This window comes from Callospermophilus lateralis, unplaced genomic scaffold (assembly GCF_048772815.1).
Source record: "Callospermophilus lateralis isolate mCalLat2 unplaced genomic scaffold, mCalLat2.hap1 Scaffold_91, whole genome shotgun sequence".
In the NCBI taxonomy this organism is placed as follows: Eukaryota; Metazoa; Chordata; class Mammalia; order Rodentia; family Sciuridae; genus Callospermophilus; species Callospermophilus lateralis.
Genome location: NW_027517238.1, coordinates 5,102,751 through 5,246,929, shown reverse-complemented (window position 1 = coordinate 5,246,929; position 144,179 = coordinate 5,102,751). Strand labels below are relative to the sequence as shown.

The window sequence follows — 144,179 nt, the reverse complement described above, 5'->3', positions numbered from 1 at the left end:
TTGTAGCATTGATACTTTCATAGAGGCCAGATATTCTATGCATAAAAAATGTTAAGGAATACTTAATATTCCTCAATCTAAATTTGTCTGTTTACTTACAATTATATTCAGACTATGAATCTTAGGCAGACTTACCACAGAAATGATATTGTGTTCTTCACCTTGAATCTTGTTAAATGCCAATGTTTAAGTTTGTCACACTACTGGCAATGTTAACTATTATTACTTGATTGAAGTGCATCTGTAAAACTTTCTTTTATATGAACTTTTGATTTATGCATTTATTTTTGTATGTCAATGTATATCATGGTTTCTTATTTTTCTCAATGGAGTATAATGCTACTAATATTATTTTTTAAGGTGAAATCTCATATTTGCCTGGTAGAAGCCCTCTAAACTGTCTTCTATGTATGCTGTTTTGTCACAGCCCCTCTTCATTTGAGCCATTATTGCTTCTGGTACAATGAGGTCTTCTATGCTTTTGTCATTTCCTAGAATCAGATTTTTCTCCCAGAAATCTTGTTTATCTTATGGAAGAAAGGAATTTAGAAATCAAGTCTGGGTTCAAGATGTTCTTTTTACTAATGAGACATCCCTGTTTCCAGAATTCCTCAATGGAAGAATCTGGAAAACATATTCAGACACACATTTACATCTCCATATTTTTCTATATTAAAAATCTTGGTTCATACCAATACCTATAATTTCGACACAATGACACAGAATTCACATTTTATTTCTCCCTTTCTGTATCTGTAATTCCTAATGGTGAAGAACCCAGCTCATTGTACTTAGCATATTTGTTTATGTGGTTAAAAACCAGCACCTCAGTTCTGTTGCCATCCTCCTTATGCCCAGATGACTTTCCACCCATTTGGGTCCAACCCCCGCACACATGAATGCCCTTTTTCCTGTTGTTGCTCCGACTCCTTGACTGGGATGGCCTCAGAAGGAGGATGCTCCTTTCTTTATCCTCATCCAACCCTCTCATCTGGGGTCTAATACTTCCTGCTGATGATGTGCTGTCTCAGTAAATGTACTCTCTTTTTTCTGCTATGACACCGTAGAGGGACATTTATCCCATATAGCTGTCTCCTCAACCCTGTCAGTCTCACCAATGAAGAGAGATGGATATTGTAGAGAGATCTTCCTCATGCTTTCCATGACCAGATTCTCTTTGTCAAGTTCCCTCTCCCACCCTGGAATGTCCCCATCAAGTAGTTCAAACACTAACATCCTATATTGTGTTAACCCCTCTGCACTCCACATAGACTCCAAAACCCCATGTTAGAACACTGTGTACATTTGGCATACCCTCTTCACCTTGCTTCAGCCATGGCATCCCTCATAGTTAGATACAGTTGACATTTGTATTGATAATTAACACTCCCCACACTCTATCCCCACATGGACACCTTTCTTGTGCTGCATGACAAGCTGTACTCCTGTGCAGGCACTGTCCTTAGAAGGTTTCAGTTTTGATACCCAATGTGGAGCCACCCTAACCATGGGAATTTCCTCAAAAGTCTTGGGTTCTGATCCCCTTCACTTTGACTTCACTTGAAACATACTCCATTAAGGGTACTGATTTCCAGTATTTCACTTGGAATACTGTACTCCCACCAGTGTTCTGGGCATCTATTGACTTCAGCATCACCTCATTTGTAGACTGATTTTCTCATAAAGAGAAAGGGAAATGGATGGGGAAGGGGAAGGAAAAAAGCTTTGTCTTTAACTATAGATGATTTTCCCTTATTCTTGCCTCCTTGTTCTGCTATGGGCACTTTTCATTATAAAAGTGGTGTGCATATTCTTTCATCCTGATCAGATGTAGCAATCTCAACTTGCTTATCAGGCCACATGAAGGAAGTGATAAATAAACTAAGTAGAGAAATGATATTCAATATATATAGCAACAATTTATGCAAATGTGGAGCCTATTTTGAAGAATGAACTGGGTATAATACTTTTTATGACATCAGATCATTAAAAAGTATTTCCATGATGTTAATTCATTTGATAGAATAATTTTCCATTGACAGTAATTAATTAGAATGTTTTATTGTTAATTGGATACAATTTTCTTTATAAATGAACAAAAACAATTGCTTTCTATGCTGTAGCAGAAAAAAAAAATCTAAGAAAACAATGGGAATAAAGATCTGATGCTATATCATTAGTAGTGAATTATTTTGACAGCATACTTTATAAGGAAAATATGTGTGTGTGTATCCTGACCAAGCAGTGTTATTTAACATCTATTTAATTTTTTATACCTCTTTCCTTACTGAGTATGCTCTTGGCTTTTTAAATATGTGCGTGGGTATATGTGTACCTTACTCTAAGGAAATAATGTGTGAGAGACATGGATCTTAGAGTGCAGATCTCAAGTTTTGTGAATTGCTGAGAAAATGTATGCATTAGGTTTGTGGGGATGAATCTTTCATGATTGCTTTTAGGAAGGTCCATGTCAACTAAGTAGATCCTCAGTCAACAAGTCATAATGACTATGACACCTTAACTTTGAAAGTCAAGTCATTCCTATCCTCCAGGCAGTATTAAAAAAAAAGTCAAGTTTCCATGGAATGATGACAAATGTCAGTGTCCCCTCACCATGAATGCTATCCTTTTCCCATATCAGCATCTTTGGCTCAGCACAAAGAAATCTGGAGGGACAAAATATATTTTTTTTTTCAAAAAGTTATGTATGTAGTTTTTCTGACTGAAACAAAGTATTGGTGTTCTTTTGACCAATCAAAGAAAATTATATTCACATTGATGATTATAAGAGAAATTGGGAATATTCACATCCACAAACACAGAAAATGTTTCCAGAAATTGGGGCAAAGCTGCAATGAATTCATGCCACTGACTGTCATGTGAGATGTTTTCAGTGTTAGGGGCTATAATAAAACATGAGATCTAAATATAATTGGCAGCAGTATAAACCTGGTCTTGCTGTCAAAATTTCATCCAAGAATCCCCATATATCTGTGAAATTTCAACTGTGACTTAGCCAACTCTGTCGTGGAGAGTCCAGTTAGTTGAAGGTATGTTATAAAGTTGCAATTTTACATATGATCATAGATTCATCATATACCTGAAACTCATACCCCAATTATATCAGACTTAATTTTTGTCTCTAGAAATACATTTTATGTATGAAAAATAACTTTTTTCAAAATGAAAATTTGTGATATTTTAAAATTACTTCATGTATAGCTTTCTCCTGTGTAATGAATTGATATCTCCTGGGAATCAGCTTACTGTGATTCAAACTTTTACAGTAGCTATCTCTCAGTACCTCTTTGACTGCCACCTGGCTGAGCTTCTCTAGATCTCAACAAACCCTGCTTGACTTTTTTGACTTGAAAAATTTGTCACATCCAGCATGAATCAACACTACTGGTCCATATTTTAGTGGGTCTTTTTCACCATAATTCATTTTGGGGGACAGAGAATAAGATATTCATAGTGCTTTCTAATTGCATTAATGTCAAGTGAGGCTGGGTAGGATTTTTTTCCTGTTTTCTTTTAAGTGTGACCCCAGCAGAGGGGATAGTATAAGAAAGTGCTATGACGTAAGATGAGTTCTTGATGAAAGAATGTCTTGTATCATGTTGAAGATTTTTTTCTCCATTTCCAAAGACAACAGGTTCACTTCTTAAGAATGGGTGCCCAAAAAGAAAGGAAAAGAAAATTTTGTTCCATTCTTCAAATGCTGTCTGATTAGTCAGAGCACTTGCCTACATGATCCTCTAGTATATAGAGAGGGAGGGAAGGAAGGAGAAGAAGAATCAGAAATGGAAGAACCAAGAAACAAGGCACTTATTGGAATTGCTTGCCATTTACTATTGGTATTGTGTTCTGAACTGACAGAAGTGTCATCAGTGACAGGCTGTGGGATACATGGAAAACTCATGGGAAACTAATGACAGTGAAATTGATATGGCCACTGCCTTATTTCTGACATTAGGAGGTTGTGTTTTAGAACACTGCCTTAGAGAATATTCTTAATAATCTATTGCTCTACTCCCCAAAAAAGCCAGGCATTCAGTAACCACTACAAGGAAGGCCATGGAGTAGTCAGTTTCAGTTCTACAGAAAAACAGCAATCATCAACTTGCACAGAATTGTCCCCTCCCTGGTAATGTCAAAGAACACTCATTTTTTCTTTCCAACCCTCCTTCCAACCAGAATAACTAGTGTTATGAATGAAAAAATTGGAGAGTGCAAATAATAATCCTTTCTGCTTTTCTCCCTTCCCCTTTTAAGGCCCTAAAACCATAAGAGACTTAACTTGTGCAACGGGAAAGGAGAAAAATGCGTTGAAACTAGTTTAATGTGAAAGTTTGAAAATAATTGGGGCAGCCTATTACCTATTGAAATAAAGCTATTCAAGTTACTAAAGAGTGAACTAGAAATTCATTGAAATTCTTAAGATATTAAGGGAACCACTTCACAGTGGCATTAGCATAAATAAAATCACTTCATGCTTTTTTATCATCAGAAATTGAAACTTTTTCATAAATTGCCTATACTAGTTAAATGAACCTGGATATTTATGAATACTTTTTGAGTTTCAGAGTCTGAAAATGTGGCTTTGCATTTAAACAGCTAACCTTATAAGAAATGGAAACTCTTGAAGGATAGCAAAGAGATGACAGGGTAGAAATTCTTTTTCTTCTGCCTTCCGTCAGTAGAGAAAAAGGACTCCATTGAATGGATGTGAAGGTCAATGTTGTATAGTACAAAAGCCTCAGCTGAACTTAGGACTGAAGGTTAGCAGTGAAGGAGACCTATTTGAGGCATTGGGAGATAGGAAATGATATGAAATGTCCAGTGCTGAGCAAGATAAGTCACACACAAGAAAGTGAGGGACAGGGAAAACTGGTGAACCCAAAGGTAAAAGTCAAAGACAGAATAAGATTCACACTTAAGAAAACCAGAAGCATAAGATTAATAATGAAATGAAATGCTCCAAAGAATGTGCTAGATGCACAACCAACAACCAATGATATTGTTTAATTTATAAGGCAAAACAAAGCAAAAGGAAATAAAAACTCAAGACAAGTGATCAGGAAGTTGAGAGAAATTATTCCCCCAAAAGTCATGCATGATTTCTTACCCTGTTTCCATACTCTGGCAGATTTACAAATCAAGGACCCATTGGCTAAATAAAAAACTTGGTCACTGGCACACTGTAGAGGAAATACGTAAAATAATGATTCCTCCAGTTCTTTTTCGCAGGCATCTGTGAATATTTTCTTGATAACCTATGCTGGAGATATGTGTAGTGAGAAGATTGGAGAAGTATAGCCCAATATTGCTTCCTCTGATTCTACTTTTCCTACAGATACACCTGAAGTCATTTCCCAAATTCCCAAGCACACAATTTAAAAGTACTTCATACTTGTTAGTTGGTATAATTCACCGTTCCAGTTACTAATGCCATGTAACAGATTATCCCCAGGTTGTTGCCTTAAAATTAACTTCTCATTTTTCTCTTGTTTTGTTGGCCAGGAATTCAGAAAAGACACTGTCAGTGGGTTTCATGTGAGATATCTTATATTGATATAGTCAGATGAGGTTCCAATTCCCTGAAGACTTCTGAATTGATTATACACAAGGATTCACTCACCTGGATATCAGTTGATACTGGCTGTTGACAAAAAGCTTAGGCAAGGCTGTCATGTACAGTAATGTATGTTGATTCTCAGGGCTTTGGATTTCTTACATAACATCTTGCTAGAGCAAAATTCTGCAGAGAATAAGCTGACATCGTATGAACTTTTCTGACCTACCTTTGTAAAGCACATAGTATCACTTCCTCTGCATCCTACAGATCTAATATTTTCACAAGCTGCCAAAGTAAGAAGAGAAAGAAAGAGTGAGAGGATTTTGAGGCCATATACTAAAACTCCCTTATTCTCCCATTGATTCCGGAGAGGTAAGAGTTATTGTAGTGGGAAAAGCTAAGGAATTTTTTGGAAATATCCTTTCACCAAACTGGTTAAAACAGCAAATCAATAGTCATATCCTGGGATAATGGCAGAGATTAGTGTCACCCTTTTAGTCTTAAGAATGCAAAAGTGATATTCAATATCATTTTCCCTTTTAATTTACAAGCATAATCTCTATAAAAGCCAGTGGATCCTAGAGTTTGACAGCAGACTATTAAAAACTTAAATCAGGAATCATTGCTGCTTTTGTAGTAGATAGATATGGGTAGATAATTCTAGCATAAATTTATGTTTATTATATATAATCACTGATCTGAAAAAAACATGATTTCTCATCCTAGCAGGAATGGAAATCAGAGACAATTGATGTTCACATGGAATTGGAAAGAGTTACACTTATGGTCTTGCCCTGGGAGATAGTACCTCTCTTCTCAGTCAGACTATAGTACAAACAGATGAGGATCCCTAGGCGATTCTAGAGAATACCATTAAATGTTTGACATTGTGCATGTTAGACATGACATCTGAGGAACAACATCTTGGAAACTTTGGTAAAATTCATGTTGTCCCAAAGCTGGGAGTTTTAAATCTATGACAATTTATTAGTTACCTATATTCTGGAAAAAATTATGAGTCTAGTGGACTGAGATATTCTAAAACATATCAGCCAAAAGTACATATATTCTAAATTATTGCAAGAAGGACACATTTCCCATCACCTAAAGAGAAAGCCCAGACCTTACTGGGCACATCATTCACAGTTTGTAAAAGTATTCCTCCTCATTTTGATGTTAAAAGAGAAGCCAGCTTTGGATAGGGAATATTCATAAAAGGACTTTGTAGCAGGTTCAAGCTATAGTCTAAACTACAGTGCAAATAGCCTTGCTGTTTAGGCCATATAATTCAAAATACTCTTCAGTAGGAGTGAATAAATTGTGGTTTGCATTCAAAATCTGACCAACTTCCTGCTTTTTTAATTAAAGTTTTGTCAGCACTGAGTAGTTCCTATGTACTTACATATTGTCTATTATTGCTTTCACAATGCAATGGCATAGTTGAGTACAGGCAGCCCTTCCTTTGCACAGCACAAATTTCAGTCAGCACACTTAAATAACACTAGACTCAAAAGAACATGATTCAAATTTCAGTTCTATAGTAGACTACCATTAACTGTTGCCAGCTCTTCAGTCTACAAATCACTATGCAAATAACATTCACAGCATAATCAGTGATTAATCAGTAAATGGTCACTATGCCTCAGTTATTCAGTTCATATCCAGACAATGAAGTATGTAGTTGTGTTCCTTCTTATTTTTTAATGACAAATTAATATTTTGAGCTTGGCATAGTGACACACACCTGTAATCCCAGTGGCTCAGGAGGCTGAGGCATGAGGATTGCCAGTGTGAAGCCAGCCTCAGCAAAAAGCAAGTTGCTAAGCATATCAATGAGACCCTGTCTCTAAATAAAAATAGAAAATAGGGCTGGGGATGTGACTCAGGGTTGAGTGCTCCTGAGTTCAATCCCTGGTGCCATAATAATAATAATAATAATAATAATAATAATAATAATAATAATTTGAAAATGTGAATAACTGAGAGAACAAAAAAAGATGAAGGTTCATAAAAATGAGAAAGAGATTGTGCCAATATTTGAAATGCAATTTGAGTATAGCATAATGTCAGAGAAACAAGAGCTGAATGGTAATGTTGATGCATCTGCTATGAGAGACTCTAGATATATGGAAGAAGGCATTTGATGAAGGATAAATCACAAACATAATATGTAAAGTGGTTATGATTTTAAAAAGACACTCATAGGAAATGATGCCAGCAAAATTTTCACAATAAGGGAACTATTGGATATATTTCATGAGATTGGAAGTGCAAAGTGGCAGAAGCTGATCCAAATTTTTAAAAAAAAGTATAATTCACAAGGACAGAAAAGATGTTCATTTCATATATTTAATTTCAGCAGCAAGCAGAAAGCAAGCATTATTTAAATTATTCTTGATGCATGTTTAAGATCAGTTTTTTTTGTTCTAATTGTGTGATAATTTTAAATTCACATGCAATTGTAAAAAAAATAAATAATGGAGAGAGATTCCATGTACCCTTTTCCAAGTTTGTCCCACTGATGATAAGTTTGGAAAAATGTGTAATAAAATCTCACAACCTTGATAAGTTTAAATAGAGGAATATATTTTTTTAATTATTAATGTTTCCAATATTTAAAGTGATGTATACTGGTATTTGTTTTTACTATTTTTCCAATTGTCCTATACACTTACAAGAGGATGAGACTAATGATTTGAAAATAATTTTGAAGTCTAGGGAGCCATCCTAGTTTTATCCATTAACTCAGATTGCATTGCATGTTTTACCCAGTCCTGTTATGGTTCCCATCTCCCTATCAAGCAAGGACATCCTACAATTTTGATTAAAACTATAGTTCACAAAGCCTAAGCAATTTATGAACTGGCTCTTTACAAAAGTTCCCCAACTTCTTTTCTATAATATTAGTAGGCCCTTGAAGAACTCTGCAATATTCATATTTAGCAGATTATTATGTCTGACAGAATCCTAAACTTTTTATTGAAATTCTTTAGGAACTGCCAAGAATGTTACAACTTGAATAAAATGAAGAACTACTTGAAATTAAAGATATTTGAAGCTATAAAACTTTGAACATTAGAGAACATTATAGTGTTCATTAAAAGAGGTGGCTTCTACTGAATGGCTGAATGAATTGCATTCCTTCCCATAAACAAATCTTAGCCAGAATGTGTCTGGAGTTATTTTGCTTTTGTTCGTTTTGTCATGTCTTTCTTGAAAAAAATGTGGTAACATAAGAAATGCATGGTTCTAAGAATTCAAGACAGTTCTTTGAAACTTACTTTTTTGTTGATCTGTACAGTTTAATAAAAGCAATTACACTTTACATGTAAAAATATTCTGAGTTGGAAAGGTGTATGTTTTCTGTACTTTGACTATACAATACCGAAAACAAAGAAGTTGATTTTATGCACTTACATTAAGGCACTGTAATTTTTAAAAGTAGAAGAAAATTTTACAGAACATATTTTTTATTAGCTCTTGTTTTACAGCATGTAGGGAGAGTTGGTTATTTGAGAATTTATATTGTTATGTAGGATTTTTCAAGAACATCACAGGTGATAATATGTAACAGTTTCACAAATTTTAAAAATATAAACTGGAGTTGTAGAAGCACAGGAGAAATTTGAATTCTGTCTGTATTCACAGCTATCTTCATTTCAGTTTATGAACACTCAATGTCACTCTCAGAATCTCTGTATCACAGGCAGCACAGGATTAAAATCATCACTAGGAGAAAGCAAGCATTGCTCAGACAACGTTTCCTTAACAACATCAATACTGAGTTGAGTGTACAAGAAAATGATGAGGACAAATGGGAGAAATTTGATCAATATGATTTTTATGCGATTAAAAGACCTATTGTGACTTTTACTTCCATTTATTCTCACCTTCATGTTGACTTTGTGCAATCTGCTTAACACCGTTAATCAACAGTTTACTCATCTGTAAAATGGAGGTAATAGTAGTATTTCTCACAAATGTTATCTTGAGAATTAAAAGAAATATTGGCTGTGAAATGCTTCACACAAAGCTTAAGAAAAAGTGCTCTGATAATTACAATGTGCTGTGAATGAGCTTTAAGTTCAGCCAGTAGGTATTTTTTTTAAAAAAAGCTAAATATAACACAATGTGCTAAATATTAGAGAAGCCGTTTGATGTAGTAAGCAGTCAGAAACCACTTTACCTACTGACCGTTATCTGCTTTCTGAGAAATTCAGACAAACCAACCCTCATCTTATGCTTTAAATCAAATTGGTTCCCTTATGTCTTAATAATGCCAAAATATCAGGGGCCGAATAACAGAGGAAAGTATAGATAGGGAAGCAAAGTCAATAAGTGTAGTTAATAAGAAAAATTGGAAGCACGGATGAAAACACTCCTGTGTCACAGCTTTTGAGCACAGTATTTAAACAAAGACCCAAAAGAACAAGTTCTCCTTTTGATGGTTATTTTATCAGTCCTGGGAAACAAGATTCATTATTGCAGAAGAATCATTATCAGTCAAGAGATATTTCATTTCAGTTGCTTCCATCAATATGTCTTTCAGTTTGGTTCTGAAATGTTGGAGAACGAAAGGAACCAAAGAAAGTTAGTCATCCATGCTTTGAGAAGAATCAGTTGACCCAAAGTAAGAAACAAGACACCGGACATTAAAAAGATTTTGCCAAATTAAGATATTAGCTAAAGATGAAGAATTTTTTTAAAAAAATGTTGTTATTAAAAATAAGACAAAAATTAGGAATTGCCTGATTGTCTTAGTTTATTGAATTGATTATCAATTTTTTTATCAAATAAGAGATGTCAGAACCATTAAAAAATAACTTTATTAAAAATGGACAAAATATGTTAATAGATATTTCTCCAAAGACCTAAAAGGACCTAGAGGCATATATGGTACTCAAGATGCCTGATCATTAGGGAAAAACAAACCCAAACCACTGTGTAAGATAATATCTCATATCTGTTAGGATGAATATTATCAAAAATTCAAAACTTAATAAGTATTGATGAGGTTGTAGAGGAAAAGGAAATGTCATTGAGAATATAGAAATGTACAGTCTTACAGAAAACAGTACCAAATTCTCTAAAAAAATTTCAACTAGAATATTTTATAACCCAATATTTTCTTTTCTGGACATATAGTTGAAGGAAATTAAAACACCACCTCATACAGATATCTGTATTTCCATGTTCATTGCAGCATAATCACAATAGCCTAGACATAGAAAAATACAAGTGAGTGATGAAGAAAGTGAATAAAGAAATTATGCTACATGTGGTGATTTAATCAACTTTTTCACCATTGTGATTAAAAGACCTCATCTGAACAACTGTAGAGGAGGAAAGGCTTATTTAGGGGCTCACAGTTTCAGAGGTCTCAGGCCATTATGGCTGGCTCCATTCCCTGGGGCTCAAGGTGAGGTAGGACAACATGGCAGATGAGTATAGCAGGGGGAAGCAGCTCACAGGATGAACAAGGAGCAAAGAGAGACTCCACTCACTAGATACAAATATATACCACATAGCCTTGATCCCAGTGAACCACTTCCTCTAGATACACAACACCTGCCTCTAGTTCTTACTCAATTAATCCCATCAGGGATTAATTCAGAGATTGGGTTAAGACTCTCACAACCTAATCTCTCTCTCCTATGAACCTGTGTGCATTGTCTCACACATGAGCTTTTGGGGGACACCTCATATCCAAACCATAACACCTGGATAATGGAATATTTTTCAGCCTTAATAAAGACTAAGAATTTTTTGTTTGCCACAACACGGACACACCTGGAGGACATTATGCTAAATGAAAAAGACAGGCACAAAAATATTGCATAATTTCACATATATTTCAATCTGAAAAATGAAAAGAAATCAAATACATAGAGATCCAAACAGTGGTTAACAAGGGTGATTGGAAGGATGGGATTCGTAGGTCAGAGGACACAAAGTAGCAGATATTGAAGATGAAAAAGTCTGTAGATCTAACATAGGACATGAGGACTATATATAATAATATTGAACTGCATAGGGCTTCAGGCAAATGAGTATATTTTAGTGGCTCTACCCACAGAAATGAAAAAAAAAATATTTTAAAAATGAGTAGCTGAGATGATGAATATGTTAATTTGCTTCACTATAGTAACCATTTTACTATCTATATGTATCTCATAACATCATGCTGCACATTTTAAATATACACAACGTTTATCTTAAAAATACATGAGAAAATAAGAAAATAATTTACTGTAGGATGAAATATGACAGAAGAAATGCCAGCTGGATAAACCAGGGTGATTTTTAAGACAAAAAAAAAAAAAAAACAGAATGAATATATATACTAGTTTGAGGAAAGGGGAAACCAAACCAATAAATAATCAGACAAGTAACAGAGAGGACAACTTAGAGATGATCTCTCACACAGGCAAGCCATCAGATAAATACATTTCAATGATCAGAGAGAGAACAAAAACTTTTACAAATCGGACATTCCAGAATTAAAAAAGGCCACAAAATGCATGAGCATTCACCAAAGAACAAACAAAAGAGAAACAATGGTTAGTAAGCATATGAGAAGACGCTTAATGCCATAATTCATCAAACAAATGTAAATTAAAACCTAAACATTATAGGATTAAATTCATTTTGGAATGATTAAAAAGAAAATGTAAAGTATTGACATATAGCATGTTAAGCATTGGCAAGGATGTGACACAAATGTAATTCATTACATCGTTGGTGAGAGTATGAAATGGTGCTACCACTTTCTAAAACTATTTGACATTTTCTAGTAATTGTAACAGGCACCTCCCCTATGACACAATAATTCTACCACTAGTTATTAAAATAAATATTTTTCCGTATCCACAAAGAAATGTGTATAAAAATGTTTATAGTGACTTTACTCATAATAGCTAAAACCTGCAATCATCCCAAATGTCCATCAATAGAGAAAAGGTTACCTATGTTGTAGTTATGGAATGAAATACTGCTCAGTAGTAAAAAAGAATTAATTATTAATTAAAAAAGAATCCTCCAAATATCATGTCAGATGAAAGAAGACTGGGAAAAAAGAATAATTATATATGTGTAAAGGACAAGACCAACAAAACTGAAGCACAGATAGAAGGAACAATCACACTTTCTTCTTTGTGTATAATTGGGAAACGCTGTGAAGAAGCATAAGGGAACTTTCAAGTATGATAGAAAAGTTCTGTATCATGATTTGGATGGAATTTATGAGCTGCATCCAATTCAAAAATTAAAATTAAAAAGCTATTTTGTAATGCAGGTCTACAATATATAAAGTTTGATGAATTTTGACAAATAATCATGCATAGTCATGTTGTCGAATGCTCTTTTCCACAGGACAGCCAACAGCCACATGTGGCTATTGAGGTCTTTAATAGTAAGATGCATTGTGAGTATAGGATACTGTTTGGAATTTAAAATTTAGCATACACACACAATGAAAAATACTCAAGTAATCTTTCTTGGTTATGTGTTTAAATTACAACATTTTGTATATTAGTTTATATAAAATACATTATTAAAATTAATTTCAATTCTTTTCTTTTTAAATGTAGTTACTAGAAAATGTAAAAAAATAATATCAGTGGCTTACATGACAGTTCTAATGAATAGTATTGTTAGAAACATTCAACGTAATTATGGATTCAGTTTGTTTTAAATCTGCCATTTTGATATTTATTTTCTATTTGTTCCATCTTTTCTTGGTTCTCTTCTCTAGCATTCTTTTCAATTATTTGAGACTTTAGTTTTCTATTTTTATCTTCAGTGTTGGCTTATGGGTTATACATTTATCTTTACTTTTTCAGTGCTTGATCTAGAGGTTACAATATGTGTGCTCGATTAACACAGTTTATGGTAAAATAAAATTTCATCCTTCACATATACTCTAAGCTCTTCACTACAGTACATCATTTCCTTCCATCTCCTTCCATCTCTTTCATTGCTCTTGTTATATAATTTAATTCTACATATATTAAAAATAACACAAAATGTTAATATTTTTACTATAAACACACAGTTATATTTTAAAGAATATTAAAAGAAATACTAAATGCTATTTATGATTAACCACAGTTTTACTATTATTGATGCTCCAAATTTTTGTTCTGCCAGAATAACCTCTTAAAACTACATTGTGCCAGGCATGGTGGAGCTTGTCTGTAATTCCAGTGGCTCTGGGGCCTGAGGCAGGAGGACTGTAAGTTCAAGGCTAGCCTCAGCAATTTAGCGAGGCTCTAAGAATCTTGGCAAAACTCTGTCTCAAAATAAAACATTAAAAGAGCTGGGGATGTAACTCAGCTCTCTGGATTTAATCACTGTTACCAAAAATAAAAATTAAAATTAAAATGCTATTTTGTAATGCAGGTCTACTGGCGATAAATTCTCTCAACTTTTGTGTTCACAGATTTTCCCCTTCTTTTCAAAAATATATTTTTGCTTGGTTTAGAATCCTAGATTCACAGTTGTTTCAGTAAATTGAAACAACTAGCTTTTTTCACCATTTTTTACTAGCTTCCATATATTATTATGGCCATATGTCAGCTGTCATTTTAATCTGTTTTGAAATGTTTGTCTTTGTCAGGCTCCTTTTTGATTTTCTTATTCACTGTTTTTTTTCTCTCTTTCTTTTCTTTCCTTTTTTTTTCACTTGTCAGTGGACCTTTATTTTATTTATTCATATAAGATAATTATATTGAACCCAGTGCCTCACACATGCCAGGCAAGAACTCTGCCACTGAGCAACAACAGCAGCCCCTTATTCACTGTTTTTTTTTTTTTAATTTTTGGTGTACAAACCCAGTAATTTCTTTCTTTCTCTTATTTATTTATTTGTTTTGATTAGGTATATGTGACAGCAGAATGCCTTTTGATTCATTGTACACAATTGCAGCACAACTTTACATTCCTATGGTTGTACACAATGTAGCATTGCACTATATGTGAAGTCATGCATGTCCCTAGGGTAATAGTGTCCATCTTATTCCACCATCTTTCCTACCCCCATTTCCCCTCATTCCCTCCCTCCCCTTTGCCCCATCAAGGTTTCTCCGTTTTTCCTATGTCCCCCACATTATGGATCATTATCCTCTTATCAGAGAGAACAATTGGCCTTTGGATTTTGGGGATTGGATTTCTTCATTTAGCATGATATTCTTCAACTCTATCCATTTACCTGTAAATACCATAATTTTATTCTCTTGTAATGCTGAGTAATATTCTATTGTGTATATATACCACAATTTCTTTATCCATTCAACTATTGAAACACATCTAGTTTGTTTCCACAGTTTAGCTATTATGAATTGAGCTGCTATAAACATTGATGTGGCTGTATTACTATAGTATGTTGGTTTAAATTCTACCAAATATTTATTGGGATAGAGGAAGGCACAGAAATTAAAACCAAAGGAATATACAATCTCTTAATCACTGTTTTTAATTATTTCATTTTAACATACCTTGGTAATATTTTTAATGTTTATTCTGCTTGTGGTTCTTAGGTTTCTAAGATCTCTAAATTTTGTATTTCATAAAATTTTAAAAAGACTCAGCCATTTTTTAATACTATAAATTTGTTTGATTGTTTTCCCATTCTTTCTTTTTTCTTCTCTCCTGTGAAACCAATTATGAATATTAGAGATCATTGATATTTTTTGTTAGGTCACTGATTTCCTAGTTTTTTCTTTCTTCCATTCTTATTGTTTTTTGTTTTTCCAAGTTTTCTTCTTTACACAGTTTATTTTGGATAATTACTAATGCTTCATCTTTAATTCTACTTATGTTTTCTTTAACATTTTATTGCCTTTTCTTTCATTCATATTTTTTCACTCCTAGTATTGTTTTTTTTTTCTCTAGAATTTTCATTTGTTTTTGCATCACTCATTCCTTTATCAGGTTGGTATTTTTCTTTACCTTTCTGAACAACAAAATGCATTTTCTTACTGACCTCTACTTGAAAACAAATTTTGTTTGAAATTTATCCTTCAAATATAATGCTATTTAAGTAATTTTTGTCAGTTTTAATTTGAATTTTTGCTTATGCATTATATTTTCCTGCTTCTTAACATATTTCATAATCTAGGTGCCAAATAGTTTGAATGTTACATTTTCAAGTAATGTTTAATAGTATTGCATTCCTTTAAATAGTATTAAACTTTTTCTGGAATCTAGCTAAATTGGAACTTTTTTGATACCTTTGAGGCTTGCTTTTAAGCTTTGTTAGTTCATCAGGACAGCCTTTAATTGAGTGCTAATTTAGTTATACAATTAATACAGTGATATTTTCTGAGAATGCTATCTTATACCTTACTTTTGGTGTTTTTTGTTGCTGTTATTGCTCTTGTTTGACCAAGTGTTACTATAATCTACTTCTAATCATATGTAAAATTTGGAAATTATTCAGGCTTCTGTAGTCTTGATGCTATTTGTCTAAGCTTATAACCTTATTTTCTAAATACATTGATTAGTACTCCTCCAGAGGGTTTAAGGGCTCCTCTGTGGGTCACTGTACCCTTTCATCTCTGCAATAACCTTCTTTTTATTATTGTGACACAAATTAGAACATCAAGGGCCTCCTCAAATTCTGATCTCTGTCTCCCCATGGTAGTGACAGCCAGGTACTTTGTAGATTTCTTCTCCTTGCACCACAGCCTAGAAACAGAGACTGCCTCTAGGCAGAAGGCTGAAGTAGTCATAGGTTCGTTCCATTTTATTAGTTTTCTTCACTTGGACTCACTCTTCTGAGCAACCTGTTGCCTGATAATCTGAGAAATACAATTTCTGAAGTTTTATCTACTTCTTCAGTTGTTTGAGTCAGAGATATGAGTAAATTCCTTTTCATTTATCCAGATCAATTTAAACAAATAATAATATTTTGATTCATTTAATTTCATATTCTGCTGACTCTAGATTCAGACACTGCTTCTAAGAGATTCAACAATTCTAATTAACTGAAGCAAATATGGAACAAAAATTGTGTACTAAAAATTTTTGTAAACCTTGAGTAGTGAACATGGATAAATAAGGAGTTGAATATATGCTAGTAAATATACATTTATGTGAATAATTTATTTGTCACTTAGCAACATTTTGGAAATACAAAGAAGTACATTTTGATATTAAAGATAGTTTAGAAATAAAGTAAATGACCAAGGTAAATTGTTCCAATGTTACTTTTTCACTTAAAATAATTATTTTTTTAAAAAAATCTTCTATAAATATTTTAAATGAAGCTCTCTGGAAGAATAAGTCTAAATGAAGTAACTACTTTTTCCCAAGCTCTATATTTTTGTAATATTCTATATTTTATAATGTACTTTTTAAAAATCACCTAAGAATCTAACTCATTTAATTTCCATTTTTATTAGTTCTCCCCATGCCTAGCACATTGAATAATCCAGTCACCACCTGCACTTTGATAATTATGAATCTTGACACATATTCTACCTACTTTCTTCTGCTCAAGAGTCTTCTACTCATCAAATCTATTAATGAAAACATTACTTGCCAATGTATATCCCAATATAAAATTTCAGTGAAAATAAATATTCTGTGACTAAAACCTTTTATCTGTTTGCCTATATTCTAAATCTTTTTATTTTTATTTTTTTTTATTCAAAACATTACAAAGATTTCAGAATCACATCGGTTACACCACATGTGCTTTATAGTTTTTTTAACCTTCTTAAATTGGATAATATTAATATTTCTATGTCAGAGTTATCCATTTGTGAGCCTCAAACTTAGCATAATATTCTCCGAGGCAATGGTGATATTTGGACTCCATTCCAAATAGCTAAGACTGCAGTTACTTATTTCTGGATGAATGTTAATTTTTTTTTCTAGGTGAGTATCTAGAAAACAACACACAATGGTTTCACAAGGAGAATTGAAGATGGATTTAAAAGTCACATGCATTAATTCATGTGTTTGATAAATATTAGTATTTACTATCTTCACAGACTGTACATCTAAGTAGATATGGTAAATATAAATTCCAGTTATAAATACTGAGGGATGGTTTACATTCCTTCCCTTGATATCATAGTTGGATATTATTTTCTATAATGGGTCAACTATATTATGTTTAATATGTGATTGTAAAATTGAATGTTTAGTCAAGAACACTTTACCACTCTCTAATCCCAAGTAGAATTTATCAAAGTTCTTAAAATGAAGATTTGGATAGTGCTGAAAAATAAATAAAAGTATTGGTTGAAATGTAAACTTTCCCCAATTTTATAGAATACAAAAAAGAGATAATAAGCAAGATTAACCCAACTACAGCAGCAGAGGTGCAGTCTCACTTTCATTTTGACAGGTTACTCCAACTTTATGTCTAAGAAGTTTCTTTGGACAACATATTTGAGTCCTAATAAGACTGCTAGGAAAAAGTGATCTGATGTAGGACAGTTTTACATCTATGTTTAGGGACAGAAGTGGGGAGAAACTTGCTTCTGCAACCCCACCCACCGATGTGATCAGTTTTATGGAAGTCACTTGGCATTGCACATTTTTCACCGTCAAACTCCGAAAAGCCATCTTCATAGAGAATTTCTGTAAGTGGTTTCAGAAGATTATTTATGGCTCTGCAAAGATGCCAGATTGCCTCATTTTGAGACAATTATAACAGAAATTTAGGCAGCCATTATTTACATCTTTAGGAGAAAAACCCATTAACACAAGGCCAGGGGATCATTGGGGCCCAGAGAAGCTACCTTGAATAATAATCCTGGACCTCTGTAAAACCTAGCAAGCAGAGCCAGTGATGCCTGTTAGAGCCATCCGCATGTAGATCGGCACAGAAACAAGCTGAGAGTCTTTTAGGGTGATAACTAATATATTTTTTATGAGGCAGACTGAAATGAGACTCCAGAGAGAGCGTCAGAAGAGACTGATCAGAGAGAGTAAAATTGGTGGCAGGAAGATTGGAAAGTAGAACTCATCGCAGGACAAATAAATCATGGTCAAGTCTGTGCATGGAAGTACGAGAAAGCAGACTAAACTCCAGAAATTCACATTTTGCTAGAGGTCAGCTTAATGAATTATCAATGTGAATATTTAAATTCTTTAATATTTTACCACATATGGGAGAAAGCTAGTTGTTGACAAGAAAGAAAATGTCAGCACTGTGTTAGGAGGTACAACATCACATTAGAAAGCAACTGTGCATAGATTTGGAATAAAACAGACAGGAAGAATTATTCCAAATAGGCATTTCATCTTTTTTTGAGTTAACATCGCTTGGTCTCTGTGTTAGCAATTAACATACAAATTGACCCACTCCCATGGTGATATTGACACTGACATTCTCACTTACTGAAATGAAGATTTAACAATTGTCTGATGAAATGAAGCCAGTGTATTTTAAGTGTTGGGGGCTATGTGTTTTAGTAGGTATAGATGAGTTTGGGAAAAAAAGGTGGCAAAGTAGTGTTTTTTTCTTTTAAAACTATCTCACCCATTCCTGGCTCAACCACTTCTCTTCATACAACATTCCACATATAAACTAACCCAAAATTCACAATGTTCAAATAATCTTTAAGGTACTAGATACACAAAATTTTTTTAAAAAAATTGTTTTCTTCCTTCAAAAATTATGTATGTGAGGTCACAAGCAAACTGGGGCTGTGTTTGATACGTCTTAGTCCTTTGCAAGCAACAAAGTGGTAGAAATAGGAGGTGATGATATTTGTTTTCTTTCTCCATGCCTAGAAATGCTTGACTGAAATATCAGAATGCAAGAAATTTCTATCAATCTAACCACCCTAGAAATGCAGCAGAATTAAGCCAAAAATGAGAGTGGTTTATTTATAATACGACAAAATTGACAACTTTTCTAATCTACACATTCAATTTATCTATTTATTTAAAGGACTATAAATCTTTTAATCAAGAAAACTTATCTAAATCTAACTCCCATGCCATAACAAGTATATTTCATTTTGTTTAATCTTTGTTGTAAAACATAAAAAAAAAGGAAAGAAAGAAAAAAATTAAAAATCCCCCAAAATCAAACAACAAAAATACCCCACCAGGAAAATCATCCAGCAAATGATAACAGAAAGCATGATGTGAGATACAACTTTGACCCGAATGGGATTTATAAATAAATTATGGTGTGTTCATGAAACTTTAAAGTTTTAATAACAACTATAGTTAGTAGAGGCAGAAATAATATCATCTCCTCACTGTCTTTTCCCATTCCTCAAACTCTCATCTTTTATTTAATTAATAAATTTTGGTATTAAGTTATGAATTTTACACACACACACACAGACACACACGCACACACACACACATAAACAGACTACAGTTATTCATATTTAATGTAAATTTTATTAATTTATTCATTCTGGCTTTATTTCTCTTTTTAGTTGTTATTATATTTTTTTTTTCCTCCTTGTGTTGTGAGGCACGCTAGGCAAGTAATCTGCCATTGAGTTACACCTTTAGCCCTAGTATGTTATTTATAACTCTTGCAGATTGTGCATGTCTTTTCCAATTAAAAAAAAGAGTTGCTTGTCTTCTTCCTTAAGAAAATTTGATTTTATGGATTTTGTTTTTGTTTTGTTTTGTTTGTTTTGTTTTGGTACTGGGGATTGAACTCAGAGGCATTCAATCACTGAGCCACATCCTCAGTCCTATTTTTGTATTTTATTTAGTTGCATAGTGCCTGGCTTTCTGCTGAAGCTTTCTTTGAAGGCTAGATCCTCCTGCCTCAGCTTCCCAAGCTGCTGAGATTACAGGCATGTGGCATCGCACCCGGCAGATTTCATATTTAATGTCACTTGTACCATTCTGAAGATGAATTTCTATAATCATCTTCTACCAAATACTGTAAATAAGAAGTTTGTTTTAAATGTTATTTAATTTTTAAAATATATTGTACTTTATAAAGTACTTCTTTTTAATATTTTAGAGTTCAGAAATGTTAAGAGTTCCAGGATATGTCTAGGGATGATTGTGTATATATATGTTTAAATTTTTTGCCATTCAACACTTAATGAGGCTTTTTAATTTAGTGATCCCACTCTTCTGTAGCTCTAGCTAATTTAAAAATATTTTTAGAATTTCATTTGGTTCATCATTTTACCTTTTGGGACTTCTGAAGGATATTTAAATGTTATATTTATTTTTTATTTCTCTGTTTTCTTCTGTATTTTTTCTCTACTTAATAATTTATCTCATTATTGTAGTCAATTATGGCATTAAGCATAGATCCTGAGTTTTTTCTTTTCATGATAAAATTTCAAGTCACTATTGCTGATATCTAAAAATAATTATAATCTAAAGCATTAGATTCCTCAGATGTTAATTCCATTTCTTGAATTATGCCTCTACTTTTTATTTTATATTATTTGCTACATTTTATATCATTGACTTTCCTCAAAATGTTTATGATTTTTGACTCTGTAGTCAGAGTTCTGTTTACACTCCCTTGAATCGCTTGTTTTGGACTTCCATTAGAAGTGCCAACAGTGGGACATTCTTTTCATGTCATAGTAGGCATTTTAAAATACTTGGTACAATTAAGACAAACAAGGAATAGTTACATAAGAAAATTACTTATCCCTGCACTATTTGAAAAGTGAATATTGGCCTGCTGAGTCTCTTGGGGAAAAGATGTAGACACACTATCATCTTTTACTTATAATAGTATTGTTAACTCTCTTCCTTCTTTGACAAGGAGGAAAGCATCTTGTACTCTCCATTTTGATATCATATGCTAATAACTGCACATTACATTACTTCCCTGTGTTTTGACTTTCATTTCCCATATAGCCTCTACTATGATGTAAAACTTAGTAATATTAATATAATATGTACTCCTGAGTCTTTTCTCCACCTACAGTCATATAAAATCTAGGGTGGCATAAAAAAGGAGCCCAGCTACTTTATTCTTTTTTATTTTCTGTTTTATCTATGAGTCCATTCCCTTTAGAAATGGATTTTCATGTTTCATTTTGCTCTAATAAACATCACACATTTCTTACAATTGTATTTGAATAAATATAAAGCTTGAAACATGAGGGCAAAAAAAACACCATTATTACCTTAAAGTCAATGTTCAGGGACTATTTTATTGAAAGAATAAACACACATTTATACAAAAGATTCCTGTATTGTTGTCTTGATCAATAGTGACAAGAACTTTTCTTTCACTAAATCTTGAATTATTTACAGGCACCATGACAATAAAATCTATTAATATCATATATCTCTGCAAATTAATAGGTAAAACTTTTTTTGACATATATACAACCAAAATGGAAACTATATATCTAGATTACATATTGATATGATAAGTATATTTTTAGTTCTGGGAGCACAATTACTAAGCAAACAAAGAAACAAAATAGGTGTTTGGCACTAAGAATATAAAATTGAAAAGGCAGAGTCCCTTTCTTTAGCATGCTCTCTATATGATAAATGGTGTGATTTATGCAAAGACACTATGAAAACACCTAAGATTCCATCATCCATACTGGACAAAAGAGAACTTTTCCTGGGAGATGGGTAAAAAAGAATTGATTCTTAATATATGAGTATAAGCTTTATATAAAAAGAAAGGGGATAGAAAATGATGTTCTATCTTGTCTGGGTCACTTAATTCCTTGATTATCCATATCCTTCTAAACACAGACTACTATTTCGAGCAAATTCTATGATGGAAAATTAGGGCTAGATTTGCTTTTCTTCACAACAATAGAAATGCTATTTTTGTTTTTTTTTGCTTTTTTTTGTTTTGCTTTTGATTAGTGGTTAAGAAATTCATGGTAACTTCAAATCTATTGATCTATGCAGGAAATGGAGAGAAGAAAAACTTATGGAAAAAGAGCAGGGGCTTTCATCAACTCAGACTGTGGCAAGAGTTAGAGTTGGTTCTCTGCAAGTTTCACATCTGCATATTTAATCAAAAACATTTAACAAATTGTGCATGTACTTAACATGTACAGACTATATTCTTGTCATTATTCCCTAGTCAATATGGCTTACCACTATTTAGGTAACATTTCGATGGTATTAGGTATTATGAGTAATCTAGAAATGACTTAAAGTATACAGGAGGATATATGTAGGATATAGGCAAACACTACAGGATTTTACATGCTCATCCATGGAGTGTGTGTACACAGAAGTCCTGAAACTGAGCTCTCATAGATATAAAGGGGTGGCTGTATTTATGTGGTGCTTGACTTAAATTTCACCCTCTATGAAAGAATAACTATACTCCTTTGAAATCTGGTGCCATTTCATTCTTTAAAATGGAGTAATTTGCAAATATGTAGTGTTTGAGAAATACTTAGAGTAATTGGTGCTTGAATTTTTATTTGATTACTTATTTATTTATATTTTCTGAGAGGGGAGACCTGAAGACTTATGGAAATTTTATTTAGTCAGTGCCAAGTGAGAAGTTATACCCAGAATGATGGAGTGGCCTCCAATTCTTATCACTAAAGCAATACTTTAGATTGAGATTTTTGTATCTTGGAATCCTTAGAAAATATAAATATGTTACCTGAGAGGGATAATAATGTTACCCTGAAGGTAGTCATTTATGTTGTATTTCTACTGTAATATCCATACTAAAAGATAATCCTTTGTAAATTTACCCTGAGGTAGCATTTGAGTTTCAAATTGTCCCTGTAACTGAAGTCAGGTAAGTTGTGATGGAAACCAGGTGATAGGGCATGAAAGCTGAACAGCATGGTGACAAATAGAAAGAGAAAAAACTGAAGGTGTTAGCACAATATGTACATATACACAAACCTTAGTAAACTACACAAATATATGTAAATTAGTCTATATATCTGATTACAATGATTTACAAAAGGAGAAGAGAAAAATGGGGATGGGAGCAAAATAGCAGAATAGAATAAGAATAACAGAATATGGACCTGGGGCTGCAGCTCAGTGGTAGAGTGCTTGCCTTGCATGCATGAGGCACTGGGTTCGATCCTCAGCACCACATAAAAATAAATTAATAAAATAAAGATATTGTTTTCATCTACAACTAAAATACACACACACACACACACACACACACACACACACACACACACCACATATAAAGAATAACAGAACAGGATTAATATTGTGCAGGCAAATCAAGTTTCTTGTGTTGGCTAAAGGAGACAGTTTTTCATGAATTGAGGAGAAAAGTTGACTCTCTTTCTCCAACAGAGGTTTCACATATTTATCACTGAACCAATCAGCTAGAAACAAAGAAATGATTAAAATGATAGTGACCTTAACAGACCAGAAAAATATGAGCCATATAGTATGTAATTCCCTATAAACCAAGCTTGGTTCTCCAATTTCTCCCCTTGGACCTGGTTGTATTACCTGGGTTTATTGTACTGATTTTATCATGAGTTGTCATCTAAATCTTTTGCGGAATGGGATGATTTCACTTTTGTTTCTTAGAATGGAATTTCTTGATCATGAATATCTTGTGAGAAGATCTGATAAGGAATGGAGTCAAGTGCACACACCATTTTGGTGGAGAGGTGAAGAGAATGGCTATCACTTTCTATCTGAGATTAAGCAAATATGAAACTGGATGAAGGAGACATAGTTTATCACATGGAGACATATGGATTTCAATTGCTAATAAACATAACAACCAAGGGAAATATTTATTAACATTATTCTGTAGTTTATGGTTTACTTATATTGTCTTCTTTATTTTTTAATTTTTCAGTACTGGGGTTTGAACCCAGAGGTGCTCTACCACTGAGCTACATCCCCAACCTTTTTTAAAATTTATTTTTTAGATGGTCTTACTAGTTACCCAGGCATTTCTTCAACTTGTGATCCTCCTTCCTCAGCCTCCTGAGTAGCCAGAATTAGAGGCATGTACCAGTGTACATGGCTCGCTTACTTTTGTGTATATTATCTCAACCTATCATTGGAATACAGAGCCATAGTAATGTAATGTGATTTCCAAAACTTTTTTGTGGTAATGGGGCTGTCATGGAGAATGATAATATCTATGAAAAAGGAAACTTCAGTCTCTCACTTCATATCTTATGTGCAAATATTTTTATTTTAATAGGAAGAGATAAAAATACAGATGTTGATAAAAAGAATCTAAAAAATAGTTTACTTTAAATCATTTCAAAGAGAAATTGAAGGAAATGGGATACTGAACGTGAAGAAAAGCAAATACTCCTGCACATCAGAAGGGTCTTAATATGGCTGAACATCCATCCCATCAAATTTTGTGGTTAGTTTGGTTCCATCTTTGAAAACTGGTACTAATAGTAAGATGCCATACAATATCATATGAATGCCTACCATAAATATGGTGGGCTGACCAAATAATAAATAAGATGTCTTGGGAGATAGCCTTTTTCCTGACATTGAAAATGAATAAATTCAGAAAGGAATACCTTAGCATGGATGTTACAGTAGAAATTTAAGAAAGGGTAAGTTATGGCATTCAATAGTTTCTACTGATTTTTTCAATCCTGAGATGCTGTCATAATTTTTAAGTAATTATTATACATAAATGAATAATTTATCAATAGATAACAGTAGAAAACTTTGTTAAGTGGAGAACTTACTGAATATAAGATCTTCCAACTCAATAATCGTATAATAATTTTTAAAATCTATAAAAAGCTAATTTGCTCAGAAGGCTGTTATGAGGACTTAAATGAGGCAATTGCTCAAAGCATGTGGTTCCAGGTCATCCCAAGTGCTCATTAATACTGCTTGTCTTTGCCATAATTCCCTACCTGCATGAAGATAACTAGGTTTCATAGTGTCCACAATGTACTCTGTGTTGATTATAGTTACATTTCACTTTTCCAGAGGTCATTCACAATAAGTGACCTCATCTATCTGGACATACTCAAGAACCAAGATATGTGTTAAAAAACCCTATGTTGAAAAATAAGGATTGGAAATTTAACTATTGCTTCTGGTTCTTGTTTGTCATTTATTGGTATTCTAGATACAACTAAAATAAGCTTGATTATCAAATATTTCAACTTTCAGTGCAAAGAGCAAACAAAGGAAAAGGGAAAACTTTCATGTATCTTTCAGCTACAAGAAATGATAGCTGAGAGGTAAACAGTGAATATGAGTGGAGGATGCTAGCACTTACTGAGACCCAAATCTGAACCAGGCAGTGCAATAAGAGTTTTATTTAAGTGGCCACTGAGTAATTTCAATAAATGATGAAGAGTGCACTACCAGTGTCATTTCTTAAGTAATGAAACTGAGCAAGGTTGTGGCTGGTACCCAGACTGCCTGACTCTTAAGATGAGACTTTTTTTTCTCTACAATGTGGTGTCTCCAAGTAAAATAATATGATGAGCTGGCCTAAAATAATATAAAATATATAGTCATTGCTGGGAGAAGAGGTGCTTGCCTACAACTGCAGCTACCTGGGAGGCTGAGGGAGGAGGATCCCAATTTGGGCTACTTGGAGACCAATCTCAGCAACAGCCAGACTCTATCTCAAAATAAAAACTTAAAAGAGAGACAGACAGACACAAGGGACTGAAGATGTAGGTCAGTGGTAGAAGACCCCAGGGTTTAATCACCAGTAAAGTAAAAAAAAAAAAAAAAAAATATATATATAATCATTTAGAGATATTCAGAAAAAGAGAAAAATCAATATTGAGACATTATAAAATAATAATCAAAATTATGACTCATCAATAATTTTTAGCCAGTAATGTTTTATATATATATATGAATAAAATAGGGGAAAACAAATTTTTTCATAAAATTATAAAAATGTGTTCTGTCAAATGTCTTTTATATGCACTACCCCCAAACTTAACGATACCATAAAAACTGGTGATTTGTTTTGTATAAAAAGATTATGTTTTTGTATAAAATAAAGAATGGGTTGTTTCTTCAGTGCCCACTTTTTCACTCTATTATAATACTACTTTGAAAATATGATAGAAACACACTCTCTAGATTTGGTATTTGTTCATAAGCAAATTCTAGCTCAGATAAAATAAACACTGAAACTAGAGAAAAATTTTACCCAGTATATTATGTGAAAAATATTCTGACATCCTCATATGAAAGACAAAATAGCAAAATGCTTTGCATTCAGTTCTATATTTCCCTTGATTTTAAACTTCAAAAGTCATCCTGAAGCTCAGTAGGTATAGGTAAGTGATTTTTAGTTATTTTATGGACTAACACATAGAAAGCACAGCATTGCACATGCTGACTCTTGTTGACTTTGCTTTGAAAAGTAATTTCAGAGAAACTCAACTGAGTTCAACCAGAACCATCTTAATTGGCTTTGATCAGTAAATCATCAGAAACGGCTCTGCTCTTGCTTAGTCCTTTTTTCCTTCTTCTTGTCAAAAGTGAATGATTAAACACTCAAGTTATGGTGAATTACAAAAACTTGCTTTGTATTGGGTTGGACGTGTTGCTATTCCAAGTAATGTTTGCTTTCTCTCTGCCTTAGTAAGAATCGGCTTTACATTCTTTAGTGGTGCTGTTTGTCATTTCTCACAAATTTATTAATATTTTTGTCTGCACAGCTACAAAAATAATGTCAAAGGCCAAGTAAATTACTGGTCTGGTAAAGGCCTGCCTGACATTCAAGGCCCTCCACAATCTGGCTTTTATTTATCCCTCAGTATTACTTTCCACTGCCCACTACATAAGCAGCCTATTTTAAAACATATTTTACTAGAATAAAAATTGAAACATATTCAAAGCTTTCCCTCTCGCTTTTCACTTATTGAAAATTCCAACTTGGTTCAAGGTCAGCTCATGTCATACTTACCTTCACTAAAATGCCTCCCCTTGGTAACTAGTTCTCACTCCTGTTTGTCCTGAATGTCTGGGTCCCATAATGAACCTAGCAAAGATGACATTGCTACTTTGTGTACAACCAGGATATGAAAAATTGTGATCTTTATGTGTAATATGAATTGTAAAGCATTCTGCTGTCATACATAACAAATTAGAATAAAAAAGTACAAATTTCAAAAAAATTAATTTTTTTAAAAAAGAAGCAACAATGAGATACACTGAGTATGAAAATATAAACAACCTGTTAAGCATGGAAAATAGCAGAAAATGGTTTAAGACAAAGAATTAATTTGTACAACAAAATATAAGATTTTATCATTTCTAACTCATAACATCAAGGCCCCATATTGCACAGTTCAGGAGGTACCTATCACACTGTATGATAGTTAAAAAGTACAAAAAAAAGAAACTAAAGGGTAAAATGTAATGGGTTTGATTATTTAAAAATTTGAGAATTTCTTTGAAAGTCATTTTCCACAAAACACATACATACTACTTTAGAAGAAGGAACTTGCAATGTCTAAAACTGATAAGAAGTTACAACTTGTAGTTTATAAAGACTTCTTACAAATCAGCTCCAAAGAGCCATAAAACAAAGAGAAATGCTAATCAGAAACAATTTAGGAAATCCCAGAAATCTGAACATTTAAAAAAGTATATGAAGAGATGTACAAACTTACTAAAAATCAGAGACAAAAATGAACATAAATGAGATGGCACTTTATGAACAACAGTGTGGCAAAGAGCACAAAAGTAGAGAACAGGAAATGCTGCTGCGGGTGAAAGGAAGCAACAGCTCATGCCCATCACCTTTTGAAGATTACATATACTGAAACAGCCATTTCACAAAGTAATTTGTCATTCTGTTTCCCCAGGATAATTGACCTAATAATCCCACCTGTGAGTGAATACAGGCTGAAGAAATCTCACAGAGCTAAAGATGACTATATGACAGTATCAATGTCAGAATTATTTGAGGTTAGGAAGGAAGTAGCATGTCCATCATCTGAAGACTAGATAAATAACATCATGTTTTACTGTTCTTTACTCCAAGACCAACACAAAGGGATTTGAGCATCCATGGGTTTGGATATCTGCTGGACAGCCCTGGAACCAATCTCTTGCTAATTTTGAGGGACAATCCTATGACTGTTGAGTACTTGAAATGTGGATATTTCTAGTTAAAAGGTGCTATCAGTGTAAATACAGACAGGATTTTAAAGGGGGTAAGAAGAATGCAACATATTTTAAGGTATTGGACCAAATACAGCATATTATTAAAATGAACTTCAATGCTTCTTTTTTACTTTTAGTAATATGAGAATTTTAGGAATTTTACAATTACATATGATTTTCATTATGCATCTATTAGAGTTGCTCAGAACTCCTAGTATATTAATTATGGTGAAAAAAGAAAACAAATGCTTGGATAGTCCAAAAAAATCACCTTAAAATTTTAGGTAATAAAAATAAGTGCTGGATTTAAAAATGTGTTATTGCTTGATTGCGAATTCCATGGTCTCAGCTTGAGTTTTTCTTCATTTCAGAGAAACGCTGTGATTTTCCCACGGTAGAAAATGGAAGGCTTGCCCAATATTACTATTCTGGCTCGGTTGCAGAACCGTATGTGAGCAGGCGCCTGCACCCCCTCTCTCCCCGCTGGCCGCCTGGGGCACCGGGATCCGGCTAAGGCGTCCTCTGCAGGCTCCCGCCCTGGGGCCCTATGGCCCAGTGAAGCTGCCGGGCGCGTCCCCCTGCGCCCCTTTCCCCCCCTCCTGGCGACTTCCTGGTTTGTAGAAGGTGCAGGAGTCGCTGTGGGCGGCCTTGGGTGCAGGAAGTAAGAGGCCCCTGCTTTGGTGGCGGCGGGGGCGGCCGCCTGCGGAGACGGGGGCGGTGGACACGCCGCTGCTGCTGTCACAGAAAGGCTCTAGGGGTGGGGTGGGAGGCGGGGTAGCTCCGGGGGCGCAGCGACATGGGCCCTCAGCCACCGCCGCTGTGAGTAGCCTCCTTGGCGGTGGGGCGGCCAGCGGAGGCGGGAGCGGCACGACCCTCGAGGGGAGGGCAGCTGGCTTCCAGGCCGGCTGCGGGTCGGGATGGACAGCCCCGTAGAGACATGTAACCGTGGAGTGCAGGACCAAGTGAGTGGGGACCCGGGGCGCGCGGGGTGGACCTCCCTCGGAGGCCCCTCCTGGCTCCAATCCTGGCCGCGTGGCTGCCTCAGCCCCGCCTGGCCGGCTCCAGCGGGGTCGGAGGGGCGGCGCAGGCGGGGGCGCTGCCGGCCGGAGACCCCGCTGCGGGCGGGACCTGGCTAGGCAGCAAAGCCTGCCAGCCCGAGTCGGGTCGGGCGGGGTCCGCGGCTGCCCCTGGCCGCCGGGGCCGCGCCTACGCCTGCACCCCGGGGTGGCCAGACAGCACGGGCGCGCCGACACCCCCGCCGTGGGCTTCTCCTCCCGCGGGTGTCAGACTCAACACGTCTGGGTGGTGCGAAGTGGCCGGGAGGGAGCAGCGTTGAGGTTAAGCGGTTATTATTTAAAGTGCTCTCCTAGCATTAAGATAACCGTTTTTGTAAGCTGTTTTTATTTTTTCGGTTCTGACTTGGATGTTTCCTTTTGCTGTTTCTTAGAAAATTAAACGGGTCCCTGAGGCTTGTTTATTGGAGGCATTGTGTGGTGTGTGGTGCTGGCAAAGGGTATGCCTGTGTCAAAGTATTCATCAGTGCCTGTCTTACTTCAGCAGGTTAAGTAAAAAAGCAATTTGAATAACGATGGTGATTTTTCTTGTAGGTATCTTAGAGGCATGAGTTCTTTATTTTTCTCCTGAAACTAACTTTGGAAAGCATTCCGCCTTTTACTTCCCTCCCTTCAAACTCTTCCCTCAAATTACAATAATAAATATCACATATATTTGTATAATTGCAGAAGGACTTTTAAATGTCACAGAGTGTAACTGAATCAATATTTAACTTTTACACCTACGAGAGATTCTAAATAATACTAGAAAAATAGGGAAACTATGTAACTTAAAATTATTTTCTTCAGTGTTTGACACCATAGTGAGTAGGGTGAGTAAAAAAAAGGAGGATACTTTTTGACCTATTATAAGAAGGAAATTACCTGAGTGTGCATTATTTTCATTGAAACAAGCTAATAGTGGGGAAGCCAAGAAAATTCATATTTGCAAATTGATTTATAGAGTTTGTCACTTCCTATGATTCTAGATACATGTAAAGATTTTTTAAATGAACATTTATTTAAAAGTGAGAGCTGGCATTAATTTCTTGAAGGAAATACATATTAAAAATTGCAAATATACAAAGACACTAAGGTCTTGGCAGGGGTACCTGAATTATGTGTATTAGCATTTTGGCATTGTGGTGTCACAATCTTGTGATTGTGATGGAAAGAGAGATTAAAACCAGTCTTTTGGGAGAAAAAAGTGGCTTAATAAATTTCACTCCACTGTTTTTGAAATTTAACCAATAGGTTAAATGTGTGAGAAGTTAGTAAAAATGTCAGTAAATTCTGAATGCATCAAAGCAACCTTACTGTTCCTGTAGGGAAAAATCTAATTTGGAGGTAGATATCCATTTTCCCCAAAGAAAATACATACAAAGCAGATCTTTTTTCTTAGCCTTGGAGTGTGTGAATAGTTTGCTACCATAAACATGTTTAAGTACAGTAAGTACATCTCAAGAAGAGCATATGCAAAGTACCACATTTATAGAACATTATAAATATTACATGACAATGGCAAGTGGAACCAGGTAGTCGTTGCAAGTCCTTTGAAAAAGGCCTGAGAACCTATGTTAAGGTGTGGCAGGGTTTAAAGGCACTGAGGAATGCAGTGGCTTTCCAATTTTGATTCAGTAGGATAAAAGCAATGCTTTGCATTTATACAGCAGTATACCTTTATAAGGTACTTGCACATATATTATCTGATTTATAGTTCTCACAATTCTGTGATGTGGACAAGACTCTTTATAGGTAAGAAAACAGTCTTTGAGGTTAAACTCTTTGCCTCAAGTCTCTCTTAAGTTGCTAACTGATAGTGTTATTTTTGCTGTGCTAGTTATAGTTATGTACTTAGAAAAAGTATATTGAGACAAGAACAAGATTAGTTTTAGAATTAAGAAAATATAGGGGATGTGGGTATATCTCAGTGGTAAGTGCATGCATTGCATGCATAAGGCCCTGGATTTGAACCACAGCACTTCATGCCTAACCCCTAAAAAGATAAAAAGCAACACACACACACACACACACACACACACACACACACACACACACACCTTTATACAGATGTTTGTTTTAGGAAATAAATATAACAAAGTTCTTTTTCTTTTAGGGAAAATCCAGAAAGAACCTTTGACTTGGTATTGAAGGTGAAATGCTGCCTCAGAAAATGAAGGTATGTGTGTTCTAATTCTTAAAATATTTGATTACATTTGTCAAAACAAGGGTTAACATCATAGACTGCTGGAGCATGATAGTATCAGGAAAGTAAATAATACTACATGTGGGTTCTGCATCAAATGTCTCAAGTTGCTAGTAATAAAATAGATACTAGGTCTTTATGGTGGGTTCGAAGAAATCAGGAGTTTTATCCATGCAGCTTGAATTTCAAGCATGTGTTAAGCCTGTATAACTTACAATGTATTTTTATCCTTTGTTGATAAAAATAATTTTTCATAATGGTAAAAGAGGATGTCTTTTCATTTTCTTTTGTTTGAAAATGTAGCTCCATTTAAAAAATGTTTAGTGCATATTCTCTTGCTAGTACTGATGGGACCTTTACCAGTTTCCTGGTAATGTTTCTAGAATGTGAAATACAGACTGAGTAGCCCCTACTATTGATTTACTCCAGTAACATGGCATTTTCAGAGGGAGGTAACAATCATGTAACATTATTTGGAAGGGTTTCAGCTAACAGTCTGTACAGTTTCCTGAAAATACAGGATATTTTAGTACTATGACTTTTGTCAATTTTTCCACCACTTTTGTTATAATGTATGTGTTTGTGGGGGAAAGAGAAGCAGAAAAGGATAAGAAGTATCTTTTCTCATTTAATTCTTTCTAGTCTGTCCATACATGGTACATCTTCATGGATATATTCAGCATTTAACTTTATTTGCTTTGTTCTTAGACCCTAGATAGCATGCTCTGGGGTTTTGTGGAGACTAGTTGGCCATCTAAAGCCTTGGTGTAAAGTCTGCTGACATTCTTAGTTTTAGAGACTAGCCAGAAATTACATACTTTTAAGTAATTTGGAACTGCACACCTTAAAATAGAGGAGCCCAACCCAATTGTGGTGAAATGGACATGGCTAATTTTAGGTAGTAAGTCACACACATTCCTGACTCTACCAGCTCTGCCTGCTGTTCTTCTGGCCTGTTTGAATTACAGCTGTGATCAGGTGTGTCTACTGGTAAGGAGTGATTCTAAGGTTTCAAAGAGCCTTTTTTTGATTAAAAAGGTTATCTTTTTTTTATCCTGCATATTGTAGTTTGTCGGTTTGCATCTTTCAGGCCCAACCAAATCCTCTTTACAGAATAGACATGTTATGTGGAATAGATAAATATTTTTTTCAGCTGTGATTTAAATTTATACTGTATTTATGGTATTAGTTAATCTTGCAAATACCTACCATAATATTACCTCAGTGTATGAAGTAATGCTTACCTGAAGTGTTTGTAAAATAGCCTAAATTCATTTGGAAAACATGGAATGTCTGTGATTTTGAATGCATTATTTAAAAATTCTAAAGTGGTCTTGATGAAAGGATGAATCTGCCTTATATTACAACTGATCTATTCATGTGTCACAGAGATTGTGACCTGCTGTAAAGATTTTGAGTGGTTTGCTCCCTCCTTCTTCACTTTGCTCTTTGTCACTTAGCACGAGCTAGTTATTCCAATATGTATCTTGTACTTCCAACCTTTTTAAATTGCCGACGCTGCCGTTGTCGTCATCGTTGTCTTCTTCTTTTTTTCTTTTTTTGCTGTTGTTATTATCTAAATCACTACTTCCTAAAAATACCTTCATATGTATTTGAATAGTCTATCCAGTTTGGTGAAATTGAAATGTTATGATGGATAAAGTAAACAATTTGTTTTTTTCTGTAGGTTAATGCATTTTATATGGCTGTTTGGAGCAAAAAATTCTGAAGATTTTTTTTAAAAAGCTAAACTAATTGTAAAAAGCATTAGTCTTTCTTTTATGATTTTGATCTAAATAGTATGAACAAAATGAATATCGTAGGGTCTAAAAAGTTATAAATTTTGTGCCCTATAATGTAATGATATCTCTAACTAAGAGGGCTATAAAAGTTAAATTTTATGTCAAGTTGAAAGTTTGATGTTCTATAATAGTTTATCAATTTTTTCCTTTATTGATAAATAAGAAGGGAAAATGTATTGAAATTATTTTTTAAATTATTGGACTATTTAACTGTCCATAAACTCTTTTAAATATGACTCTGAGGGCTGGGGATGTGGCTTAAGTGGTAGTGCGCTCGCCTGGCATGCGTGCAGCCCTGGTTCGATTCTCAGCACCACGTACAAACAAAGATGTTGTGTCCACCGAAAACTAGAAAATAAATATTGAAAAATTCTCTCTCTCTCTCTCTCTCTCTCTCTCTCTCTCTCTCCCTCTCCCTTTCTCTCTCTTCTCTCACTCTCTCTAAAAAAATATGACTCTGAAATGTATACTAACTTATTTGAAGTGGAATACTTTTTTTTTTTTTGCTAACATGTAGACAAGCATGGGTGAAATTTTTACATGGCGGTTGAAGTGGAAAACAAAATGTGTGAATTTGGATGCTTTGGGCTACCAACATAAAACTGGTTTGAATACTAAAGAAACTTGAAAGTTCATATAAGAGGAAACCCAATAGGTCGGGAGTGATCCAGGTTCTTTCTAATTCCTAGCTCTTCCACCCACAGAAGGCTTAGATTCTTGTGACTATAAGATGACCATCAGTAGATGTTGGAAGTCTCCTCTCCTGTTTATGTCTGTAGGGCTTTTTATGGCTTTTATATATGGCTTTTTATGGCTCTCTCTTTAGATTCACAAGTTTCTTTTCTAAAATACCCCAGAAAACCTCTTGTTGTATCTCAGTGTCCTGAGTTATTTTGGCCATCACCATTTCCAGTGTACCATTGGCAGAGTAGGTGGAAGGCTGTGGCATGACAACCATGATTCATTTACTGAATAGTTGGCAAGGAGAAGGTGTTGGGAAACCAATTAAAATATTCTTGGTAAAAGGTTTCTCAGAACATTACTTTTTTCTTTTGATGATGCTTGATCAAATAGAAAATAGGTTCAGGGTAGGCTTGATTTATCCAAAGATTGAAATGCTCTTTACTCTTTGTGTTAAGGTATTTGGTATGCTTCTCTTATTCATTATTTAAATAGGGAAGTTTTAATTTAATTTAATTTAATTTCCCTTTTCATAGAATTTGTCTATCACCCATTGACATGCACATCTTATTAAACTTACTAACACAATACTACTTCACCAGGTCTAATTAACATAATGCAATGATGTTAAATGCTATCATGATGTATTTTCCAGGATACAAAACATCTCTGCAGATTGCATTTTGATAGAAATGAGGAGAATATAAATAACCCTGAGATCAGACAAAGCGAGTACTACTGTTCCTGCCAGATGAAGGTCATCAGTCATCTTCTTGTGATTGTATTTATTAATTGGGATTTAGAAAAAAGCATCCACAGCTCAATAGATGGATAAGTGCAAAAGGGACTCAAGGGGCTCTAATAGATTATACCAGTCAAGATACCATATTTGCAACGGGGGCTATGATTGACATCACTCTTGAAGAAAATTTATAATAATCTACTGTCACTCTGCAAGATTCACTAAGGCCCTGTATCAGTCAAAATTGAGTTATACAGTGATATGATAGGAATTATCCTGTTTTTAATTTTTATTATTAATATTTGGGATTCCTTCACAAATGTATTTTTTCTTTTTATTCTGGGAGAAGAAGTTGCACTTGGCTATTTCTACCATACATAGTACAGAGATTTTCACAGTAGCATGCTGTGCTTTTCTAAATAATAGAAGCTCAAAATGGTCCTTCAGGTACACTGGGCACACTGTCAGGTGGACTACTTGCAAGACTCCAGATATATCTGCCTCCCAAATTCCCCACTTGGATGAACCAATGTGGTCTTTTGATTCTGTGAATGTTGACTCAGCTCTAACAGCTGCTAATTCCTCCTGAGGCACCACCTACTGCGCTGGGGTCTGCTGCTGTGGACCCACTTACCAGGAATTGCTATTGAGTTTCCAGTTTCGAATGAGGTCTAGAGGACCAGAAGACTCTGCAGCACAAGGTCCAGGCTGACCTTCCTCCAATTTTTAAACTCACATTGTTTCTGCATTGTCAGAACAGATCATTTTGCTCTTCTGTGTAGATTCCAGAGGATCTGTGCAGTAGTTGGGTTTAGGTGGCTGGTATTTTCCTTGAGATTCTATTTCTATGTATTTTTGAGCGGTACGCTTTCTAAAACACATTTCCTTATTTTTTTAAAAAAATATTTTATTCCCGAAAGCATAAAACAATGTCTGAAATTCTTGTAATGGTATTCTGTGTCCTTCATGTTTAAGAAATTTCTATTTTATCTAAAGAGAAAGTAAAATAAATAAATAAACTGCAAACCATGGATCCTGAAGCTTTGCTCTGGAATATCTCACCACTGTTATTACTCAGTACAGCTCCTATTGTTTGTCATTCCACTTCTTTATTAGTTCCTAGCCTTCCTATAGAAGTTTAGTTTTTAATTTTCCAATGAAATCCTCCTTTAGTACTTTGAAGCCTCATAATGCAATTTATCTATGCATAGTCTTCTCAATATTTTCCATTTATACACTCACAATATTTCACAATTTGTGAATCCAATATTTCTCACTCTATGTATGTCTGTGTATAAAAATGAATATGTCTAATTATGAATACATACCACGTTTTTGATTTTTCTTATGCCAGACTGTCTGACTCCAGAGCCTGTCTGTCACCTATCCACGAGGATAGAAAAATACAAATGAAATAAAGATAAGTTTGTTGTAAAACTACTCTCTTTATTCCTGTCAACATTCTTTTTTCCTTAAATATATTTGTTGTATTGATATACAACAAATACATAGCCACTCAAGCTTATTTTGTTATTGTAAGCATTATACATTCTTTTCTATAATATTACTTTGTTTTTATAATTTGTGTGTAATTCTTTTAAGCAGCATATGATTTATTTTTGCTTTTTTGCCCCATTTTCCCAGATATGTTTGTGTTTTTTTTTCTGTGTATTTAGGTGACTGACCTCTCATGTAAATATTAATATTGTAGTTTCAAATCTAACGTATTTGTTCTCTATTTGTCCTACGTGTTTTTAACTTTGTTCTTCTTTTCTGCCTCCTTTGGAATAAATCAACTTTAAAAAGTTTGTCTCCTTTGGCATCTTATTAGACAAACTCTTTGTTACGTCAGTGAGTGCTTGAAAGTGTGTAGAACACACCTTAAAGCTATCAGAGTCTACTTTCAAGTGTGCCACTCTGCATGCAGTCATCTCCATGGTCCTATTGTCTTGCACTTAGATCCTACATGTTCAACTGAAAAGATCTCTATTTTGAAAATATCTTTAAAAAATCTTTATTAAGAGATTTTTTTTTAAATCTCCAGTGACCATTTCCCGTGCCCTTCATTAATGTGTGGATAAATATTTACATCTGGTGTTATTTTCCCACTGTCTAAGGATTTGCTTTACTCTTTCTTATAATACAAATCTGCTGCTCCTAAGTCCTTTTGGAACTTCTATATTTAAATACATTTTTATTTTGACTTCATCCTTGAAAACTATTTTTTTTTTCTGGTAATGAAATTGCTATTTTTTTTCTCCTTTTTTTTTTCTTTCTGTCCTCTTGGTCCCCTACTGTCTTCTGCCTTATGTGTGGACTATTTTTATCCTTTTTTTTTCTTTGAATGTAGATAGGATTTTCTCCTTCTCACTGGTTTTAAGCAATTGGTTATGTGGTGTCTTGGTGTACTTTTCATCTTCTACTTGTTTTTCTTGAAGTTCATTGCACTTTTAGAGTCTCTAAATATATTCATTGCATTCTTTGTATGTTTATTATTCCCTCAAATATTGTTCTGTCCCTCCGCCTTTCCTCTCCTTTGAAGACTCAGTATCTAAGTTTTATCTCTCTGCTTCATTTTGAGTAATTCTTTGGCTCTTTATTCAGGTTCACTGGTGGACTCTTCCACAATGACTCACCTGTGGACTCTCCCACCCATGTATTTTCCAGTTACTGTTTTAATAACAAAATGCTTGATTTTGATGGTTTTTAGATCTTTGTTTCTACTTATATTGCTTAGTATTTCTTTCAGTTCCTTCAACACATAGAGTATGTTTTATTAATTTGTCTACTAATTCTATGATCTTTTCCAGAATTAGATTTTTTCTTCTGTTTTGGTCCTGGGGATTGAATTTAGGGGCTCTCGATCACTGAGTCACATCCCCAGCCCTATTCTGTATTTTATTTAGAGACAGAGTATTCCTGAGTTGCTTAGCATCTTGCTTTTCCTGAGGATGGTTTTGAACTTGCGATCCTCCATCCTCAGCCTCCCAGCCACTGGGATTACAGACACGCACTACCATACCTGGCTCCAGAATTGGCTTTGATCAATATATTTTTATCTTTATGTCATTTGTATTTTTCTACATTTTAACATTCCTGGCAAATTTTTATTGGATGGCAGAAATTGTGGATTTGACAATTTTTTTCTTTTTGTTTCTTTAAATATTCTAGTCTTGATTGTAGTTAAGGTAGTTCAAAACAGGCTGCTGCTTTTAGGCTTGCTCATAAGAGTTGCTAGATAATGTCAGGGCAATGCTTGTTTGTTGAAGGTAAGTTTTTATTCTTCTGAGGCTGAGCTATTCTGAGTCCTCTCATTGTCCCCTGAATTAGGAGATTTTTTTTCCCATTTAGTCTGTTTTGAGCAGAACTATTCTTGGTCTGTGTAAACCCTGGGGACTTTTTCCCTTCCCCTGTCTGAAGAACTTCAGCTCCTTGGCCTCCCCAACCACCAGCTCTGTCTGCACAGCCCCCACTGTGTTCTGTCTTGCACCTCTGGCCAAGGGCTTGTGCTGTCTTTGAGTTCATTTATTCTTCTCCTCAGCTCTCACTGATCACTCTCCTTCATTGTCCTGTGTTCAGGGTCTTGAATGCTGCCCTTTAATATGTTCTTTCTTTTTTCTTATTTCTTTTTAGAGGGGAAGATAGATCTAGTTCCTACTAATATGATTTGCCCTAAAGCTGATTCAATGTCTTTGTCTACCCCCCACCCACCCCTGCTAGTTATTAAACTGTTTTGAGAACAGTTTTAGATTTAAAGAAAAATGAAGCAACGAATACAAGAAATTCCCATATACCCTTCTCATCACCCCCACATATTCATCTTGGTTTTGTTTCAAGTGTTACTGATTTCTTTTTTTATTTTATTTATTTATTTTTATGTCGTGCTGAGGATCAAACACAGTGCCTCACACAGGTGAGGCAAGCGCTCTGCCACTGAGCCACAACGTTAGCCCTGATTTCTTTTTATCCTTTGTTTAGCTTATTTTGGGTTTGGTTTGCTTTTCTATTTTTCTGGTTTTTGAAAGTAGAAGCCAAGGTCACTAACTGGAGGCCTTTCTTCTCTGCTAACATAGGTTTTCAGTGTTATATATTTTAAGGACTATTTTAGGTGTATCCCATACATTTTGACTTTTCAATTTTGATCTTTTACTTGTAGTTCACATGGAGGTGTGTAGTATTTGCAGATTGTTCAGGTGTCTTTCTGTAATTCTAATGCAATTCCATTGTGATGGGAGGACATATTTTGTAAAGCTTTATTCATTTTAAAGTCTACTGAGGCTTGTTTTATAGTCCAAAAAATAATTTTGGGGATAAATATCCTGTGTGTATTGAGAAGAATTTTTGTTTTGCTTATTTAGGTACTTTTTCTGTAAAAATCAGATAGATGAAGATACTTAATAGTGTTTCTCAAGTACTTTATATCTTTTTTGATCTTTTGCCTACTTATTCTTTCAAATAGTAAGAAAGGAGTATTGTAATCTCCCAAAATCATAATTTAGGCCTTGCCAATTTCTGCCTTGCTTCTGTCATCTTTGTTTTAGGTATTTTGAAGTTCTTTGGTAACTGTAAACACACTTAGGGTTTTATTGATCCCTTGATGGGTTGACATACTTACTATTATAAAACATCTTGTTTGTCCTAGAAACATTCCTCATTCTGTATCCACTTTGTATGTTATTAATATAGGCATTTTAACTTTATTTTAATTTGTATTATCATAACATATTTTTCTGTCTTTTAATTATAACTTGTTCATATCTTTACAATGAAGTGGATTTTGTTTGACAATGGGAATAATTGTACATTCCTAGCAAATTTTTATTTGATGGCAGACATTGTGGCTTTGCCTTTGTTTTGTGTTTGCTTAGAGTAGTTTCCCCTACCTACCTTTATTGACAGTTTGGGTGAGATAACTCTTGGTTTTGGGGTACAGTCCTCTGCATTTTTGGATGTTTAGCTGCATTTGTGGCTTATGCTAGCTGGTTGCCAAAACTTGCCCATCTCTTGTCACAACAGTGAAAAGCACCTCTAGCCATTGCCACATGCTCACTGGGATGACCCAAATCACCTCTGTGTTGAGAACCGCTGTTTACATGTTTTACTGGCATATTTGAATTTAAATCTACCATCTTATTGTTTTTGTTTCATTCATTCTTTCATCTCTATCTTTGACTTTTTTAGATTGAGTAATTTTTATAATTCTGTATTTGTTATTCTAGTGGCTCATTAGATGTATTCATTTAGTATTCATAGTGTTATTCCAGAGGTTTAGTGTGTGTGTGTGTGTGTGTGTGTGTGTGTGTGAGAGAGAGAGAGAGAGAGAGAGAGAGAGAGAGAGAGAGAGAGAGAGAGATATCTTCAAGTGGTATTGTGATCACTGTACATTTAGTATAAAAACTTCTTAGCAGTGACTTCCCTTCCCCACTCCCTGGCCTTTTGGACCCCCAAGCATTCTTCCTGGCTTCATGCTTCCTCATAAGACTCCTCATCTGTTTGTGTTGATCAGGGCTCTGCTGAAGGTTGGAGGGGGGTGTATACATGTCTCTGGGGCTTTCTCTCCCTCTCCTTTCCACCATTGTACCCTGTAAAGTCTGGTCATTTTGGTCTCTCTAATCATCACACTCTGTCCCCTCCACTCAGGGTGACCTTCAGATTGTGCTGACTGCTCTCCCTGCACTGTGGTCTGGAAGCAGTCGAGGCAGTGCACAGTACATTGGGGCTTTCATAGACCCATGAAATGTGTTTTTCTTCTCTCTGGTGTCACTGACAAGAGATGCTATTCTTCCAGTGTCTGAAAACCATTGTGTTATAGATATTGTTCAGTTTTTCAGTTACTTTAGCAGAATGGATAAATCTCATCCCTGCTACTGAATCATAGCTAGAAAACGCATCACCTCAATTTTATTCAAGCAATGTCTCTGACATTTCTTCCAGGTTACAAAGTTTTTTTTCCTCCCCCTTTTTTTTATTACAGTTGCTTGCTATTTTTAAACATTATCAGATATTAAGTTGTATCTTCCAGTCTCTCAGTGATCTAGAAGAAAATAAGCTGAGATCCTATACTGGGGACAAAGAATTTCAAAGAACCCTGTTTTTGTTAGCTTTTGGTTGTTGGGATCACCTGCCAAGAACAATTTAGAGGAGGAAAAGTTTATTTCGGCTCACACTTTTGGAAGTTCAGTCCATGATTGGCCAACTCCATAGCTCTGAGCCTGAGGTAAGGCAGAACTTCAAGGTGGAAGGGTGTGGCAGAGGGATGCTGAGAGAACTCCACTCACCAGGGACAAAATATAAAGCCCAAGGACATGTCAGTGACTTACTTCCTGTAGCATATCCCTCATGTCTGCAGTTACTACCCAGTTCAATCCATATCAGTGAATTAATCTACTGATTAGTTTATACCTCTCACATCTAACGATTTCACCTCTGAATATTTTTGCATTGTCTCACACATGAACTTTTGGGGAACACCTTATATTTAACCATAACAAGCCCTCAATCACTATGTCCGAGGATTGTGGGAGTTAGATGCATTTTCAAATCATCTCTGGCTCTAGTCTCTTACTTCTCCATACTCCTCACTTTCTCTGTTTTATTTGAATATAACTGTGACAAGCAATTCTAATTGTCCTATAGGTTATGTGTGTGTTCTCTCTCTCTCTCTCTCTCTCTCTCTCTCTCTCTCTCTCTCTCTCTCTCTCTCTCTTTCTTAAACCTATACAGCATTTGTTAGTTTTATACACTAATATTTGTGGAACATTGAAAAAATCACACATTTTTATTTCTGATGAATTTTGGGGAAACTCTGATAATTGGAAGAAATTTCACTGGCCTCTTACTCCAGAAATATTCTAATCTTCCCCATCTTACTAGATGATTTGGTTTCCTTTATTTATTTATTTTTGTACCTTTCCAATATTGTCATCCCTTTGGTGTTGCCCATGAAATTTGAAATCCATTTCCTTCTGATGTGCTGGACAATTTAATCATGCACTGAGCCTATTCCTGAACTCGAGAACTCTGAGGTCCTCCTGTATATATACCAGGCTAAACAACCATATCAGTTCTAGGTGATTGAACCTCAATCTAATGATATGACTTAGGAAGGGACATTTTTCTCTTGTGAAGGGAGGGGTTATATCGCAGGGAGAAGCATAAATAGACTCAAACCCTTCAGATTTTCCCCAATTCTCCTGTTTCTTGGGCATCATGGTTTAATGACTTCACACTAATTCCCTCTTGGACACTGGTTCCGCAAGTGTAGGTCGTCCAGGTCACCCTAGTGATGAACCCATTCTTCTCCTAGGACCAATGTGTGAGAGTCTGTGGGAGAGCTCCATTTGACTCAATATTTGTCTACCCTGTGCTGGAGGAAAAAGTCTAAAAAACTTCTCAATATGTCCTCTTATAATGCTAGAATAACACCAAAAATTTCTCCAAAGAAGCGGACATGCATTTCCTAGGAAAAGGAGAAATTTCATACTCTTAGGTGTGCATTCCAGTCCCACAGATTATTTTTAAAACCCAGTTTGCTATAGTTATTAATAGCAACTTTGTTAACCATTGACTATGTACTTTATATACACGTTTTCATTGAATACAACATAGGTCATGAGGTATCCTTACCATTTTGAAGATGAGAAATCTGAAGTTTACTGAGACTAAGTAACTCATCCAAGGACAAATTTCTGCCTATTAAGTAGCTGAAATTTGAGACCCAAGTACCTTATCTGCAAGTTTCTCTGCACCCATGATCTTAATTATCATACCACACTGCTTCTACAAGATTTCAGAATTGACCTTCTGTGTACTCTCATAATCATTCCTCTGCCTTCAATATTTTTATCATAAATGGGGAACATAGTGTTATTATGTAAAATCTATATCTTTTCAAAGTGTGAAGTAAGCATTGCATTTTTACTCATGCTTCAGTTGGTGAATGATATTAACTTTCTGATCTTTATTACTTTATTGCTCTGTAACTAGGACCACTCACATGAAGACAATTCCTTTTAAAAAAAAAAGAGATGCAGATGGAGAGGAAAAGAGAATAAACTTTTACCAAGGTCTGATTATTCCTGATATTTTATACGAAATATTTCTTAATATTCATATCACCCTTGTGATAGGCAATTATGTTTTAGAGTGGGAGAACAGCCTGAGAGAGCTTGATGTCAAAGGTTCAATCTTTCATGCATTCAATAAGTCACTAAACTTCATGCATTGATGGAGTGAGAATCATATTAAGTACTATTGTTGCAAAGACAAATAGCACAGCATCCCTGTTGTGAAAGATCTCAGAGAAGAGAAGTGAATAGACCCTTCCATGCAGTAAGAGGGATTGTTCTAGACACCTAGACAGGGTGTGCAGGATGCACATGGAGAGCCTTGCATTCAGGAGGTGCCAGGCTTCGTAGGAGAGACTATATCTAAGCATAAGCTTGAAAATCCCTGAAAACCATGCGCATGGTGAGTGCAGCATTCTGCCCTGGGTGATTTGAGCACACTGAGGGAACAGGAAAAATGTGGAAGAGTGAAAGAAAGAAGGGAAATTTAATATTTGAAAGAATTTAAGTCCCTGTTTCAACCAGGTAAATCTAGATGGCAACTGAAGGACTTTCACTTCTTCTTCTTCCTCCTCTTCCTCCTTCTCCTACTTCTTCTCCTTCTCTTTCTCCTTCTCCTTTTTCTTCTTCTTCTTCTTTTGAATCCTTGTGTCATGACTAAAAAATGTGAAGGATTAAAAACTTCCCCCAAAGACTAAGTAGCCGTAGAATTTCAGCTTGTTTTTCTGGTAAGGATCTTTCATGATGGAATGAAACTCTGCACATCTGCATTTTTTTTCTTTCTGATGTTGAGGAAGTTTATTTGCAAATCATTTTGATGATTTATGGGAGACAATTCTCTTTTCCTATGTACTGTATATAATTTATGCAACTCTGAATCTGTGTTGCAAGAAGCCAGAATATGAAGTGAGGACATGCAGGGACTTAAAGTAAGTGTATGGATGCCTGCATGGAGGGGTGGCATGGGCCACCAGGGAATGTGCAACCTGATTGATGGGCTGTGGATCCTAAGGTGTAAAGGGCACCCCGTGATGATCCTGGGATTGTGAGCTGCCCTTTAAAGGAAATCCAAGCTTTTCATGTGCCATTCTTGATAATAATGCATTTATTATGGAATGTGGCTAGGGTTAGGGGAGTTCTATAGACAAGTAGGAAATAATATTTCATGTGCTCAACTAAAAAACCTTTGCCAACATCTACTTCTCAGAATTGGACTTGCTAATGTGTGATAAATAGAATCCTCTAAGTTATTGTGGGCCAAATTAATCTTCGTCTTTCTTACATTGTTTAGGGGCTTGTGAAGTTCAAGGACTAAGAGGTTGGTGAAGTGTGGTGGATATTAAGTAGGAAGGAGGGAATTGAGAGGTGAGGCTGAAGTGAGTACAGATTGTCTAATTTAAAGATTCTTACGGTAAAAAAAAAGATGGTTAGATATGTGTTGACATGATTGTACTGTTTTATGAAAACCAGGCATGTGACATTTTAAGGACACAAACATGCAGGGATTGGAAAGCAATCAGTCTATCACAGTGGTTCCCATTCTTTGCTACATATTAGAAACACCTGGAAGCTTTGAAAACTACAGATGCCATGTCACACCCCAAACCAATTACATCAGAATATCTGGTGATATGAGCAAGGTACTTAGTGTTTCATTTAAGGAAAAAACGCTCTATGCACAAATGTATTAACACTGTCAATACATTTGTGCATAGAGTTCTAACCCAGGTCCAAATACAATTTGGAGGAACTTTTATTTACTGCCTGGACTGAAATTAGAAGTCCCAGGGGCAAGTCTACAAGAGATCTATTGTGCAAACTCATTGTCCATCAGGGGCATTCATATTTCACACAAAGAATTTGGAGCACCGAGACCTTAAAAATATTTCTGTACCTTTAATCAGACATCAATAGCTCCTGCACATTTGTTCCCACTTAAAGTCTGGGAAAGGACTTGTAGGTTTCTTTCTTTTCTTTTTTAACCTAGATTTCTAAAACATTTCAGTCTGGCTTGAGGGTGCTATAGAAATGGGCAGAAAAGTGGATGTTTCTGGCTCACATACAGAATTTTGTGCTTTCGGTGTAATGTGGCTCCATGGATAGCTTCTAGTGGTTTCACATGAGGGGTTTGTGGTTTTCCCTAACTGTTTTGTGGTCATCTATTTTGGGGACATTTTGATGCTTTTCCCATAATGGGGATTTATCTGATAGTCCTCCTCCACCTCTGAGATGAAGTTGACAAAGCACACATTCATGCAGGGAACCACTGACTTCCTTAAGCATATTTTCCTTCTCAAGCCTTGTGAAGGAATCTTCCAGAAGATATGCACAGTGGTGTGTAAGTGGTAAAACATTATCCTTTTGATTTGCTGCTGTTCTGTGGTCTTCAATAGGTTATCTATTTTAGTATTTACTATGGACCTATTAAGTTAGTTCCATTCAACTTTAAGTGATTTTCTACTGTTTTTATTTCAGCTTAACCATATATATCTGATTCGCTTTGCAAAACAACAGAAATTTCTAATGGTAGCATTGTTGCTGCCTTGACCCAATGAGATAAGACCCAGATTTGTTCTGTTTATTGTACTTTGCTTCTTGTTGTTTTATTCAATTAACCCCCATGGAGAAGAATCATATATTGGATGAAGAGTTTTGGTAATGAAATCTGCTTTTATGAAGTGCAAGTGCTTTTTTGAAATCCTCTGATGAGCCCATGCAAAACCAGTGAACACTGAAATAATTTCATCCATTTATTCGCCTATCAAATATTTTTAACTCTAATAAACTTGATCAAATATTTTTTAACTCTAATAAACTTGCTGACCTTCTTGGCTACTTTAGTGGTCAGTACAGGGAGTCTATAGGGACTTTAGCTCCTCAGACAGGTCTATGAGCTACCAACAAGTGTTGATGTAGCTTATGGTACATCAATAAATTCTCTGGGAGAATTTATTTAGGATTTTTCTCTATCTACTGGTTCTTCCATATCTTCATTCTCAGTCAAATATCAGCATTGCTTCTACTCCAGTCACCATTGTACTATCTTTGGGCTCTGGCTGACCTATTAGAAATAGTCACTATAAGACCATGACCCAGTACTTATTCTGATCTAGTTCATGGGGCTCAGATATTAGATTCTTTCTTAAAACTCCCCAGGAGATTGTAAAGTGAGCATGGGGTTGAAAACCAGGAATCCCAAAAGATGGTTGCTATGCTCCAGCGGATCCTGAGAAGATTCCTAGGAAGCAATGACTCACTTTTCGATATTCACTTGGTCTGTGTTTTGTGAAATGTGATGGACTCAGACCTGAATTCTCATCTTTGCATGTTCATTTTTTGTCACCCACTGTTTGGAGCATCTTTAGGACCTTCAATCACAGTTCAAATTCTATATCTATCATCTTCTGTGAATGTCATCTATGATCTGAATATTTGTGTCCCTCTTTATTTCATATACTGAAACCTAATTCTGAAGGCAGAGTACTAAGAGTTGTGGCCTTTAGGAAGTAATGAGGTCAAGAGGGATGCATGGGAATTGTGCCATTATAAAATAAGCCCCAGGGAACCTGTTTGCTGCCCCTTGCATATGAGGACACCAAAGCAAAAAGGCACCACCTGTGAGGAAAAGCCCTCATCAGACGCCAAACCTGCTAGCACCTTTATCTTGGATTTCTCAGCCTCCAGTACAGCGAGAAACAAATTTCTATTGTTTATAAGCTACAAGTTTATGGTGTTTTGAATATGGCAGCCTAAATGTACTGACAACATTTTCTAGAGGTAACTTTGGGTAAATTAACTAACCTAGCTGAATCTATTTGCTAGTTGGCAAAATGAAACCAATGAAACCTATATCTCGGGATTCTTTTTGCTGTTCAAATAAATGAGGTTTGTGTTTGAAATCCTTAGTAACATGCTTAGTCAGAAAATGCCTGGGTGGGAGTTGCCACTATGTATTAGAAACAGCAATGGCAGCAGTGATATTTACCAGCCACACTCGACTTTGTGTTCCTCTGAGACAGCATTTGAGACGAAGAGTTAGTCTTTGCAAGTTAGACAAAATGTCCAACCATTATTATTACCCAGAAAACACACTAGGATGTAAAACGTTCTGTAGGTCACCAATTTCAAGCTTCATTAAACTCTGAAAAAGCGGAATTTTAAAGTTGGGTCTCTTCACAAACAAACAAAAAATTCAAAATGCCATAGTGCTTTTCTCCTGGGTATGAATGGCAGAAGTCTGGAGTCATCGGCCAAGATGATTAACTGGGTGAAATGCAATCTCTGAAGTCATCTGAAATAATGAACAAGGCCAGGTTTCAGCTAGTGGAGAGCATAGGTCCTCATTATGTCCAGGTGTTCCAGATTGAGAAGAATGCTCTGGGGTGCCAGGAAGTGTGTTGTCTAGAAAGATCATGCAGATTGTAGTGCACAGTTACAGTACCTGGCTAGTGAGTAAGCTCAGAAGCTGTACCAGCTGCTGTCAGATGTGGCTTTGAAATGGAAACGTGAGTCAAAGAGCCAGTTAAGTTTCTCATGTGTCTTTCATAACTCAAATCCAGGGCCAGGATTTTGACTAGTCACACATGTATCAAATCTGTGCTATAATCCACATTTAAAAAGAGATCAATTAAAAAATTTGCCTCATGATACAGCAAGCACCACAGATTATTTTAAAATAATAACATAATGCAGCCTGGGGGAAAGGGAATGAATGCTGCAATAAGATGGATTCAACATGAATCCCAGATATATCACTTATTAACTCTGCTCTGTAGCAAATTACTAACTTCTTTGAATAGGAGCTTTTCCAGAAATGAAAGGGAATTTTAACAACCACCTTGGAAGTATGGTGACAGAATTAGTTACCAAATCACCATTGGCTAAGGCTTAACATAATGCCAAAGACAGCCAATTCTCAAGGTAGGTTTGTCTCCATCTCCTTTTCCTTCTGTCCTTATTTTGTACCCATCTACTACAACACTGAACCCTGTACCCTTACTTTTTATTCCAAGCCTCAGTTGGAAATAATTTTGCTGTTTAATATTTGAGGTAGAGTTTTAATTCATGCAAGTAATGATAAATATTGCTAAAGTCACACGTGTCTGTGGATGGAGAGAAGGGCATGAGGGAAAACTGAGAAAAGCCTGTTTCTTGTGCAGGTTTGCATGGGATCTAATCTTTGTATACCCTATTTCAGCCAACCTCATTTTCCCGCCTACATCTGGGTGCTGGGCTGGCAGATTAGTGTCTGGGAGGGAGGGCTTTACTAGGGGGGCACAGGAGGTTCATTGGTCTAAGTGGGCTGGAAGTGGGCAGGTCAGAGTGCGAGAAGTGGCCACTTCTAGAGGTGACAGGAAAAGGTGGAATAGTACAACAACTCTTCGCAGTGGTCAGAGGGTGCTTCCCACCATCTGTAAATGACCTGTTAATCAGGTACATACTTAGTGGACTACCCCTAGCCTTTTAAAAGAATGAGCTATTTCAGATAGCAGAAACTTTTCCATAAAGAAAAATCTTAGTAACTGCACATGTTGCTTGTGATCAAACTCAGAAGTTGAGTCTACTTTCCCTAAGTGTGAAATAATTGGGAACTAGGATCTTATCAACCTTGGAAGACAGATGTAGCTTACCCACATCTTTTCACAGAATGAAGGAACCAAAGGAATATTAGATAATGTTTGACTTCCAGGCTTATAGATAGATTTCAGATGTTCTCATGCATCTGACGTCTGAGGTAGAAAAATATGTATAAAATTTCTAAAAATACATAATTAAAAAATCATCTCAAACAAATAATATACCATCGGTACCATAATGCCTAAAAAGTACAGAGCCTTGATGCCTTTGGTAGATGTGTTGGCTTTTAAGCTTTGAATCTGATTTTGGATTGGAAAGGGAGGGAAACTTTGTGTATCTTTTACTAGTTGCAAGAATGATAATGAAAATATTAGTGAAACTTTTTTTTTGAGAACTTACAATATACCAATCTTTGTGCTGAGTGGTTTGTATACATTCTCTCACATCATCCTAACAAAACCATGTAAAATCAGTATTATGGATAATTATATGTAGGACTAGTATTATTATAGTTTCAGTTTGGCAAACAAGAAGAATGCTTAGACACATTAAATCTAATTTCTGTCAGGATTTAAACTATCATGCCTCCATGATATCCATCTGCTAGACCAGGGGTTGGCAAAATGGTTTCTGTAAAGGATTCCATATGGCAGGGCAGAGACTTAGCCAAGGACAACACATAAGATAGGGTCGTGCCTATGTTCCAGGCAAGGTTTACATACAAAAGCACATGGCAGTTTGGTGCTGGTTGCTGGCCATGGCCCATGATCCTTGCTCCATAGCAGCATTGTCTGGTAGAATCTTCAGAATTGATGGAAATGTTCTATATTTGCAATGCTGCCATTGTACCTATTAGCCACAGGTGACTATGGGACCCCCGAATGTGGCCTTTGTGAACTAGGAACTGAATTTTCAATTTGGCCTTCCATTAATTAATTTATGTATCAATTTAAATAGCCACATCTACCTAGGGGCTAAAAACAGGACAGATTCGTTATAGATCTTGGCATATTAAGTAGTTCTAGTCATCACAGAATAGATTAGCAATGATTCAGCTGAAACCCTGTTTAAAGAATGACTTCAAAGAAAAAAAATAATTATAAAGCATAGAGTATTAAAGACAAATCAGAATAAAATAATTTAAATTTGGAAGAATTATTATCTTAGCCTCTTTCTTCTCAAACATCATCATTGGGTTACTATAATTTTCCTTTCTTAATTTGTTCTGTCATACATAGCACATGCATTAAAAAATGAGGTTCCGTCTCTCTTCCTGTCTGAGCCTATCTAGAGCCAGGAGAAGCAACTGGCCTCCTTCTCTTTGAAGCTCTTCAGATGGACAGGGTTGAAATCTGCAAAAGTACCAGCTGTGTTACCTTTGGGCAAGTTATTTTCATCTAAAACCAGGTGACTATTACTTTTATCTTTATTTGAAAATTTTGGGGGAATTAATTGAAATAATATATTTAAAAAACCCAGCATTAATTATATGACATGGTAGGTAACTTCCAAATGCTCATCCAATTGCTTTCTTCCCTTCACCCGGAATTCATGGCATGCTAATTTTGTTTCATGCTGTTGTAGACCACCTTCCCCAACCAAATGAACAACCTGGATATTCCTTGCCCTTTTGGTTGCTGATCTTCCTTTAAGGAAAAGTCATTGATATTATCTTTTTTAATTTTTAATTAGCACTCCTAACCACCAATTGCAGACTGTGTTAAAAAAAACATTAAAAATATGCAATGATACAACAATTAACCTAATTTGTTCCCTTCTAGTTTCTGTTATTTAGATGATTTACAAAACTAATGAAGCTGCTAGAATGGATAAAGATATTGGGTCCTTAAATGTGTGCTGTGCTCTGGAGTGCATGCTCCACACAGAATGCATGCCCACCTTCACCCTCAGAAAAGAATAGGTTATATTTCTGTCTTAGAATATTTGCAAAAAAAATTAATTTAAGAGCCAGTACAATATTATTTTGGTATGTACCACAGCAGCAGTTACATGACAGGGAAAAATTGTGTCCACTTAAAGCCAAAACATTGACCAAACTGACTTTTAGGTATTAAATCAGTTATTAAAAATGTAGCACCACAATATTTATGCATATGAAGGAGCATAGGGGAAATAAATTTTCTACTTTCAAAATAATATTTCAATACCCATCAGTTTTTTGCTACTCAGCATTTGCTCACTGATTGATTTATTACAGATCCTCAATATATCTATGCTTAGGGATTCATGAGTTGACAAATACAGGAATGTAAAGGTATCCTTACCATGCATGATGCACCTATGTACAATTGCATACTCCTGGCCAGCTTTTTTAATTTGCTGTGTGAAAAATGATACAAGTCATTCAATTGCTAATATTGAATTTATGTAATGTAAAAACTACCTTGAAGGTTTAAGGCTGAGAAGAAGGAGCAGCATCATTTCATATAAACATTATCTCAGCCTCCTCCTGCTGCTTTGTGAACATATCTTTGTGCATATTTAAAGTTTATAGCAGAGCACAGGTTCAGAGTTTCTTTTCATATTCAAACTTTATAGCAAAGCCACAACTACATATTAATATAGCAGCTGTAATGTATTTCTAGTTAAGCTGTCATAAAGTCTAGGGCTTTTCACATCATCACTTTTGAAGGTTGGCACCACCGAGAAAAAAGCCATTTGTACTGGATCAACATGGTGGTTTATAATCCACATGGTAATAAATATCACAGTATATTTCATTTTTATACGTTTTTGATGAAGAGGTAAAAGTGCATCTTCTACAGTTGCTTTTCAGAAATTGCTAATCTGTTTGGGACGAGGGTAAAAGAGACTGAAGCTTGGCATTATTTCTCGAGGTATTACCAGTCTTCGCTCACATGGCAGCTGAGATGAGAAAAAGGATGCCAATGGGATTTCATTTACAGTATTGATTTCCCCAGCTTGCCCTGTGGAAGGACTGCATGTGTATTCAGGACTCAAGTGAGCAAATAGAGAGATTCTGATAAGCATAGTTTCCTTTGTGTTTTATTTTTATGATTCTCACAATGTATATCCTTTTCAAATGGAATTGGAAATGTCTTCAGATATCACTTCACTACCTTCCTGTGGCATCTGATATTCATAAGCACATTAGAAATCTTGGAAAGATGTATGTGTGTGTAGGTATGCACGAACTCAGTTTACGTAGGTGGAGTTTCTTATAGTAATGAGAACTTCCCTGAGCAAGGCTCCCGGGTGCACTTAGGAAGCATGCCTTAGGAGAGAGAGAAATGACATCTGCATCCTTTCTTTCCCTCCGACTTGCTCCCATTTGGCCTTCCTCTTTTGATCAGTTAATTGCACTCATTTTCTGGTTGAAATCACATATCCTAGTTAAGTGAATTATCTGCCATTTTCCCTTTTAAAGCTCTGCTTCATGATGACTTCTGAGACACAGTCTCCCCAGCATTCTGCTGTATACCTTATCGACACAAATGTATACCAGAATAAGGAGAGAGGCGCTCAGGACAGGCCAGTGATGGACAGGTGACAGAAGGAGGAGAACAGGAGTAGCGGGAGGGGGATGTTCAGGTGGAATCCCGTCTCACTCCCACTCTGTCTTCCCTGAGCCAGATGGAATGACTCCCAAAGCTCCCCAAACTCCTCTGCTTTCCACCTCTACCCCATGTCAGAAGCACCACATGAGCAGGACCTTAGCGAAGTCTGGGGATGGAGGCAGGCAAGACCTTCTTTTCCCTTTTGCTCTCTTCCCAGGCTCCTTCTTGACTCCCTTGCCAATTACCCCACCTGTTTGGGTTTCTTACTTCAAAGGATTTGAGAATTTCTTTTATTGAGAATGACAGAACTGTGGGCAACAAGGGTCTCCCCTACACAGAATTATCATGAAATCCAAAGATGCCTAGTTATAATTTCAATGGTTACCAAAACAGGGACTCCTAACAACAGGAATTGACGCTGCCTGCAGATTCAGGTATGTCGCCACCAATCTGGGCAATTTCTATGTGAACTTAAAGTCTTCATTTAATTTTTAATTAGCATAATCCCTTAATGCATCATCTTGGACATATACTTATGTAGAGCAAGGTGACAATAAAGATAGAAACATACTTCCCATGTGTAATTTTAGAAATAACAAGAAATTTTCATCCAAATGTGAGAAACTCATTACATAAGAATATATAGCTTTAATAACTAGGATTTTAGATACAAGGAATTGAATTATGTATTTGAGAAATGAGAAATCTTCAGTGACATATGATCATGTCTATGCTTATGTACTGTGTGTACTGAGAAGGAATGAATAGGAATACACCCTCATCAGGTCATATGTATGCTTTAGGGTACCACTTCCATATCGGGATTTCTCGGTGCTATTTCTGAGTGTGACTTCAAGAAGACACATGATGAACACAACTGAACACAGGTTTTGAAAAGCAAGGCAGATCCTACAACAGGAGTGAAAAATGTCATGGAATGGAAAATTAGATCACTTATTAACTCATTTGTTAAAGGTCGTTCTGAATGTCTCAAACGCTGCCTACCATGGGTAATTTTGTGTCAATTTGACTGGGCTCAGGAATGCTCACCCACGTCACTGTTAGAGCATTATGTCAGGGTGTGTCTGTGAGGATATTCCTGGAAGAGATTAGTAGTTTATTCAGTAGACTCAGTAGAGAAGATTACCCCCTCACCAATATGGGTGACATCATACTGTTCACTGGCACTTTGGTTAGATATTACAGGGCAGTTTATTCTCTCTCTTGAGCTAGGTTACCTTCTTCATATGTGCTGGGATATCAGAACTCCTGGTCCTCGGGCCTTCAGACTCCAGGACATAACCAGTGCCCTCCTCACACTCCCTGTTTTCAGGTCTGCAGCTGTGAACTGAGTTGTGTCAGGGTGTTGAGCTGGGGAACTTAGGTGGAGCTTCACAACCAACTTTTGTACTAAGGGTTGCTGAAGGCAAATCCTGGGACTTCTCAGCCTCCATCACTGTGTGAGGGCCAATTCTCATGATAAATCTCATAAGTCTATACATGCATTTTCTATTGGTTCTGCTTCTTTGGAAAACTCTGAGTAATTCAGTAGCAAATCAGATTAGGGAAAGAGGAACCAGTAAGAGATACTAGTTGAGGTTTGAAAGCATAGATGTTAGAACCCTCTTGGCACTTAAAGAATTATTCTCACTCAGTAAAACCTTCTTCATTATTTGGTGGCCCAAGTAAAACTTTAATCTCTCATAAGGCAAAGAAATGATAAAAGAAACAGCTAATGTGTATTTGTTTTTTTCATGATGGGAAAGAGTAGAGAATGAAGTGCAATTAATCAAAACTTTCCCAGAATTAAGACTATATTACCAACAAGTTCACCATATCCAAAGAGTTAGGTCAGGTGCTGTCCAGACCTGGAAAACTTCAAACATTACTGATAAAGTTTTACTTCATTTCTCATTGGCAATTGCTACTTTTAACCAGATGTTTTGAGTAGGGGGAATAAGTGATGCAGTTATTAAAAATTACTTGTATCCTACAAATGAGAACAGTGATAGCAAAATGAGGAATAAATATGAAGAAAGATTCCAAATTAGGTCAGTCTTCACTCAAAGCATCAAGTGTGCAATTAAAAGATTGGCATACAAGGTAAGCCACACTTAAATCCAAGAGTACCTAACAGGAATCCACAAGCTTAAAGGGGATGCCAAGGTAAGCATACTGGTAGCTAAGTCACAGTATTGATTGGTATGGTTTAAAGATCCAGGACCCTGGATGTCTGTCTTCACTCCCAGGGTTCTCGGAATGTATGGCTTACATCCCTATTACTACTCTATCATGCTTCTCTACTTATTTTCTTGTTTATGTCAGAATTTACTATTCATCTTGCAGTAATGACATCTTAGTTTCAATGAATGGATGTCTCTTCTTCACATCTTCTCCACCACTTACTTTATTGAGCTTTGAATTTGCAATTCCTAATGACAAATGAAGTAGATCATCTTTTTATTCTCTAATAGGTATTTCATATATTTTCTTGGTAAAAATGATAATTGAAACTCTTTAAAAGTTAAAAAAATTGAAATTGCCTTTTGATTATTGAGTTGTAAGAGTTTCTATATTTTGGATATAAGTCTTTTATCAGATGTGATTTACAAACTTATTCTTCTGATGTGTGGTTTGCAGGTCATTTTCTTAAAAGTATTTTGAGGAGTGAGAATTTTTCATTTCAATGTCAATTATCACTTTTTATGATTTATGCTTAGTGATCCATTTAATAAAGTTTTGTATAATCAAAGATTCCATAGTTGTTTGTCCCATTTTCATCTGTAAATTTTCTGGTCATAGGTTTTATATTTAGGTCTAGAATAGATTTGTGTATGTGGCAAGTGAGAATCTAGCTTCACTTACTTTTCTATGGAGATCTAATTTTTGAATGGCATCAGTTTTGCAAATTATTGTAGTTTTCAGTGTCTCGACTTGAGGTGTTTTATTAAACAAAATGTTTTCGATTTATTGATGTTATTATAATGATACTTTAAAGAAAAAGCATTTCCTATTTGCTCATGATTAATATGTAGATCTATATAACCTTTTAATTTATTGATTAGTTTGTCCTTTTTGGACTAGAATCTTAAGGATTTTCTACATAATAATTCATCTGTGAATGAAGACAATTAACTTGATTTAGTTTTTCTTACTTTATGACAATAACTGGACTCTCCCATACTATGTTGCCCAAGAGTAGTGGGAGCTGGTACCTGTGGTTTGCTCCTGTTTCTAAGCAAAAATCATGTGTTCTTTCATTATTGCATATAATAATAGCTGTGGGCTTTCTGTTGATCTCATTTTTCAGTTTCAGGAAGTTATTTCTAATTCTGGTTTACTACAATATTTTTACTGTGATAATTTTAGAATTTTTTTCCAATGGTTTCTATTTTCTATTATTTTTAGAAAGCAATTTAAAAACTTAAAAATCTTTATTTGGTGAATTATATTGTTTAATTTTCAAACATTAAACTAACTGCATTCTTATGTACTTAAATCAGTAATGATGTGTTACTTTATTAAAAATTTAATTTCAAGTATCTTACACCTGGTAGACAAGCACCCTCCCACTGAGGGTCCTTTAAAAAATTATTTTGAGATAGGGTGTAGCTAAGTTGTTCAGGCTGACCTCAAACACGTGTTCCCCCTGCCTCAGCCTCCTGAGTCACTGGGGTTATAGATGTGGGCCACCATTCCCAGCTAAAGCTCTTTTTCTAAATGTACTTAAACATGCGATTTGCATGTTCTTTTGGTAATTCATTGCTTTATGTCTATGAAATGCCCTCTGTCCCTGGTCATGGTTCCTCTTTAAAATTACTACCCTTATATTAATTTTGCCACATCTTTATACTCACATCCTAGTTCTGTCCTTATATTTAATTGCTGTTTCTATTAGGTAACATATAGATGTTGTTAGCTTTTTAATTCAAATTGATATTTTCATATTTTTATTCAGGGCTTAGACCATTTATATTTAATGTAATCATTAATATGATTTGATTTAATCCTATAGTTTTTACTGGTTTTGTATATGTCCCATATTTTTTGTTCCAACTTTTCTTGTCTTCTTCTGTATTTATTTTCTTATGATTTATTTCTGCTTCCTGTCGTAAATAGCTATACCCTGTTATTTTTCATTTGTTACAATGGTTTTGTAAACACGTTAGTATACATCTTAACTTATAAGTCTGTTTCCAAACAGTGTTGCACAACTCCACAGTAGGGTAAGAAATTTGCACAAAATATAGCTTCCATTTCTCATCTCATCTATTTTACTATTGTTTTCAGATATTTGACTTAAATATTTTGAAATACCCACAAGGCATTATTATTTTTTAAACAGTGAAATCATTTTCAAATTTACTTGCTCAAATATTATTTATGTGGATGTTTGTTTCAAGATATGCATCTTGTTCTTCTGAAGTTTACCCTAGATTTACTTTTTTATGCAGTTTAATAAATGTTTCCTTATTTTATCAGAAAATTACTTAAGTTTGATTATAAACTAATGTTTAATCAAATTCTGTCTATACTTATTTATTAATCTATCATAATGTTCAGTATGAACTATATCTACTTATTGAAATACTTCTAACAATTAATATTTTTGAACAGTTTGTTTTTGTTATAACAAGAGTGTTCAAATGATTGAGCTAGATAAAAATATTAATTTACCATATTAGATAAGTATCACAGAATAGATATTTCTAGGTATTTAATGCTTGAGTATAAATTTATATGATTGTAGCTCTATGAAAAGTGAATTAGTTCCTCCAAAAATGCTGAGCACATTGATTTGAAAATTTGTACCTGATCCACCAGCAGCAGCAGTAAAACACTTCATTGTATAAAAGTCAAGAAAAACATTACCTGGAACTATGTTTAAATGAGGTAATTTTTCATTCAAATAATAGGCTGACCATAAAAAGCTAGGGGTCACATATTCAATGGGATTCTATATTTGGATTTAGTTCAAATAAAGACTTTAGTTATATCTGGACATCTTGCTCCACCTGCCATAGTTAATGTAATACTCTCTTATTTCCAATATTTTATATATATATAAAATTTGTGGTGCTGGGGATTGAAACCAGGGCCTTGTGCATGCGAGGCAAGCACTCTACCACTGAGCTATATCCCCAGCCCAATATTTGATATTATAAAATGAATTATTTCCAGGCATTTCGAGTCAGTATGACAGCAGAATATCAACATTTCATGTAAAAATAATACAGAGATCATTATTATTATGTCTGGATCTGATTTTCCTACATATATGAAAATCACAAGGGGATGGATCCATACTTTCAGAAATTATTATCGGGGGCTGTAAACTGACTGTATGAAGTTTACTTTGTCCCCAGGAGGAGCCACAAAGAACAACATGATTTAAACTATGGAAGGAATGGGTAGAGAAAATTAATGCAGCAGAGAAAATAGTTCACTTTAAGCTCAAATTTAGTTTCACAGCAGCCAAAAGCCCAATTTGAGAATACAAAGTAGACGTCCAAAGATAAAACTAAAAGCCTAAGAACCAGTTAAAAATATAAAGGAAGACTAGTCTTTGAGCTAAAATTTAAATATAGCATTTGGGACTCTTTTGGGACCTAGATGGAGGAGGAGCAAACCCTGCCCATCACTCTTCTTGCTTCCTGCTTATAGTTGACTAATCCCTCCTTACACTTAGAAGAACTTTTTTTGTCTCTGAGTAGGAAGGTCCAGAATTTTTGGCTCTTTTGTATTCTGTCAAATTAGAAGGATGGACAATGTAGTGATTGTCTCTAGAGTGATGTTTAGATTTTTTGTTATTTTTGAGATTAGAAAATTGTAGGTGTGGTCCCATTTATCTATCATAGGAAGTTTCTTTGACAGCTAATAGAGGCCAGAATACCTTATTTTCTTCCACTAAACTTAAAAATATTGTCAATTCTCAGTCTTAAAAAAGCAAAAACCAAACAAAAGAACTTGATGGCATAATTCCTTAACCACATTGGAGGGGCTCATTCTGGCACAAATTGTGAGCATCCTCTGTATGCATATTTCAAGGTCTTTGTATTGGGTGACTTCCATCTCTCTAGTCTGATCTGCTCCTTCTCCTGTGTCTGAAGTCCCAGGAAAGGCACATCATTTTGTTTGCATTGCTCCCTCCTTGAACCTCTGAGTCACTCTCTTCAATGTCTTCTTTCAACACCTTACTGCCCTTCTGCATAGACACTGGCTCCTTCTGTCTTTCCTAATATCTCCATCCACAGGGGAAAAAATTTTCTCCCAGTATTCTCCACAAGATATTTTTGAGAAGTCTTACTAAAGCCCTGATTTCATTCTCACAGGACACTCTTTGTATCCACTGTGGTGTTCATCACACAGAATGAACACAATGAACACGTTTAGGGTGAATGTTAAATAAATTAGGAATTAACAAAGAGAAGAAGAATGACCTTAGTAACTATAGACGTAAGAGTACTTCTTACAGTCAGTCTCTTACCTACTTTCAGAATTAACATTAATTTTTTTTACATACAAACAATGATGGCATAAAACCTAGGAAAACAAACAAAAAAAGTGATACGGTCCTTTCTAAAAGGCAATGGCCTCTTAAGCATAAAAGAAATGTCAAAATTCTAAAGAGAACATTTATATGTATGGAAAGTTCTTTGTTAAAATACAAAAAACATATAAAAAAACTTGATTGGGAAATATTAGGAATAAACATGATAATAAGCTACACCCTTTATGTGGAAAGTATTTGTTCAGTGGATCTGGAAGGTGCAGTTTTACTCCAAACAATCACTCTAGCCATGGGCATGGGATATGCACTGAATGGCCACCACTTTAGGAACTGAAGGATTATCTGATATCCCAGAAACATGTGGATTCAAAACTACAGCTAAAGGTTAGAGGGAGTGGGAATGGATTATGACAATGTAATCAGTCATTTCTTGGAGAAATGAGATTGTAATTGATTTTTATTATCTTTCCTGTTTTTCTTTCTAGGTTTTCTATAATAATCATGAATTATTGCTTTTATGATCAGAAATATATTCTATAGGTATGTATTATTTTTTAAAAATAAACTCTACAGCTTATGAGATGGCTGAAAGAACCTCTGCAGAAATAGGAGCACTTTTCTCTCAGGTGTAATGAAGACCAAAACACTGCAGCCACAAAGGTGTCCAGCAGAAGGCTATTAAGAGAGCAGCCTGAGAGTCTCCAATACCATTGTGAAGTGTCCCCCTTAGTCCTGCTGCTCTTCCTCAGTGGTTTGCAGAAAAACTGTATTTCTTGGATACATTTTAGGAAAGAAATGCAGATGAAAAGCAGAAGACCTGGATTAAAAAAAACATAGGGAACAATGTTACTTTCTTTTAAAAGAAAGGATTTGACATAAATTTAGATTTGGGGAACCTTTGAATCATTTGGAAAAAATATTATCTTTCAAGGCAGGTATTGGAATTTTCCTCAGGAGTGTGAGTGCGTGGGTATGTAAGGCACTTCAACTTTGGGGCTTTAATTTGTTTGTTTCTATAAACAATGGATGTGTTATATAATCTTTGCTATAGGTCCTCTTCAGCCTCAAATTTCTAAAATTTTAAATGATGTATATCTTGTCTAATTCTGATTCCCTCATCTTTTGTGATAAATAGCCACCAGACACAGGAAAATAAATAGTTTGGGCTGAACTATTGATAACATTTTCTAAGTTACTATCACCCGTGTTAATCATCTGTCCTTGAACTTGCCACTGAGTCAGTACCAAAAATAATTAAGAGAATTTGTAATTCTCAGCCTTCAACTCTTTGAGAATACAATCCTCTGTGTAAAAATAAGCAATTTTTGGGGGGAAGGCAAAAGCTATATTTTCAAAATAAAATTCAAAGTCCTTTGAATTTTCACTCTGACTTTGTTTCAGGCTAACCGTTGGGACAATATTAGAATGTCTATAACTGCAATCCACAACCTCAGCTGACTGATCTCTCTGGAGAAAGCTTTTATGAGCATTTTGCCCAAGCCTTAGTATTGGACAGCAGTAATATGAAGTTTTTTTTTTTGTAAATAGGTATGTCTACTGCTGAAGTGTTATGTGGCAGCGTGATGAATAATTTTAAGTCACCCTGATATATTAAGAATTAATCATAATAAAACAACATTATCTTTTTACTTAGCTTTATAATTTTTTTCCGGGTATTTAAATAGTAGTAACACATTTATAAAAATTTATCTTAACTCCAGAATAAGTTTTAAAAATGAATTTGGTCCTTTTTAATCACTGATGCATGAAAAGAAACATGTTTTTGATAAAAGATGGTCAACTTTTCATTTTCCTTAATTATGTTGACATTTTTCAAACTTTAGGGTTTTAAAAAATTTCTTAGAACTACTTTCACAGTACTTACATAGTTTAATTATTATTAATTTTCTTCAACTATTTTTCAGTTTAATAATTTATATTTCCAAAATAAGAAAACACAAAAGAATAGAAGTATTTAGGTAAATACACACATACACACAATATACAACTATAGCCTAAAAATACATATAATATAAGCAAATGTTATAGACTTTTTATTATTTATTTATTTTTAATTTATATATATATATTTTATTAGATCATTATAATTATAATGCAGTAGTTGGGTTCATCTCAACAAATTAATAATGCCTGGAGTTCAATTTCAGTTTATGTTCATCCCAGCCCTCTCTTCCTCCCCCCTACCCTCATTAACCTTCCTCTACTCTACTGATCATCCTTTCTATTTTTTAAAATTTTTGGTTCATTCTTTCTACATATAAATAAAGATGAAATTCCTTGTGGTGCATTTGTTATGCACATAGCAAAATACTAAAATTTCATTCCACATTTTCTCTCCTTTTCCATCCCTCCCCTTGAGCTTCAAGGCTCTTGAGGAAGTCAATGCCTACACCTACATGATGGAGTGTTGACCCTAAATTTTCTTCTAAAAGTAGCAACATTTCTGAATTTATTTATCAGCTCTAGAAGTCTGCTGGTGAAGTTTTTTAGGTCTTCTAGACACAGGATCATTCATCAGTCAACAAAGATAGTTTGACTTCTTTTCCTATTTGAAGTATCCTTCTAATTCCCTTCTCTTTTTTGATTTCTCTAGTTAGTGTTTTGAGAATCATATTGAATAGAAGTGGTGAGAGTGGAGTGGAACATGACTTGTTCCCAATTTTAGAGGAAATGCTCTCAACTATTCTCCATTGACACTGATGTTGGATTTGGGTTTGTCATTTATAGTTTTTATAATGTTGAGGTAAGTTTCTTTTATCTCTAGCTTCTCCAGAATTTTTAACATGAATGGATGCTAGATTCTATTAAAAAGCTTTTTTTGCATCTATGAAGATGATCATGTAATTCTTGTCCTTAATTCTAATAATGTAATGAATTATATTTATAGATTTGCATGTGTTGAATCAACCCTGCATCCCTGGGATGAAACTCACTTGATGATAGTGTATTATCTTCTTGATATGTTTTTGAATATAGTTTTCTAATATTTTATTGAGAAATTTTGCATCTATGTTTGTCAAGGGCATCTAGTTTTCTTTGATTGATGTATCTTTGTATGGTTTTGGTATCAGGGTTATACTGGCATCATAGAATATATTTCACAGTGTTCCTTCCATTTTAATTTCATGGAATAATTTGAAAAGACTAATATTAGTTCTTCTTTAAAGTTCTCATAGAACTCAGCTGACAACCCATCTGGTCCTGGGCTTTTCTTTTTTGAAAGGTTTTCAATTGCTGTCCCAATTTCATTATTTGATATTTGTTTGTTTAAATTTTCTATATCTTCCTGATTCTATTTGGGCAGGTCATATGTGTCAGGAAATTTGTCAATGTCTTCTAGATTTTCTAGTTAGTTGAAGTACAATTTTCAAAAGAGTTTCTAATGATCCTCTGGATATCAGAAGTATCTGTGGTATGTGTCCTTTTTCATCTCTAACTTTGTTTATTTGGGTCTTCTCTTTCTTTGGGGTAGTTGGGATAAGGGTTGGTAAATTTATTTATCTTTAAAAATAACCAATTCTTCATTGAATTCATCCTGAATATTGTTTTTATTCTAATTTTATTCATTGTAGCTCTGATCTTAATTATTTCCTGTCTTCTCCTGATTTGGGGATTAGTTTGTTCTTCCTTGTATCGTGCCTTGAGGTGGAACATAAGCTTATTTATTTGGGATCTCTTTTTTTTAAATGCAGGTCCTTATGCCTCAACTTTTCATCTTTGAACTGCTTTCATGTTGACCCAGATATTTTGATGTTGTATCTCTGTTATAATTTATTTCTAAGAATTTCTTCTCTCATTTCTTCTTTGATTCATTCTTCATTTAAAAGAGTATTGTCCAATCTCCATGTGTTTATGTAGTTTCTACTATTTCTGTTTCTGTTGATTTCTGGTTTCATTCCATTTGATCTGATAGGAAGTATGGGATCATATGGATTTTTTTTGAATTTACTAAGACTTAACATTGTGACCCAGGACATGGTCTATTTTGGTCTATTTTAAAAATTAAAACAATAATGCATGTAATTAATTCATTGAATTTCAGAGCAGAAAGTGAATTTTTGAAGGAAAACTTTACAGAAATAAAAGGCTTGTAATTAATAATTATGCAATTCATTTAATTTAGTTTGTGTTGAAAATAGGGTTTAAATTAATTATACAAAGCTACTTTTAAATTTAGGGTGATCTCACATATCTGTGTGCTTAGAAAATGTAATATAAAACTTCCTTCAATAGAGTTGGATGTGTAAAAAGTAAATATTAATTGTAACGATATGTCTTTTATTAAAAAATTGTTTATGTCAAGAATGTACACATTAGGCATTGGGTTCAAACCTCAGCACCACATAAGAATGAAATAAAGATATTGTGTCTACCTACAACTAAAAATAAATGTTTTTTTTTTAAGGAAGTCATCTAAAAGGCTACTCAGCTTCTGTTGTGCAAAACGTGTGATTATTTAATAATTTCTAGTATATAAGGACCAAATTTGTAATGTTCAGTGTATTTAAAAGAATACTTTTTTTGGTTAAGTTAATAGGAAATGTTAACAGTTAGATTTATTGATCAGAGGAGTGATTGAATGATGAGAATTTGTTGCAGAAGTCTTTATTCTTTGGGGGGAGGTGAAGGTGGAGTGGAATACTGTACTCAGAATCTCAGAAACCAGTTCTCTATGTTACTGAATTTCAAAGAGGTGACATGAGGCATTTGGGCTCATACACCTTGTCAGCATCAAAACCAAGGCCAGCCCCCAATTCTAACAGGCTCTCAAGTTCACCCCAACCACCGCTGAGAAACCTGAAGTGTGAAAGAATGCTAGCCTGGCCTTCTTTGTCCTCAAACACTTGGTCCGGGTTTGCGGCATGGTCTGGTAGGAGCTTCCCTTGCTTAGACTGGGGCTGCTCTGCCTCCCTCTGGCCATCTGATCTCACCTGGCCCAGTCCTGCTTTGAAAATTGTGTAGCGGGACTTTTGGCAGAAACGTTCATGCCCTGCCCGAATGAGCTACCCCTCGACTTCCTTCCTATACCACGTGTCCCCTTCTTATCCATTGTTCCCCACCTGTGTGAGTCACCTTTCCATCATTGTGACAAAGTACTCAAGAAAACAACTTAAAGCAGGAAAGATTTATTTTGGCTCATGATTTTCAGAGGTTTCAGTCCATTATCTCTTAGCTTCAACACTGTGGGCTTATGGGGATACAGGGCATCACAGTAGGGAGTGTGTTGGGAGGCAAAACTGCTCCCCTCAAGGTGATTGGGAAGCAGAGAGACAGAGCTTGGCGTGTGTGGGTGGGTGGAGAGACAGCATTCAGGTGTGTGCAGGAAGGAGCCAGGGACAAGATACAGGCTCATAGGGGACAACTCCAAATGCCTACTTCCTCTGATTAATCCCACTTACAAGTTTCTGTCACTTCCCATTATTGCCACCAGCTGGGGACTGCGTCTTCTGTACACGATCCTTTGGGAGATATTCCAGATCAAATCTTTTCACTAGCTTGGTCCTACCTTTCTGGTTGAGGCTCCCTTCCTCTCCAATCCCTTAGTAATGTCTGTTGTAAAATTTCTATGAGTGGTTATTAGTCCATTCTTCAGTAAACAGCCCTTATTTTCAATTTTTTTTGTGTGTAATATGTTTTTCAATATTTTTGAAAACTGTTTTGCAAGTCTGTGGATTAACACTATTTATTGTTTCTCCATTCTTTTCATTATATAATTTTGGACATTTTCTCTTTGAAGACACTGGTTTCATTTCATAAGGGAACTGTAAGAAGGATGACATTACACATATTTCATAACTTGTTAGCAGCTATGAATGTAAAATAAATTAGTAGGCAAAGGAAAAGAGAAGATTGAGTGTCATGATTGGCCTGGGGATTGGTGCTGTGCCAAGTTTTATCTCTCATGCTGACCCAGTTCTTTGCTAATATGGACAATAAGGAATGTGCTCTATTTATCACCCTGAAGGGCTGGGGTCAAATCAGTTCAGCAGTATTTTAAAACATCATTTTCCCACTTACATATTTTTCTCTCATAGACCATGGGTCTTTCTTATTCAACCATGTCATTCCCATCTGCATGCAGACATATTCTAGAAACATCCATCTTAAAATGAATGAAATGTAACCTACCCCCCAAAAAAACACAAAACCTCAAAAGTCCTTTAACTCCACATAATGCTCCAGCTAATCCCACATATTTTCCCCCTTTTATAAAAAAATTTAAAATTGTGACTTGTCCAATTTGTCACCTCTTTACTTTTTAAGTCTATTCCAAACTGACTTCCAAATCAAGTATTCAAAACTCCTTTTTTATACGTGTAATTTTTGGTACTGGGGAATAGAAGTCAGGGGTGATGAATCTTTGAGCCACACACTCAATCCTTTATTTTTCTTTACTTTTTATTTTGAGACAGCGTCTTGCTAAGTTGCTTAGGGCCTCACTAAGTTGTTGAGGCTGGCTTTGAAGTTATAATCCTCCTGCCTGGGCCTCCTGAGTCACTGAGATTACAGGTACCACCTCATCCATCTCAAATACTTTAAAAAAGTTATTTGTCTCTATGTTGCCCAAATCTGTGGGAATGCCTCCTTGTTTGGTCTAACTTATCAGTAGTTTTTGACCTGTCTGCCCTTCCTTCTTACTTCAAACACTCGTCCATTGCTGTCTGTGTGCCACACTCTTGGTTTCCCTAATGCAGCTTTGGCTGCGCCTGGTTGGTATCTTTTCTTGACGGCTCTCCTATCAGGGTGTAAAAATTTGAAATGCTTCAGGGGCTGGTTTTAGCCCCTCTTCTCATTTGGATACATCACCTTATGATTATAAATAGCCTCTATTATGGATAATTCAAATTCTTTTACTCTAGTTTATATTCAGTTGCAAATTTGGAATATATATGTATGTGTATATATATATTTTTTTTTCTAGTCTTGTAATAAATAAACCATAACCATCACAAACTTTCCTCTCCAAGTCTCCTGTCATTTCAGTAAAATAGCTCCTGCATCCACCTGTACTCATTTCATCAGCAAGTCCAGATATTGCACTTCCATAACATCTGTCAAATGTATCTCCTTGTCTCCATCTTCATTGCCTCCACTCCAATCCAGCTATCATTCTCTCTCACCCAGAAAAACTGAATTTCACGTGAAATCTTGCCTTCCTGCCTCTACTTTTGCTCTTGAATAGTTACTTCTTCACACATCAGCCATAGTGGTTTCACACACCATGTTACTGCCTTGTTATTTATTCATCCATTGTCCTTCCATTTCTTTTATGGAAAAATCCAAGCACTTTCATTGTCTTTCAAGCCCTTTAATGATCTGCATGCTTCTACAACTTCATCTCATTCACTATATGTGTCCATAGCAATATGGAAATGAACTTCCTAGAATATCATTTTCTGCTCTACTTTCTGGTCCTTCAGTACATGAACCCATTTCATCTCTCAGAACCTTCTCACTTGGAATGCTCTGCTCTAAGCTCATGTCATGGGTGAGTCTTATCATTTGTTATTGGTACAAATACCTTCTAAGAAATTTTCTTTCTAATAACCACAGAGTTACTTCTCCTTTGTATCATATTACATTGTTTATTTACCTTAAAGTATTTTTCAGGATTTAAAACCATCATATTTAAATAGTTATTATTTGACTTGTTAGTATTTACGATCAGGATAGGCAGATCCTTTGTCTCTATGATGCCTGGAACATTGTACGCATGGAATATTGTTCATCCTGAGTCATAGGAACTTACAATTGATTTTTGGAACCATGATGCATAGAAATGTCAGTATTAGCACAAGAGAAACATCAAGTGGAATAATGCCAATGGATCCACAGGAAGCTCTATAAGCATTTTTGAAAAGTATAAAATATTTTTAAGGGAAAAGAAAATACAAATATGCAGTTAAGGAGACAGCCCAGTTTTATAGGAGGGAAATGAAAGAGTTTGACGAAATGAAATAAGTACCAGTTGGAGTGATGCAACTCAGAGGTGAAAGAGCTGCGAATTTAGGATTAGGTTTTTTTTTTTTTTTTTGAGCTTTAGATACGGGTTGAGGAATTAGATTTTCCACTAAGTAAAAATCTGTGAAATACTGGGGCAGAGAAGAAGCAGTTGATGTGACATCAAAAAAGAACTTAATGAGAGAATCAATTATGAATGTAGGAGAAAGATATGATATAGGAGGAATGATTAAAGAACTTTCAAACTAGTCCGCACAGGAGTGGATGGAGAACATGGCAACATTGACCATGGAAAGGGAAAGGAAAAAACACAAAAGACACAGTAACAGGGGGGTATTGCTGTCTAATTAGGAATTGAAAAAGGATGAGAATGAAAGATTTCAAGGCAGCTATTACTACCATTGGGAGAAGGAAAAAAAGACAAAATTGAATCTCTGTTTTATGTTATATATATATATATATCTCAAAGGAAAAAATATCATTATTCACAGATGACATAGCTATGTACCCAAAATTTCAAAAGAATCTATAAGCAAACAACCAGAATTAAAGAGTGAATTTAGCCAGTGTGCTGGATATAAAAGTCAATATGTAAGAAATAGTTTAAGAACATATGCCAGCTAGCAGCTACAGGAAGTAAAATTTAAGAAGGATTAAATTAATAAAAGTGAAAACAAATACCACATGCTGAGAAAATAACCAAATGAAAGTTGTACAAAGCCTCTACACAGAAAAATAAAAACCAAATTTACTGAAAAGGAATTAGATAAGGAAGTGATATTTAATGGTCATAGATGGTCATTGTAAATTCATTGGTTCCCCCCAACCCAAATCAATAGGATCAATACAACATCAATCAAACCACTTTCTGGGGAGGATAAACTAATTCTGAAATGTGTCTGGAAAGGTAAACAGCAAAGTACAATCAAGGTAACTGCAGAAGATGAAGTTGGCAACCTTGAACCACAAGGTACTGAGCTCTGTTGTAAAGCTGTGGTGATCAAAATATGTGGGAATTACATAAAGACAGACAAACTGACTATTGGAGTGAAATCAGCCCACATTCACACATGTGCATGCACACATTCACAAACACCAGCATTAAAGACAACTGCTGATGAACATGGTTTATTTAAATTTATGTTTGCATATGGGTTGTAGGAATCTAAATTTCACAAAGGAAATTTTGTAGCACCAAACATAGACTTGTTATGAATGTAGTTGATAATTTATGCTTTTATGTGAAGGTTGAGTTTCATTCTTTTATTCAACAAACATTTACTGAGTGTGTACGGAAGGGCCAGCATTGTTTTCCATGGTTGTAGGCTGAGGGCTTCAACTGCCTCTTTATTTAAAACTGTTGTATAAATACATCTTCAGCAAAGTTGATGTTGATCACAGCTTAAGTAGAAAAATTGAAAAGATATCACAAAAAATTCTCATGTATTCCACACCCAGTTTCTTCTATTATTAATATTTTATGTTAGTATGGTACATTTGTTAAAATTAAGAAGTTGTGCCAGGTCCAGTGGTACACACCTGTAATCCCAGCAGTTCAGGAGGCTGAGTCAGGAAGATTGTGAGTTCAAAGCCAGCCTCAGCAAAAAAGTGAGGCACTAAGCAACTCAGTGAGACCCTGTCTCTAAATAAAATATGAAATTGGCTGGGGAAGTGGCTCAGTGGTCGTGTGCCCCTTAGTTCAATCCCCAGTACCCTCCACACAAAAGAAAAATAAATTGTTATTAATCAAACATTGTTTGGTCCACACTTCACTCAGATTCCTTAGTTTCTAGAATCTCATCCCAGATATCTCATTAGACTTAGTTCTCCTATTTCCCTGGCATCTTCTTTGTTCTAACGGTTCCTCAGCTTTCCTGGATGTTAATGGCTCTCCTGGCTTTGAAGAGAGCTGCTCTACTATTTTGCACTCAATTTTCATGATGTCTGACATCTTTCTCTTAAAGGCACTGGGGTTATGTATTCCTGGGGGAAAAAAACAGCTCAAGTAGCATTAAGTACATCAGTTCAACAGTGCAGACTACCAACATGTCTTTTCACAGTTGATGTTGACCTCCATCACCCAGTTGAGGTAGTGTTTGTCAGGTTTTTCTACTGTAAAGTACTCTTTTTATCTCCTGTTTGTATCATATTTTTGTAATGGAGTTACTAAGAGCTGTCCAGAATTAAGGAGTGAGAAGTGATGTTCCATCTCATGGAGGGCAGAGTATCTTCATAAATTATCTGGAATTTTTCTATGAGTGATTTATTATGTTTTCCCAATGAATTCATTCAATCTTTATATTAATATGATCTCATGAATATTTATTTTATGTTTTAGGTCATAATTCAATACTATTTTTTTTTAATTTTCTTGCTCAAATTGTTCTACTTTGGCTATTGGGAGCTCTTTCATTTATATTCTGTAATTCTTGTCATTTATCTGGCTTATTACTCTGTGTGTGATACTTTCTTCCTTTGTGGCACTGGAAGATATTCTGAGATAAGCTGGTATAGTTCCTGCCCTGATTCTAGTTCTGCAGATGTTTCTCTAAGGAGAAAACTCCTGTTTCCTTTTACAGGGGAAAGATATTGCAAACAAGTTTTAGTTACTTGTTGTGCTTATTGTTAATAGGGTGCTGTTTGCTTGTAGAATCTATTAGTTGAAGACTAAGGGAATATGTGTGTGAACATAATAGCCTTTTTCAGAATTAAAATATCTACTATTGATTGCTTTAAAGTATGCTTATATGAAAAGTGTTTATTTATTCTTTTCCTACAAGGATATAACTCCTGTCAGTTTGTTATCCTGATTCCTAGTAATGGGAATAAAATTTTATACCTTTAAGAAATGATCCTTAGAATTGAATATTTAGGAAAAAAGAACTCTTCCCCATATCTTTAAAAGTGCTTGGCTGCTGATTGTATTTCTTAGTAATGGTTTTTAAGAGGCTCTTGGGACAACTAATACTGGAACAACTTGTGCAAATTCCATGATTTAAGAAACCACATGCCTTTTAGATTAACTCCTAAAAATGTCTGCTAAGGAAGATAGTTGCACTTACCACAGGTAAGTCAGCCTGGAACATTCCATTGTCTATAGAGTTACTTTATTCAGAGTAGTCAATGAAGGATCTCTGGAAAAGTTGAGGTGAACACACACACACACACACACACACACACATACACACACACACATTTTGTAAATAATGTTGACTACATTAAAAAACTGCAATGTAATAGAAACTTTATTACCTAAGTCAGATGTGATATTCCACACATGTAATTATCTACAACAGAAGATACTGTAAGCATCAATGCATTTTGGCTCAAAGTATTAATTTTTCTCTTCTGGGAATGTATTTAAAGTATTTTTGGATTTTTCAGTAAGTATTTAGTTAACTTAATTTTTCCATTTTTCACTTAAAGTTTATGATTATTGTTATGTGCATGAGTTTTTTGATGCATGCAAAATATTGATAAAATCAGATACTAAGTTGCATAATTTATTTTTATTCTTATTAAAATGACTGAGCATATCATGTGACATGAGTAAAAATGCCCATCTTTAATGAATGCACATATTTGAGGTACAAAAATGCATAGAAAGTAAAAATGAATATCTCTCTAGCCAATAAAGAGTGTAAGAAAAATCATTACAGATGTTCTTGATCCCTCCATCCCATAAGCTATCCCTCCAGATTTAAAATCAATTTTTAATAGTATGTTTATTAGTTTCAAGCATGTTCTGATATTTTTAGAATGTGTTGTGGATCTGTAAACTATATATACTGAAGCATTGTAACTTTTTGTAATTTAATAAATATGTGATGTCAATCTATATATTTCATTCAGGAACATTTTTTATTTCAAATTCTGTATTGAGACTTCTGTATATTTTTCACCTAAATCTACATCAGAGGTCAGAATACTAAAGCTTGTGGGCCCAATGTAGACTGCCACCTGATTTTTTAAAAGTTTTTCTTTTTTTGTACTTATGTTTTTATTAGTCCTTGTTAGTTATACATGACGAAAGAATGCATTTTGACACATCAATCATAAGTGGAGTATAACTTCTCACTCTTCTGGTTGTACATGATGTAGAATCACACTGGTCATGTAATCATAGGGTACACAGGGTAATAATGCCAGACTCCTTCTACTGTCCTTCCTCATACCCTTATCCTTCCTTCACTCTCCTCTGCCTAAAGTACCTCTATAGTTCCCTAGCGCTCTTGCCCCCTTATTGTGAATTAGCATCTTCTTATCAGAGAAAACATTTGGATTTTGGTTTTTAGGGATTGGCTTATTTCATTTAGCATGATATTCTCCCACTCCATTCATGCACAGGCAAATGCCATAATTTCATTCTTCTTTAAGGCTGAACAAAATTTTATTGTGTATATATACCACATTTTCTTTATCTACTTCATCTAATGAAGGGCATCTAGGTTGGTTCAATAGTTTGGCTATTGTGAGTTCAGCTGCTGTGATGTGGCTGCATCAAAGTAGTATGCTGATTTTAAGTCCTTATGGTATTAACCAAAGAGTGGAATAGCTGGGTCAAATGGTAATTCCATTCCAAGTTTTCTGTGGAATTTCCAGACTGATTTCCATAATGGTTGCAGCAATTTTCAGTCCTACCAGCAGTGTATGAGTGTACCTTTTCCCCCAAATCTTTGTCAACATTTATTGTTGCTTGTATTCTTGATAATTGTCATTCTGACTTGACTGAGAGGAAATCTTAGAGTAGTTTTGATTTGAATTTCTCTAATTCTAGAGATATTGGACATTTTTTCATATGTTTGCTGATCGATTTTATTTCTTCTGTGAAGTGTCTGTTCAGTTCCTTAGCCCATTTATTGATTGGGCTATTTGTTGTTTGATGTTGAGTTTTTTATATATCCTGGAGATTAATGCTCTAAGGTGCATGTGGTAAAGATTTTTCTCCCATCCTGTAGGCTCTCACGTCATGCTATTGATTTTTTCCTTTCCTGAAAAGAAGGTTTTTAGCTTGAATCCATCCCAATTATTAATTCTTGATTTTATTTCTTGTGCTTTAGAGGTCCTGTTAAGAAAGTCAGATCCTAGGCCAACATGGTAAAAATTTGGGGCTATTTTTCTTCTATTAGGGGCAGAGTCTCTGTGATAATGCCTAAGTCTTTGATCCACTTTGAATTGAGTTTTATGCAGGGTGAGAGATAGGGGTTTGATTTTTATTTTGTTGCATATGGATTTCCAGTTTCCCAGCATCATTTGCTGAAGGGGCAATCTTTTCTCCAATGAATGTTTTTGATGCCTTTGTCTAATATTAGATAACTGTATTTATGTGGGTTTGTCTCTGTGTCCTCATTCTGTCTCTGTGTCCTCTATTCTGTACCATTGGTCTTCATGTCTGTTTTTTGCAATAGTATGCTATTTTTATTACTATGTGCTGCCTGATTTTGTGCATAATTTTTATTGGAATCTTTATCATGAAGCATGGCCTGGTCTGCTGTGGCTGCCTGTGTGACATCTGAGCTGACTTGAGGAGTGGGGGTAGTAACCATACAGCTCACAATGCTGAACATTTACTATCTGGTCTTTTACTGGTATTAAAGTTCCCTGGGTCCTGCTCTGGATCATTCAGTTCATTTGCTGTGATAGCCTGATATTATATGAATATAATATAATCTGTGAACTTCAGTTAGTTTTCCTCCTACTGCTAGGTAATTTGTCTACTTTAATAGAGTCCAGACTTTCTTCCACTGCAGTTCCTGGTTTTCTTCTGCTGTTTGAGGCTTCTAATCTGATATATAATGGTGTGTCTGTTCCCTTTTTGTTGCTAAGACAAACACCCAAAGGAAACAACTTGAAGGAGGAAAGGGGTATCTTGGCTCACAGAGTGAGAGGTTTCATCCCGTGTTTGGCTGGATCCATTGCTTCAAATATGAGACAAGACAGAACATCATGGAAGATGGATGTAGCAGAAGAAAGCTCTTAACTCATGGCAACTGAGAAGGAGAAAGAGAAAAAGAGAGAGAGGAAAGAGAGAAAGAAAACATAAGAAAGAAAAAGGGGCCTTGGTCCAGAAATCCTCTTCCATGGCACACCCCCAGTGGCTTCTTTCTTTGGCTAGCTTCACTGCCTGTAGTTTCCATTACCTCCTGGGGGGAGTCCTCTCAGCTATCGATGGATTATTAATCCGCTGGGGAGGAGCCCTCATGATTCTGTCACTTCTCCAAAACCCCACCTTTGAACATTGGTGCATTGGGGATCGAATCTCCAACAGATGAGGCTTTGAGGGACATTTCAGATCCAAAACAGAGCAAGTGGGAAAAGTCTCAACCAAGCTTGTCAACACTGATTTTAAACTAGGAGGAAGATAACACTGAATCAGGATTTTGGAAATGCCCCGAAGCATTACCGGTGTTAGTTTGGGGTCTGTATGCAGCATGGATGCCTTGTTTTCTTCATTCTTGATCTCCAGCTATACTCCTAACTGTTAAGGTTTTCTTTTCTTTTTTTTTTTTTTTTTGTATGTGGGGTGGGTATGAGCAGGCATGTATCAGATGCCATGGAACATATGAAACTGAGATATGTAGATAGATCCCTCAGCATATAACCCATTGCTCTTGGTAAAATATTATTCTGTTGTAAGAAAAATAGGAAGATGTGACCTTCAAAAGATACCAGTGAAATACTCAGACAGATGTCCAGGTAAAACACTTCCTGAAGTGAATTACAGATTGATGATGGAATTGCAAAGAAATAAGCTAATGGTTACAAAAAATCCTTCTGTTCTTCTTTAGGGATCAAGGGTATAAAATATACCTGCCTGCTGGTAAACATGCATAGCAAAGCATTTCCATCTATCATCTCATGTTCTGAAAGGCAGCAACGCTATTCTGATTCCAGAATCTTGAATTTCCTTAATGAGTTCTCTGCTAGAATATCACAAGCTGTTCCATTAAATCGGTTTCAGGAGAGTTAAGCAGAATTTGTATTAAAATGATTGTGTATCTATTACTTGCTAGAGGAGGAAAAATGAGACTGGCTAAAGGAGAATTCAATGTGGCTTCTTCAAACCTGAATTTATTCTATTTTTCAACCTTCTCCTCACGCAAGTGCTTCCTAATGTTGGCTGAAGTCATCCATTTAAGCATGACTTATTCATGCTCAAAAAATGATTGATTTAGACAGCCAATGAAATGCTGAACTCCCTGTTCCCGTTGCTTGACACACTTGCTCTGAAGATACTGATGGTTTAAAGCGGCAAGATTGACTATATGGAGGATCAGCCAGAATGCCAAGATGGATCAGTGGCAGCCACATTGACTTTTAAATGCAGTTACTATAAAAAGGAGTTGGTAAAAATGGAATTATGGAAGTCCATTTGTCCCTCTTGGTGACTTCTAAAGATGATTTGTTAAGTTTCTAGCCATAGAGCATGTGATTCTCTTATAAGGAGCTTTAAAAATGACACTGCTCTAAGTAAAGCTATCTACCTTAAACATTATTATCAGATATGAGGAATTAGTAGACAATCAAGTACAAATGAAGGCTTAAAAGTGGCTAATGATGATTTTTCAAAACCTATTCTCCTAAGCCTTCATTTCTAGGAGTGAACATTTTCTTTTTTAATTTTAATGTAGGAACAACCTAGCCACACACCTTAGGTATGGATGAAATGGTGTTTATAAGAAAACTAAACTTTAAAAAATAATTTTATTATATAATTTTAAAAAATTTATTTGTAGCTGGTGCTTTATGGATATACATAGATGAAATTCACTGTGACATATTTATATGTGCACATAGTATAATGTTGTAAAATCCATTCAGCATTTTAACCCCTTCCCATTCCCATTCCTTCCTTCTCCCCACCAATCATTTTCTATTTCACTAATCTTTTCTTTATCTTTGTTATATCAAAATATTTCCCCCCCCCCATATTTGGCTATAGCTTCACCACATGATAGAAAATATCCAACTCCTGATTTTATGAGTCTGGCTTATTTCACTTAGCATGATGTTCTCCATTTCCATGCTTTCAGTAGAAAATACTATAATTTCTATTTTATTTATGACTGAGTAAAGCTCCATTTTGTATATATACCACGTTTTCTTCATTCAGTCATCCATTAACAGGCCTGTGGGCTGGTACGCATGTTGTGGATGACTATTTTGAATTGTGTTGTTATAAACCTTGTTAGGGTTCTATTTCTATAGCCTGATGATTTTAATTCTTTTGGGTAAATACTGAGGAGTGGGATAGCTTCATCATATGGTGGTTCTAATCCTTTTTTTTTCTTTTTAGAGAAATTGTACTAATTTAAAAAGATAGAGTTAGTTTTATCAATTTCCATATTGGTTTTTAATATGAAATGATTCATGCAAAGTGTTCATCATTGTACCTGTTCTGTTGTAAGTACTAAGTGAAAGTTCCCTGTTTGCCAGTTTGCTACCACCATCACTACCACTGCTACTACCTGCAAATGTAATTGGAGAGTAGATCCAAATAGAAGAGTATTTGTACAAAGGTGAGGGAGCTAAGAATAACTCAGAGGTCCACTTTTCACTCATATGTGCTGGCTGTTTTCCATCCTAAATCAGTCAGATAGTTCCAGTTTCTACCATAATTTGAGTACTGCTAGGTATCTAATGAATTTTGTAATTTCAAATGATGATTTATTGAGGTTAAAAGAAAGAACCGGGTCCAATAACATAATATTTTACTAAAAAACCCCCAAAATACATAAGTGTTTTTATTTTATGAATTTCATCTTTTAATCATTCTTTCTCTGTTGACTTCACACAGTGTTAACAGGGTGGGGTTTCCTCTTGTTTCTTATGCAGAACCATTGTCTAGACTGAAACATGAATACCACACTAAGGGTTCTGTTCCACAAGTTATCCTAAAATCAGTTCTTCTTGAATTTGAACAACTTCTTTTGTTGTTGACTGTGGTTATCACAGTACCACCTTTAAATAGAAAGGATGATATTCCATCTATGATTATTCTCTAAGCAACAAGGACATATGATTTTCTTAATATCATTTTTGTTTTTTTGTCCCAGTAGAAGTTTGAGAAGGAGTTAACGATTGTCCAATGGTGGCCAATGCCATAGATGAGGTTTGAGCTGAGCAAACGCCCTTGAGTTTGGTGATTAGATAGTCAATCTTTGATAGGATAAGATCAGCATAGGCCTGAATGATAAAATCAGGTTGTGATGTTCCTTGGGAATAACTGGGTACAACAAGTGATCCAAAGTCAGCTGTGCCAGCAGGGTGAAGCCAGTCTACCTGCAAGAGAAACACATTCTTGTTGTATTTCTTTTCTGTGCCTTATCCTGCTCCCTCACTATTTTTTCCTAAGGGTATTAAATTTAATAAATCACTAGAATAATCTCATCACAGGCTCAGCTTTGGGAGCAAAGATGTATAAAGGAATCAGGGGACTGCAAAGATGAAATGATTAAAGTCAGTCAGAGCTAATTCTTGGTGGAATTTGTCAGAGTCTTGTGATGGTTGTTGGATTTTTGTTGGTTTGATTTTATTTTTACAGCTGTCCTTGGCAGTCCCAAGAAAACAGCTTTAGGTTGACAGTATAAAATACAAGACTGATTGTTCCAGAGAGGATGTGGCTGAAATTACTGACCATGAGCTCTAGGCTGGGAAGGAAAGTGTGAAATCCAAGGGCAGTACTATTAGGTAAGAGGACTAAAACTTACCTAACTAAAACTAAAATCAGAAACTCTCTCACATCAGTGATATTTGCTCTATAGATTACTTCCAGTTCCTTAAGACTCTGCACCTCCATCACTTCTGTCTACCCCAGGAGTACAAGGGCATACTTTGGGACATGACAATCTCAGCTGTCTCCAGTAGATTTATAGGCTGTTTCATACTCCAGGAAAAATGAAGATGTATATTTGTAGCTTGATATTGTAAGTATATTTAAAAACATTCAAGAGTTAAGTAGACCAGTTACCAAAACACAAGAAAAATCAGCATCAATTCTTGACTTTCTTCCTTTTTTGGTCTAATATATTGCATAATTTGATGACTGAATTAACATAGTTCCTCCATTGGATTGAGTTTCTTAAATATTCAAATAGATTCCATTCAAAGCAAGTAACATTTCTTTAAGGATATATCCTGATGCTCCCTATTCCCTTTTCCCTCACCCTACCATTTTGGAAGGGAAAAAAGGGTTCTGTCTTGATTGGTATTAATGGCACTCCCCTTCCATTTTTTTTAATTTTGTCTAGGTAAGGTCAGTATTCTCATATCTCTATGTATAGATAGTTAAGAACACTTTTGCATAAGATTATATATTGCAGCATGGAATTTTCCAAAGCATATTAGAACAGGAATCCTGAAATCATATTTTTTTATCCCTAGTTTTGTCATCAACTAGCTGTGAGCTTGAGAAAATTATCTAGTGTTCAATGTCTTTACTTTTTTTTAATTTGATCAAGAAGATATGCTAGTTCCTTCTGGATTTTAATCATTAGTTTGTTGAATATAAAAGGCTTGTTCTGCATGAGCATTTGGGGAGTAGTGCTAGATCTTTGCTCTCTAGAAGTTCACCTCTTGAAAGACACTATGACTCAAAAGCAAAGACTTGAATTTTCAGAAGAGACCAGTTAAAGTGTGGTGAAGGGTGTTATAAATCTATTTTAGGCACCTTAGGTGATAAAGAAATAGAGAAAATATCAAGAGACTACTCTTTACCTAAAGTCCTGAAAAAATGCAAATACATCTTTAAGTACAACACAAACTGTACTCAGAATAATAATGGAGAGATGCCATTAAAGGCTGGATGAGGTTGCATAGTCCTACAGTATCATCACCAGTTTTTATTTATTACCATCAAACATTAGTAGATTGACCTTTTGCTTTCAGCTACAAAGGCCTCATCACAACAATGAGTACTACTTACTGTGAACATAACATATAATCTACTGTCAATCTACTCTACTTATTGTGAACATAACATAGAAGTGTTCACTTGCTATTGTGTTAAAGTTGTCATTTTGAATTTTTTGATGATTTACATAAAATTCACCAATATTTATCATAAAACACAGTTTTAGACTTTTGTGTGTTTGTCTTTTTGGAAGAATATATTCTATTTATTGCACACAGAAAAACCTTCATTTTTATTCAAGGGCTGGGTCAAATTATTTTGGTAGAATTTTTTTTAAATAAATAGGAGTTCTGTTGAAAACAAGATAACTTAAATAGAAATGGAATAAAAAATTGAGCATTTGGAGACAATAAAGGAAGTGATACAGAAAGTTTTCTTTAACTTATGCTCACACCCAGGAATTCAAGAGAAAACTGCTTAGGGAACAATGAAGTACACATCTGTGTCCTTTAATTTATGTGATAGTAATATGACATTTTTCATCATGGGTGTGTGTGTGAGTTTGTTTTGGAGGTACTGGAGCTTGAATCCAGGGCCTCACACATACTATACAAGTTCTCTACCACTGAGCTACATACCCAACACTTTTTATTTTATTTTGAGACAGGGTCTCACTAAGTTTCTAGGCTGGCCTTGAACCTGTGATCTTTCTGCCTCAGCCTCCCAAATTTCTGGGTTTATGTTGGGTGAATTTTGAAATTGTGTGAAATATGAAAATTCCAAAGAGAACTTTCTCAGAGCATCACAAAAAAACCTACTTTCTTTTCACATCTTGATTGCAATGTGATATTTACTAAGAGTAAAACATAAAGTTCATTGAAATTCTACCAGGCAGAGTGAGACAGAGTGGTGGTGACCATGTTGTTCTTGAGCTCTTCTGAGCTAACTGGAGAAGACAAAAGAGAAACACAATAAATGCAGCATCCTTGATACAAACCACAAATGCTAATGAAAGTCAGGAAGAAGACGTGAGGGGACTGGGACCTTCTGGGGGTGTCAGTAAAGTTTAATATCTTAAGGATTTCAGATTTGATTAGATACAACATAAAATATTAATATGCTACTTGGGTTACTAAATAATGGCATGAGCAAAGAAAGCCTCCATCGTCTCAAGGTTAGGATCTAATAGAGTTGATAAGAGCTTCAGCCTCTTATTAATTCCTTTTCATGTGCTATGACTAATGGTGTTTTATGATTTCTTTCAATCCTCATAACAGGCTGATTATCATTCCTGCTTTTCAGATGGAAACACAGGCCCAGAAAGTGTTTGCCCTCAGTTTTTCTGGATCTCACAGACAAGAAGTGATGAAGTTGGCATTTGATTCTCAATTTGTCTAGCTCCGATCCTCTTCATTTTTCATCATATGGCTACTCTTTCAAGAGTATTAAGCAGAGAAGAGCTATGACACATTGATCGTTAAGAAAGATTGCTTTTTTCAGTGGTGTGGATGGTGAATAAGAGGGGGAGAAAGAATCGACCACAGGATATCAAATGGCACATTTTGGCTGTAATTCTGTCATTTCTGTCTGATTCTTTTTATAATTTCCAAATATCTGCTGGAATTACCTATCTAATCTTGCATGTAGTCTACCTTTTCTATTACAGTCTTTGACATATTTGTCATAGTCAATTTCCCTGTTTCAAATTACAACATCTACATCATATCTGAGTCTTTTTCTGATGATTCTCTGTCTCAGATCGCATTTTCTGGCCTGTTTTTATATATATATATGCCTTGCAATTTTGTTGGATCTATATGTGGAGAGAGACACTGAGGTCAATAAGCATTTAGCATATAATTCACATTTATCTTCTCGTCAAGTCGTGCTTTGTTTGAATTGGATTATTGCTGTGGGCAAACTCCTCCAGTGAACATGGTCTTCTTTGGCTTCTGATTCTCTCTTTGTGCAGCTCCAACAGCTGCATATTAACACCTTGCCTGTGTCTGTTGATGAAATCACCATCTTCAGAGTGCTCACTGGGCCCGAGCCTTGGGGGTTTGTCTGTACAAGCATGTCAATTCTTTGGCCAGAAGTGGAGGATTTTCCTCTTTGCCCCCTATTCCTTGCTCTGGTGGAATGGGTCCCCTGCAGTATTCCCAGTCTTCGCACTAGAGATTCTCTCCTCTGGAGGTTAAGGATTTTCATTCTCTTTGGTGAGGCAGGGAGATTGGGGCTGGTAAACACCCCTTGCACTCACTGAGATGGAATTTTACCCATGTCCTTGGTAGCTATCCTTTGCCCTAAAGACCAAGCCTTTTACATCATGAGGGAGAAAGATGTGGGTCAATTTTACAGTGAATGAATTTCACATCTTCCAGGTGGCACTATTAGGGTCATTATCTAATTTCTTTCCTATTTTTCTCATAAGAGTCTGGAGAAAAGAATGGATACAGGATGGAGGATCCTGCCTGTCTAGGATTTCTTAGGCTTTTTAACTGCTGGACAAGCTGACCACTGACCTCTAAAGATATATTACACACTTGTCTACCTCTTCCATCTGCCACTGCTTCTTCCACTTTTTACAGTGACTATATTCTCCTCTGCCAGTTTCCCAAAAGATAAAATGCTTGTATGTCCCAGTTTTACTGGAGGATCCATCCCTTTCCTGAGTTTAGTTCAAAAGCTGGGCCTAATTTTTCACCACGAACCAAATTATGAAAGCCAATTAAGCCAAATTAGAGTTTCAGCTTTTACAACAAAGAGGAGGCCTTGGAACTTGATAATAGCTGTATCTGAACCCTCTTGTTTTCCCTCCATGGCCCTTATTCTACTTCTGAATTGGTTCTCTGGTGACTTAACACAGAATGAGGAGAAAACACATCAGAGCACTCCAAGCTGAAAACAAAAGAGCATATGGAAACCCAGGAGTTAATGCTTTCAAGTGACCAGTTAGTGTAGTAGGAGGATTGAACACAGGACGGGATGTGGCAAGATGAAAAGGACAAACTGGATTAGAGATCACCGACAAAGGGAGTTTTTAATCATTATGGTAAAAAACACATAAAACGACACTGTATTTCAGTAGTATTAAGTACATGCATATAGTGGTGAAACACATCACCAGAACTTTTTCATCTTGCAAATTTGAAACTAAAACTCTCCACCCATTACATAGCTCCCATTTCACCAGTGTTAGAGATATGATGTCAGCGTCCTCCCCAAATCCACATGTTGAAAGATTTACCTCCAATGCATTGATGTTGGGAGCTGGCCCTTGGGAACTAATTTGGTGGAGAGAGTGGAACCTCATGAATGGGATTAGTGCTGTCTTGAAGAAGACCCCAGAGAGCTCCCTCCCCTCTCTGTCACAGGAAATCACAGCTGTGTATGAACCAGGAAATAGTCCTCACAAGATGTAGAATCAGAGCCTTCACCCTGGACTTGCTTTAGGAAGGATGTGAAATAAGGGATTATATATGTGACACCAAGCTTATTGTATTTTTATTACAGCAACCTAAATGAACCAAGGCACCATGGCTGAACCAGTAAAGATTTGATCGCACCCACACACCCACACACACACTGACACTGTTAAAACGAGCAGCAGCAACGACTGTATGGTACAGGGAATGCGGAGGGTGAAATGTTGACTTAAACAGCAGGACACAGCTCAATGACAATGTAATAATCAAATGGGTGGAGTTGAAGCTTATCCACATAGTTTGTGAAGATACTAACACTTTTGTTGCATCTTCAGGCTAGGTAGATATTGATGTGAGTTTGAATTAGGATTTCGGAAGTGAGGAATCAGGAGCTGGGATGGATATTACAGTCATTTTGAATGTTATCAATTTCCATTGTGATATTAATCAATTGCCTTTTTAATATTTTATCTCAATTTAATGTTTGATGGAATATGTATAATCCTAATAGCATTATTCAATTTTTAAATATAACACTCGAGTGCTTTTATGTGTTGAAATCTGTTAGAAGTTTTCAAAAGTAAAGCATGATCATGAATGGCAATATTTCAAAAATATATAGTATAAGTAATAGTGGTGTGATAGCTATTCTAAATATTTCAACAAATACACCTATTTTTAATGAATAATAGTCAACAGTATTTCTAGTTGCATTACAAATATTTAGTTCAATCTGTGATCAATTAGCTGATTGTCATTGAATTTTTTTATAATGTTATGACTTCTTTAAAAAATTCTCCCTACTTTGCTATATACTTAATAGTCGTTCAATGAAGGTCTAGTTTGATACTATTAGGGAAATGTAGTAAACAAACCTTTCCCAATCCAGAAACCTCTCCACATGGGTAGAAAAATGAAATACTTTTTATTATTAAATAAGCATTAAAAAATATGATGAGTATCTCATGTAATTCACTAAAGGGATTGCACATGTAGAGTTAAATTAGACTCTTATATAGCCATGCACATACATGGAAGTGTGGAAAGCCAAGTGGTAGCCTCTCTCCAAACTGCAAAACCATCTCCCATCATAAATATATGAAAAGTTGATTTTACCTTAGATAAAGTCAACTAACACAGCTGGATATTCTGACTGCCAGATAGATTTATAATGATACCATCAAGTTTTCTTATTTGAGAAATATTTATCTTGAGAAAATGCATGCAGTGATGTATGGGCACTTTCTTCCTTGATGAGTACATTTCAAGAAATGTCTCTGGATGTTGAACAAGACATTCCTATGCTGTAACATAGCCTATAATATATATATTTAAAAAGGTTTCTGTATATTTGAGATGAGAAAGTTATGGATATGGGGAAAAGATATATACATAGCTGATAGGACTGCAAATTGATACAGCCCATATGAAAAGCAGTATGGAGATTCCTTGGAAAATTGTAAATGGAACCACCATTGACCCAGCTACCCCTTTCTTCAGTCTAATGATGGTGGAATGTGATGATCATTACTGTCCAAAGTACATGTATGAAGACACAAATTGGTGTGAATATACTATGTATACAACCAGAGATATGAAAAATTGTGCCCTATATATGTAATAAGAATTGTAATGCATTCTTCTGTCATATATAAATAAAAAATTACATAAAAAAGAAAATACTCCAGGAAAAAGGGAAAAAGGAGAGGGACTCTTCCCCTATTTTTAATAGAAATAATTAAATTAATGTTAAATTTATTATTTTAAATTTTTTATTTCCCCTTATGGTACCTAGAAGTTATGATTCTGTTTTACAGCAAATTTTGCAGTAGTTGCTGTTGAGTATCATACCAGAAAAAATATAATCTTTTGGTGAAACATTAGTTACAATGTAGAACAAAAAACCTTATGCCAGCTCTATGATTAAGAATGCTGATTTAAAAGTAATGTAACTGCTATCCTAAATTGCTTCACAGTGGGGTTATTATCATTCAAGTGAAAAAAAGTATATTTAAAGTAGAATGAAAAAGATACTTAGATGTAGCTCAGAATGTCTTCAAACATATATCAACAATAGCTACAGTCTTGTCAAAATATAGATTTTAGGATCAAGGGTGGTTCCAGTTTTTGGTAATGAAAGTTGAGGTTACTTGGATCAAGCTTTCCACTAAAAGCAATAAAAAATTGTTTTAGAAGAATGTGTTTTTGAAACCACTAAGGAATCAGAAAAACAGTAGGAGCTCCAATGCTCAATATTTGAATAAAATCACACTGGCAGAGAGGTGAGCTCTAATCTTCCTTTATTCTGGGCATGTGCTGATAAAGTTCTCTTGGGCTTTGATTTGACAACATTACACAGGCAGAAGTGAAGTTCTAGGATTGGGTCAAAGTGAAGGCGTGGAGTTCCATAGGATTCCTTTTTCCCATTACAAATGGAACCTCAGATGGCTTGGGAGGCTGAGGCAGGAGGATCGTGAGTTCAAAGCCAGCCTCAACTAAAAGAGAGGCGCTAAGCAACTCAGTAAGACCGTGTCTCTAAATAAAATACAAAATAGGGCTGGGGATATTGCTCAGTAGCTGAGTGCCCTTAAGCTAAATCCCTAGTACCAAAATAAATACATAAATAAATAAAATTTTAAAAAATGGGACCTCGAAGAGTTGTGTCCATTGAGAAGGTTTAACCCAACTCTCTTCTCTTGCCGCTCTGAATCTTTTGAGACATCATAGAGGCTGTCTTAGCTCTGAGTAGGCAAAGAATAAAATGAAAGGGGAAAATGAGGATTTACTGCTGAGAACCAGCCTTTGCATGGATTTGCTCTCTAGCCTGAAGTGTTCAAGGAACCTCCAGACATGAACTTTATTTGAGGAAATCTGACTTGAAGCGACTCCTTGCATCAGGCAAAAGCACTCCTGAAAAAGGGCTTGTCCTTCCTAGGAACCTGGGAATGCTTACAAGTAACTTTTCAAACCCATTGACTCTTACTTAATCAAAGATACCTAGTACATGTAGTAAACATATCTGCTCTTTTAAATGTATAAATGTCACTCATCAAAACACCTGAAGATAATATAGTTTTAAAAATGTGGCATAGCCAGTTTGAAAAACAAGCAAAAAGAATTTCCTTAAATGATTATTGAAATAACCCAAATTAAAAATTGGCAATAGATTGAATGCACAAAAGAAATAACTAGAATGAAAAGAAGAATAAAAAAAATATCCAGGTTAGTCTTAGGCAAAAAGATGGAAATTCAGAAGACAAAGCACAGTGGTAGTTGTGAGTTCAGCATGTCCTGAGTGCTTGCTAAAATACAGATTCCTGTCTCTTGAGGCCTAAATACATGAGTTGTTTTGGTCAATGGGATGTTGGGTGAGTAGACAAAAGCAGGAACATTAGATGCACATCTCAGTAGGTCTTACTTTCTTGCACGTCTGCCATCTCCATGAGAAAGCTTGCATGAATCAATGCTTCTAAAATTGTCTCAAACCAGGTGAAGCAGCACTACTCAAAACCTTATTTGAAATGCAAATTCTCTGGCCCCAGTTCAGACCTACTGAATTGGAAACTGAGGAGGAAGCTCCATGGACATATGTTCCATCTCTGTGAGATCATCACAGGGAAGAAAGTAGTTCTGGCTTTGCTTCAATTTACCTTATATAAATAATGAGAAGTTCAGAGTGAAGGTTATAAAGAGATATGAAGAAAACATTAATACAAAATGCTGATGTAGCTATATTAATATAGGACAAAATGAGATTTTGTTATGAATTTAGAGATTAAAAATTTCTATTCAGTTGGAACATAAAATATTTTTAAGTATGTATACTTTAATATCACAGCCTCAAGTGTATAAGAATGAAAGTATGTTTTTTTCCTAGAAGATAGAATTTATTTTTGCAAAGTTATGAAACATGATACAATTTATCATTCATCAACTTATTCATTCATCAATCATTCCATAAACATGATATTCCAGGTATCATGCTAAGAATGGAAGACATACAGATAAACATGACAGGATTTCTATCAAGAAGGCTTTCATTGTTATGTGAGTTTAAAATTTGTTTTGCTTTGGATAAAATATAAAAAAGAAACAACATTTTAAGTGTCAGATGACTTCCTCTTTCCAACTCCCAGAATCTCCAAACAATTTCAAGAGCAAAGAGTGGCACATACTTGATTAATGCCATGTCCTGTGAGCAGTGACATACTTCAGCTTTCACAGGCATGGATATCTAAGTTACGTGATGTTGCCTTAAATGAGAGTGGAAAATTGTAGGACCCATTCCCGGTCAAAAATGTCTGAGGCTCTATGATTCTGAATGTGACTGTTTAAATTTTGGAGTCAACTTTTGCACAGTTAGAAGGGAGAGCCATGTATTCCTACTGATGTCTTTCCAGTATTACTTTGAGAAGAAGGGGAGAGCTGGGTTGTAGCTCAGTGGTAGAGCCCTTGCCCAGCATGTGCAAGGTCCTGGGTTCAATCCCTAACACTTGTCAAAAGAAAACAACAATAAAAGAATCTTGGAGCACAGTTCATACTATGAAAATAAGGAATATGAAGAAACAATAAACAGCCCATTCTGCTAATCCTGGACAAATGCAAGCAATGACAACCCTCCAGCAAGTAGCACTGCAGAATGCGTACTCTCCAGCTCATGAGCACTATTATGTTAGCCCTCCACCAACGTGTCTTAGAGTGTGTATGAGTTTATTTACATAAACAATACATTCACATAGTTCAAAAGTCAATAAAGCATGAAAAAGGGATGTACTGTTTCCATCCATGCATCATACTCTCAAACTGACTATGGTTTCTTCTCTTCAAATATAAGAAAATATAATTACATATTATTATCACTTCCCCTCCATTTTTAATTTTTTAAATTTGTTCTAATTAGTTATATATGACAGCAGAATACATTTCAACTCATTGTGCACAACTTCTGAATTCTCTGTACATGATACAGTCACACCATTTGTGCAATCATACACATACAGAGTAATAATGTCTGTCTCATTTCACCATCTTTCTCACACCCATGTCCCTCCACTCCCCTTGCTCCCCTCTGCCCAATGCAAATTTCTTCTATTTTTCCATTGCTACCCCTCCAACCATTATGGATCGACTTATCAGAGAAAACGTTTGGCCTTTGGATTTTTGGGGTTGGCTTGCTTTGCTTAGCATGATATTCTCCAACTCCATCCATTTACTTTTAAATGCCATAATTTATTTCTTCTTCAAAGCTGAGTTATATTCCATTGTGTATATGTACCACGGTTTCTTTATCCATTCATCTGTTGAAGGGCATCTAGGTAGGCTCCACAGTTTAGTTATTGTGAATTGAGCTGCATAGAGATACAAACCAAAACAATGAACAATCTTTTCAATGACATATCAGAATTTGTTTGTTTGTTTGTTTGTTTGTTTGTTTGTTTGTTTTTGTTACTGGGCATGAACCCCGGGGAACTTAGCCACCAAGCCACATCTCCACCACCATTTTTGTACTTTTTAAAAAAATTTTAAACAGGGTATCACTGAATTGCTTAGTCCTCACAAAGTTGCTGAGGCTGACTTTGAACTCACCGTTGCTCTCCTTCAGCTTCTGGAGCTTCTGGGATTATAGTGTGCACCTCCACGCCTAGCTACTCTCTCCTTTTTTATGAAAAATGTTGCGTGTTATGTATGTAGTTCTGTTCTTTGCTTTCTTCCTTCATAATTCATTTTAAAGAACTTTCCATAGTTACACATTTATCATTTTCCTGCAGATCATAGCATTTCATTGGGCTAACATACTATCATTTTGTTAACTCCTGCCCTATTGGTAGTCTGTTCCCAGTATTTTGCTATCATAAACTTCTTCAATTAAACCACCTATAAGATAGAATAGATATTTCCTTAAAAGTAATTGTAAGGTGTCAAAAAACTTTGATATGGGTAAGAAGAGACTTTATTCAAAAGGATTATAGCAGTAAGCACAGAGAGACTATTACAATATGAGCACAGTTTCTTATAATAGGGAGAAGTCTCCAACTGAAGTTATGTAGATACCTCAAAGGTTAGGCAGGAAAGGGTTATTCATGTAGAGGGAGAGAAAAAGAGAGCTAAAAGAGCCATGGAGGGGAATAGGAATAGGTCAAACATTGCAGGTTCTCCAAAGTCAGAATTGTCTTTCATTCCAGTGTGGGTCACAGCTTTTCTGCATGCAAGAACATGTTATTTGCAATTACAGACAGTTTTACTTCCTTCCTTGTGGAATGCCTTGGATCTTGTCTAAATGCCCTGGCTACAAGTTCTAGTACCGTGTTGAATCCAGATAAGCAGAGCAGAGACTTGGTCTTGTTCCTGACATTAGAAGAGAGCATACCAGTCTTTCACTGTTATGTATAATATTAGCTGTGCAGTGTTTTTGTAAATGCCTGCTAGTAGGTTGAAGAAATCCTTTCTATACCTAGTTTATTGAGTGCTTTTATTAAAAGTTATTGGATTTTATCAAATGCTTTTCTGCATCTATTGAAACACACATGGTTTCATATTTTATTAATATTGATGTACTGCACCCATTGAGTTTTGGAATGTTAAATGAAACTTGCATTCCTGGCATAGGCCCTGTCAAAGTGTGTATCTATCTTTTCTTACATGTAGCTGGATTACGTTTTCTAGGATTTGAGGAAATGTTGCATTCAGATTTATAACCGATATTGAGCTGTGATGTTTTTCCGTGTAATGTTTTTGTCCAGTTTTGGCATCCAAGTGATACTGGATTTATAGGATGAGTTACAGTATTCTCCCCTCTTCTATTTTGTGGAAGCATTCACAAAGAATTGTAATAAATCTTTTTAAATTATTAAGTAGATAGTGAAGTCATCTAGTCTGGTTTTTTATTTGGGGATAGTTTATTTAAATTACTAAATCAGTTTATTTTTATAAGTCTACTTGGATTTTCTATTTCTTTTCAGTTAATTTTTGTAGTTTATATTTTTCTAGAAAAGTGTCCATTTCAATGGGTCCTTCAATGGGTCCTTTCATCTAGATGTTCTAACTTTTCACATATATTTATTTATAGTATTCCTTTATAATCCTTTTCCCCCATAAAATTGGTAGTTATGTACTTTCTTATATTTGAATATTATCTCCTTTTAAAAAAATTAGTCTAGCTAAAGATTTGCCCTTTTTTTCTGATTTTTCAAAGAACCGGCTTTGGGTTTTATTGATTTTCTTTATTTCTATGATTTCTATGATGTTTCATTAATTTGAGGTCTAGCAAGTATTATTTCATTCTTCCTGCTTACTTTGGGTATTCTCCTCTTACTTTGCAATGTTTTAAGGGGGAGGACTACACTTGGCCTGAGATCTCCCTTCAGTATTTTATTGTGCTCATTTCTCTGATGCCTGCCATTGGACTGAGGGCTTTATGCACTCTGAGCACATGCTCTCCCAGGGAGTTATATCCCAGGCCTATTTTTCTTTTAACCTAGGCATTTGCAGGTATAAAATTTTCTTTAAACACCACTTTGACTGAATTCTATAAGTTTGGTTATGTTATACCTTCATTTTGAGTCATCTCAACGTATTCTCTAAAAAGTATTTCTCTTTTGATGCTCTTTTATGTATTCCTTATTTAGAAACCTGTGGCTTTAATCCAAGATGGCAGCCCAGAGGGAGGCAGCATTCTGTGCTGCTCTGTGACCTGGGATTCAAGGAGTGAGAATACTGCTTCTCTGAGAGCCATATTCCTGCCCCCACTTAGGAAGCACCGTGCCCATCCAGGGCTCCAGGCCTCAGGGTCAGGGTGGGTCTCCCAACTACTCAACCATGTGGGACCATCTGTGGCAGCAGTACCCACACAGAACTTTTGGCCACCCACCTGAGCAGAAATCACAGATGCCACTCCCACACAGGACACCTGGCTGCTTCCCACAAGTAGGAACTCTGACTGCCACTGCCGTGTGGACCCCCAGCTTCCAATGTGGAGCACCCTTGGTTGCCGCCACCTTGGGACTCTGCAGCAGGGGAGATAGTCCCCTGTGTGCAGTCTCCTGCCTGCACCTGGGAACCTCACACAGGCTCTGAAGTCAGCCACAGCCACACACTGCACACCACAGAGCTCATCTCTGAACTCATCATCCAACACCAACACTTGCTCCCCCCCCACCTGAACTGAGACCCCACCGCTGAGAGCAGGCACCTCTATTTTGGGCTACCTTCATCACCATCTTCAGTGGAGGCAAATTCCAGTTTGAATTCCGGCTGGCCAGGTATCCAGTTTCTACCTCCCCACTAATTCCCCGGCAGCCACTACCCTGGCATAGTGACACCCTGGTTACCTTCATCATCCTGAGGGTGGAGATACCGCCAACAAGAGACGACCCCACCTATTGGAATGAAAAGGGAAACAGGAAGGATACTGATCTCCAACCAAAGCAATCCTTGTTTCTTTTTTCAATGTGTTTCCTCTCTCTCTCTATTCTTCTGCCCTCACATCCCCAACATATGTGAAACCAAGTATTTTGCATGAATTGGGATTTTGAGAACTGGGACATCTGAATAGTATGTTACCATTATGTTGTATTTTTTTTTAATTTTATTCCAATTTCTACTATTTTAAAATTTTTATTTTCCTTAATATACATGTGTGTTTGTTTTATGTACTCTACTGTCTTCCCACTTACTTGTCTACCCAAGATTACTTCTGCTCCCTTCTATTGATACTAATCTTCCTCTTTAGATTTCTCTTTCACACTTCCTAAGATTTGATAACTCTATATCTTCACCTCCTGCCTCCTCAGCATATTATCCTACTCCCCATCCCTGGTTCCTTGTCCACCATCAGAAACTGCAAACCCTTTCACAAACCTACTGAGTATATTGTAGATAATAATTGAATTCACCATTTCTGACATTGTGATCAAACTGTAAATGTCTTAATAGCAAACATTTGTTTTTAGTGTACATATTGTTTATATTGTGATCTGTTAACATTGTCCTTCACCTCAAATGAGAGGTATTGGATCCCTAAAGGGGCACTATAAGCCTACAGGCTAAAACAGTAACACTTCAGACCCACAGTGCTTGAAGGGAAGACACACAAGCAATATGAAAAGACACGTGAAGAAAGCGCCCCAAACAAATCAAGATACCACATTATTAGAATCCATGGACAGCTCAGCAGAAGAAATGACAAAGAAGGAGTTTAGGATGTACATAATTAAAATGTTCTGTGAATCAAAGGATGATATAAAGAGGGCAAATAAGGAAGCAAAAGATCATTTTGACAAAGAGCAACATAAAAAATACAGAAGAAAAAAATAATTTAATAGGCAGATAGAGGTTCTAAACAAACAAACAAACAGAAATCCTTGAAGTGAAAGAAAATCTAAAACAAAAGTTCAATTGAAAGCATCACCAATAGAATAGACCACTTGGAAGATAGGACCTCAGACAATGAAGACAAAATATATAATCTTGAAAAGAATGTAGAGCACACAGGGAAAATGGTAAGAAACCATGAGCAGAACATTCAAAAAATATGGGATACCCATGAAAAGACTAAATTTAAGAGATATTGGGATAGAGGAAGGCATTGAGTTCGAAACCAAAGGAATGAGCAATTTATTCAGTGAAATAATACCTGAAAATTTTCCAACATGAAGAATGAATTAGAAAATCAAATCCAGGTGGCTTACAGGACACCAAATGTACAATATCACAACAGATCCACACTAAGTCACATTATAATGAAAATGCTCAATATACAGAGTAAGGAGAGAATATTAAAAGCCACAAGAGAAGGAAATCAGATTGCATATGGGAGAAACCAATTAGATTATGTGTGGATTTTTCAACCCAGACCCTGAAAGCTAGAAGATCCAGGAACAACATATCAAGCTCTGAAAGAAAACGGATGCCAAGCAAGAATCTTATATCCAGAAAAATTAAGCTTTAGATTTGATAATGAAATAAAAATCTTTCATGATAAACAAAAGTTAAAAGAATTTACACCTAGAAAGCCTGCACTATAGAACATCTCAGCAAAATATTCCATGAAGAGGCAATGAAGAACAATAATGAAAATCAGCAGAGGGAGGGATTACACTAAAGGAAAACCTATTCAGAGGAGAAACTAAGACACAATAAATACCAAAAAAATTAAAAATGGCTGTGAATACAAATCATGTCTCAATAATAACCCTGAATGTTAATGGTCTAAATGCACCAATCAAAAGACATAGACTGGCAGATTGGATTTTAAAAAAATCCAACAATATGCTGCCTCTAAGAAACTCATCTCATAGAAAAAGACATCCACAGACTGAAGGTGAAATCATACCATTCACATGGACTTGAGGAAACAAGCAGGGGTCTCCATCCTTGTATCAAAGTAGACTTCAAGACAAAGTTAATCAAAAAGAATAAAGAAGGACATTTCATACTGCTTAAGGGAACCATTCATCAATAATACATAACAATAATAAATTTATATAACCCAAACAGGAGAGCATCTACATTCATCAAACAAACTCTTCTGAAATTCAAGAGTCGAATAGACCACAACAAAATAATTCTGGGTGACTTTAACACACATCTTTCACCAACATCATCCAACAATCTTCCAAACAAAAGCTGAAATAAGAAACTGTAGAACTTAATAATACAATCAATAACTTAGACTTAACTGACATATATAGAATATTTCAACATTCAATAAATGAATTTTACTTTTTTTCTCAGCAGCACACGGATCCTTTTCTAAAATAGACCATATATTATGCCACAAAGCAACACTTAGCAAACATAAAAAAGTAGAGATACTACCCTGCATTCTATCAGATCATAATGGAATGAAATTAGAAATCAATGATAAAATAAAAAATAAAAGCTATTCCAAGATCTGGAGGCTAAATAATATGCTGCTAAATAAAAAATGGGTTGCAAATACATCAAGGAGGAGATTAAAAAATTCTTAGAGGTGAATGAGAACACAGATACAATATATCAAAATCTCTGGGACACTATTAAGGCAATATTAACGGGAAAGTCTACTGCAAGGAGTTCATTGCTTAAAAGAAGAAAAAGCCAACAAATAAATGACTTAACATTACATCTCAAAGCCATAGAAAAAGAAGAACAAATCAACACCAATAGCAGTAAAGACAGAGAATAGTTAAAATCAGAGCTGAAATAAATGAAATTGAAATAAACAAAACAATTGAAAAAATTGAAAAAGCAAAAAATTGGTTCTGTGAAAAAATAAATAAAATTAACAAACTCTTAGCAATGCTAACAAATAGAAGGTCAGAGAAAACTCACAATACTAACATATGTGATTAAAAAGCAAATATCACAAAGGACACTACAGATATACAGAAGATAATTAGAAATTATTTAAAAACTTGTACTCCAATAAAATAGAAAATGTTAAAGGCACTGACAAATTTCTAGAGTCATATGATTTGCCTAAATTGAATCAGGATGATATACACAATTTAAACAGATCAATTTCAAGCCATGAATTAGAAGACACCATGAGAAGCCTACCAACCAAGAGAAGCCCAGGATAGGATGGATACACAGCTGAGTTCTACAAGGCCTATAAAGAAGAACTAATACCAATACTCTCCAATTTATTTCAGGAAATAGAAAAAGAGGGAGCTCTTTCAAACTCATTCTATGAGGCCAATATCACCCTGAATCCAAAACCAGGCAAAGACACATCAAAGAAAGAAAATTTCAGATCAATATCTGTAATTAAATTGGATGCAAAAATTCTCAATAAAATTCTGGCAAATCGAATACAAAAACATATCAAACAGATAGTGCACCATGATCAAATGGGGTTCATTCCACTGATGCAAGTTTGGTTCAACATTGGAAATCAATAAATGTAATTCATCACATCAATAGACTTAAAGATGAGAATCATATAATCATCTCAATAAATGCAGAAAAGCACTTGACAAAATACAGCACCGCTTCATGTTCAAAGCACTAGAAAAACCAGGGATAACAGGAACATATCTCAACATTGTAAAAGCTATCTATGCTAAGCCCTAGGCCAACATCATTCTAAATGGAGAAAAAATTGAAAGCATCCCTTGTAGAAACTGGAACAAGACAGGGATGCCCTCTTTCATCAATTCTATTTAACACAATTTTTGTTAAACACTGGCCAGAGCAATTACACAGATGAAATAAATTAATGAGATACAGATAGGATAAGAACAACTCAGATTAGCACTACTTGCAGATGATATGATTCTATACCTAGAAGATCCAAAAAGTTCTATCATAAATCTTTTAGAACTAGTAAATGAATTCAACAAAGTAGCAACATATAAAATCAACACCTATAAATCAAAGGCATTTCTGTATATCAGTGACAAATCCTCTGAAAGGGAAATGAGGAAAACTACCCCATTTACAATAGCATCAAAAATAAATAAATAAATGATTTTGGAATCAACTTGTAAGAACTCTACAATAAATACCACACAACCCTAAAGAAAGAAATTAAAGAAGACCTTAGAAGATGGAAAGATCTACCTTGTACTTGGGTAGGCAAAATTAATATTGTTAAAATGACCATACTACCTAAATGATTACACAAGTTTAATGCAATTCTGATCAAAAACCCAATGACATTCCTCATAGAAATAGAAAAATCAATCATGAAATTCATCTGAAAAAATAAAAGACCCAAAATAGCTAGAGCAATCCTTAGGAAGAAGAGTGAAGTGCATGGCATCACTATACGAGACCTTAAACTATACTATGGAGCAATTGTAGCAAAAACAGCATGGTATTGGCACCAAAACAGACTGGTAGACTAGTGGTACAGAAGAGAAGACACAGAGACTAATCCATATAATTGCAATTATCTTATATTAGACGAAGATGCCAAAAACATACATTGGAGAAAAGATATCTGCTTCAACAAATGATGCTGGGTAAACTGGAAATCCATATGCAACAAAATGAGATTAAACCCCTATCTCTAGTACAAAACTCAACTCAAAGTGCATTAAGAACCAAGGAATTCAACCAGAGACCCTGCATCTAATAGAATAAAAAGAAGGCCCTAATCTCCATCATATTGGATTAGGCCCTTACTTCCTTAATAAGACTCCCATAGTGCAAGAATTAAGATTAAGGATTAATAAATGGAATGTATTTAAAATAAAATCTTATTTTCAGCAAAAAAAAAAAAAAAAAAAAAAAACAATCCGTGAGGCAGAATAGAAAGTCTACGTCTTGGGAATGAATTTTAACCACTTGCACATCAGATAAAGCACTGATCTCTAATGTATATAAAGAACTCAAAGAACTAAACACCAAAACGGAACAAAACAAAACACTCAAATAATCCAATCAATAAATGCATCAAGGAACTGAACAGACACTTCTCAGAATAGGATATATAATTAATCAACAAATATATGAAAAAATGTTCAACATCTGTAGCAATAAGAGAAATGCAAATCAAAACTAATTAAGATTTCATCTCACTCCAGTCAGAATGGCAGCTATTATGAAGACAAATAACAATAAGTTTTGGCAAGGATGTGGAGAAAAAGGTACACTCATACGTTGCTAGGGGGACTGCAAATTGGTGTAGCCAATATGGAAAGCAGTATGGAGATTCCTTGGAAATCTGGGAATGGAACCACCATTTGATCCAGCTATCCTACTCCTCAGTGTATACACAAAGAACTTAGCATACTACAGGGACACAGCCACATCAATGTTTACAGCAGCACCATTCACAATAGCTAAACCGTGGAGCTAACCTAGATGCCCTTCAGTAAATGAATGAATAAAGAAAATGTGTTTTATACACACACACACACACTGGAAAATTACTCAGCAATAAAAGAGAATAAAGTCATGGCATTTGCAGGTAAATGGATGGAGTTGGTGAATATAATGCTAAGTGAAGTTAGCCAATCACCAAAAATCAAATGCCAAATTTTTTCTCTGATATAGGAGGCTGATTCATGGTGGGGTTGGGAGGAAGATCAAGGGATGATTGGACAAACTTTAGATAGAACAAAGGTGTGGGAGGGGAAAGGAGGGGGTATAGGGGTATTGCCGGGGTCCAGCCCCAGCGGGGTCCAGGGAGTCCTGAAGGAGGAGTGGCGTCGGCGAAATGATGAGACAGGAGTCGTTCCGTTTGAGCAATCTCCAGAGAGAGAGCTAAAGCAGCTTTCTCTGGGTCCCCTTTTTATTACAATTTTTCTCATCATTATAGATTCACAATACGTCATTGGTTATATAATTTAAAACTTTGCCAAGACATGACATTTCCTTAACCATGATTGAGAGCACACCGATCTACATTCTTCCAGGATATGACCCCCAGCCATACAATCATCAAAGTACAGAATCATCAATAAAACATGTCACCAATTTACATCCTTCAGATTTTCCCAAGATTTACTATTTTTCCCAAGATATGTTATTTCCTTATTAACTAATGCCAAACTACGTAACCAGACTCTAAGTCTCTTAGCCAATCATTAACCTAAAGTACACTTGTACTTTATTTCTAATCTAAAATTCCCATCTAAAAAAGTCCCTTTAAATCTTATATTTAAAACATCCTAAAGTTTATGAATCATCCTTAAAACATATCAGAAACCTATACAACTTAAAGACTTAAGAATTTCTAAACTTAAGAATCTAAATAAAATAATATTTCTAACATTATTTTAAAACTGTGCTTTATAAAGCTATTTTAATTAATTCCTAAATTTATTCTCATAAAACTGGTTGAGCTGCTTTCTCGAAGAGTTTCTTTGTTTCTCAGTCAAGGTACACTAGTTCTCAAAGAATTTGTTTCTCAGTTAAGATGCACTAGTTCTCAAAGAATTTGTTTTTCAGAGGATGATTGTTGTCCATTATTAGGTTTGTCCACAATGTACTAAGATAGAAGAATAGCCTTTTACTTTGTCCTTGATATGCTGAGGGGTGGGTAGAACGGCCTCCAAGGCATGAACTACCTGTTCTGTTCTAGCCATCTGAAATTTAATTTGTTTGGCATTTAACATACTCATGCCTCCTGTGAGAAACATAAGCATGAAAATGCAAAGTCCCAATTACATAAAAAAGGGTCTCATGGTTTCGGTTACCCACCAACCAGCGTGGCTTTGCCAGCATTCATCCTCACTGTGACCCTGTCAAGACAGTGAGTGGGGGGATCGCCTCCACCAGGGTATGAAACACAGTGGACTGAAGTGGACATCATTACCCTAAGTACATGAATAAGACACAAATAATGTATACAACCAGAGATATGAAAAATTGTGCTCTATATGTGTAATGTGAACTATAATGCATTCTGCTTTCATATATAACAAATTAGAATAATAAATAAATAAGAAATGTGTGGCTTAGTTTTCACATATGTGTGAATTTTTTTTTTCTGTTATTGTTTTCTAACATTTCTATTATGATTACAGAACAAGGCCTTGTGTTATATCCATTACTTTAATTTGACTAAGATTTGCTTGTGTATCTTGGTGACTATTCCTAGTATACGTGAAACACATTTTATTCTGTTGTTGGGTGAAGCATTCTACACCTCTACTACATCTAGGTGGTCTGCAGTGTTTACTCCTTTCACTGCTTTGTTGACCTTCTGCCTAGTTGTTGCTAAGCACTGTTAAAGTTTGGAAAACAAGTCTGAAATTATTGTAATGAAATATTTCTCCATTTCTTGCAGTTTTGCTTCTGATGTTATGGTGTTCTGATTTTAGACACATTCATTTATAATTTTTGATGAACTGATCCATTTTTTAAATCATAAAATGCCCCTTTATCTCTAGGAACATTTTTGGTTTGACATTAGTATAGCCACTCTTTCTTGTGATCAAGTTTTTCAAGATACACATATTTGTATACATGTTCGTACACACACACACACACACACACACACACACACACAATTTTTTTTTATCCTTTTACTTCCAACCTATTGGAATTTTTGAATCCGATGGTCATCTCTGGTGGGCAATCTATAGTTTGATCTTGTGTTTATATCCAATATGAACATTTCTCCCTGTTTATTGGATTGTTTAATCCATTCATATTTAATGTCATAATTTACAAAGTTGGATTTATGTCTTCCATTTTCGTGTTGACTTTCTATCTGGTTCATATTATTCTTTACACCTGTCTTTTGAATAAAGTGAATATTTTTATTATGATATGTTAATTTCGTTAGTGATTACAGCAACATATTGTTGGGATTGTAACATTTGTAGAGGTAATAATTGTAACATCAAAACTATAACAGGATAAAAAGAACAGAGCTATTTAATAACCATTCATCTTTTTATATCTCATTGGAGTTAATTTCCTGTGAGATCATGATTACTTATGTAATTTTATACCTTTCACAGAAGCTCAGAGAAGAAAAGAGAGTAAGTTTATATTTATAGCTTTTGTTACATTTAACTTTTTACTTATTATTTCTGGTTCTCATCATTGGTTTTCATGGATTTGAATTCCTTTTCTTCTGCTCATCTCCTTTGTAGTTCTCCTGGCAAATATATTACATTTCCATATGGTGTAGGTCTAAAAATAAATTAGACTTTTTTTTATATTAAGAGAAAAATGAAAAAGAAATATTTCTTCTTACTGGTTTTTATAATCACACAACTACATTTCTGCACTGTTTATATTTTTAATTTATTTTTGTTAAAGTAGATTTGAGCTATTTGAATTTCTTTCAAAAAGAACCTCCTTTGGTGTTTCTTGGAAAGTGGATCTACTAACAAATTTTCTTAGTGCATTAATCTGGGAATACTTTTATTTTATTTTGCTGTCACTAATGGAAGACATTTATACTTGATTGCCAAGTTTCATTGTTGTTGTTGCTATTGTTATTGTTTTAGTCTCCAAATATGTATTCTCACTGCCTTCTGGTTTCTGTTGTTTCTGATAAGTCAGCTGATGCTCTTCTTGGGGTTCCCTTATAGGAAGGTGACAATTCATTTGCTTTTTGATGTTTTCGGGATTTTCTTTTCCTTGTCTCTGTCTTTTATTGGTTTTATTGAAGCATATTCTTTGGGAATCTCTGAATTTACCTTGCCTCAATTTACTAAGATTCTAGGTATGTAGAGTCATGTTTATCAATTTATCAGGAAGTTCAGCCACTATTCCTTTGCATCTTTTTCTTGCTTTATTCTCGCTCTTTTCCTCCCATTATACGTGTTTGGATATGTCCCCTTGTGTCTCTCAGTTCCCTGAGATTCTGATTATTTTCTTCCATTATTTTTTTGTTATTTGGAATGTGTAGCCTGTATCAATCTATCTTCACGTTTGCCATTCTTATTCCAGTTCACATCTGCTGTTGAGCCCTTCTAGTGAATTTAATTATTTCGATCGTTGCACTTTTTTACTCTGGAATTTTCTTTGGTTCATTTTTTTTTTCATAATCTGTCTCTATTGATTTTCGGTATTGATGCAATATGATGCATCTTTTTACTTTTTCAAATTGTGATTTCCTGCATTTTTTGTCAAGATTTGTAATAGTTTCTTTGGAGTTTTTGCCTGTTAATTCCAACCTCTGATGACTTTAGTTCCTGCTGTCAATTTGTTGTTCATTTTACAGTAAAAGAGGCATACTTTCCTGTGTCTTTCCATGTCCCTTAACTTTTACGTTGGAAATAAGTCTTCTCTCTCCCTCTCTCCAGACTACTGTTATTTTTTGTTTGATTATTTGGTGGTCAGCTGGATTATTTTCATATTTAGAAAAGTGATTTCCTTATTGTAGTGCAAAGTGTCTGGTGTTGTTCTCCAGGTATTGCAGAGTTGGTTATGCTGAATAAATATTTGTCATATGCCGTATGTTCTTAGGATCATTGCGAGAGTTTTAACTTTCTTCAAAGCAATTTTCACCAGTTCACTGGGAAGCAAGTCTGCAGAACTCCTAAAGCTATCATGCCACTCACTATGTGTTCTTATAAACATAAGTTTTGTATTTAAATCGTTGTTCTATAGGATTCTTTCTTCATGTAGATGAGAAGTGTGAATATAATTGTATCCTCTTTGTACTCATTTATTCTCATTTTTGGTGGGGAAGAGGGAAAATTCAATCTAACCCAAGTGATCTGCAATGACCATATCATTATATGATAAATTCGTATATACTTGTTTCTACTTCTGATTTTTTAAAAATTGTCTTCTATTTTTTGGTAAGTTTAGTGACATGCCAGTGGAAACTTCTCATTGTTTGAGTCTGTAAAATGTGTTTTAAGATCTGATTAGGTTAGTTTTCTTATTCTTTATTCTTCATTTAAAAAATAGTCTTGCTTTTTTTTTTTTACAAATAAGGTTTAGAATAAGTTTCACTATCAAAATGAAGATCTATTAGTATTTTTTTTTGGATTTAAGTGAGATTTATTAATTTTCTTTGTATAAAGGATGTGGCTTCAGCTTTCTGTCCAAGAGAATTTCATGTTCACATTTGTTCAATTACTCTTTTGAGTTTTAACTGTGTTTAATTTTTTTTCCTTATTGTAAGATTTACATATTTCTTATTAAGTTTACTCCTAAATATTTGATGAAGTATATGGGATTTTAGATATTAATTTTATAATTTCCATACTATGTTATTTTGTTTTCTAGAATGAATTCTCAATGTATTCTTATCTTTGCTAGGTTATAGGTATGGCTTCTTAAGCTAGATATTTCTAACTGATTTTTCATTTTTGATGATTTTGGCTTGTACCTGCAGTACAATGTTAAACAGTGAAAAAGTGTAGTGGGTGCTTTTGATATATTTTTCTATTTTTGATGGAAACTCATCTGGTATTTTTTAAATATATTCATATTTAATATGTAATTATACTTGTATATAAAATTACATGACAATATATGAATAATTTTAAATTGCCTTTTTTCTATATCATGAAGTGATTCAAATGAAGAATGAGTCTGAAATTTTCAAATTTTTTTACTTTCCATCATTTGTGAAGACAATAACATAAAATTTTTAGTAGCTGTATAAGCACAAGAATGATACTCTTATATTTCCTAATATTGACTCATCCTTGATTTTTAGGAATAAACCAGAAGATTTATTCCTAACATGATGCTGATTTTTAAAAATGTTTATTTCTGATTACTTATATTAATTATAAATATCAATGGAGTTTATGTGATATTTCAGTACATGAATGCAGTGTGCACTGATCAATTCTATTCTCCCTTATCCCCTTCCCAACTTCTACATTCAAGTTCACAATTTTTAGCCTCCACATAGGAGAGAAAATGAGGCATTTCTGCATATGGCTTATCTCAATTAACATAATATTCTGTAGTTCCAAATATTTTTCTGCAAATGACAGGATTTCATTCTTATAGCTGAAAAATAGCCATAGTGTATACATACCACATTTTGTCTATTCTTCTGTTGATGGGCACCTAGGTTGGTTATGTATCTTGGCTACTGTGAACAATGCCACAGTAAGCAGGGACATGCAGTTATCACTGTGGTATGCTGATTTCATTACCTTTGCACATATACCAGAAGCATGATAGCTTCATTATATGACAGATCTACTTTGAGTTTTGGGGGTACCTCCACACTCTTCTCCACAATATTTGTAATAATTTACTTTCTCAATAAGTGTATGAGAAATCCTTCTTCTCTACATCCTCACTAGTATTTTCTTGTTCTTTTTTTTCATTTTTTTATATTTTGGTAATAAACATTCTTATGAAAGTAAGATGGTATCACATTGTGGTTTTAATTTTCATTCCCCCAATGATCAATAAAAATTAATCATTTTTTATGTATTTGTTGACCATTTAGATTTATTCTTTTGAGAATTAGCTAATTAATGAATTTGTTTATTTTAAAAAATTGGATTTCATGTTTTTGTTAAGTTTTTAACTCATTTTATGTTATGAATATTAATCCTGTGTTAGGTGGATAGTTTGTAAATATTTTCTCCCATTCTATATGTTTTCTTTTTGTTGTTCATTTTTTCCTTTATTGTATAGATGCTTTTGAGTTTGATAAAATCTAATTTATCTTTTTTTTGTTTTTCATTTTTGGGCTTTTCATAGCTCCAAATATCATTGCCTATACCAATGTCTTACAGTGTTTTCCATGTTTTCTTCTAGTATTTCACAGTTTCAGGTCTTACTTAGGTCTTTGATCCATTTTGGGTTGATTTTTTTTTGTTGTTGTTGTTGGTTGAGAAATGGAGTAAATCTCAGTCTTCTACATGTAGATATGCAGGGTCCCAGCACCATTTATTGAAGATACAGTGCTTTCCTGGTGTGATATTTTTGTGGCTTCCTTGAGAAACAGTTGGCTTGTAGATGTGTGGGTTTATTTTGGGGATCTCTTCTGTTCCATTGTTCTCTGTATCTGTTTTTGTTATAGGACCATGTGGTTTTAGTTTCTGTATCGCTATAGTATATCTTGAAATCAGGTGTCATGTTTCCAACATACTGAGAATTTTTGCTTGGTAAGATTTTACTCAAGTGTTTTTGCATCAATATTTTTGAGTAGGATGAGTTTGCCACTTATTTTTGCAGATGAGATCCGCACATAAGACTTAATAATTATAGCATAACAAACAATCAAAACATCATAAGCATCCACACTGCTTAAGAAATATATTTCAAATTAGAATAATTTGCTAAGGGCACAAAACTGGATGAGAATGACATTATTTTACCTTAATACCTATTCTAATTGGTGGATAGTTTATACAGAGACTCAGAGCCTGCCTTGGGATGCATGACCAGGAGTTACAGAGGATTTGAGATTTGTAGGTTAGAAGAAGAGAAAGGGAAGGAGAGGAGGACAGAATCTAATGAGTCTGTGGATGTCCAGACATGAAAGAAAGTTCTGAGTAGTATTTGTGTGATTTACCCAGGAGTACTGAGGAACCCAGTGTAGTTTCAAAATTTCTCTCATTCCCTCTGCCACCGGGCTGTACCTCATCTCTATTGTGCCCATCCTTCTTGATCATCGTCTGCAACAGCCTGAGTTAGTTGTATGTATAGCTATAGCTGGGGAATGGAGAGAAAGTTACCCCCCCCACAGAGACTGTGGACCCCCTTTGAAAGAGTATCACCTTGCAGATCCCAGGGCAATCCCCAGGGCAAGACCAACTGTAAAGTGCATCCATGACAGAGAGTCAGTCTCCGGAGTCTGGAAAAGGAGGTGGACTAGCTTAGAAGTGAGTTTTAAATAGTCTGTCTTATCCTGAATGACTAAAGGAAGGTGACACTGGGGAGGTGAAGAGGCCAAAACAGAGCAGCCTGATAATCAAGTCTACTCTTGCATAGCATTTAAAATCTGAATGTCACATTCATATGCATAATTTCATTTGAACTTTTATAGGAATTTGGTGTGTTAGGTAGAGCAAGCCGTGTTATTATTTTCTAGTTGAATAAAATTACATTGTAAAAGGTCATGTTCTTAGTTCAAGGTCACACAGCTAGTTAGAGGTGAAATCGAGTTTATGTCTAGGCTTTCCAAATCTTTTCTTTTTATTTTTCATGGTAATTGAGACCCAGAAAGCTATATGTTCCTGAGGGAATTCTTCTGCAACTTTCATCTCTAACCTGGAGTGAGTTTTGTTTGCCTACCCTGGGCATCATTGATTTGATGTGATTCTTTGAGACCTTCATAGACTGAAGGTGCCAAGTGAACACCCTAAATAGGAAGTGAAACTGATACACACACACACATACACAGTTGAATCTTGACTTGCCAAACTGATCACACTTATAATGCCATTTCTGTGCACATTTGATGTTCCTGGAGGTGTTACCAACTGCAATCAAAATATGTATGGGTGTTTACTTGCTTTGAAAAATGATGATGTCGCTAAAAGTAATTCAGTAAAGATCCCTGATCATTGCCAGTTTGACAGATATGGATCAAAGTAAACTTCCTATAGAGACAGTAAGTTGCTCAGTGATTCACCAAGCTGAACTTTAAAATGTGCTTCTAGTAGTCTGTGAATATGATGCTATGCATGGGTGACACCTTAGATTTCTACTTGGCTGCTTGCAAAGATTAATGACCAGTGTCATGGCAAGAAAGAAAAAAAGTACTGATTGTGGAGAATGCACAGTACATCTCATAGTTTCCTTAAATAGCATTTAAGTATTTTTTTCTTGCATAGAATATATTTTTACTCCCACCAATTAATGAGAGCACTATGAAAATTGCAATGAGCTCTGTTAAGTAATATTTTATCTCAGTAAGACCCCTATATGACTTTTGTTAAAAACTAGGGTCACTGTCTTGCATTTCCAAATGCTTGGTCATCTGCTGGGAGCCATCAGCCAAGTAGGTATGACAAATTCCTTGCCAGCTTACTCCCATGCTGTCTAGTGGAAGGACTTCTGAAAGGTGACCTTGCTCAAGGACCAGGGCAGGATCCGTGTTTAGGGTGTTCCCCCTTTAGAATAGGGCGGTTTAGCACAATAGGAGATTAGGGTGTTCCCCTTTAGAATAGGGCAGTTTAGCATAATAGGAGATTAGGGTGTTCCCCCTTTAGAATAGGGCGTATCCTGCTGCTGAGTTCCTCTTGAGTTTTTAGGGTCAGACAGTATATTTTGGGAGACAGAAGCCCATGTGGAGTGGATTTGGGCAGAGAGTGGATTTGGGAGAGAGTGGATTTGGGCAGAGAACGTGGATTCCCCCAGAGCGTGTTTGTAGACGGCCAGTGTGAATTCGGGAATAAAGAATTGCTGTTTGAATCTACAAGCTGTGTGGAGACTCGTGATTTGTGCCCAGCCAGAGACTGCGGCAGTCATCTATGACAGGATATATTTGGCAAATGTACTCATATTTTGTAGAAGTAATTCCATAGTGAATTTTAAACATTCTAACTGCAGAAGAATAAGAGCACTGCAAACTTTTTAGACACTTGGGAAAACTAAGTTGCCATCTTTTGAAATCGACTAGTATTTTAACATTGTACTTTCAGGAATTATTTTTAATTTTTATTCTTTTCAGTTATACATAACATCAGAATTCATTTTGACATAATTACAAAAGCATGGAATATAATGTGCTTTAATTCAGTCCCTCGAACGTCCCCTTTACCTCTCCTTCTCTCTCCCCCATTCCCTTTCCTCAATTCTGCTGATCTTTCTGCTATTGACTTATAGTTTTATTTTTTAATTGTGACATTGTTGATATATATACATCAAAAGGAGATTCACTGTAGTGTATTAGTAATTATATAGTTTTAAGCTGTATAAGTAAAATATCTTTTTATAATCTGACCCTCAATTGTTTGTTCCAAGAGACTAGCTACAATTAAAATGTTTTTTCCTGGTTTACATATTGAACTGTAGAGGACCTCAGAGACATGGATTCTAACAAAACACTGACATTTGGACTGATGTGTCCAGTAAAAGTGATGTAGCCTCATTTTGCCTGTGACCGTACCCAATCCATTTACTAGGTTTACAATAAATTAAATCCAGCTCTCCTTATTTAATTTTAACCATCTTTTCTTAATAAAAAATATTTCAACCAACCCCTCAATTAAATGAACTTTGTGTTTTCCATCATTTACTTAAAAATCAACTCCAATAGTTGCTAAATGTAATTTTTTTAGAGTAAATAGCTGCTCTAGTAAGAAATATAATTGCTCATTTTCATAAGGTATTATTTCTTTTGTTTTTAATGAGTAATTTAAAAATCTATGTTTATATACAAATTAGCAGTAAAACATTTTGCAGGTGGGAACTTTCACACAGGAAACATTTTGCTCTTGAATTCCATGAATGATGTGGAGTGGATCCCTTGATGAAGACCAGAGCAGGGGATGTTGAGGTGCTGAGGTGATTCCTCAGTGGTTTTCCTAATGTGGCTCCATAGGAAGTGTCACTTAGCAGCATTTGGATGTATATAGCTATATCATTTTCAGTGCAAAAAATAAAATCAAATATGAACTCTTGAATTATTTGAGAAGGGGCAAAAATTGTGCTAGTTGTCATTGTTAAAATTATTTTTGAATGCTTTTTGTTTTATCCAATTAAAAAAAAAACCTTTGTTCTTTAATTAAAATGAATTATTTGAGACAGATTTTGTTAATAAAGAAGTTTTACAATAGAAAAAGTGGACAGTATAGAGTCATGGCAAAGTTATAAAGGTCAGTTTAAGTAAATAAGCATTTTTGATGAAGGAGGAAACTTTTTCCATGTCATGGCTATCCCTAGCCCACTGGCAGGTGGGGAAGATAGATGTCCATCATAGTGCATCACCTCTGAGTTTACCTGACACACACCTGATAGCAAAATGTTATGATCCTAACTCACTTTGTGAGCTGTAAAAGATTGGTCTTGCTTCCCTAGGAAATTTGCTTGAGGAAAACCTTTGGTTATCTCTGTGCCCTGACTTTAACCAAGCAATCACCAGTCTTTCTCCCATATGGACTGCTGTATGGTTTTCTGCACATTATATTTCTAGTTTTGGGAAATGAAGTTCTACTTGGCTGGGACCTTGACAGTTCTCATCCATTCCAGCTTCCTTTGCTTGGAGTAAGATTCCAATATTCTATCCTAGCCAGAAGCTGGGGGTCTCATTTCACCTTGGTAGAGTACATAAAAATCTAGCTTTTCATTCTCCTAACAACATTATAAACATTATAACAGATGAGAGCGATGCTCACTGTTACCTTCCAACCACATGATAGCTCATTTGGGATATGGACTACTCTATATTAGTAGTATTTATTTTTAATTTAATTTAATTTTGTTTTAGATCCATGAGTCAAAGTTAGATGCAGAATAGACATTCGTAGAGGAGACTCCTTTAGGCTTCCTCCAATGACATCTTCTTCCTAAGTTGATGTCCATCTAGAATTCTTAACTCCAGAAGGGAATGTTATTGCAGGCAATTTACAACTGAGAGGATATGACCAAGTGTTGGTCATGCTCTGGTGCTTGACCAAACAATATTTAATATTTAAAAAGAAGAGAAGCTGAGGAGAACTGAGAAGTTGTCTAAGAACTCTTGTCAGACTTTCCCTTCATCTCGTTTTCTTTGGTGTTCTTCCAAATTGGAACAAGAAATCAAAAAGAAAGGATATTAAAATCACCAAAGTGTCGTAGTTGACCCTGACCCCTCTGGCCTCTGCCAGAATTAGACAGAGCTGATGGATGGCCAGTTAGGGAGGCTGCTGTGGAGTTGGGAAGTCTCACGGGACTGCTTCTCTGATGAGGTATTTTTCTATTTTGGTAGGAATTGCTTTAATGGGTTTTGGAAAAAGAGGAAGACACTGTTTTACTTTTATTTCTGGTCTCAGGTCTGCATTTATGGCTCTATGACTATCTCCATTCATGCTCTAAAATCCCTGCAAACTATCCATTCTTTTATGTGACAGTTCAGGCTGGATGCATTGTACTAGATTACTCCTCATACCTACAGTGAGTATACATACACACAGTGTGTGTAGAATACAAATGGGCCAGTGCAAGATGGACCATTGCTTCTTAATGCCTGATGTCCAGCTATAATGGGTACTTACCACTACAGCCTCTGAAAGTGATTTGTATCATATCATTTTTGCTTATTGTACAAAAGTAGCTTGCTGCATTTATTTTTTATACTTAGGAATCCAGCTCAGGTAGGCAGGTTTTTAGCTTTTAAACATAAGGAGGAGAGCATCTTAATTTTATTGGTGTTGCTAATGCAGTTAACAGCTATCCTGACAATAGCTTTTATGAGAATAAATGCTTTCTGACAAAATTTTCCTTGTTAGCTTACTCCTGAGAAACTCTACATTAGATCAAACTAAACTGAATTTGTCTCCTGCTGGATGCAGTATCTCCTCTGCAGCTTTATTTAGATGTCTGGAACTTTCAGGACAGTGTCACATTTTACTAGGAATTATCTTGCTCAAGCAATCTTAGTCAAAACTTTTATACAAGTAAACTTAATACCCAGTATCCTTTAATGCATACGAAAGTACACCCCATAGAAAAGTGACAAATGCACCCTTTGTCTTTCTGATCTTCTGTCCCTGTTTTTTGTGAGACAGAAAACTGGGACAGGTACTTTTTCTTTACCATTGCCTCCTGTTGCTTTTTCTTGCTTCCTTGATTTCAAAACACATCAAATTATCTATCACTGAAACAACTAAAAGCACATGTACTTTTTTTCTAGCAGGTATAAGAAAAGAAAAAAAATTTATCTTTGTCTGTTTTTTCCTTTAATTCTAGCAAATGTGAACAGCGCTTTATTGAAAGTGCAGCATTTCTGTTTTCCCGGGTGTTCTCAGCTGTCCTTGACTTCTTTGTTTGCCTTCCTTCATTTCTGGAAGTTGTTGGCAGTGTTATTCTTAAATGTCATTCATGACGCATTTTTCCGACCTCTTAAGAAAAGTCATGTCAACTTATGTGCTTTATTCACCAGGGAAAGGGATTTCAGGATGGGATATTCACAATGTGCTTCACAATAAATTTTCTCTTACTCTAACATCAATTCATCAAACTTATAGGTTTGTTTTAAGCACGCAGATAATAGTAACCCTAAATAGGCAGTCATAAACCACTCAGAGTATAAAGTAAGAGTAAGATATAGAAACAGCAAAAGGATGAATATAATTCAGGTTAGATAAAGTGCAAATACCTTAAAACTAATACAAATGTTAAAAGAGTGAAAAAAAATAACACATTATGAACAGCATAACTTAAATGTAGAACATTCTAGAGAGACTCCTAATGAGAAATCATTAAGCCAAAGGAAGGCAGTGTTTTTGAGGATTGCAATAGGTAGTTGCCTTGGAGTAATGTGTCACAGATGCTTGGTACTCATATCATGCCCTGATTCTGAGTCAAATACTTTGGGAAGTAGAATCAATTTTTTAAAGCACAGAAACCTCGTTATGGCAATGTTTACTACAGGAAGACATTCTACGTGAAATGGGGGTTTCTTAGCTTTTTTCTTCTGATGGGATTTCACTAAAGAAGAAATGGCAGGCTTTCATTAGGGAGTAAAAACATTAAGCTTTCTCAACTCATGGACCCCAAGCACAGAGTGCTTTAGTATCCAAGTAAAGCCTAGTAAATTTTAGCTTTAATAAGGTGAAGAAATTTAAAACAGCCTTAAAATGTCAAGTGTCTTATCACGCAAGAAGCAGTTTAGAAGGACAAAGACTTTTTATTGCATATTTTAAAACATCTCATGACCATTAATCCTAAAAAAAGAAGGCAGGCACAGAATAATTCTTGCTGAACAAATGACTATGGAATTCTGATCTGAAAGTTAATTTGTTGACTATTCTATTCTGGGTCATAGAATATAATTGACAACAATGTTCCCACATACAAATCCTGACTTGATAATTCATTATAAGTATTATAGTCATGATCCTGCTTTATATATCTCAATACAATGATCTTTTTTAAAAAATTATTTTTGTAGTTGTAGATAGACAGAATGCCTTCATTTAATTTGTTTATTTTTATTTGGTGCTGAGGATCGAACCCAGTGCCTCATGCATGCTAGGCAAGTGCCCTGCAACTGGACTACAGCCCCAGCCCCTATAATGATCTTTTGATTGTGAGTCTTGTCTTGTCAGACCTAGCTGAACAATATTATTTTATTAAAACATAACTATTGTTGTTTGTAAATGTGGTTCTCTCTTATTAATTCCTTAAGAGGATTTTCATCTATTTGTCTCTTGCAATTTTTTTGCATCTCTGAAAAATATTTCCCAACATAGCCTAAAGTAATATGGCTCTAAGAATTCAAAGACTTAAACCTTAATGACAAAATACTCAGAACTTAAAAAAAATCATTTTGAATAAGTATTCACACTTTCCTAATACTTAATGGTTATCAATGTTAAAGTACTGTGCCATTACTGAAAGATCATAAATCAAAGTACTTACATAGGAGAAATAAAAGTAGAGCAGGGTCTCAATAGAATGAATTATTGTCTAAAAATAACATTTTCCTAAAATACAATGAATTCTATTTTCATTAACATCTCCAATGGAAAATAGAATTTTCTTCTCCTTATTAGAATTGTTGAGATGTATTAAAGATAAACATTGTCAAAATACCAAGGAGCAGAGGGAAGAACTAGGTCTGTGTAATTCCGATATATAATAAACCAAGTCCTTTCTCTCCCCATGCAACCTGGACCTTGTCTATGGCAACGTCCTCCACTATAAATTCTCTTCCTCTACGGTGATGGCAGATCATATTGGTTTCCTCCATTTCAGTAATCACAAATAATCTAGATCCTGCAAGTTTTTTTGAACTTGAATGTTTCTCCGCTTTGAATTCCTTTTCTCCAACTATTTGAATAGATGGTTAAATTTCACTCATGATATCTCCATGCCCTTCAATGTGGTTGATTATTTCCAAATATGGTCACAGTAATTATTCCATTTCTGAATAGACAGTCAACTCCTCCTGTCCAGAGGTGGACTCTTTTTCTCCATTTTCAGTCTGGCATGGCCTTATACTCTCCTAGACTAATAAGATTCTGCATGAGTGATGTGTAAGAATGCCTAACTCAGACTTTAGGAAGATATGTAGCTCCTCCTCTTGCTCTTTTGGGATCGAGACTCCACATTTTGTTAAAAATGTAACACCTGCAAATTGTCAAGGAAAAAGAGAACACTTTCCTAGGTAACTTTAATGGATGAGAGAGTTGTTCTTTCCCAGAAATGCAATAAAATAGTGTTTCTAGTTTCACCAATGCTAACTGGATTGTATGCCCATCTCTGAGCCCATTCTTCTGGGCATGAAGGACAACTCCATCTATTGTCTTAATGTCGTCAGGGTGCAGGAGTATGTGTCTCGGTTTAAGACAATGTGAGACTACTAAAAGATATATTAGAAGGAGCTAAATTATGACCACATCCTCAAGATTGTTTTCTCAGCAGTTTAAATCATAAAGGCTGGCTAAGTTTACCCACATTTATAACCTAGAGATTTGCTATTTACTCTTTCTTCTGCCTCAGGCTTTTGACTCAGAGCCAATACAATTTGTAAATCTGCCAACATATAGATTTCTTGGAAATTTGAATTCAGGATTTGAATTATTTATAGTACTTTTCTTTAGGAGTTTTTTTTTTTAACATGGTAGTTATAATCCTAGTTTTTACTCTACTATCTAACCCAGTCTTGGACATAGGAGGATCACATTTATAGGTTTTGGAGAATAAAAAATATTTTAAGGACTATTGATTCTTTTTTACAGAGGAATGAAATTCAGTCTATATAGAATATTATTTAAAGCTACTGAAAGAGTCCTAAAATGTGTGACATTTTTTTGTAGGTTATTCAATAAATCTAATTTGCCAGAAATAGATGTCTTCTCCATCAATATCCATGTCACTTGAAGATAGCTCAATAATTATCAGAAGGTGAAAAAGAGAGAACATGCAGGATGGTTTGAGGAGACATGGAACAGGATTTATGCTATATTTCTTTTGCAATTTTTCAAGGGTAGATAGAGGAGTGCTTTCTGGAGGTCCGTTGGGAGCTTGGGAGTGCAAATACTTCCTCCTTTTTCTTCTCATATTAAATGACAAATCATAACCCTGAGTCAGTACTCACTGGCCTAACTCACTCAGAGGAAGCATTTCACTAGCACAAGCCACCATGGGGAACCAGGAGTCAGTGGACAAAAACTCAAAAACAGTATCTATTTCTCTCCTCCTTATTTCTCATCATGAATTTTTATTCTTTTTTCCCTACTTTTAAAGATATTTTAAACTTTCAATTTTGGAATGATTTTATACTTGCAGAGAGTTGCAAGCACATTACTGCAGTGTTCTCACATGTCCTCATCCTGCACCACACAGCCATCCTCTTGTATTACTCTGTCCATTGGTCAAAACAAAGAACCTAGCTTTGGTATTTTGCCACTAATAAGACCACAGAATTCGTTTGCTTCCACTAGGTTTTTGACTATCCTCTTTCTTCCCAGGATTCAATCCAGCACACCACATGTATTCATTTTCTTGAATGCCTCCTCATTTTCTTTACTCTACCTCTCTCTCTGCTTTCTCTCTTCCTTCAGTTGACTCTCTATTGTCTCTCAATTTCAGCATCCTTTACATTATTATCACATTTTCCTCAACATGTTTCTTCTGAACTCTTGCAGCCCAGCTCTGCTCCTCTGTGCTCCACTGTAACTGTTTATTCACTCATGAAAGTCACTGTTTCAGAACAGTTTTAGGGCTACAGAAGAGACTGTGAGGAGTGCAGAGTTCCCATACACTCCACAGCTAGTTCCTCTGGTGTAAACATCATTACATTACATTAGAATGCTATGTTTGTTACAGTGAAGGAAACATTGATGAATTTTGTGCTTAATTCATGTGACCTTAGCTTTGACCTAAGAATCTTTTTATTTCACAAATCACTGTCTTGTTACCATCTTAGGGTCAGTCACTGCGTCTCCTGGTCCCCTCTTGGTTGTGACACTTTCTTGAACTTTCCCTGTTTGGGATGATCTTGGCGGTTTTGAAGAGTACCAGATAGTTATTTTGTGCAATATCCTTTATTTTGGTATTTCATGCTTTATCTCACGATTATAATGGAGATAAAGACAATAGGAATAAAGTTCAATTTTAATACATCCTATCACATGCACACACTATAGCACCACTTTCAATTATTTTTAGTTTTTTTTAAAAATTTGTTCTTATTTGTTATACATGACAGCAGAATGCATTTTGACATCTGGTTGTACATGGTGTAGAATTACAATGGTCTGCAATCATATATGCACGTAGCAAAGTAATGTCGGATTTATTCTACTATCTCTCCTATCTCCCATCCCCCCTTCCCTTAATTCCCCTTTGTCTAATTCAAAGTACTTCTGTTCTTCCCTACTCTTCCCCTTATTGTGAGTTAGCATTCATATATTGAAAGAACATTTGGCCTTCAGTTTGGGAGGGTTGGATTATTTCACTTAGCATGATAGTCTCCAGTTCCATTCATTTACTAGCAAATGCCATAATTTTATTTCTCTTTAGGGTTGAGTAGTATTCCATTGTGTATATATACCACATTTTTTTATCCATTTATCTGTTGAAGGGCACCTAGGCTGGTTCCATTGCTTAGCTATTGTGAATTGATCTCAATCACATGACTGGGGCAGTAGTTTTCAGGTTTATTCATTGTAAAGTTATTTTCCTACTTCCTTTTATGTATTCAATGGAAAGATGTCTCTAATAGTATTTGTACATAAGGAATGGGTTGTATTTACATGGATAATTTGTACTCATTCTACACAAGGGATGTGTCTATTTGTTAAATTATTTAATCTTTATATCAATGTTGATCATGAATTTTTTTTAATACCTTGAGTAATAAACTGATACTACTTGATTTTGTTGCTAGAGTTCTTAGGTCCTTTTGACATATGCCATTTAATTTGCAGATTTTTTTCTTCCATTTTTTTTAAATTTCTGAAACTATAGTACTCCAGGACTATTTTATATATTTTCTGCCTCAATCCTAGAATGAAACATTTCTCTAAGAATCTCAATTGTTTTTCTTTTTCTTTATTTTCTTCTTCCCTTCTCTTCTTTCCCCCATTTCCTTCTTTCCTTCCTAGAGGGGTATTGGAATTCAAGTTCATACAGTTATCAATCATTTTTGAAAATATCTCTTGAATTTATTCCTTCCATAGAAATATCAATGCTCATAGTCCAATATATACTATATGCTAACTTTGATAGTTTTTTGCTGAAAGCTACTAGAATATTGCATGGCATTTTTAAACATTCCCCTGAGTATTTTATATATGAAATAACACACATTGCATTTATGAACAGTGCTAGATTTTTCCACATGCATTCAAGAGTATGCATTACTTGGTTCTGCTATGCTTACTGAATATGACTTCCTATGTTTTTAAACACTCTACCTGCTTTTTGATGTGCCTTTTTTGTAGCATCTCACAAGTGAAACACCCATTCCTATTTCTGTGTTTTTGTTTGGGCATTTTCCCTGTGTAGGATTTTCTTACTCTCAGATGTAACTCTAGGTTCATCTTTATGTATTAATTGCCAGATTTTATTAGAGTAACTTCACATAACATAAATATCAGCAGATTGTAAATTGAAATCAAAACACCTCAATATATGTGCCCAAACATAAGTAAGTGAATTTATACTCCTTACTGGAGAGTCTTCACCCTGTTATTCCACTTGTTTTCTCTCCCCACTAGGATTCTCCCTAACTATGAACACAATCAGCAACATGGACATCTTCCTGAGAATGTTTCAGCCTGTGATCAGGACTGTTGCCAAGCATTGCCCTCTGCAATAGAGTGAAATGAAGAATAATGTAAGGTTTCCATATTAGTCAAATCCAATTGGTAGGGAATTTAATTAAGATCACGTAATGATGGCTCACTTATGATGGAACTTACGACAGAGGTAAGAGCCGGGTTCACGGGAGCGACAATAGTGCAGGAGTGAGGACCAGCAGGCTCTTTCCACCCTGAGGGTCATAGAGACAAGAGGATGAAGAGAACCACATTGGGCAGAGAGCCTTGAATGGAACAGTGGCTTTGATAGTTATAGGTAGCATGAGGAAGGCTCTCAGGGAGGGAACCAGTGGGGCAAAAAGTGATGATTCCAGAATGGAGAAACAAGAGATGGGGATAACTGAAGACCTCACACCTCTCTTCTCTGATTGTTTTAGGGGTCTTCATCCACTGGCCCCCATGGAAGTGACAGGACATGGTCGATCTGATGATACAACCCATGCAAGTGAGCCCCAGAGACACAAAACAGGATGGAAAAGGGTACAGAACGAGTCTAGGGTAGATAATGGAAATTTTAGGCCCTTTTAAGTTTAGCTCCTAATTCATGTCTGTCATACGTTGATGAATTAGATACTTCTCTCTTAATTTTAGTGTCAAATGTCACAATTAGAAGCATGAGGGTGTCATTAAATGCTGAATTTCATTTTGATACACTTTGAAGTTGAGATAAAATGAAAATATCATTTCATAAAAACAATAAGGCCTTCTACTTGCATTATGCTTTATGGTTCTAAGTGCTTTTGCATATGTGGTCTCATTTAGAAGATACTAAAAAACCAATAAATCATAACCATCGGTCCCATGCTATATTCTGGATGCTCTTCTGAAGAAATTAATTCCAATTACTTTAGTAAGATGGTGTATCTTATAGATAAGAAAATAAGACACAGTGAGGTTATCTAAGTTGCCAAAGAGTAGAACTTGGATTTAAAGACAGAATCTACCCTCAAAACCAACCCATGTGATGTTTTTGACATGTGCAATTAAAATGAAAAGCTTAAGTGTATCAATAGCTATTTTTCATAAGAAAAAAAGAAACAAAGGATTTGGGAAGAGAATGCTAAATTCTTTGAATTTTTTTGGGTAAAGAATTTAGCAAAAAGAAAATGATTTGTAAGTTCAGACCATTTTTGCTATGGTAGCCATGATGTAGTCACATTTCAAGTTCCTGTTAGAGCTAATGCATACATGTGTTTATATGTGTATCAAATAAAGATGTGACACACAAAAGCATAAATACACATATTTGGGTTTCTATTTTATGTACACACAAAAAATAATCAAATTCACTCCACTTAGATAAATGCTATCAGGTGTCAACAGCAGATCTCCTCTTGCAAGGGCTCCAGATTCCCTGTGCTGAGCAGTGGCCCTCACGTCAGTTATATGGTAAGGAGTCTATACCTCTTCTTGCTTTCCTCAGAGAGTCAGAGGTAGCACTGCCACACAGCTGTCCAGAGCTACAGCATCTATGAGGTTCTCCTGCAGTGTGCATTGTGTTTCAATATTCCATGTCAGCAACATACTTTCAACCATTTTTTTCAGGGCACCTGTTGCTCTGATGTTCCTTTTCTTCAGCCTGAGTAGGACAGCTTGGATTTGTGTTTGGTACATATGCTCTTTACTTATTAATATTCTTTGTTATTTCTAGCCCTTAAGATTCACATTCCTTAAGATGCACATGAATCTTGGGCCATTATAACCTCGGTGTATTTTTTTTTATTCCCTTAATTTAACACAACCCAACTCAATTTTTTAAAATGCAATCCATTTTTATTTCTTTCCTTGATTTATCTACATCAAAATATTCATATCATATTGCCTTATATTGAAAATAGGTATTTATTCTGTACAATGAAATCCCAATCCTTATGTCAAGTAGTAGACATTATTCAACTATACTATCTTTTTCTTACCAATCTTAATGTGGTTTTCTGTGCTTTGTCTATATTGGCTTTTCCTTAGCAACCCAAATAAGATCTTCTTTCATGTGATGAACAACTATTCGCCTTCCTTGACTAATTTCCCCTTGATATTTTGATCAAATTTTAAGCATTATTGTCTAGAGATCATTTCCATTAAATTGTGGGTTTAAATATTGAAATATCTCTTTAGAACACCACAATTAATATTTAGCAGTGACTTTAGTGTCTCAAATTAACTAACTTATGCATTCATGTAATCTTCTTCTCCTCCTTAGCTCCCCTGTACAGGGAGCCCCATGGGACCAGGATCACATTCCTTTGGTTCATCATGTCAGAGTGGCACTGAGCACAGGATCAGGTTCAGCACTTAGGAGACACTATAAGAAATCTCTGAGAGACTGAATGAATTTTGATCATCAACTAATTCTGTTATGTATGGAAGGTAAGATGTTTTGGATTTTTTGGAATGCCTAGAGCATTTTAATTTGTTTAATTAATCTTCACCCAATTCCTTTTCTCCCTTTCTTCCTTTCCTCAAATCTTCAGGGCTTCTTGGACTCCAATTTTGGGTACTGAATGCTTTTATTACCTGTTTTAGACACAATTCCCTATGAGGTCTGTCTTTTGGTAAGGGGATTGAACTCAGGAGCACTTGACCACTGAGCCACATCCCTACACTGTATTTATTCTCATCTGTGTTCTGCCATGTGTACACTTTCTCTGTGAGTTTCTCAGGTTTGCTTTATGATTCTGGACTTAGATGTATATATTATTCAAATCTCTCAGCAATTTGTGTTTTTGCCCTTTCACTCATTTTCTGATATTTGTAAAATGAATTCTGCTCAGATTTGCCTATTGAGCATACTTGCTTCTTTCCTCCCTCCTTCCTTCCTTCCGTCTTTTCTCCTCACCTCTATTCCTTGGTCTTTTTTTGTTTTGTTTTGTTTCTTTGTTTATTCTTTTTCTTGTGCTTAATTTGGAGACTTCGTGCATCACCATCCCCCCTGTACCTACCCAGCTCCATTTCTTGCTTAATAAACTGGGCAACTCTTTCATAATTACACAACTTGGAAGTATTTCCTGTTAATTGGAATGTGTATAAACTCATTTCCACAAAATCTAAATTGCCTTTTCTCCCTAAGGAACACCTTTCCTCTAACAAACGCAGGTAAGAGTGTCCTATTATCTTCTGTGCACTGAAGACTTAGGGAAATTATGCAAGATTTATTTTTTATTGCCTGTTGTAGACATAATTCCCCGATGTGGGCTGGCTTCTGTGATTGCTTCTATATTTGGTGGCAAGATTTGATCTCTATCTCCCTTTCCATTTGACTTTATTTTAGAGCTTTCTTTAACTTTTTACTCCCAAATCTTAGATTAACTGTGTTTGTTCCTTGGTACCCAATTCCTTCTCTCCAAATGCTAGCCACATCAGAGTCCTGGATTAGAGCCCCAAGTCTCCTGCTTGAAAAAGTTAAGTGTTCACACCAATGACACAGCAGTCTGTCTTATCTGATATTGTATGTAAAAGTCAACAAGTCCATATAGATGAAACCTATGAAAGTTGGGGGGGAATGGCGAAACAAAAGATAAATTCTGCATGATGCTAATGCAATGCCACAATCTTTGAGTGTTAGAATTAGGTTTAGGAAATTTTCTCTGTGATTAACTAGATAACAGTTTTGAACTGGTATGAAATCATTCCCTCAGGTGAAGATATATCTGTATAATCTCTGTAGAATATATATCAGTTTCTAAAATAATACATATTCCACAAAAATTGTATAGATTTGAAGACCTGACCCAAGAGGAAATTGATCATTTACTAAAATCGGCCAGCTTGCCTCAAGCATGGGTACAATGGAGGCCATGCATCATATACACAAATATCTAAAGATTGAAATAAAACTAACAATCTATTCTCCCACAATTATGTGGAAGGGCCAACTCAAATTTATTGTTTTATTTCTTGTAGTAACATGCAGGAACATGTGGAACTCACCCTGACTATTTACCCTGGCCTACCTGTTTTTTCTCTGAATATTGTACTGTGATACATTATAGAAGACCTTCTTTATACCCTGTGTGGACACAAAACTCATGGGTCCATGTTCTCTCCTATCCTGTGCCATAGCGTGTTGCATCCAGATGTGAATACATCTGTGATTCTCCTTTAGAGACCTTGGGTGCAGGATATGCAAGTCCCGTTGCAGATCTGGGGTGTCTGGGAAGTCTGGGAAGTTCTCACATGGTCTAGAAAAGACCAGGTAAGTGTAATCACATTGATTCACAAATACCTTACCCTGCTTTAAGGGAAATTGCCAGGAGAGGATTCAAGTTAGAGCCAAGATGCCCCAAATTCACAGATCAAGGCAGGAACTAAGATTCTTCCTCAGCCTAAGTCTGGTCCAGTGTTAGAGTTTATTAAGAATTTATATTTTGCATGTAAACCAAGTCAGTGCTTCAGAGTAGGTATAATGATTTCTTTCCATTTTATTTTTTTTTTACTTTTTCAGATTCAGATTATCATTGTCACCTGAAGGGAGAAGGTGAATTTGTACTAATGTTGTCTCTTTTTTTTAACTGAGAAAGGAAAAATAACATTGAATTTGGTTTTTTAATGTTTTATTTTTCCATTTTTAAAAACTCTTTTTAAACAGCTTTATTGAGCTATAATTGATACACAAATCTGCACACACATAATGTACACAATTATGAGTTTGTACATACACATAAATCCATAGAAACATCATAATCAAGGTTATAAGCATTTTCATCACATCCATAAATTTTTTTGTGCCTCATTTTTAATTTTTTTTCCTGTGTGATTAGATTACTTAACATGCAATCTAAGCTCTTAACAATAGTTTTAATAGCATAACACAGTATCGTTAAGAATAGTGTTTTAGTCAGCTGTTTCACTTCTGGGACTGAAAGATCTGACCAGAACAATTTTAGGGGAGGAAAAGTTCATTTGAGAGCTCATAGTTTTAGAGGTCTTAATCCATAGAAGACTGGTTCCACTCCTCAGGGCTCGAGGTGAGGCAGAACATCATGGAGGAAGAGTGTGGCAGAGGAAATTGTCTCACATGATAATCAGAAAACACAAAGAATTCTCCACTTGCCAGAATCAAATATATAGCCCAAATACACACTTTGGATTCCCACCTCTTCCAGCCACACCTACCAGTTTAGTTACCACTCAGTTAATCCCTGTCAAGGGATTAATCACTGACTGGGTTATGATTCTCACAATCCAATCATTTGTCTTCTGAACCTTCTTCCATTGAGCTTTTGGGTGACACCTCACATCCAAACCATAACATGTAGGTACTAGATTATATAGCAGATTCTTAAAAGCTGCAAAATCCAAATATTCTCAGGACTGGCCTAAGAACTGGCTTCTGGGCAATCACTTGTGAATCTTTGGAATATCATGGCTCATAAGAATGTCTTTGTGTACCAGATCTTGGGCCATGATAGATAGGTCATGCTAACTATGTGATTTATTGTAATTGTCCATTTTTGTACATATGCCTGGAGATTTAGGGTGTCTCAAGCATGGGTACAATGGAGGCCATGTACCATGAGCCATTCTCTATCAGTTTGCCTCCTTAGGGAGGCAAGTTGAGCAGTTGAGGTGAGTCACACAGGCATTGCATACATAGGGTACCCACCCTGAGATAAAGCCTGTGACTCAGGGGTGGGATGAGCTTCCTCTGTTATCACAGACTGTCAGTGGAGAGCTCAGTTCTAACTTGTGTCTTCCCTGACAACACAACTGGGCCCTCATGGCTGGTTTCTTCTGCATTCCTCCCTAGAAAACTGTTTCCTTTGCTGACATTGATTAATATACTCTTGCTATAATAACCTGTCATCATGCGTACAACAGCTTTCAGAGTCCTATAAACATTTCCTGTGAATCATCAAAACAGAGGGTGGACTTGGGAACCCTCACATTGGAAAACAAGACTTAATGAGATTTTTGTAAAATCCTGAGTTAAAGAGCTAAGCTGTTCTTTCTAGTTATCAATGTTTCTCTCAAGAATTGCTATTTTAATATGTTATGTGCTATTATGTTCTATATTCATATAGTGTCCGCTGGCTATAAGACAAATAATGGAATGTAGAACTAGTACTTGACCAAATGCTTCCAGAACATTGTGTAATAATATGAGAACCAAGATAAACAAGAGAGCAAAGTGACTTGGAAGTTGACATTGTTCATAAATCACAAAGCGGCAATCGATAGTTTACACAGTTTCTCAGAAAGCAGTTTATTGCACACTACGTTTGCATAAATTGTTTTATGTTAATCCCCACTTTTGCTACCTCTGGATGTGTCCCTTATCTCTTTATGGGGTTGAGTTGGCAAGATGTGAGTTACAGTGACAAAACAAACATGATAAATTTCTGCTGCCCTGTGAAATTTGTTCAGTGTAGAGTTCTTTTGCTGTTTAGAATCTTAATGTTATGCTCAAGCAGCCCTTTCCTTCTATCAGATAGCATGCTGCCATCTGTGGAAGTGCCACTGTACTAAGATTTATGTGTTACTATTTAAGGAATTTAAGTTTGGCAACTCCATGCTGTTCATTTGGTCAAACAATAATATGCTAATTTAACCTCCTTGACCTAAATTATGCAGTACTTGAAGATGTTCAGCCAACCCAATTGCTCAACTGCCTGAGCATTCCTGACCCTACAGTTTGGCATATAAGGAGCTGTACATCAGAAAACAAATAGTTATTGGAATGTTCCACTTCATCATTTGAAAGGGAATTCATTATGTTCAGTTTAGGAGAAGAATTTATATTTCATTTGGTTTGTTATGATTATACCAATATTTCACAATTACTGTGCATTGTTAGGGAGAAAACCTTTACTTTCCTTCCCAGAATCATTTGTATTTTGTAGTTCACTGAAACACTAATACAGAAATATAGATATTCACATTTATTACAGCTTGCATTTAGGACTTGAAATTCAAGATCTATATGTGGGCTTCAGAGTACATGAATGCTTGGAAAGTATATTTCAAAGAATTATGAGTTTATGGTATCTGACTGGAAAAATTTCTCTTTTAAGACTGCCAAAATGGATTCTTACACCTACGATAAAATTTAAGATATAGTTGTTGGATATTCAAAATAACAGTCTTTTTAAAAAAAATTTTCTGCTGGGAGTGGTTGTACACATCTGTAATCCCAGTGACCTGGGAGGCTGAGGCAGGAGGATTGTGAATTTAAAGCCTTAGCAACTAAGTGAGACCCTGTCTCAAAATTAAAAAAAAAAAATGGGCTAGGATGTTGCTCAATGGTTAGCACCCCGGGTTCAGTCCATTGTAACAAAATAAGTGAATGAATGAATGAATGAAAGAATGAATGAATAAAATCTTTCTGTGAATTGTGGTTTTGGTTCTTGACTCATATGTAATTCTGGAAATTTATTGCTGCCACTACCTCCATCACCACTAATCTGACAATTTGCCACCTCAAGATTAATACTAAAATTGTTCAGATTCCCAGGTTAAAATCTGTTGGTATGTTGATGATAGGAGGACAGGTAAGGAATGGGGAAATCGGAAAACATTTAGTAGGTGTAAGAAAAATCAAGAGAAGAGAGAGAACATGAAAATGATAAATGGAAGAGAATGTAAAAAATAAGGATGTTTTAAAAAACATGTAAATTATATATATATATATATATATATATATATATATATATATATATATATATATACACACATTTTATATTTCAAAAACGTGAATATATGTATATATATGTGTGTGTATATATACATATACACACACATGTATGTGAATGAGATAAAAATAAGAAACAAACAAAGCAAGGTGTATCATCCTGTGAGTTGGTGTTTCCCAAACTTTAGCGGCCACAGAACTTCCTTGGGCTCTTGTTAAAATGTGAATTCTGTCTCAGCAGTTCTGGGATAGAACCTTCTATCTCTTGGGAATTTCTGAGGAGATTGCCACACTATCCAGGGTTGCAGCTATAAATTGGAGGCCATGCCTCCAGTGTTGCACCAGACCCCAGCGGCTCACTGCCTGCTTCTTTCTGGGTTCTTGTTTCACAAATCTGAAGAATGAAATCTATAGAACAGCAGAAGGCAGGAGTGAAAGGAGTAGGATTTATTCACGTCTGAAGAATAGGAACAACTCTTTTGGGAGCAACAGGAGACCCTACTTGAGTGTTGCCACTTGAGTGTGCTGGTCTAGGGCTATTCAAAGCCCTTGGTTAATGCTGTTGGTCCAAGTTTATGCTACTCAGGTTCAGTACTAATGGTATTGGTTAACCCTTGAGTCTAAAGTTCCATTTAGGTCTGCCCCACTTCCATTTTCTTGCCACTAGTTGGGAAGCAGGTGCTCAGATCCTAGATGCTGGTGATTCTGGCCTGTGGAGCTGTGTGAGGCAGGCATTCACACCAGGCCTGGCTGGGCTCCCTTGGAGTGAAAGGTCAGTGCACCCTGGTTTGCCTCAGCTCTGGCTTTCCATACTTCAGCATGGTGGGCTCCCTGTGCTCCTATGCTATAACCCAACTGAGCTGCAACTTTCAGCTGCAAGACAAGGGATTCAACAGTGAAAGTAAATTATATATGTGCATGCCAGTAAGAGGAGCACAAATAAGCAAGTTTCGTAGAAAAACGTGCTTTGGCTCATTCATGCTCACAAAGCATTGCATGAAGGATGCCTATTGTCTTTGCTGGTTCAGCATCTGGTAAAGATGATGAATGTCCCTAATCAGTGAGATTCAATTAGGGCACATGAGAAATGTTACTTAAGCATCTTCCAATAAAATGATCAGGTAAATGTACTTATTGTTGGCCTAAAACTCACTAAAAAATCACTGCTTAATTTTTTTTAAAAAAAAAAGCAATTTACTGAGCGGTGTAAATAGGTTTAAAGTTCTGCACCATCTTCCCAGTACTATGACTTTTTTTGCAGCTATTTTTATTAGTTTTTATTTATGCATAGCTTTCTTATTCAGATATATCTGAGAAATATGTATATATCTTATTATTTTTGTAAATATTGCACAGTACATGTTCCTTTCTGGACTTGCTTTCTTAATGTGCAACATTATATATATTCTTTATATTATAAAACAGCATTTTTCTTTTTCTTTTTTTGCATAAAAGGCACAGTATTATTGTTTATTTAACTAGTCTGCTATTGATAGATTTTTTTAGTTTTTTTTCTCTATTATTGGTAACAACATCATACCTACAATATTTTGTAGATGTATTTAGTGTGTGCTTGGAAAACTCTCCACAAATGGTGTTATTGAATCTAAAGAGAAATTCATTTGTGGTTTTGATACATATTGCCTAATAGCATTCTGTAGAAATAACTAGTAGTAAAACTGATATTTTCCCATAACCTTATCAGCACCGGACATTATATTCAAATTTCTTTCAAACTCACAGTTGAAAATGATTTCTGAGTAGTTTAGTATTTTCCTTATGCCAATTAGAAAAGTTTAAACTTTCTTCATTAGACTTTTTACAAAAATGCCCTGAATATTCTGTATATATATATATATATATATATATATATATATATATATATATATATATATATATATATCTAAGATAAGTTCACTGTTACTTGAGTTAAAGAGTGTAGAGTAATTTATGAATGACAAACATGCATTTGAAGCCTCATGTGGGCCAAGTACTGTCCCAATTCTAGTGATACAGTAGATAAAACAGAAAAGTAGGGCTGAAGCTCTAGTTCAGTGGCAGAGCACTTGCCTAGCATTTGTGAGGCCCTGGGTTTAATCCCTAGAACCACATAAAAATAAACAAAATAAAAAGGAATTCTGTCCATCTACAACTATAAAAATTAAAAAAAAAAAAACAAAAAACCAGAAAAAAAAAACTCAGCATCCAAAGGATATTATATTTTAGTGGTAGAATATAATCCAGGGTAACAATCACATAGGTAACTAGTATAACTTTAAAAGTGTCAAGTACTCTGGACAACACTAATGTAGGCAATGGTGATACAGGTGTATGGAATATTATCTCTCTATTCATATAACAGCTATCTATTTACCTGAATGTTATGATTTGATTCTGGAATATTCCACAAGGCTTGTGTTGAAGGCTTGGTCCTTACTGCAGCAATGTTTGGAGATGGGGCTCTTTGGAAGTAATTGGATCCTGAGGGCTCTGACCTCATCAATGGATTACCTCACAGGTGGATTAACAATCTGATGGCATGACTGGTAGGTGGTGGAAATTGTAGGAGATGGGGTTTTACTTGAAGGAGGCAGATCACTGGTTATGTGCTCTGGAAAGGTGTACCCTATCCCTGGTGCCTTGCTCTCTCCTTCTCTCTCTTTCCTGGTGGCCATGAGCCGAGAAATTTTCCTCTGCCATACCCTTCTGCTTTGAGTCCTCACTTCAGGCCCAGAAACATTGGAGATAGTCCATGATGAACTGAAACCTCTGAGACCATGAGCCAAAATTAAATTTTCATATCCTTAAGATGTTTTCCTCAGGCTTTTGGATCACAGGGATAAAAAGCTGACTAGCACACCTCTATCCATCTATCCTCTATTTACCTGCCTGATACTAAGTGTACATTTCAGAGAACCTGGCCTATTTTCCATTTATGCAACTTTCTTTTGTGCCCTTCAGTATCTATTTCTCAGCACTTATGTACCTGCTCTCCCCTTTTTTGTCTTTTTTCCACATTTTTTATTTATAGTTGTACATAATGATGAAATATGTTATTCGTATTCAGACACGCATACAATATGTCAGTATAATTTAGCCAGTATCATTCTCCAGCATTTCCCTCTCTGACCCCCATCCCACCTCCCTTTGATTTTCATGAGATCCCTCTCCCTGACACATACCTTCCTTTGCTTTTTTCTTCTCTAGCTCTAGCTTACACAGATGAGAGAAAACACAGGAACCTTGACCTCCTGAGTTTGGCTTATTTTATTTAACATAATGGTTTCTAGTTCCAGCCATTTTTTTTCCTGCAAATACCAGAATTTCACTTTTCTTTATGGCTTAATAAAACTCCATTGTGTATATATACCTCATTTTCTTTATTCATTCATTCATGGTTCCATGGTTTGGCTATTGTGAATTGTCTTAGGTCTAGCAAATAGGTCTAGCAAATTTTCTATTCATATTCGTATTCTTGTGTTTTATGCCAATGTAACTGGAATTTTTCTTCCACCGTATGTTCAAAATAGTTATACAGTATATGTGTGTATACAAGATGCATATAATTTTAAATTATTAATGTCACACTTATGAAACAAACTTCATTTATAAATAATTTTATCTCAAGAAAGTTTAGCAAGCTTACTGATTGTAAGTTCATATGTGTACATAAGTATATCCATATATTTATGCATAATGTTTGTGTGTGTGGACATACACATTACAGAAAGTGAGAGCAAGGCAGAAAAAACAGGACAGTGGGAGAATCTAACAGAAAACAATGTATCTTCATTGAAATACATTGAAGATATCCATAAATGATGTTGTGTACCATATTTTTATATAGGAAAAAAGTCCAACTATCCAAATCAGGAACTTGCAAGTAAACTCCAGCATGTTATGAGTATTTGATAAGTGGGTTCTACAATTCAGGATGAAGAGTAGAGATCAAGTTATTCATGAATAAAAACTAGGTACTTGCTGTACCAGATATCAAAGTGTGTCTTAGAGCCTGGTAATTGAATGTGACATTTGGTACATAGATACATAAAGACACTATCCAGGTCATGTATTACTCAGAACCCAAAACACATCTCTACATCTATGAAATGTTGATCCAAGGCAGATCAGTAGTGTTAGGACAGGTCAGTAAGTGGGCTCCTGAGGTGGGTGTCTGTCTACAGAAGAGGAAATAGAAAGCTTCCCTGTATCCAACTATACATCAAAGTCAATTCCAGATAGGTAACTCAAGTACAGACAAAAAACCATAAAACTTTCAGAAGAAAATATGAATCTCCTTATGACTTTTGATTAAGTAAACATTTGTTAGGTGGTATTAAAGTAAATAGAATAGATTAAAAATTCTGGCAAATAGAATCCGTAAATAGAACAAACTGAACATTTTATTTACACTCAAATCATAATAAAGAAAATTATAAATATTTGTCACACATTTAATGAGGGCATTAGCAATACACATGAGTAGTAAAAGGTAAAGAATACATTTGAAACAAATCAATAACTTATGAATACAAGTTGCTAGATTGATGTACCAAAGCGAGAAATCGAATTTAAAAATGGAAACAAGAAACTCAACTTCATAGTGATCACTAACTAAAAATCACACTAACAAGAGCCATATTATAAACCATAGAAGAACATTTAAGTTTAAATGTCTGAAAATATCAAGTGTGAATATATTGCTCAATGGCACAACTACTTTGGCACACAAGTTGTTATTTTTGTATTACATTAAACATGTATATACATATGAGTTAAGATTTATAATATTGTAGCTTTTATTTCTTTGACAATGACATTAAAATTTTCTTGAAAACCTTTAGAATACACTGATTCATCAAAGTAAATCCATTTTGATACATATGTACAATAGGCATATGTATCAACACAAATTAATTTTTAAAATGAAGTGTTAAATATATCCTAGTTTAGAATCCTCAGAAAATAGAATGCATTTCTGAGAACTGTGCTTAGATTTATTTGACAGTGTGCTTGGAAACAATATCTGTGAGCAACAAGAGAAGGAGATTTAGAAATAAAGAAGTTGACCATGGTGGATTTGTACCAGGGGCCTCAGCCAATCCACTGTGGCTGTTTAACAGTCAGATAGCCTTGGTCAAACCCTGACCCTGTCACTCATTATGGTCATTATATAATCAAGTTGCTTCCAGAATCCCACCTGACTTCCTTTGTTTAAGAATCTCTTTATCCCTTTTGCTAGCATAACCAAGTTCTGTAAATTCTGTAATAGCATATTTTACCATCAGCCCTGACCTACAGGGTGAATAGAAAGTCCTCTAGGTTTTATGATGAGTTTTCTTGTGTTAGAATTTCCAAATTCCTGAGGTTTCTTTCTTTCTTTTTTCTTTTTTAATCTCTTTCTCTACTGTTGGCCATGGAAGTTGTGGATGCCTGCTCTTAATTTTAATCAATGTTTAAACTTTTTGTACCCATCTGGAAACATAGTAACGCTCTGTTCTGTGACGTTCCGTTATTAGAGCATTTAATCCCACATAATGGGAGAGTGCTTCCATTTCAATGAATTCCAGCCCTTTGTCTCATTTCTCTTATTTCAGCACCTAAAGGATCCCTTCCTACTCTCCCAACTCATACTGGGACATGTCAACCAGGTCTTAGAAGCCCTTTGAGGGTAAGGTCCTTTTCCTTTCATAGCAGACTGAGCCATTATATGGATGGATCATGTCATGATTTAACCCTAAATAATGGTCTGGTAATCAGGAGGGAGAAGAGTATTTTGTAGGGGGTATATATGCTTGGGAAGTAGGAGAATCAGTAAGACATTGAGAAACAATGGAGTACTTGCCTCCAACAAGGATGAGTGAGCTGCTTATCAGGCTCATACCATTCAGGAGAATCTGAGATTTGAGACACTATGGTCTTGGAACCATATGTGAGGGTCTGAGCTAGGTAGCATCTGCAATTTTTTCTGGTAGCTGCAAGAGTTGGTACATCATTTCTGAAGGGGAGACTGGGTAGTGATCCATAATATCTACTACAAACTAAAAGATATAAGCTAAAAATTATAAACTATAAACAATGCTTTAGAAGTTTGATAAAAAGTAAGAAAGCAAGTCACCACCTATGTATGAATGTATACACATCCATCACCCATAGATTTGCATTTGTGAAAAACTGTCAAGGTAAGAGAGTAATTTGCACAAAGTCACTACTGCATTTAACTGAGTGAAGGGAGAGATTGATTATCAGGAAGCGCATTTCATTTGTTTTTTAATATATAAGCTTAAATTTTAAATTTATACCATATTGTTGTTCTTTTAAAGAAGAGGATAATGAAAGTATATGCAAATTATTACTTTTTTAATATTTAAAACTGAAATAAACCAAAGGTGTGAAGTGAGTATTAAAGGTGTTAAAAAAAGGGTTCCAGATACCTGATGTGATGGTCAGATTCTCCAATGCTTATGGAATCTTTCACTGAGCTCTGGGTGCTGGCGCTTTGATCAATGCTTTCTCCCCGTGGAAGAAATTTTAAATTCAACTAAAGCAGGAAACATTCTGTTTAGACATTTCCTTCAAACATTTTGTTTGGAAAATTCTGTTTTTTGGAAAAGCATTTGACTCATGACATGAAGTGGTAGAGTCAGGGGAAACAGAAAAATCAGAATGAAAAGATAGTCATTCGTTATGTGGAAATTTCAAATCAAATACCCAAGGTAGAATTAATTCATTTAAGAAATAATGTATTTGCTGTCATTAGAAATGGGTAAAAAGAAGTTTTACCACTTTACCACGTGAATATTGTAGAGGGAATTTAAGAACCAGAGGAGTTAGTTATTTCATTTACATGACAGACATTGACCAAGCATCGTGAAAGTGTGTACTGGGGATAGAATGGTAAATACGAAAGATACAGGTCCTGACTAATAGTACCAAAAATCTAGTTTTCATAGTTTAAGAGCCAGAATGCATTTATTTAAATGAAATTTATATCAAGCCACCAGATAAATGCAAAATAATTGAAGTGGAGGCAATGGGATGTTAACTCCTTCCTCCATCATTTTCTTCTGGCAAAACCTGCACATGAACGTGAACACACACGATGCCTACAACATTATTGCAAAAATTAGGGATTAAAAAATCTCTGTTTGAAATAAAGAAATCTATAGTACTTAAGATACTCTTTTTGAGACTCTTCTGTCTTTTAAAACTAAATTTACTTTCATGGATACATAAAAATGTAAAAATTGCATTTATCGGTACCATGTGATGTTTCCATACATGAATACACTGAGTAGTGATTAAACCATGTTAAATGTATATGTCTCCGCAAAATTTCATCATTTCTTTATTTTTTTAAAGAGAGAGTGAGAGAGAGAGAGTGGGGGAGAGAGAGAGAGAGAGAGAGAGAGAGAGAGAGAGAGAATTTTAATATTTTTTTAAGTATTTGGCTGATACAACATCTTTGTTTGTATGCGGTGCTGCGGTGCTGAGGATCGAACCCCAGGACGCACACATACCAGGCGAGCGCGCTACCGCTTGAGCCACATCCCCAGCCCCTTCGTCATTTCTTTATGGTGAAAACTTATAAAATGCTTTTTTGCTAGTCTGTGGTCACCCTACTGTACATCAGCAACCAGAACTTCTTACTCCTATTTAACTGTAATCTGGCTCTCATTGATAAACTTTCCACATCTGCCCTTTCCCCCTACTGTCCCCAACCTCTGGTGACCACCATTGAACTCCAATGTCTATGAGACCAAATATTTTACATTCCACATGAGTGAGATCATGCAGTATTTACTTGTCTTTTTATACTTGTCTTATCTCTCTTAATATAATGATCTCTAGTTCTATCCATGTTGTCACCTGATAGGGACTTCTTGGTTTATATGCCATATTTTCTTTAATCACTCATCAGTTGACAGACACTTAGGTTGATTCCATTTCTGGGTGATTGTGAATAAAGCTACAATAAACACAGTGCAGATGACTCTGACATACTGATTTTATTGCCTTTGGTACATACCTAATAGTGGGGTTGCTAGTTCACATGCTGCTTCTATTTTTAATTTTGTGAGGAACCTCCATGCTGTTTTCCAGAATAGTTGTACTAATTTACATTTCTATCACTGTGCAGGGGTTTCCTTTTCTCTCATACTGTGTAGCACTTGTTATCTTTTGGTTTTTTGTAAAGAGCCACTCTTACTGAAGTGAGATGGTGTCTCATTGTGGATTTGACTCACCTTTCCCATATGACTGGTGATGTGGAGCATTTTTATATATTCCTATTGACATTTGAGTGCCTTCTTTTGAGCAATATCTGCTTAGTTCTATTTTCCAGTTTTTAAGTGGGATATTATTATGACTTTTTAAATGAGGTTTTGGAGTTCTTTATATATTCTGGATATTAAGTTCTCATCAGATTTATTGTTTGCAAATATTTCCTCCTGTTGTGTATGTTGTAACTTTACCTAGTGGACTCTTTTCTTTACTGTGCAGTAATCTCTTAGTTTGATATGCACCCATTTGTCTATTTTGGCTTTTATTTCCTGTGTTTTTTGTGGTCTTGTTCAAAGAAATCTTTGCTGATTTCAATGTCCTGAAACATTTTCCATTTTCTTCTAGTAGTTTCATAGCATCAGGTCTTATGTTTAAGTCTTTAATAACATTTTGAGGAGATTTCCATAATTGGTTAAAGATGGGGTCTAATATCATTTTTCTGCATATGAACAAACAATTTTGCTACCAGCATTTTCTGAAAAGATTGTCTTTTCTCTAATACATGTTTGTAGCACCTTTGTAAATATCAGTTGACTTAGGTGTGTGGGTTGACTTCCAGGCTCTCTATTTTGTTATGTTGATGTATGTGTTTGTTTTTATATTCATACTTTGTTGTTTGATTACTAGTATACTTTGAAGTCAGGAAATACAATATCTCTTATTCTGTTATTTATTTATTTTCATTCAAGGTGGTTGAATGGTTTGTGGTTCCATTTAAAGTTAACATTGTGTTTTTCTGCTTTTATGAAAAATATAATTAATATTTTGATAAGAATTGCATTGAATATGAATTCATAGTTTATTTGGGGTGATAAGCACACTGTAACAGTATTGATTATTCTAATTCATGAATATAAAATGTTTTTCCATACTTTTTTGTCCTTTTCAGTCTTTTAAATCAGTGATTTGTAGTTTTTATTTTAGAGAATTTTCACCAGTTTGTTAAATTTACTCTTTATGTTTTATTTTACTTTTTGTAACTATTGTAAATGGTACTGCTTTCTAGGTTTCTATTGCAGATAATTTGCTGTTCAAATGTAGCAATGCTACTGTTTTTTGTATGTTGATTTTGTATCCTGCAACTTTTCTGAATTTATTGATGCATACTAATAGTTTCTGTGGAATCTGTGGTTTTCTACATATAAGATCAGGTTATTTATAAACAGTGACAATTTGACTTCCTTTTTTCCAATTTGGATGCCTTCACTTACTTTTTCTTGTCTTATTGCTCTTTTTCTTTCTTGCTTGCTTTTTTGGAGGGGTACTGTGGATTGAACTCCAGGCACTCAACCACTGAACTCCATCCCCAGCCCTATTTTGCATTTTATTTAGAGACAGGGTCTCACTGAGTTGCTTAGCATCTCACTTTTGCTGAGACTGACTTTATACTTAGGATCCTCCTGTCTCAGCCTCCAGAGCCTCTGGGATTACAGGTGTGTACCATTTTACCCAGCTGTCTTATTGCTTTTTCTAGCACTTCTGAGACGATGTTGAATAAAATGATGACAGTGGGCATCCTTATTTTTTTTCCAAATTTTAAGAGAAAGCTTAGAGCTGTTCCATAATAAGTATTATACTAGCTCTTGGCTTATTAAATATACCCTTTATTATGTTGGAGTACATTCCTGCAATGACTCATTGTTTGTCATTTTTGTTGTGAAGGGAAAACTTTGCATCTGTTGATATGATCACATAGTGTGTGTCCTTCATCTGTTGAATAAGTATCATGGTTATTTACTGGCATGTATTGAAGGATCCTGATCCACATGGAGTGCATCCCACTTGATCATAGTGAATAATATTTTTAATGTGTTCTTTGATTCAGTTTGCTAGTACTTTGGTGAGTATTGTTCTATCCCATCAGGGATAGTATCCTGTCATTCTCTTTTTTGTTGTGTTATTGTCTGGTTTTGGTATCAGGGTAATGATGGCCTCATAGAATGAATTTTGGAAGAATTTCCTTTTTTCTCAATTTTTGGAATAATATAAGAGGAATTGGCATAAGTTCTTCTTTACTGTTTGATAGATTGCAGTAGTGATGCCTTCTGGTCCTGAGCTTTATTTTCATGGGCTACATTTTATTACTGATTCAATCTCATTGCTTGTTACTTTTAGGTTCAAATATGCTACTTCTACCCAATTCAATATTGGTAAGATGAATGTGTCCAGGAATTAGTTAGTTTCTTCTAGGTTTTTAATTGCCTTGTGCAAAGTTGTTCAAAATAATCTCTAATGAACCTTTGTATTTCTCTGTTGTCATTTGAAACGTTTCCCTTTTCATCTCTGAATTTATTAATTTGTATCTTCTCATTTGTTTTCTTAGTTAATCTACATAAAGATATATCAAATTTTTTTCTTGGAAAAGCCAGGTCTTTTGTTTTGTTGATCTTTTATATCTTTTTAAACTCTTATTTATGCTGTAATCTTTATTATTTCTTTCATTCTACACTTTTGGGGATTTGGTTCATTCTTATTTTTTTTTAATCTTAATAAGATGCACCAGTAGATTTTTTTATTGGAATTCATTTGGTTTTCTTCATGGTGGATGTTGATTACAACTATTCCTCTCTGTACTGCTTTTGCTGTATCTCATAACTTTCAGTTATTATTTTTCATTTTCATTTATTTCAAGAAATCCTTGATTTTGCTTATTTCTTCCTTTATCCATTGATTGTTCATGAGTAAGCTTTCTAATTTTTATGTATTGTATAGTTCTAAAGTATATCTTGTTTTTAATTTCTAGTTGTATTTCATCATGTTCAGAAAAGATGCATGAAAAGATCTTGATTTTAAAAAAAAGTGTGAGGACAAGTTAATAGCTTATCTCATGATTCATCCTGGAGAATGTTTCATGTGAGAATACGTATTCTGCAGTTGTTGGATGGATTATTCTGTAGATGTGTTAGGTCTCTTTGAACTAGGGTACAATTTCACTGCCATTCCCTTGTTCATTTTCTGTCTGGATGGTCTATCTATTGCTAAATGCAGGGTGTTAAGAATCCCCTAATATTATTATAATGGAATTTTACTTTTCCTTTTGGTTGATTATTATTTTCTTTATATATTTGGGTACCCGAGTACTAGGTGAATATATATTTAGAATTTTTATTTCTTCTTGCTTATTGGATCCCGTTATCATTATATAATGACCTTCTTTGTCACCTTATTTCATTTGATCTATAGCCCATTTTATCTGATGTAAATATGGTTACTTGGGCTGTCCTTTGGATTCTGTTTGCTTGTGAATGAGGTAACTGCCTCATTTCTATCCCTTCACCTTAGTCTATGTGTATCCTGAGAGGTGAAGTGAGTTTCTCATAAGCAACATACTGTTGTGTCTTGTTATCCATTCAGTCATGTTATATCTTTTATCTGGATAATTTCATCCATTTATATTTAAGGTATTTATTAATGGGTGAGGTCTTATTATAGACATTTTGTAACTTGTTTTGTATTATTGGAAAAAAAATTGGGGGGGGGGTTCTTCTCCCAGCCACTTTAGTTCTTCTTTTGATTTACTCTTGAACTATATTTTGATTCATTGCTAATGATTGTTAGTTTGCCTATAATGTATTCGTTTTGTGATTACTATGAGAGTTGCAAAAAAATCTTTTTGTTATAATAACTATTTTGAAATGATAGTAACTTAGCATGATTTTTAAGGCATTGAAAGAGAGAGAGGGGAAATATACTGAACAAATACTGTGCACTTGTTTTATATTCTTCCCCACACTTAAATTTTCTGATATCATGTTTTCTATATTGCTTATCTTTTAACATATTAACATAGTCATTATCATTTTAAATTGGTTTGATTTTTAAATCCACAGGGCCTGGATTCCTGTGACCTTTCCCCACTCCTTGGGAACCTTGCCTGCATGAGATCTCCAGAGCTTTTACTGAAAAGAGATTCCTCAACACTTAATGACTCCTGAATGAATCAAAACCCACAGTGTCAACTTCTTCATTCTTGAAATATGGCTAGGCCAATACCATGAAGTTTTTGAGAATCCTGTGACCAGAAATCCCTGGAGAACCTTTACATCTCCTGTTGCTCATCATGACTGAACCAGCGAGTGCCATTTTTGACAGAGTGGAATTCATGACCATGGTGAAGAACAGAGATGCCAGTGAGTAAGAGCCAGCAGGGAACTGGACCTGGAGCAATGGAGTGCAGGTGTGTGATCCAACATCTGTGGTGGGCCCCTGTGGTTCTGTCATTGGCTTCCAAATGACATGTGACTGACAAGGTGCAGCCAGGAGACACCAAACTATAAAGTCATGTTGTTGTGGGGAGAGGATTTGGTGCGATGCTCAGAAAAAAATTTGCTATGCTCAAGTGGGAAAGATATATGGAGTAGCAGGCCAGTTTGTGTTTTTGCCTTCAGACCCTGACTCACCCCAAGTGGCAGATCTCCCTCCAGCACTGTGTCCTGGTTGACCTTTTTGGATTTCAAAAACAAACACCAATTTTCAGGGAAGCTGTAAGAAATGCCATTAAAACTGGGTGGTGTGCCAAAGGCTTCACAATGCACCCAGGGAGACATTCATACCACAATGGCCACAGTTTCTGCATAGAGAGGATTCAGCTCAGCTGCCTCCTGTTACTATTGGAAAATATGAACACATGTCCTCCTGTTCACATAGACTCAGACCAAGTTTTCATGATCTCACTACAAAGGAAGCTAAAACACAAAGGTATATTCCTAGTGGTCGAATTTCAGAGGCAGATAGTCAAAAGTCATTAGGCCAGCAAAGTTCCATGTTTGTGGAAGGTTTACCCTGTCCTCTACTTTTGGGATCTCTTCTGCCACACCCAAGTTTGTGAGCTCCTCAGAATTTCCAATTCCAGATATGTATTCACAGATTTTTTTCCTCTTCTCCTCTCATTGTGTCTTCTTTGGGGTGATAGTAATGTCCAGGCATTGTGGTGGATGACACTGGAAGATTTTTATGTGCCACGAGTTCCCATATGTATTAGACTCATTTTCTGTTTTGCCATTTGAAATATTGAATCTCTGATACTAACCCATAATCTTCTAGGCTCTGACTACTTATCCTAACATCGATAAAAATAATCCTAAAGGAATAGAAGTAGAGGCATTTGATAGGAGGCATGGTGTATACTTGAACTTGCTTTTTGCTTCATCAGAGATACATATTATAAAACCTGTGACACATTTTTTCTCATTTTACTTCTCCAAGAATTTACATAATCAACAAATATGTAATTTCCTGACTCCCTGCCTCTGTCGCCTGGGTCAAAATGTATATTTTTATATACATATACATAATCCTACTGCCATCACAGGAATATGTTTGAGAGTACTCTCACTTTGGTAAATACGAATTTCATGGAGAGATCACTGCCCCCCAATACACTGAGGTAACTGAAAATCAAGCTGTGGTGAGCTTTATACTTCAACAAGTTTAGACATGAAACAATGTAGAGGAAATGAATATTTTGGGTACATATGTGAAGGATATATATCCCCTTATGAATTTTGATTGCCATCCATACTATTACATTTTAATGTATTAAATATATACATATTTATATAGTATGAATTTCAAACATGAACTATATGTGTCATATACTTATAATACCTTCATTCTTTCATGTCCATCTGTATGGATTTATAATCAACTTTTCAGGAGATTTTTTTCAGAAATATTCATTGTCTTGACATACATATTCATTTCAGAATACTCAAAATGAACTTCAGTGAATATTGAGTACTAACCCTAATATTTCTACAGTAAGTGACCCAGTTTAACATCAATGAAAGTATATTCATATGGGACATGATGAATATTTTGAATTAAATTTTTATTCAAAATTGTTATATTCCTATTTCTTCAGTATATATACATCATAGGATGTATCATTTCATGCACAATTCACAAGTGATATGCATTTGATTCACTTTCATTCACTCCGTGTATTTCTCCATGTTGCTTTACTTGCTTTTTCATGAGATTTCTTTGATATCACATAACTTTTGAATTCCATCATCATTTTCGAAGCAAAACTCAAACACAGTTTGTTATACTTATTAACCCTAATATTACCACTACATGTATAACTACTTGGGTTGAATGTTTGTATGTGAATACCAGATTTCATGTATTTTTTGAAATATCAATTCAATACATTATTTAAAATAGTAACCTGTTATATTTTTTATTCACCATATGATCTATTCATGCATCATCTCTATATACATAAACCCAGGGTACACCTATTTTTATCCCCAAACTCTAAATGATAGGGTTTCAAAACATGCTTCCAGAAATGGTGGAAGAAATACGCATGTGACCTGCTCCATGTATTCCTTTCATCACATCATGTTCTGGACACAAAATGCAAATCTCACACTTATCTTATTCTTCTCCCAAAGCCTTATTTTAAAGAGAGCATGGATTTCTAAAATCATCTACGTATGTATTGCCTATTGTTTTCAAATTTCAATCCTATGGTGAGTATACACTTGTTTCTTTAAGGATATTGTGTTCAATAACCCCCTGTTGAAATTATCCATGATCTTATCACTCATTTTGTACTTTGCCTGATCTCCTAACATCCTTATTGATATCTATTTCCCCAAGTGCCTTGTTGTGACTGACTCTTCATGTGTGCTGACATTCCCATTTACACTTTAATAGAAATTCATTGGATTGCAAAAAGGGCCTTTGGTCCAAATCCTAAACTCACTCTTCTTCCTTACCCTACAATGGAATCCTGCCTACTCTCTCTATTTCACTGCAAGTTTTCTTTTACATTCAATAATCCCAGGTATAAGATCTTAGGCCATTGTCTATGGATTTAGAGGATTCATCTCTGCAGAACATAATTCAAAAATATGTATCCAAATCAAGGGACAGCAAACTTGTGTGCTTCAGATCTTACCTAGTTTTCTATTTTCATACTTAAATTTCCCCTTACATTCACATAAATATTCAAGTTGCCCAATACCCGTATTCATCCAGCAGAATGACTCCTAACCCAAATTGAACATGATATGACCCTTAACCATACTCTGTTCCCTCAATCTATTTTCACATAACAGCAGGTCCTGAGTTGATCTTGCCATACAGGTATGTGGGGAATCCTACAGCTGCTGAGAAGCTCAAAGGTACATGCAGAAATGATTCCTGGAGCAAATATAGGCAACTAGGTAGGGCCTGTGAGGTCTAAAGTCATCTTCCATGGCAAAGAACCCAGTCAGGATGAAGGGATGAGGTTGAATCAGCCTCTCTCTTCTCAATGCAGGGAAGATGGACACAATCAGGTCTGTGTGGATTGCTGATCCTGGGCTCCTAGGGTATATAGACCTCTATGTCTTGTGAAAATGTCACAGAAAGGTGGGGCAGCCTCCATCTCATGGGACCCTTGGAAACAACTGTTAGGACAAAGTGGTTGCCAAGGCAGTGACCTCATTCACTTCCCTGTAGGAAGTGACCTCACCTCACATCCTTGGTGAAAGAACTCTCTGAACTTGGGATCTAGGAGGCGAGGCATCCAAAGGAAGTTCCACTCCCAGTGGGCTCACTTGATTGTCTGCACCAAGGCCAGAGTCATTGTTTGTTGGTACCTAGTTATGTGTGGATAGCCAAATGCCTTGAATGGTCTCAACAGGGGCCTTTCCTGAGAAAGAAGTGTTGACTCAAGGCTGGCTCTTGACAACTACACAGAGATGGCCAAGGAGACTGGAGCTGAGACAGGACAGGCCACTGCTGAGGAACATATTTTCACCCACCAGTCAGCAGTCAGAGTGTATATATTGAGACCAAATACAGAGGTGGTTGTGTGTCTCAGTGGGTGTGTGTTTCAATTTGTCGTTTTGTCTCATGTTCTGAGAACATGAAGGGAAAACTTTTTGTTGTTGTTGTTTTTGTTGGTTTGAACTGGACTGTTAACTAGTGAGCCTTTTTAATCTCAGTGGATCCCACTGGGTTTGTGCTTAAAGAGAGTAGAGAGAAGAATGCAGCCTTAAATGTGTACTGTCTAGTGGAAATCATTGCAGGACTCCTCATGGCCAATTTATGAATGGACTGCTGCTTGCCTTGCAGATGGGCAACACCTACCAAGATCCAAAGTTCCTGTATTCTTCCTGAATTGTGGCCACTCTCTGAACGGGTTCGTGGTTGTGTGTCCAAGATGTGTACCACATTCAAGCTCTGTGACATGGCCATGGACTGGATTGCTGAAGGGCATGGCAAGCATCTCAGAAAACTCAAAAATTAGCATGACTGATAAGGATCTCTCTGGAGAATCCCTGCTTGGATAGATAGTTACCTAAGTTGCATGATTAGGAGATGTCATTGCCACAGTGTTCAATTAAAGAAAAGTTTTTCTCCAGGCTTCTTTCTTCCCTATTGTTCTGTTCCCCTGAATGTCAGGGAGGTGTTTGCCTCAGGGCACTCCTTTGGGACTCCTCAAGAAAACAGTTTCAAATGGAAATGAAGAGGCCTAATCTGTGCCTTTGAAGTAAAGTGCTTTGTAAAAGCTGTGTCTGAATCAGACTCTTGGCCCTGTGTTTGGCTGTGAATTACATCCTTAGCACCCCAGGAAACTCAAGAAAAATCCCATGTGTCCCTCCCAATCTAAAAGGATGAAAAAGAAGTGTACTATTGCATGAAGTCTCTGGCCTTCCTCTGGTCAGGCTCCTGACGCCTATGAAGTCAGAACAGGGATCCTCTGGGTCAAATGATTTGTTGCAAGCCTTCCAGTAACTAGCACACAGGTGTTTGGGTTTTTTTCATGAGTCCAGTACACATAAAGAATCTACCCCTGGCAGGCAGGACGCCTCTAATTTGAGAAGCAGAGCAGTATTAGCTACAGGCCCATATTATCTATCCTGTTTCTCAGGAAGGGTGTCCAGGCCACCATGACATTTGGCATATGATGGGCATGAGAGCTTACTTTGCACACCATCTAAGACTTCTCACCCTATAGAAACCCCCAGCCAGAATGTTATGATGAGTGTCTGTATGGAAGAAGATGAGGGCCATGTGGGGGATTTTTTGTTAGAATAGTGGTCTTTTGTGTGGTGGTTGGAAAAAATGATTCTGTCCACCTCAGCTTGAACTTGTGATGCCATTAGAGACTGAGTTCTGGAACTGATCTCAGAGAACTTTTGCCATGAATTGTGTTGGGATTTTAGAAGGCCAGGCATTAGAGGAGCCTTTGTAAACTGACATCTAGGCCGAGGGTGGCTTTCTCCACAGCACTGGGAATCTCAGCCAGGATTTCACATGATTTTGCTGTGAAAGCCTTTTCAGCTATAGTTGAGAGCCAAAACTCACAGTAACCTCATATTTTAGACCCCAATGTGCCTGGATTCCCGTGATCTTTTGCCACTCCTTGGGAACCTTGCCTGCATGCGATCTCCAGAGCTTTTACTGAAAGGAGATTCCTCAACACTTAATGGCTCCTGAATGAATCAAAACCCACAGTGTCAACTTCTTCATTCTTGAAATATGGCTAGGCCAATACCATGAAGTTTTTGAAAATCCCATGACCAGAAATCCCTGGAGAACCTTTACATCTCCTGTTGCTCATCATGACTGAACCAGCGAGTGCCATTTTTGACTGAGTGGAATTCATGACCATCTCTGTGAACAACAGAGATGCCAGTGAGTAGGATCCAGCAGGGAACTGGGCCTGGAGCAATGGAGTGCTGATGTGTGATCCAATATCTGTTGCGGGCCCCTGTGGTTCTTTCATTGGCTTCCAAATGACATGTGACTGACAAGATGCAGCCAGGAGACCCGAAAACATAAAGGCATGTTGTTGTGGTGAGAGGTTTTGGTGCCATGCTCAGAAAAAGTTGCTATGCTCAAGTGGGAAAGATATATGGGGTAGCAGCCCAGTTTGTGTTTTCGCCTTCAGACCCTGACTCACCCCACGTGGCAGAGCTCCCTCCAGCACTGTGTCCTGGTTGACCTTTTTGCAATCCAAAAACAAAAAAAAATTTTCCAGGGAAGCTGTAAGAAATGCCATTAAAACTGTGTGGTGAGCCAAAGGCTTCACAATGCACCCAGGGAGAGATTCATACCCCAATGGCCACAGTTACCTGCAAAGAGAGGATTCAGCTCTGCTGCCTCCTGTTCCTATTGAAAAATATGAACCCATGTCCTTTTGTTCACATAGACTCAGACCAAGCTTTCATGATTTCACTACAAAGGAAGCTAAAACACAAAGCTATATTTCTAGTGGACGAATTTCAGAGGCAGATAGTCAAGAAGTCATTAGGCCAGCAAAGTTCCATGTTTGTGGAATGTTTACCCTGTCCTCTACTTTTGGGATCTCTTCTGCCACACCCAAGTTTGTGAGCTCCTCAGAATTTCCAATTACAGATATGTATTAACAGATTTTTTTCCTCTTCTCCTCTCATTGTGTCTTCTTTGGGGTGATAGTAATGTCCAGGCATTGTGGTCGATGACAGTGGAAGATTTTTATGTGTCATGTGTTCCCATATGTATTAGACTCATTTTCGGTTTTGCAATTTGAAATATTGAATCTCTGACACTAACCCATAAACTTCTAGGCTATGACTACTTATCCTAACATCGATAAAAATAATCCTAAAGGAATAGAAGTAGAGGCATTTGGTAGGAGGCATGGTGTATACTTGGACTTGCCTTTTGCTTCATCAGAGATACATCTTATAAAACCTGTGACACATTTTTCTCATTTTACTTCTCCAAGAATTTTCAAAAGTAACAAATATGTAACTTCCTGACTTTCTGTCTCTGTCACCTGGGTCACAATGTATATTTTTATATACATGTATATAATCCTACTGCCATCACAGGTATATTTTTGAGAGTACTCTTACTTTGGTAAATACGAATTTCATGAAGAGATCACTGCCCCCCAATACACTGAGGTAACTGAAAATTCAAACTGTGGTGAGCTTTACACTTCATCAAGTTTAGACATGAAACAATGTAGAGGAAAATGAATATTTTGGGTACATATGTGAAGAATATATATCCCCTTATGAATTTCGATTGGCTTACTTACTGTAACATTTTAATGTATTAAATATATATATATATATATATATATATATATATATATATATATATATATATATATATATATTATGAATTTGCAAACATGAACTATATGTGTCATATTCTTATACTACCTTGATTCTTTCATGTCCATCTGTGTGGATTTATAATCAACTTTTCAGGAGATATATTTCAGAAATATTTATTGTCTTGACATACATATTCATTTCAGAATACTCAAAATGAACTTCAATGAATATTGCGTACTAACCCTAATATTTCTACGGTAAGTGACTCAGTTTAACATCAATGAAAGTATATTCATATGGGACATGATGAATATTTTGAATTAAATTTTTATTAAAAATTGTTATATTCCTATTTCTTCAGTATATATACATCATAGGATGTATCATTTCATGCACAATTCACAAGTGATATGCATTTGATTCACTTTCATTCACTCCGTGTATTTCTCCATGTTGCTTTACTTGCTTTTTCATGAGATTTCTTTTATATCACATAACTTTTGAATTCCATCATCATTTTCAAAGCAAAACTCAAACACAGTTTGTTATAATTATTAACTCTAATATTACCACTACATGTATAACTACTTGGGTTGAATGTTTGTATGTGAATACCAGATTTCATGTATTTTTTAAAATATCAATTCAATCCATTAGTTAAAATAGTAACCTGTTATATTTTTTATTCACCATATGGTCTATTCTTGCATCACCTCTCTATATATAAACCCAGGGTACACCTATTTTTATCCCCAAACTCTAAATGATAGGCTTTCAAAACATGCTTCCAGAAATGGTGGAAGAAATACGCATGTCACCTGCTCCATATATTCCTTTCATCACATCATGTTCTGGACACAAAATGCAAAACTAACACTTTTCTTATTCTTCTCCGAAAGCCTCATTTTAAAGAGAGCATGGATTACTAAAATCATCTATGTCTGCATTGCCTATTGTTTTCAAATTTTACTCTATGGTGAGTATACACTTGATTCTTTCAAGGATATTGTGTTCAACTACCCCCCTGTTGAAATTATCCCTGATCTTATCATTCATTTTGTACTTTGCCTCATCTCCTAACATCCTTATTGATATCTATTTTCCCTAGTGCCTTGTTGTGACTGGCTCTTCATGTGTGCTGTCATTCCCATTTACACTTTAATAGAAATTCATTGGATTGAAAAAAGGGCCTTTGGTCCAAATCCTAAACTCACTCTTCTTCCTTACCCTACACTGGAATCCTGCCTACTCTCTCTATTTCACTGCAAGTTCTCTTTTACATTCAGTATTCCCAGGTACAAGATTTTAGGCCATTGTCTATGGATTTAGAGGATTCATCTCTGCAGAACATAATTCAAAACTATGTATCCAAATCAAGGGCCCAACAAACTTGTGTGCTTCAGATCTTACCTAGTTTTCTATTTTCATACTTACATTTCACCTTACATTCCTATAAATATCCCAGTTGCCCAGTACCCATGTTCATCCAGCAGAATGACTCCTAACCCAAATTGAAGATGATATGACCCTTAATTTTATGGGAAATTTTGAAAATCTGGAAGAGAAAGTTGGCAGAACTGAAATCTATTTAAAATCAATAGCTCTGCATTTCATGGCTACCTTCTCAAAATAACTTTTAAAAAAAAATACACCAAGGAACTTTTAAAAGTTATATGTTGTGCAATTAAATGGTATGCAAATTCATTTTAAGCTGAAATGTTGTTTGCTTTTGGTTGTTGTAATTTTACATATTTTTTCATTTTAAAGAAAAATTGGCATAATATTTATGATATTTATACTCTGATATGGTCTATAGTTTACAAAACCACAATTTAGGATAAAGAAGATATAAAATATGATTAGTGAATACTATTTGAAGAGCACAAGTATCATGAATTAGATTATGCAAATGAGCTGAACCATATACTATGAACATAGTTATAAGATGCTTTCCTACATAGTATGCAAATGTGGAAATTGCATTTGATTTAGCACCAAATTCTGCCATTTTTAGAATTTACTACCATCGGTGTTCATTTTGCCTGAGTGTCTATGCAATTTCTTTTTATTGTTTTTTTTTTGGGGGGGGCTCCCTTGTTGAGTGTTAGGAAGTCTGGATGTGTCCCTATTTATTTATAGAATAAAGTATTATTTAAATATTAGCTATCTTATATTTTTCATTGAGTATACATTTAATTTATTCAACTAATTATCATGATTAGTTAACCACCATCATAAAGTTGTAGTGATGTAAACTAAACATTCAATGTAAACTGGAGATTATATCTGGATGAAATAGGGTTTACTGGACAGCTGTTTCAAAGCTCTATTTTCAAATTTAAATTAAATAAGTGGTCCTGAATTCTATGGAAAAATGGCTTTTGACTTTCTTATCAACTGCTTTCTTCTACATCCACAGCTAAGTGTACTCAAATTCTCTTGATTGAAGTCTTCAAATGATTGTTATATATCTTCTAATTGTTCCTCCAGTGACTGTCATTGTTTGCATCCTCATTCCGTCTAATCTATGGAATTATCAATCTTGTTCCTTCTTGGGTTAACCTCTCCGGTGATTGTGATGGAATCACAGGAAGTTCTAAATTTCTTAGTAAAACATACACATATTTTGAAATTCCACTTTCTTCCACTCTTCCTGATGAATCCTATCCTTCAATTATAATATGGGACAATGTCTCTGAACACTTCTTCCCCTTATCTCCAAGGGGTAATATGTACATGATTATTTAATACTCAGCTGAGATGTCATTTGCCCTAGAAAATCATCCTCTTTGCATCAATGATACACTTAGTACATCTTTATATAACTTACACTATTTTTCATAATGCACTGAAATTTATTTTGTATTTTTTATTTACCTCAATGTCATGCTTTCCAAGGATTTTCCTTAAAGTATGTGTGTCTAGTTTTAAATGCAAGAAGGAATAAAATTTCTGAAGATACATAGTGCTAGCATGTATATGTCACTTTATCAGTAAAAAACCTTAAACAATCTAAACATATCTCTCTTGGAATGTTTGCATTTTGTTTATTCACCTTTCAGTGAATTCCCCTTCCTGACCTCAGGCCCATAAATTAAAATATATGTGGTCCTTTCAATTTGCGAAATTATCTTCTAATTATTTATTTAGTTGAGCCTTATATGGCCATAAAGAAGGTGACTGGCAAATTGCAGCACGATGAATCCGTACCTATTTTTAGATGATCCAAATTAATGCTGTTTTTGACAAACATACAGTGGTTTATTTTATAAACCCTCCTAATAATACATGAAGCATGAATTACAAATATGAAGGCATATTAAAAAAACAACAACAAAAATAATACACCAACATTTATGAGAAAAGTGAGGTTGTGAAAAGAAATACATAAAGAAAAGACACAGAGAGAAAATGAAAAATCCTGAAAGATAAATTAATGTATGCCCAAAGGCAATGAATGTCATTTAGTAATAAATATACTGGAAATAAAAATGGAGCCAATTAGGAAGAACAAGAAAATGCAAAAATAATCAGGAATAAGGAAGAACAATATGCAGGGTGGATTGCACAAGATTCAAAACAGGATGTGGAAATTGTAAAATGAAGTCAAGGGAGAATAAAAGGATAAGAAAGGAAAGATGGCAAATAAAGGGAAAAGTGTGAGATGATAAAGATAAATAGGACAACATTTTTCAACAGTAGAAAGGGCACAGGTCAGACTCTCAAAGGGATGAAAGAGGTAATTTATTGACAGTAAAGGTAGAGAAACTGATAAAACAAAATTAATTTTTTTCTGCCTCAGTGTCCACAAATAGTGGAGAGGCTAATGTGGCAAGCACTGTTATACATTTCCCAGGAGATAGAACCATTGAAGGAAATTAAAATTGT

At 35.3% G+C, this 144,179-nt stretch overlaps 1 long non-coding RNA gene across 1 annotated transcript; it reads left to right on the top strand.

Moving 5' to 3' along the window:
- The first annotated feature begins 31,782 nt into the window (after window positions 1–31,782).
- Window positions 31,783–113,789, top strand: LOC143641211 (uncharacterized). Its single transcript, XR_013155260.1, has 3 exons — window positions 31,783–31,825; window positions 113,226–113,344; window positions 113,705–113,789. It is a non-coding gene; the product is annotated as an uncharacterized LOC143641211 (long non-coding RNA).
- The last annotated feature ends 30,390 nt before the right edge of the window (window positions 113,790–144,179 follow it).